The sequence below is a fragment of the Artemia franciscana genome, chromosome 18, assembly GCF_032884065.1.
Source record: "Artemia franciscana chromosome 18, ASM3288406v1, whole genome shotgun sequence".
NCBI classification, from domain to species: domain Eukaryota; kingdom Metazoa; phylum Arthropoda; class Branchiopoda; order Anostraca; family Artemiidae; genus Artemia; species Artemia franciscana.
Window position 1 is genome coordinate 4,496,953 of NC_088880.1, and position 103,180 is coordinate 4,600,132.

General features: G+C 34.6%; 3 protein-coding genes across 3 annotated transcripts; 2 read left to right on the forward strand and 1 right to left on the reverse strand.

The window, feature by feature from the left end:
• Nucleotides 1-10,626: 10,626 nt before the first annotated feature.
• LOC136038990 (guanylate cyclase soluble subunit beta-1-like) lies at nt 10,627-94,652 on the reverse strand. The gene is made up of 13 exons (XM_065722509.1): nt 94,611-94,652; nt 93,467-93,651; nt 86,738-86,838; nt 73,615-73,733; nt 70,691-70,846; nt 65,786-65,951; nt 55,456-55,733; nt 51,056-51,138; nt 50,442-50,612; nt 43,892-44,117; nt 26,266-26,403; nt 21,412-21,569; nt 10,627-11,877 (listed from the first exon to the last, which is right to left on the reverse strand). The coding sequence occupies exons 1-13, from the start codon at nt 94,650-94,652 to the stop codon at nt 11,757-11,759; spliced, it is 1,944 nt and encodes a 647-aa protein (XP_065578581.1). The 3' UTR covers nt 10,627-11,756.
• A 954-nt stretch (nt 94,653-95,606) lies between these two features.
• LOC136038991 (RING-box protein 1A-like) lies at nt 95,607-95,945 on the forward strand. The gene has a single exon (XM_065722510.1). The coding sequence runs from the start codon at nt 95,607-95,609 to the stop codon at nt 95,943-95,945; it is 339 nt and encodes a 112-aa protein (XP_065578582.1).
• A 6,591-nt stretch (nt 95,946-102,536) lies between these two features.
• On the forward strand, nt 102,537-102,932 carry LOC136038992 (RING-box protein 1A-like). Its single transcript, XM_065722511.1, has one exon. The coding sequence runs from the start codon at nt 102,537-102,539 to the stop codon at nt 102,930-102,932; it is 396 nt and encodes a 131-aa protein (XP_065578583.1).
• Nucleotides 102,933-103,180: the final 248 nt, after the last annotated feature.

Sequence of the window (103,180 nt, forward strand, 5' to 3'; positions counted from 1 at the left end):
AAAGAATTGCATTGTAATGCTGATAGTAAAGAGCGACCCGGCTCAATAGTAACCAAAACTCTAAAACATGGAATTTTGATACCAATAGCTACATCAAAAGAATTGCATTGTAATGCTGATTTTAAATATATAAGTTTAGTCAAGTTTACTCTTACCCATAAAAAGTTACGAGCCTGAGAATATTTTCCTTATTTTAGAAAATAGGAGGAAACAACCCCTAAAGTCATAGAATCTTAATGAAAATCTCACCATCAGATTCAGCGTATAAGAGAATTCTATTGTAGAAGTCTTAAGCTCCTATCTACAAAAATGTGGAATTTTGTATTTTTTGCCAGAAGCCAGATCACAGATGCGTGTTTATTTGTTTGTTTGTTTTTTTTGTTTTTTTTCCCAGGGGTGATCGTATCGACCCAGTGGTCCTAGAATCTTGTGAGAGGGCTTATTCCAACGGAAATGAAAAGTTCTAGTGCCATTTATAAGTGACCAACAAAATTGGATGGAACCTAGGCCCCCTCCCACGATAATTATTTTCCAAAAGTCACCAAATCAAAATTGTGAGATAGCCATTTTATTCGCCGTAGTCACAAAACCTTATAACTATGTCTTTGGACACGACTTACTCCCCCACAGTCCCCGTGGGAGGGGCCACAAGTTACAAACTTTGATCAGTGCTTACATATAGTAATGGTTATCTGGAAGTGTACATACGTTTTCAGGGGGATTTTGAGGTTGTGGGGGGGGATTGATAATAAGGGGATATGTTGGAGAACTTTCCTTAGGGGAATTTTTCGTGGGAGAAGACAATTTTCATGAAGGGAGCGCAGGGTTTTTTAAGCATTATTTAAAGAAAAACAATGAAAAAACGAATATGAAATTTTTTTTCAACTGAAAGTAAGGAGAGGAATTAAAACCTAAAATGAACAGAAATTATTACGCATATGATGGGCTCACCTCCTCTTAATCCCTCGCTCTTTAAGCTAAAGTATTTTTAGTAATTTCGACTATTTATTCTACGGCTTTTGTGATTCAGGGGTCATTCTTAAGAAATTGGTACACGATTTAAGCTTTAGGGTAAAGAGCGAGGTACTGACGAGGGGGTGAACCCCTTCATATACGTAATAAAAACATGAGAATACAGAAGTTCGTTACGTAAGCTAATTTTTAAGTTACGTATAAATTTTACTAATAAAAACATTCGTAAAAATTAAAAGTTTTAGTTACCTTTTTAAGTAACCAAAAAATTGGAGGGCGACTAGGCCTCCTCCCCCATTCCTTGTTCTCTCAAAATCATTCGACCAATCTATGAGAAAGCCATTTAGCCAAAAAAATAAATATGCAAATTTCGTTTTAATTATTCATCTGCGGAGAGCCAAAATCAAAACATGCATTGATTCAAAAACGTTCAGAAATTAAATAAAAAAAAAAAACAAGAATGTTCAACGAAAAGTAAGTAGCGACATTAAAACTTAAAACGAACAGAAATTACTTCATATATGAAAGGGGTTTCCTCATCAACGCCCCGCTCTTTACGCTAAAGTATTTTAATTTTTTAAAAAGTAGAGTTAAGAGAAAGAGTCAAACTTTAGCGTAAGGAGTGGGGCGTCGATGAGGAAGCAGCCTGTTTCATATAATCTAAGTCCAGGGGATTTTTGTGATTACATAAACCTGTTTAACTCCTGATTTAATGCGAAACCAGCTGCTAACCTTATTTTCGACCTTAACCGCAGCAGTGTTACTCTCGTACACAGCAATAATTACTTTAATGTATTTGTCTTGTACACCATTCAAGGATAAGACCTTCGCTGAGTAGAATCCTTCGCAATAGAATCGAACGCTTGCTCATAATCTACAAAGCTGAGGACCAAATGTGTCCCCAGGGGCCCAAACCTCGAGTTTGGGAGTCTAATCCTTTACCTGTTTAGCTAGGTGATCTCGCTTTCTTGGTTTTATACCTTTAATGTAATTTTGCAGAAATCCTCTCAAACCTTTTGTATTGATGCTGAGCCCACCATTGACAAAGACGTCAATTGGGGGAGGGTGTTGGGGTGGAATTGAATGGACTTCAAGATAAATGGAGTTGAGTTTGACGAGGAGCTGGTGAATATCATCAGTGCTAGTGAAGAAGATTTGGGCTTATGCCAAGGTGTAGGCCCACTAAAAGCCAGTCGGATTTACAGATTTCTAAATGAAAGTTTTAAGAAACATTAAATGTTGAAGTTAATGAATTGGTGAGTTTCTAGTTTAATACAATTTTGTATATCTTATTTACAAATTATTCCATTTGATAGTGGGCCTAGGGTAGAGTGTAGATGAGTCACTTTGGCAGTAGCCTAAGCTAGGCTAGCTCAAAATTGAGTAGAAGCCTAGAATTGGCTAATAAGAAGGAAGCGTGTTAAGAAAACAAGGTAAAATTCTAGTTAATTGACTTCTTGCTATCTAGGAAAGGGTTTAGGAAGCGTGTTAAGAAAACTGTACAATATACAGTTAACATATTTTGAATTTGTTACCACTATAATTTATCCCCCTCCTCGAATTTGCAAATATATAGCCTAAATTATTTATTTTCTATGTGTTTTTCTATTTCTTGAATTTGTCTGCGTTGTTTCAATTTGCGGGTTGGCCTACACGGGTTAAAGCAAGAGTGACGCATGGAAAATAAAAGGGAATATATAATTTGGGCTAGGCTATAGGCCTTTAATAACTAGGCTACAATTTTTCTGGATATTAGCATAATAGAATTGTTTTCTTAACATGTTTCATCTTACCTCAATCACATTAATCCATCTGAGAGCTTTAAGGTCTTCCAGAATAAGGTCTTTCCTTCTCAATAAGCCTACCAGTTCTAGGCTTATTTCCAAAATTGAACTGAATACCACGGTAACAGAATCCATATTTTGTCCGAATGTATTCTGTCCTCTCTTTAGCATATTGTCATGAATTGACAATTGTCATGAGTTGGAGCTTGGTAAATGTTTAGTTTCATTCCATGTGCCAGTTTAGAACACTTGGAATGCTAATTCGAGAAGTGCGTCCATTTCTGGTTGACCCTCCTCTTCCGTGGGGCAAATTAAAAATGCATAAAGTGGGCTTGCTTAAAGGTAACATTGCCTATAGAGTGAAGTGTAGTAGTCCATGAGCCCTGCAGGCAGCAGGGTGAGGTCTGAATCCTGTATTATTGAATAAACATTTTTTATTCCTTTTTTTAGTTTTATTACTCTTTGTAGAATGAATATGGAATACACACCTCACCCCGCTACCCGCGGGGCTCATGTACTAATACGCTTCGCTCTATGTGTAATGTTACCTGTAAGCAAGCCCACTTTATTATTTCAAATATTTTTAACTGTAGAATCTTATTTTGAAAACAAATCTGCGGGAATTTTTCAGAACTGTTGCTCATTCAATATTAATTTTTGGTAGATTTTTAGGTGAAAAGTTTTTAGTTTTAGATAGTTTGTTCTCGCAATAATATTTTACTTTTAAGATGATTAGACGATTTATGAAACTTGTTAAGAGGGTCTGGAGGGGGAGTGTACATGAGAGGCTCTTATAAACCTCCAGTTAGGGGCCTTGGACCATAATTATCGCACTGGTACCGTCTTATACTTCCAAACTCTTCCACTTAAGAAGTGGCACCAAAAATGCTGTTTTTAGTGCTATATGGCACTTGTGGATGGTAAAATTGATAAAAAGCACGTAGAAATCAGAAATAGCTTTAAAATGAACCTTCCTAGGATAGGCTTTAAAAATGAGTGTATCACTTTTGCAAAAATAGTGGATTATCTGAAGAGTAATCATAAGAAGGGAAAAAATCCAAGCAGAAATCGAACGTACGATAATCTAATTTAAAGTCCAGCGCGGCACTAACTGAACTACGCCTCTAATAATATAATTTAATATATTGGTGTTTGTTGGACTTGCAAACCTCCAGTTAAGGGTTTTGGTCCATAATTATTACAATGATACCGTTTTATGCTTCCAAGATTTTCTAATTAAGAATTGGCACCAAAAGAGTTTTTTTCAGTGCTATATATCACTTACGAATGGTAGAATTGATAAAAATCACGTAGATATGAGCAAAAGTTTGAAATGAGCCATTAAACATGACTCTAAAAAGTTCTGGTTGCCCACTAGCCATGTCCACTTGAGACATGGCACCAAAAGTGCCGTTTTTAGTGCCATTTGAAACTTGCAGATGGTGAAATTTATAGGAAGAAAGTCGGTACGGGCAATGTTTTTATATGAGCTATCAAAAATATATCTATGATGTTCGGGTAGCCCGCTAGCCCCACCTCTTGAGAAATGACATATAAGTGACATTTTTAGTGCCATATGGCACTTGCAGATGACGGAATTTATATAAACCACGTGCATACGAGATATACTTTTTGAATGAGCTCTTAAGCATCTCTCTACGATGACCTCGTAGCCCGCTAGGCCTGGAAAAAAGAAGAAAAAATATCGTTATATCGTTTAGTTTGTATGGGCAGTGGTTCGCTTTTATTAAGTTGCAGCTAACACTTCAACCATGACAAAAAGTTCATTGCAAAGTTTCTGAAGAAATTAGTTAAATGTTGAAATCTATGAAATCTAATAAATGGTAGATTTGTAAAAACCCAGTAAATTTGAGCAATAATGTTTTAATTGAGCCATTAAACATCTATCTACGATGGTGTTGTAGCCTGCTATTGTTGCAGTAGCTTACTGGTGAGAAGGCGTTTTATGAAACTTATTAAATAAAAAAAAACTAGTTTTTTTTAAGTAAAAGTAAGGAGCGACAGTAAAATTTAAAACGAACAGAAATTACTCCGTATATGAAAAGGGCTGTTCCCTCCTCAACGCTCCGCTCTCTACGCTAAAGTTTGACTCTTTCTCTCAACTCTTCTTTTTAAAACAGTAAAACATTTTAGCGTAAGGAGTGGGGCCTTGAGGAGGGAACAGCCCCTTTCACATACGGAGTAATTTCTGTTCGTTTTAAATTTTACTGTCGCTCCTTACTTTCAGTTAAAAAAAACTAGTTTTTTTTTATTTAATTACGTTAAAAAAGACAAAATCAGCATACATTATACTTTGTGTGTAAAAACTCAGCATATAATAAATTCAACGAGCTAAAAAAACATGCAACATGTTTCACGACAGAAAAATCAATACATTACGTTTCAAGAAGAAAAAAAAAATCAATATACAAAAAGTTAAAAGATCTAAATATCAATATGTAACTGGTTTCATGAAGAAAAAGGATATCAACATGCAACGAGTTTAATGAAGAAAAAATTAACATACAATAATATTCATAAGGATAAAATCAATATACATCAAATTTCAAGAAGAAAACAAAATCAGAACACAACGAGTTTCAAAGTAAAAAAAAAAAAAAAACATTAAACAAATATCATGCAAGAAAAATCAATGCACAACAAGTTCCACAAACAAGAAGTAAAAAGTACAACAGGTTTTCCGAATAATATTATTACCATTTTTCAAGCTTCACAAAGAAAAAATCAACATACATTGTTCTTCACGAACAATTAATGAGCATGCAACAAGTTTCACGAACGAAAAACCAACATACAGTATGTTTAAAGAAGAAAAATATCAAGATAAATTAAGTTTCACAACAGAAAAAATAAACCTATAGCAAGTTTCACAAAGGAAAACTAAAAGTACAACAAGTTTTGCGATGTAAAAATTAACATGCAACATGTTTCACGAAGATTAATAAATACGTAACAAGTTCCAGAAAGAAAAATTAACAAACAAAAAGTTGCAAGATTAAAATCAATAAGTTTCACGAAGAAAGAAATCGACATACATTATGCTTCACGAAGCGAAAAATCAACTTGCAACTAGTATCACGAAGAAAAAATCAACATGATAGTATAGTCAGTTAATTGATAAAAATAGAACTAAGCAAAATATATTCATATATACATATACACACACACACATATATATATACATATATATGTATATATATATATATATATATATATATATATATAGATATATATATATATATATATATATATATATATATATATATATATATATATATATATATATATATATATATATATACAAATATATATATATATATATATATATATATATATATATATATATATATATATATATATATACAAATATATATATATATATATATATATATATATATATATATATATATATATGTATATATATATATATATATATATATATATATATATATATATATATATATATATATATATATATACATATATATATATATATATATATATATATATATATATATATATATATATATATATATATATATATATATATATATATATATATATATATATATATATATATATATATATATATATATATATATATATATACATATATATATATATATATATATATATATATATATATATATATATATATATATATATATATATATATATATACAAATATATATATATATATATATATATATATATATATATATATATATATATATATATATATATATATATATATATATATATATATATATATATATATATATATATATATATATATATATATATATATATATATATATATATATATATATATATATATATATATATATATATATATATATATATATATATATATTATCAAACGTATAATAGCCAAGGCTCAGCGTGTTTTTTCACAGTTAAAAAAAGTTTGGAAGAATAGAAATATAAGTCTGCAAACCTAGATTAGAATATGGAAAGTTACACTGATGACAGTTGTCATGCATGTCAATGAAGCATGATGGGCACTCCGAAAAGTTGATGAAGATTTACTAGATGTTTTCCATGGAAATAACCTAGGGATTGTTCTGGGTACCCGGCTGACTGACCGTATTTCAAAAAGTAGGCTGTACAAAAAATATGCTTTAATCCTGCTTTCTATGGCTATAGTGAAAGACGGTTTGGTTTGGATAGGTGACGTTCTGCGGATGAAGGATGACAGATTGCCGAAGATTGTCCTTTTTGGTCTTCTGTCTAGGCTAAACGGAAAGCAGGTCGTCCTCGTCTGCGGTGGGAGGATATCATCAAGAAAGATTTAAAGGAAATTGGAACTTACTGGGAGGGTGTAAAGAGTTTGAATAGATTGGGATGGAGGAGCAACGGGCCTAGCTGTTTTGGCCTCAGGCGGCTTTGTGCTGCGGTGAGTTGTTAGTAGTATTAGTGGTAGTTATCCTCTATCAGCCTTTTCACGTTTTGTCTTTTTCGTTTGTCGAGTTTTAATTGTTTTTTTCTGTGTTTTAATGATGTTTGTAAATTCGTTTTTATTAATAAAACTTGTATGTACAATAAAAAGCCTCCACTCTTTTGATTTCCGGTTCCAGGATAAAACTTAATCGTTACGAAATTAAAAGCATCTTCAGGGGTATTTACATAGGTATTTTTGTTTAAGATTGCCTCTAACAGAAGTTCTAAATTCTGTGCAGTGAAGAGGAAATGAAAGACTTTTGATCATATGTGAAGGTGTATCATATTCTAGCCATAATGATACACCCGCTTTTATTTTATCTCTGATGGCACATTCAAGTTACAATTGAGTAAAAGACTCTATTAATAAAAATGCGTTATGAACGGGCCCCAATATTATCTGATGTAACACCCTAAAGCATCTAAAGTAGGTGCACTTCACATGGAATCATTTTCTAGTATCAATTTTATCCCCTCCATGTCCTAATTGCAATCATTGGAAAACATACGATCCGTCAATTCATTCTAGTAAGCGGGACTGGGAATCCTTAGGTTATAACGTAGGAAGTATTACCCAAATATTAGTATTAGAAGGACTTTCATAGTCAAGCTGTCTAGCACTTCATTCCATTCGTTGGAAATAGCCTTTAAATCCTAATGCAAACTTTAAATTATGAATCTTTAGACTTTAGACTTCCCTGAGAAAAACGTCTTGAAATAAAAGGAATTCTCAAAAAAAAATATAATCTTGAAATAAAAAACGCCATGAAACAAAATGAAATTCTGAAGAAACGAAGGCACCTTGAAAAAAAAGAAATCCTGAAGAAAAACTTACTATAAGTTTTATGTAACACCCATGTGTGTACCGTCACTACGTGACACTTACTTGTGTGCTGCCGCTACGTATCATTCCACTGTTTGCGCCACCATTACGTAACACCCACGTGTGCACCGTCATGATATAATATTCAACGTGTACGCTGCCATTATATAGCAGCACCTCTGCACTGCCATCAAGTAACACCCACGTATGTGTCCTCCACAGTTACAAGTGTGGGCTCCCCCATGGGGCCGTGAAGAAACAAGTCCCGGGAGAGTAGGTCATCCTTAACATAATTAGACATTCCCTATTACATAAAAACCAAAGAAATCTTGAAAAATATCTTGAAAAAAAAAGGCCTAAAAAGGTCTTGAAATTTCTTAAAAAATGTCTTGAAGATGAATGTCTTAGGAAACACCTTGAAATGTCTAGAAACGTCTTGAAAGACGTTTTGAAATGTCCTAAAACGGCTTGAAAAACGTCTTGAAGAAAAATGTCTTAGAAACATCTTGAAATGGTAAGAAAAAACGTCTTGAAGAAAAAAGTCTTAAGAAACACCTTGGAATGTCTTGAAATGTCTTGACGGTGAAATTGGACGCTAGGGCCCCTGGTGAAAAGGCTTACTAGGGGTTCATTAGAAGTGGTTGCTATGACCCCACTAGAACTGAGTGCATGGCCCCCTCGTTGGAATTGACTGCTAGTGCCCCCTGTTGGTACTGGATGTTGGTACTGGATGGAATTTAATGCTATGGGCCCCCCGCTGGGATTGGATTCCAGGACTCCGTTTGAATTGATTGCTATGGGATTCGGTGAAATTGCTTGCTAGACCTCCCCCCCCGTTGTAATTGACTGCTCGGGCCCCCGGCTGAATTGGTTGCTAGGGCCCCCGATGGATTTGGTTGCTAGGGGTCCCCAATGGAAAATGTTGCTAGGTTATGTTAGGGCACCCGTCCCTCCAGGGGAATAGGATGCTAGGGGCCCGATGTCTCGAAGGTCTCCCACAAGTGGGCCCTGAAGGTTTTTTCTCTGGCCTGTAAGGTTTTTAAGTAAGTATAACATGCATCGTTTAGAAAATCCTACCTAATACATAATTAACACATTCATCTTCTAGTAAACATTCCCTGTTGTGTAGCAAGCACATGGACCTTATCATGAGGGGAATTGCCGTTAAACCTGTTCATCATCTTGTGTCATTAAAGGAAGAAAAGAATAGTGGCTATGGGTGCTATGGAATCCAAAGGGCGGGCACTACTGTCACTCAATAAGTTATTTGATCATACGCTGTTAGTATTGGTGATGACTTAGCTTCAGCAGCCTTAGTAATTAAATGTGGTAATCTAGGTAATTACATATGGTAGTCTTGGTGACTATATTTTTACTCTGTTTTATATTTACTACTATATTTACATTTTAAAACTCTGTTTTGGATGATTATTTCTGTAAAAATCGGTACTTATGATATATTCCGAAGTATAGACACTTTTTGCACCCCGAACCTTCTTTGCAAGCGTTGTTTTGCCAATACAATTATGCTCACTTTTTTTTTCGTCTGCACAGTTTTAAAACCATAATTTCTATGAAAAACACCATGAAAAATATAAATTTTCCTTGAAACTTGAAATTTAATTGTTACTTTTTTTCCAACAGTTGCAAACCTAAAGAAACGTAATTTTTCTAAATTCTTTTTAGCATAAAACGTAAAAAGCAGTATTTTCTTCCGTAGCTGGAGGACAACCACATGGAGTTTTTTGCACAAGTTTTACACAAAAATAAATTTTCACCATATTTGTTGGACATCAAAAAAAGAAGAATTTTTAAGGATAACGGAGGATGACATCAAAATGTTTTTGCAATCTCTAATGTTAATGAGCTGACCTGCCATAATTGAAACTTTCAGCACTAATACAGGCTATGATTGCACGTCAGATCTTAGTACAGTGATTTATAACAATTTTTTCACTGAGAACTAAAACTCACTATAGTCTAAAAAAATAGGACATTGGTTTAAATAATAGTTGGAGAAGTTTTAAAAGCAGAGCATTAGTTTTGGTTAGGAGGTAAACATCACAATTCTAGACTACATTATATAAGGATGTCACAACTATATTTTTTTTTCAATAGTAAAAAAGAATTGCTTCTATTTTAAAATCAAAGCTATACACAAGAGTTTTTCAAAGATTTTGTTCGGGTGAGGGGTATTTTTTTGTTGGGGGGGGGGAAGGAAAAACTTAAAAATGCATTGAAAACATGTTTTTATGCACCTTTGCTATGTTTTTACGAATAGATTCGTTTTGGGGGGGGAGGTCAAAGCCTGTAACAACCCCCCCCCCATGGATATGGAAATTGCTGAAGATATAATGAAAAGAACTTCAGTATCTATAAATCAATACTGAAGTTGAATTTGAAATCTCAATCTTATCTTGAGAATAAACGATGAAACATTAGTTCGAGAACTTGTTGGAGCTACTAGTTTATCTCACGTGATGAATGCCTGTGTAGAGATCAACAGATATTTGGTGAAGCAGAAAGCGATAGCAACACTAAAGACAAAAGGCACCAACTTCATAATGACATTGAAGGAAATCTATGTATTTATCTAACAAATCTTACAAGGAAGCATTGATACTAGTCCTAAAACGGTTTAAATTTTATGGTAGACATGACAATGCCGCCAGAGTGCAGAGCCACTGTAAGTGCAGAGCCAGTTTAGAGCCAGAAAGTGCAAGGTTGTTAAACCAATCAACACTTACTCCTTTTTTGAGAAATATGTACTATCTGGCTAATCAAAAGTGGAATGAAAAATAAATGAAAAATATCATAAACGGTTGACACAGTGTGATATATACATAAACATAATTTTCCTCAGAATATGAGGCAGCCGGGCTGAGGCACTATTATTCAGGAAAAAAGTCAAAAAATTTTGAGAACCGAACAAACTGTAGAGAAGAAGTCATACTTTGTTATTATCAAATCTTTACTCTATGGCAACTACAGCTATGTAATTAATAATGGCAACGATCTAAAATATGAGATTACTGTTATATGTCATATGGATTAGAACATCATAAGATAAGAGAGTACAGCACTTGTACTTTTGAGAAGTTGTAACAATAAAAGTAATCAGTAGTTACGATAAGAAACTTATCGTATCCCTTCAACAAACTTCGATCCCTTCAATCAAACAATGGAAGGATGCTTTGAATCAGGGTTGCAGACTAACTAAATTTTGTGGTACCTATAAAATACAACATATTCATCCAAAACTCGCCACAATCTGAAATCGAGATTAAATTCACTTTTTCTGCCTGTGAAATACGTTCGACATTGTAGAAACCTAATTTTTCAGGATGAACATATACCATAGCTGGCAAAAAACGTGCCATTACCCATGAAAAGTACCAGAAATTCTGAATTAGTGTTATGTATGACAACACTGCCTTAAATTCAGTTACTTATATACATGACGTAAATTATATGACGTAATACTTATATGACGTAATACATATAATACTTATATGTAATACATATAAGTCATACTTATATGACGTAAATTCAGTTACTGTCGTCATGTGGACTTAATTAGGATGGGAGGTTAGTTTCAAAAAGAAGATATTTCAGTTTCCTATGTGCACGTTACACGATTCCAACAACTTTTCCAGCAAACACCAATTACATAAAATCAGAAAGAGTGTGATTTCCTAAATAAAGTCACTTTCTAATATCCACACTTGCATTGGTTCTGCCTTGCCTTTCATTTGGATTGGACCTCTACTTCGAAAATAAAAGCTATCATCTGTGTTGCCATTCTCTTGTAAAAGCCTGGAAAAGAAAGTGTCTCCTTATCAGTGGCGTAATTTTGTCAAAATCATGGGGGGGGGGGCAAAGTTTGAGCCAATTTTCCTGAATCGTGTGAAAATGACAGTGAAAATTAATAAATAAACAAATTAGTACCAAAAAAGTACTTTTTGGCAATATAAAAGTACTGTAAAGGTAGTTTTTAGTATTAAGGTAAATATGTAATAAAAAACCTGATGTGTTTCTGTTGATGCTTGAGTTACGAAGGTTTTTAGTTTTGACAAGTCTGGAAGAAACTCAATTCCAGGTAGGGGTCAAACTTGGTTCTGGGAGGGGGGCAAACCGAGGTCTGGAAGGAGTTGCCCCCGCGTCCCATGACAAATTACGTCCCTGCTCTTTATGAGCTCAAATAGTCTGAAGGAAGATATTTTTGGGAAAGGGGTCCGATACTTCTAGATAATTGTTTAGGTTCAGATATCTAGCTTCTAGGTTCAGGCTTGCTAGCTATAGAAAGAGATGATTTAAGGGTTAATAGAGAAATGGTATTTGAGCGCTTGGTATTAGAGGTTAGCAAGAAATCCAAGGTGTTTTATTTGGTTGTTGTTTATAGACCTCCGTCGAGTAATATTAATGAATTTTTTATGTTACTAGAAGAACAGTTGGATTAGGAGTAGGAAATTTACCTATATTTGTGTGTGGTGATTTCAATATTGACTTAATAAATTTGTTTATTAATACAGAAGTTAGCCAGTTTTTAAATATTATGCTGAGTTATGGGTTGAAGCCTACGATTACAGTCCCAACTAGGGTTACTATGAATTCAGCATCGTTGATTGATAATATTTTTGCTAATGTCAGTTACTATAATGCAAGTGTGATAATAAATGAAGTATCTGACCATTTTGGGATATTTTTGAGTGTTCAAAATTTTTTTAGTAAAGGTACTAGGCTTAACTCAAATTCACAAAATAGATATAAAAAAGTGATCATTGATAATAATGTGCTCATTTTTTATAAAGTAATGTTAGAGAAATGTAATTTTGAATTTTTAAATAGTAATGAACTAGATATTAATGCTAAGTTTCAAAACTGGTATTCAATTATAAATAGTTTATTGATTGATTGTAGTATTTGTAAAAATGCAACTCGTCGTAGAGAAACTCCAAAGAAACCATGGATCACCCGAGCTCTTTTAAAGGCTATTATTAGAAGAAGATATTTGTTCAAAATGTGTGCAGCTAGTAATAGTGTAAGTGATAAAACAGAATACAAGATTTATAGTAACCAGTTAAATGCACTACTTCGTAAAGCCAAAGCTGATTACTATCGTAATAAATTTAAATCTTGTGAAGGTAACCTAGAAAAACATGGCAAATTATAAAATCCGTCGTAAGTCCTAATAATGATGGTATATTTCCTGACGGTATACATAATGATAGTACAACTGCTGATAAAATATGCCGTCATTTTGCTAATGTGGGAAAGGATTTGGTCCAAAGTATAGTTATTTCTGAGCATGAAGGTAGTTTTAAGAAATATTTATCAAATGCAAGTGATGTTTCAGCATATTTGAAGCCAATCAACGCTTCTGAGCTTTCTGAAACATTGAAAAAATTAAAAATTTGAGCTTCAGGCTCTGATTTTGTAGCAGTTAAAACTTTAAAGTATATTTACCCTGTTATTTCCGGTCATTTAGTGTATTTGTTCAATGAATGTTTAAGGACTGGAGTGTTTCCAAGTTGTTTTAAAATTGCAAAAGTTATTCCTGTTTATAAAGGTGGAGATAAAAATGTACTAGGAAATTATAGGCCCATTTCTTTATTACCAGTAGTATCTAGATTGTTTGAAAAATTGATAGTTAAAAGAATGGTTGAATTTTTGGAGAGTAAATTATTTTTTTTTAATCCAAATCAATTTGGTTTTCGGAAGGGTTTATCTACTGAGCATGCTGTTTTATTTTTGACAACTTTTGTGAATGATGCGTTGGATAATGATATGAAAGTCGCTTCTGTTTTTCTTGATATTGTAAAAGCTTTTGACTGCGTTGACCATTTTATACTCATTGCCAAATTAGAAAATTACGGTTTTAGAGGACCATTTCTTGAATTACGGTCCTCGTTTTTAAAAGAAAGAACTCAATATGTACAACTAGGAGATAATGTTTCTTCAGTCAGTAGTGTTAAATTTGGAGTGCCTCAAGGATCTGTTCTTGGTCCCCTGTTATTTCTAATTTTTATAAATGATTTATGTAGAGCTTTTAATATGATTTCGTATGATCTTGACATTGGATGTCACGGGAAAAAGTAATTGTTCCCAGCTTTGCGGATGACACTCATATAACTGTGGCTGCACGAACAGGAATTCAGCTGTTGAGTCGTATTAGTTCTTGTCTAGAGTTTGTACAAAATTGGACGAAGCTTAATAAGTTAAATTTGAATTATAGTAAATCTTGCTTTTTATTGTATGGTAGGAGCTCAAATTATTACCCTTGGATAGACAGACTTAATATTGCTGATATGAGTATTTTAAGAATAAATTGTACAAAATATCTAGGAGTTTTAATTGATGAATGTCTCAGCTTTAGAGAACATATAGATTATATTAGTCTTAAACTCGCTAGGAATGTTGGCATTTTAAGAAAGTTGCAGTATATTTTCCCAAGAGATATTTTAAGAACAATATATTATTCCTTAATTCATCCTTATCTGCTATACTGTTGCAATGTTTGGGGTAGTACATTTCCTTCTCATCTCCATCGTGTTCGAGTTTTGCAGAATAAAGCGCCTCGAGTGTTATGTGGTGTAGGTTTTAAAGACTCGGTACAAAAGAGGTATATAGAATGCAAAATCTTGCCTTTAGCAGGACTTATTATTTTATATCGAAGCCTGTTTATATATAAATATTATCAAAATTGTTTACCAATATGTTTCAAAAGTATTTTTGAATTAGGAAGTGATATTCATACACATTCTACGAGACAGTGCGATATAATCCGTCGTCCGCTTGCTATTACTCGTAGATCTCAATTTTCTATTCGGCATCTAGGACCCCATGCATGGAATTGTTTACTTACGACTCTTAGAAACATGGATAGTTTTTTTGAATTTCGGCGGGAATTAAAGCTATTTTGCCTTAATATTTATGGTTTTGATAGTTGAGTGGACCTCAAGTGGAGCCAAGATGTTGGTTTTGACTTTGGCGATACTAGTAAAGTGGTTTAAGTTTCTTTTTGTTTTGTCTCTTTTGAAGTGTATATCCGTTTCGATTGAAATGCAGGGTTATTGATTTTTTTCTTCTTCTTTCTTTCTTTTTTCTTTTACTTTTCTTTTCTTTTCATTTTTTCTTCTTTTTCGTATTGTTTTATTTGTATGTGTATTGGGGTTGTAAGCCCAAACAAGCTTTGCTTCGGGCCATTTGCTTGTTTTGTTTTGTTATTTATATTAATAAACCCATCTTTCTCTCTCTAGACTAATTTATGCTTCTAGACTGATTGTTAGGTTCTTTATGTTTCATGTTTCTGTACAACTTTTTCAAAAAAGGGTTTTTGTGAGGAGATAAGGCTCTTCCATTGTTATCAGGCACAAATTATATATATTATGTCAGACTTAGACAGTCTTCGAATTATACTTTGTATTTAATTGGATTATATAATAAGCGACACTGTTGAAAGTAAGAACATTGCGAAATAATACAAATTTTCTGATTACAAAATATTAAAACTTACCGACAGCTTGATCGAATAAAGACTACGATTCTTGAATCATCTAGATTATGGGGAAGTAAGTTTTCGCACCCCGTAAAGTAGTTTTAGGGTATATTTGTCCAGTTTTGAACTCTCTACACAGACAAATTATTAACAAGGTAGATGAGGATGCTGTTGTCAAATAGCAGCGAAATTTTTCGGAAAAGATGTGTTGAATGGGACTATTGAAATCTGGCATGATATTTTTGAAGTAGACATTCTTGATAGACGCCGGTGCTCACATCCGAGTATGATGCTCCTTCGTCATATGTTTATGAAAGATGATGATTTTACCTCAATGGTGATAAGTGCCCTACCACCCAGTTCATACATCAGTGCTAAGGTCTTAAAGAAGAAATACCTTGGAAAATGACAAGGATTGATAAGGGCTTTGATGAATCAACTATTACAAGTCTATTTGATTCTGTTGTAGAAGCAAAGCGCTTTGGGGGTAGTTCAGTCATGCAGTTGTCCTTTAAATCTCAACTAGATCTCGATATCGCTCTAAAGCATGACATCAAATTGATTATTCGCTTTTCCGGGTGTCAACTCCACTGAATCGACCCAAGCATTACTATAAATACCGAGGCTTTCACCACTTTGCACGTGAATGTATGAATGAAATTAAATGTACCGGGCCCCATGTTCATAGCCACGGTATTGCTCACTAAGCCTCCACTGTAAAATGAACAAATAGTGGTGGAAATCACAGAAACAACAGCTTCTCCTGCGCTGTGTTGAAGAGTCATATGCCTGCCGCTGCTTGGAACTCAAGCTTCCGGCTGATGCCCCCTAGGCTATGAATCTTTTCACTGAACCTGACTGTGTAGACCTGTATTTTTAGAATAAAAACGGAGTAAGAGATAAGTTAATTTATTTAGCCAAATATTAAAGTCATTTGAAACAGTGTTTGTAGTAGAGTGCCTGTGAAGTGGCGTAAGTTGTAGTCATTTGGAAGTTTCTTGTGATCACGAGTTCTTCATCCGTCCTGCGAAAATCACAGGAGGTCGTCCCTGTAGCGGCATTATGATTGGAGTAAATAATAGCCTTATGTGTGTTTTACTTGAAACCATTGATACTTTTGTTGCGGTTGATCAAGGCCATACCGTTATTCTCGCAGTTTATATGCCTATTAGTTACAGAAACGAACAATCTAATGAACGTTTTGCGAAAGTATGTGCTAGTGTCTCAAAATTTTCTTGTCAAACACGAGCATCTGGTAAAGCCATCATGATTTGTGGTGACTTTAATACTAACTTTACTATTCCTAGTTTGTTGTGGTTCCATATCTTATTACCACCACTTTCTAAAGATCTAACTGTGGCAACGAATAGCAGAAATTATACTTATGTTCATAATTCAGGTAGCGTGGCCAATTTGGACTTTTGAAATTTTGATTAGTGATCATTCTCACCGTGGTGTCTGTTGTTTTAAATGTTTTTGCCATACGGATTGTAGTCCAAAATGGTTTAGAAACAGCTTTAGATTAGACGGACGTAAACTTATTTTCGCTTGTATTAGATGATATTCTCAGTAGAATTTGAATTTCTCTTCACCTCGTGTCCCAAAAATTTCATCCGTAGGAATTGGATATGTATTATGCTGAAATAGTTCATGGTATGAAAGTTGCGGCTTTCCTCGCAATTCCTTTTATTAGAGTGGGTATAAATACACAAAAAAAGAGATGTTCAGTTATACCATGGTTGGGTGAAGCAGAGTAGAAAAATTGCCTGTGGTATTGTATTTGGTATCAATGTAACCGACCGAGAAATGGCCCCCTTTTCCAGATAATTAAATCAGCAAAAAAGATATATATAGAGTTAGTGGCAACGTGGAAGAAATAACAAGTAAAATATATATCAACCAATATTAGGAATAACCCAAAGTTACCTTTTAATGTGGTTAATAGATTAACGCAGTCATCAGCTGAATTATCAGAGCATTTCCCACTAGAACAATGGTATGTACATTTTACTTCATTATTTTCGCCCAACCCACCTTCAACTGAATTAAGTAATCGTGAATTGTTATATAAGCATTTTTCTCAGTCTAACCAATATAGAAACCTAGTTTATTTTTCCCCATCTTCGGTTTTCACTCAAATTACTACTAACTACTACTACTAATAACTCACTGCAGCACCCGCCTGAGGCCAACACAGCTACGCACGATCCTCCTCCAACCTAATCTATTTAAAGCCTCTCTCTTTACGCCCTTCCAGGAAGTTCCCATTTCCTTTAAATCATTATTTATGACATCCTCCCAACCCAGACAAGGACGACCTGCTTTCCGTGAAGCCCCAGACGGTTGGCCAAAAAGGACAATCTTCGGTAATCTGTCATCCTTCATCCGTAGAACGTGGCCTAGCCATCTCAACCTTTCTTTCATTATAGCCCCAGAAAGCGGGATTGAACCACACTTTTCGTACAACCTACTGTTTGAAATACTGTAGTCAGCCGGGTACCCAGAACAATTCGTAGGCAATTTCTCAAATTAGATCACTAAAATGTGGGAAGGCCCCAGGTTTAGATGGTTTGTTACCAGAGCGCACTCTGTATGGTACTACACTACTACTAGAGCATCTTATGTTACCATATCAAGTAACACTAACCGACAATTATGTCCCTTCTTTGAAGGATTTAGGTAAAGTAGTTTGTATACGCAAGAAGGGCAAGGATCCTTCTCATTGTTCATTATATAGACCTATAAGACTACGTCATGTTGTTAGTAAATTATTTGACAATATTTTACTCCCATATTTACCAACAAAATGTGATGTGGATGACCATCAGTTGGGTTTTCAAAGTGGTATAGGGGGTTCAAAATGCATACGAAATATTTCTAAAAATTTTGGAACACCATCCTAACTTAAAACAACTATTTGTATGCGGAGTTGATATTTTAAAAGCGTTTGATATTATGTTGCATAACCACGCTTTTTTATCGTTGTTGCGTAGTGGAGTGGACACATTTATGAGCCAGTGTTTAATGGGTTGGTATGGTAATTCATCTGTGAGAGTTTTATCAGTTCTTAGCCCTGTCATATTTGATAACGCAATTAGAACAGCCACACGGTACATACCCCTATATGCGATTGATGGTATCCACATTAGCCACTTGTCGTGTGATGATGATATTTAGTTATTTTCGGACAATTTAACGTCAATGCAGAATGCAATTAATATATTACATTCACATCTACGGGAGATAGATTTAGAGATTGAACCTACTAAAACAGAATTCCTAGTGGCAAATAATAATATTCGTTTCAAGCATCATTTAACAAACAAACCCTTGCTATAATCTATAATTCAAAGTTTGCACCTCATCGTTCAGACACACCTCATGTTTGCACCTCATATTTTTCATCGTTCCATTTTTGAAGTTTTTAAGAAGAAGTGATAAAAAGCGTGTCCTCGTGTTCCTGTAAATTTTTTTGGCATTCCACAATGGTTCAAAAATAGATATCTTATACAAAATTTCAGAATATTTGATATTGCTGTTAAAATGGATCAGCAATACGGGTGATTTCTTAGACGATCTAGAAGAAAAGAATAATTTTTCCCCTTATTTGTACTGTTTAAGGGAAAAATAGTTCTGTCGCTATAGCTTTCATAAAACAGCTATTTAAGCGTTATGTATTACGAGTGTTTATGCGTTATGTTTTATGAGTGTTTTTAGTGTTACACACTAGTGATGTTTTATCAGCTCAAATATATACAAATATATAAAATATACAAAATATATAAAGTATATAAAAATATATAAATACAAATATATAATCTTCTATCAGCTCACGTACATCAGCTCAAATATAAATATATCAAAAATATATAAAATATATAATAGACTATTATGAGCTATATTGCCGTCCTTTTCATTAGAAGCGTAATTCTGTATTTTTCATGTTTTCGTTTCAGTTATTTCCTATACTCCTCTGTGTACATCCATGTATGTATAGAGGGCATAAATAAATAAACTATTATTATTATTATTATCATTATTATTATTAATGTTACTGTCATTATTATTATTACTATTATTATTATTATTATTATTATTCTTATTATTATTATTATTATTATTATTATTATTATTATTATTATTATTATTATTATTATTATTATTATTATTATTATTATTATTATTATTATTATTATTGTTATTATTGTCATTATTATTATTTTTATTATAGAAACACGAAATAAAAGTTACATAAGGGAAAATAAATCAGGTCTAGAATTATTTCTATTTGCATCACCCTAAACCTACTTTAGTCTTTTAATTCTGAAACTTCTTATTTTTACGTTAGAAAAATTTATTGCAGTTAGGAAAATACTTTTTGTAGCTAAATTTAAACTTCTGGTCGCAATGTAGAATTGCTTTATTCCAAATCCAAATGTGTTTAGCTAGGTGTATGTTGATCAAGGACATTCAATTTTTATTCAATATTTCAGTCAATTAGAACTGTACTAGCACTTGCAGCTTAGTCTATGTTAACTCGTGGGTACCTAGCTTTGGACTATATCCAGCTAGTTGTAGCACTTATACAGAGAGGAAGCCTTCCCTTTACCTTCTACCCTACCCAAGAAAATGAAGGTTCCTAGTGCGTTTCAATCAGTATGCACGTAGTGTGTCTTGATCTTGTACAGCATCACCAACAATTCTCTGAAAGTTGTCACAAGTAAAGGTAGTGCCAGTTGCAAGCAGTTGCATTCAAAATTTGTCACAGTCGGAAATAGTCACATTTGCAGCCAAAGTATTAGTAGCAGTAGGCATGAAAGTTTTTAGTTAATACCCCTACCAAATTCCATAACACAGGCGTATTTAAATTTTTTCATATTTCCTCCTTTTCATGCGTCTGCCTACCCGAACTGAATTTCAGTTTGATTTTGACTTGCTCATGTGTCAAACATATTCCACTGTTTTTTATAAAATGCGTACGACGCGAGTCAGGCCTACAGTGTGTAGCAGTAATTTTTCAATTTTGAAAATTTTTTTTATTTTTTTTTTATAACGAAATTATTTGCACAGCTGTGATAAGAATACACAACGTAGATAAATTCTAAGGGGCCTAAGGAATTTCTTTAAGTTCTTTCTCAAATATTTTTCTTGATTAGCTGCAACATCAAAATACAAACAAATAAATGAAAACATCGAAAAAAATATAAAAAAAAATAAAAACATTTTTTTCCCCTGGAACCATCTTAGGTCTATTAAATTTTTTTAAAATTTCTCGTAGTTTTTTCATTATTATGAAGTTTTTAGGGCATTACATCAGTTCTGTCAGTGCTGCCACGTTGAACCATGAATAAAAATGAGTGGAACTAATTATTTGAATTTGACAACACTTTTTGCCTTGTAAAAATTCAAACATTAAAGTCTGTTGATTGCTATTGACTACTACACCTTCAAAGGAAAGCTATTATTTCTTGAACTGTTTGAACTCTTTTATTTTTTTCTTTTATTTTTTGTTTATTTTATTTTCTTTTATTTCTTTTATTTTCTTCTATTATCCTTTTCTTTTGCTTATTTTTGATCCAAATTTTTTTTTGACACTCGGATCTATAGAAAACTGTACAAGGGTATGTGAGGTATATTCATTGAAATGAATCAAAAACTTTTTCTAGTTTTTAAAGATATATACGGTTAAGTAGGTTTTTATTTAAGCATAACTAACAGTCAGATTTTTACTTTGAAGTTATTATGAGGTTTTCACCACTCACGGGCCATTTGACGGGAGCATGGTCCACCATATCGTAATTTATCTCAATAGTCAAAAAGAATGTTATTGCTGATGCAGAAATGAACTGTACCTATAAGTTGGCTCCGTAACATTTATCGCTCCAGCTTCGCCTGTTGTTTCTGTTCGACTTGTCAGATTTACAGTATTGCCAAAGAGGCAATATCGGGGCATCCGCTGACCTATAACGCCTGTCACAACCTCACCAGAATGAATACCAATCGTGATTGCCTGAAAACGCAAAACAATGATATGAAGGCTGTTGAATTTTTATTTCCTTAAGTGCCAATGACGCAGTAGGTTTCAAACTTTCACAGTTAGGGTAGGGGGCAGTATCCAAACTCTTTTTTTAGTAATATGCGTTCATTTTAGGCTTGATTTGCATATTCAATTTAAGTTTTACTCGTTTTATGATTTCCTTATTTATTTATATTAGTATCTGTTGTTTGTTTGTTTGCTATGATTTTTAGTTTGATTTCTGTTCGTTTTGGGTCTCATATATTCTTAAATAATGATTTTTGGTTGTTTTAGTTTTAATTATGGTGGGTTATTATTTCTTCTGATCGTTTAATAAGTTTAATATGACCTTTAAGTTTATTTGGAAAACTTCTTTTTCGGAATTTTTTTTTTAAGAGTCAATTTTTGTTCGTTTTTGATTGCAAAAGCTTACAGTTTTCGAATTTTCCTATTCAAAATATTTTTTTCTAAATTAACCATATTCAAATATTTAAAAATACATGATAATATTCCTGTGACGTTAAACATTATATAAAAATTTAATACCCTTGGTGTTTTCGATCGCACCCAGGATCAAACAATCCTGCATGTTAAAATGGACAATATGGGATAACTTACAATGATTAAATGAAAAGAGAAAAAGAGATTCGATAAATATAACAGAGATGCTCCATACTGATTCTTCAAATTGTTTCATTTGTGACTTAATATGGAGAAGATGACTTCGATATAAGCATTATGGGATTTATTATATATTGCCGAAACTATTTTAACATTTAGTGCAAATTAAGTATTTTAATTTTATTTTAAGTAAGCCTGTCTTGTGATATAATAATACAGTCTTGGACTGATAAGCTCCTAGCAATTAATAGTATTAAACATTAAATATTCAATTTAATTTTATGAATATTTTCCAAGACTGTCCAAGACACATTTAGCTATAGTGACCTTTTTTTAATAGTTACTGTGCTTATGTATTACTAAATCTTCCGAACTATCTCGGGGTGCTGGATATAATTTCCCCAAATAACCCCCCCCCCACAGATAAGGTCCTACCAGTTAATATTGTTAAATATCAAATACTCAGTTTAATTTTATTAGTATTTTCCAAGACTGTTCAAGACACATTTAGCTATAGTGACCTTTTTTAACGTTGTTCTGCCTAAACAGTACTAAATTATCCAAACCATCTTACCCGGTAACTCCCTCCGTAGTATTCTTCCCGTAAAATACCTCCGCGTCAAATCTCTACCTCATGAAAAATCCTGAATACGAAACCCCTGGAAAAATCCCCCTCCCTCTTATACATAACTGAGCAGCGACAGACAAAGCATTACAAACAACAATACTAAAAAAAGAGCGAATTTTGGTATATTCTACTTATGTTCCAAAGTTGGGCTATGGGTCTGTCTATAGAGGGCTAGGTATGAACTCCCACAATTATTGAAGTAAAATATTGTTAATTTTTTTTTTTTGGGGGGGGGGGTTCAGGCTGTGGAAGGCTAGGTTTCAGCTTCCATAATGTTTCGAATAAATATTGCTACTTTTTAGGGGGGAGGAGGTCGGTCCATGGAGTGCCAAGGGTCAGATTTAGTTAGTTTTGGAACAAAATATCTTTAATAGTTTTTTTTTAGAGGCGTTAAGCTGGGCTTTGGAGGGCCAAAGGTCAGCTCTCATAAGTTATGGAATAAAGCATCGTTAATAATTTTCTCGAGGGGGTGGGACCATAGAGTGGTAGGAGTCAGTTCCCATATATCTATATATATAAAAATATGTTGTCTGTGTGTGGATCTGTGGATGGATCAGGTGACGTCATGTTTGTTCGCATATTACGTCTGAATTATTTCACACTAATACAAAAGAAGAAAAAAACTAAAAAAGGTAAAAACTACAAAAAAAACTAAAAAGAAAAAAAACTAAAAAAGCTAAAAAACTAAAAAAAGGTAAAAATCTAATAACTAAAAAAAACTGAAAAGAAATAAAAAAAGGCAAAAACTACAAAAAAAATAAAAACTAATAAAAAAACTAAAAAAGCTAAAAAACTAAAAAAACTAAAAAAAACTAAAAAAAGGTAAAAAACTAAAAAAAACTAAAAACTAAAAAAGAAAAAAACTAAAAAAAAGGAAAAAACTGAAAAATAAAAGAGAAAAAGAAAACTAAAAAAATATGAATAAGTTGTTTGTGGGTTATGTCTGTCTGTCTGTCTGTCGAGTGACGTCGTGTTTGTCCGCATATGACGTCTGAATTATTTCACACTAATACAAAAGAAGAAAAAAAACTAAAAAAGGTAAAAACTACAAAAAAAAACTAAAAAGAAAAAAAACTAAAAAAGCTAAAAAACTAAAAAAAACTAAAAAAAGGTAAAAAACTAAAAACTAAAAAAACTGAAAAAACTACAAAAAGGCAAAAACTAAAAAAAAACTAAAAACTAATAAAAAAAACTAAAAAAGCTAAAAAACTAAAAAAACTAAAAAAACTAAAAAAAGGTAAAAAACAAAAAAAACTAAAAACTAAAAAAGAAAAAACTAAAAAAAAGGAAAAAACTGAAAAATAAGAGAAAAAGAAAACTAAAAAAATATTAATAAATATAAAAAATATAAATATAAATATAATATAAATTAGCAATCAACAAAGCACCGAGACACAAATGACGACCGGGACACAGGGAGTATAAATGACGACCAGGACATAAGTAAAAAAAAAAACTAAAAAAACTAAAAAAATGGTAAAAACTACAAAAAAACTAAAAACTAATAAAAAAACTAAAAAATCTAAAAATCTAAATAAACTAAAAAAGAAAAAAAGAAAAAAGGAAAAAAATAAAGGAGAAAAACAAAACTAAAAAACGAATGTATATACAGACCGGGACACCGGGATACAAATGACGACCGGGACACAGGGAATATAAATGACGACCGGGACACAGGGACACAACTACAATGGGGACGCCGGGGGGCACAGGGGGATATAAATGACGACCGGGACACCGGGACACAAGGAATATAAATGACGCCCGGGACACTCAAAGAGAAATCACAGACTGGAACACCGGGACACAAATGACGACCGGGACACAGGGAATATAAATGACGACCGGGACACAGGGACATAACTACAAAGGGGACGCCGGGGGGGGGGTGCACAGGGAAATATATAAATGACGATGGCGACTCAGGGAATGGTCGATTAGCAATCACCATCAACAAAGCTCAAGGGCAATCATTAGAATCATGAGGTATAGATCTGAATACGGATTGTTTTCCCATGGACCATTATATGTTGCATGTCCAAGAGTCGGTAAACCTGACAATCTATTTATATGCACAGACAATGGGACAGCAAAGAATGTTGTATATTCGCAAGTTTTACGTAGTTAAAAACATATATATATATATATATATATATATATATATATATATATATATATATATATATATATATATATATATATATATCTATCTATATTCAAAGGTGGGACATAGGGACACAACTACAATGGCGCGTAACTAATATGGCGCGTAACGACTTACGCGCGCGGGGGGGCTTGGGGGGGCGCGAAGCGCCCCCACCAACTAGGTGTTGGGGTGGCGCGAAGCGCCACCCCAACAGCTAGTATTGGAATAAAATTTTGTTGATATTTGTTTTGGGTGGGGATCTGGCCATAGAGGGCCAAGGGTCAGCTCCCTTAAGTCTCGGAGAAAAATATCATTGATAATTTTGTTGAGGGAGGGGGTCTGGTCATTGAGGTTCATGGGTCAGCTCCCATAAGCTTTGGAATAAAGTATCATTAGTAATTTTTTTGGGGGGCTGGTAGATCGGGCCAGAGAGGGTCAGGGGTCAGTTCCCTTAAGTGTTCGAATAAAATACCATCAGCAAGCTTTTTGGATGGGGGGATCGAGCCATAGAAATCCAGGATCAGCTCCTATAATTTTTTTTTGAATAAAACATCCTTACTATTTTTTTTTTAAGCTCAGGGATGAGCTGAATTAAGTTTTGGAATAAAATACTATTCATAAGTTTTTGAGTGGGGGTGGTGGAGCTTATCTGATCTTTGAACCTTGCTAAATGCTCTTCCATAAGAACCATGTATTCCCCCGGGACATAGCCTAAAAACACCTGCTCCCGGTATATGGGGGGTTAATGTCAACCCTGAAGTTTTTGTTATTTGATCCTTCAACTATTTTAATATTTTGTTCAAGTCATTCATAATAATGATGTATTTATACAAAATCAAAAAGTTAACTTATACAAAAATGGGTCGTGATAAAACAAACGGAACAAAAAAGTAAGCGACGGCACTTATTACTAAATGCATAAAAGAGTAATTAGAACCGTCATACTCCTACAGAAAAAGATTTTTATGGCACCCTCAAGGATTCAGAAATTTCACCATTCTTAATATTTTCCAAAATTTTCTTTCCTACAATTCTTATTCAAATGTTTTTTTTATAATAAACTCCCCCCCTCAAATTCTGTCTTTAAGTCAACACCTAATTGGTCTAAAACAACCGCATAAATATAAATAACCTGTAATGCCCCGTCACCTGACCTATATACTTACTTCTTTCCCTAAGCTGCAGCCTGTCCCCCTTATACTAACTAAATAACCATCTCATCCGTCTACACTCACCTCTGCACCTCTACATTACTCTCATCCCTCAAATACTGTAAATATTTAGAAGCAACTCACCACCACCTGGCCATCAATTTTGATATGTTTTGCAGCTTCAATCATATTAAGTGCCAGAATAGCTATGCACTTTGCGTGGTGGGCGCATGGTTCTGGCAACCCACTTACTGCCATATACTTATCTCCAACTGTTTCTACCTACAAAAACCATTTTATTAGTTGATAATTAATTACTTGAATTAAAATTAATTAAGATGTATGTATTTTGGTTAATAATAAAGTTCAATGCGTTTCATCGTGTGTGTATGCACAAGTTCACACTGTCTCCCGTTGGATTGGTGATTATACGAGATAGGGTGTGGGGGGGTCGATACAGTCAGAAACTAGAAGTTATGAAGCTATTTCTAAAGTTCAAACCCATTGGAGGGCTGCCTATTGCCCTGAAGCTCGGAGTGGCCATGGGTATCCTCGTAGTCCCAGTTGGTATCAGATCAACATGTTAACATAGCAATTTAAACTAGAATAGTATAAAATCAGAAAAAGTTTTGCCTTCGAAGGCAGCATGACAAACACTGCCCTCGGGAAAGGTAAACTATTGCACAAATAGCCAACATAAAATAGAAGCTCCTTATATACATTCTAGAAGAAAACAGGATATGTTAAACCTTTTAAAATTAGATTCCTACAAAGATCCTAATATGATTGAAGCACCCAAAGTGAAGTCCATAAGTTCATGCCCACTCCAACCTCCTCACACCTAAATTTTAAATTTTCTTTTTCTGCCTGGGCTTGCTGATTCCAAATTTTAGCAAGACCTGATTGTTAACCGTTCCAGTTTTCTGATTTTCACCTGGATGTCTCAGGAAATTCATCTTGTAGGTATTCTTATTAAATGTGAATATCCGAAACCCGGTTTCCTGATAATTCTTTTCTGTACAAAATTAGTCCATTAATTAGAATTAATATTAAAATTAGAATTAAGTTATCAAAGCTTTAGAATTATTAGGAAACTTAGGTACGTTTCCCCGGGATTACTTCTATTTTTGTTTATTTTTTATTGTTTAACTAAGTCGTTCATGTCTTATTGTCTACTATACTACTATCAACCTTTTCTTCCTTTTTTTTAAACCGCTCTTTAAGCTACATGATAAAGCGAGGAACCTGAACCCTTAAAAAAATATGGTAATTTGTAGCCATGTTAACAACGTTCTCATTAACCAAAGTAGACAATAGTTCCTCGAACACTTGTTGACTTACCGTGGACTGAGTGTTACTGGGTGTTACGGAGAAGAAGTTTGCTCTGCTCTATTTAACTGATAAGGTGTTGAGTTGTAGGTATATGATTGTCTTTGAAAATAGTTTTGCTGTCCAGGATACTGTGAAGCATGCAACAGTTAATTAACTTATCTTACAGAAATATCTTTAAAAAATTCTTAAAAATATCTTTAAAAAAATTCACGAAGTTGAAAATTCAAGTTTTAATGAAAGCAACTTCCATTTTCAACTTTGTAGTAGATGCCGCTTTATGTAGTAGATGACAGTAAATAAAAAATAAATATAGGCGAAAAATTAGCAGCTTTTAGCAGGAAAAACCAATCTAAAAACAGATTGCACCAAAAAGCTTAAGAAGGTGTAGCTCACCTTTGAAGCCACAGTTGCCTTTATAAATCAACAGGCTGCTAATGTTCGGGTTTTTACAAACAAAAGCATGTAATTAAAGATCCATACCAAATCGTGGCAGAGAGACAGTGGCCGGTTTGATCTGGTACAAAAAATTAAAGGAAAGAGAACAAATAAATGGTCACGCAGTGGTTCTTACCGAAGAAAGATGCTAAGTGACCAGTCGCAGAGAAAACAAAACTGCATACATGCTGAGAAAGCGCTTCGTTTGCATCCAGGCTCACTTTATAGAGCTCTGGTAGTAGAAACACTAAATCTTATCCAGAGCTTGCAATTCCTTTTTTCATGATCAAAGCCCATCCAGTAGGTGCAATTCCTTTTCCTGGCTCCAAATCCTACGAAGCAGGTGCAATTCCCACGATAAATCATATAGAAAGGGCTGATTCCTTTTTTCCGACCGCCTCTATGAGATGTCATAATTGATCAAAGTTTAGAGTCCTACTTTTAGCTTTAATGGGGGCATCACATTATCGTTTCTACAAAGATATTTTTCTGCACGTATGGTCACATCTATACAAGTTCTAAATATCTCCTAGGGACTCCCCTACATCTCTTTCAATCTTATTTCCGAATACCTCCCAGAGACAATGTTTACCAGTTAACACCTTGTATATTCGATAAAAATTCATAGACAGCCATTTTGCTGAAATAGTCAAGCGATCAGAGAACAAAAAAATCGAGATAAATATAGCCCCTCCCCGCCGCATAGCCTTTGGGATGGGCTACTTACACCTATTATAAACCTAGGGCAATATTTTATGTCATTCTCAGCTTTTTTATTTCTTAACTTTTTCAAGAACTTTATTTCTTATTGGGGACAAGGGACAGAATTAACTTGAACGGACATATGCAGCTCCGTCTTATGTCATTAATCATTGTCGATTTTGACCGTACTTTCATTACAAAAGTAAAACAGTTTAAAATAGGGATGATTCCTTTTTATTGACATTGAATAGATATAAAATTATTTAACTGGATATTTCGAACACATATACAGTGTTCATCATCAGACATATTCATTATCAGCAGTAAAACTAAAAGACATGAATTAAAATAAACAAAATTTATACCTAATAAACTAATTACATATAGTTTATTGCTTTTATTTTTTTCAATGCAACAGCCGAGGCAAATCTCTTTGACCTTTTCGGTTCCAGTTCATTAGAATTATCTGACATATTACGTGGTCAGAGGTCATACCAGTTAAATAATTTTATATCTATTCACTGTCAATAAAAAGGTATCATCCCTATTTTGAACTGTTTTACTTTCGTCATGGAAAGGCAGTGTGTTCTTTGAAGTTATGTACTTTCATTGTTATTTGAAAATTTGTTTCTATTGATTGGCATTTCCGGGACCTAGATCCCTGAATTTTCCGAACTTACAGGACCCCATTTTCCCCAGCATATGACTTCTTGGGGGCATATGAGCTCAAATTTATCTATTTGGAAGTATCCTGAAAAGTCAATCCTTTTGATGAACCCTTTTGAATGAAAATTCCGTTTATTATGATTTTCATTAAGCTTCCTTGACTTTCAGAGGGGGTGTCTCCCCTTCTGTTTCAGAAGTCTTGCTTTTTTTCCGGCTTGCAAATATTTTCAAGATGTAATAATTGTTGAAATACCAAAAATAAGTCCCCCTCTATTTATTTTGTTCATTTTTTCAATTTTCCTTAGTAAAAGACATTTTAACGATTTATTATTTTTGGATTGATCCAACTCAGATTTTGCTTCTTTTTCAGGGCGCTGATCTATTTAGGATTCGGGAGTTTGACCGTAGTTTCATTTTCTTTAATATAAGTATTTTTCTCTATTTTGTTATTTTTTAAATTGATCAAACTCAGATTTTCCCGCTATGTCTTAGAGCGCTGACTCTTCAAGGCTTCAAGAGTTTGACTGTGAGTAGTATGGCCAAGATGGTCTTAAAAGGCTAGTGCCCCTTTCGAATCCCAAGCTGGACGCTTTTAAAACTGCTTAAGGATGAAGGTATATGTTATGTAGTAGGACTTTTTCTTCTAAGTGATGCAGCTAATAATTATTTAGAAACCCGCAAGGGCCAGGAAAAAACTGGCAGAGCCCCCACAAAATCATGTTTTCTTTGGTTGTTATGTAAAAGGGAATGGTAACAACATAAAGCCCTTCGAATATACCAATAGGGTTGAACAATAAACTGCTTTTGCATTATGTTCTAGCCTCACAGCATTTATGGCTCTTCTATTCTATGTATTAGTATCTTCTTTAGCAACTTCTAAGGTATTTTTGACTAATAGTCTTTAATCATCAACTCTAATCAATATAGTGTCAGGTTATTGATATATTTCAATATACTTGTTAATATCTTTGCTTATTTTCAGATTGTTTAGGGTTGATCATTGATAATTTTTATGTGAAATCGTTTAAACTAAAAAGATTAACTGCATCTTCAACATTTTTTGGGTTAGCAACAATTTCAATTCGTGTATTTTCCAAATTTTCATCTTCTTTTGTTATTTGCAAAGTATTTTTGACGAATAAACCTTCACCATCGACTCTCATCAACATATTTTCAGGTGATTGATAAAATCCAGTTAATCTATTAATGTCCTCACTTAAATACTGATTTGTAAATATTTATTGGTTAACAAAGACACCTTTGAAATCATTTAAAATAAATTTCACACTTTTTGAATTCACAGCATCGTTCCCTGACTTTGAATCACCCAGATTAGTTAATCGTTTCAATTGTAAATCAAGATTACCATTATCGTGCAGTAATCTGCTTTTGTTACTTGTATGCTTCCGGTATTTAGTTCCTAGGCTTCCAAACTTATCCATATTGTATACGAAAATTTAGTAGGCCAATATCAAAGTTCTTTCGGTGCTTGAGAGATGAATTCTTTGTTTTCAAATCAATTAGTAAAAATCCATGATTCTTTGTTGCTTGATTAAAGTAGTTGACAAATTTTTCGTTTTTCAAGTCATGTGCATGTTTTTTCTGATTCTATCATTTTTTTTTTGGAGTACAACACTTGAAAAATATAAAATAGTTACAGTTTAATAGTTTAATTTTAGGTGTAATAAAATAATTCCGAGAAATTTGGTATATTGATGAATTTTGTTTCCTACCTCTCACGAATAAATCTTCACTTTTTTCGATATATTTATGTTACAAAATCGTCAAAAATATCTCAGTTTTGACACTTGGGATCTAAGTCATTTATGTCAATGATATTGCAATTATCATTACTCACAACCAAAAGATCCATGTCCGTTTTTTCTTCCAAGGCATTCATGTTAATCATCAAATCTTTATTTTCAACGTCTTCAAGATCTTTAAAATACAGATAAATTTGTTGAAAGTATAAGCAATGATAGATCAAGTTCGAGATTAAATAGGGTTTACCACGTCTCTAAAAATTCTCTAAACCATCTCTAAAAATTCTCTAAGATAGCATATTCCTGTGTTTTGAACAAGTTTATATCATACTCTAGACAAACATCACTAGAAATTCTCTAAGAAGGACTATTTTCCTGTGTTTTGAAAAAGGTTTAATCACTGTTTAAGAAATAATCTCTAAATATTCGCTTAGAATGACTTTTTTCATATGTTTTGACTAATTTTATATCTTTCTCCAAGAAAGCATGTCTGGAAATTTACTAAGAAGGACTATTCCCTATGTTTTCAACAAGTTCATATAAATGTCTAAGATACCATCTCTAGAAAGTGTCTAAGAAGGTCTATTTTCCTATGTTTTGAACAAGTTAATATCACTCTCTAAGAAAGTATCTCTAAAACTTCTCTAAGAAGGACTATTTTCCTATATCCTGAACAAGTTTATATTATTCTCTAAGAAAATATCTCTAAAAATTCTCTAAGAAGGAGTATTTTCCAATGTTCTGAACAATTTTATATTATTCTCTAAGAAAAATCTCTAAGGATGGTTTATAAAGGACTACTTTCCTATGTTTTGAACAGTTTATATCATTCTCTAACAAAAAAACATAAAATTCTCTAAGAAGGACCATTTTCCTATGTTTTAAACAAGTTTGTATCATTCTTTGAGAAAACATCACTAAAAATTCTCTAAGAAGGATTATTTTCCTTTGCTTTGAACAATTTTATAACATTCTCTAGGAAAACATTTTTGAAAATTGTTCAAGATGGACTATTTTCTTTGTTTTGAATACGTTTATATCCTTGTCTAAGAAAACACATCTAAAGATTTTCCTAAAATCCAGTTCACCCCTCTCTGACTCTGGTAGAAAATATCCCCACTAACCCATCTCAGACTCTAGTGTACTCCCTCCGTGTTAGTACCTATATCTCTGAAATTTCCATTCCTCTCTTCCTTCTCTCTGCCTCTCTGACTTTCAAAAAAAAATTCTAAATGGTTGAATTATTAGCGCACCCTAAAAAATGGAAAAATGAGGAAGTTATACATTTAAATATTTTATTGAAATAATGACATGTGGAATATTATCATAAAAATGAATGCGTTGAATCCGGAATTCGAATAGTGGAATCAGGGTCAGAAGTGGAAGGTCTGGAACTGACACAATCAGAGCTGGATTTGGCACACAGATCGGAGCGGGCATAGTGGGAACTGGAACCAGTTTAACCGAAGTGGAAGCCAGCCGAATCGGAGGTGGAACCGCTGAAAACCAGGTTAGAAGCGTAGGCAGAGAGAGTTGGATATTAGGCTACTTTATTAAGAAAAAAATTGTAAGGTGTCTTAGGAATGAAGGGGATTGCCAGAAGGAGCCAGAGGGCCAATCATAGTGTGGCACGGTGATTTGACTTGACACGGTGTATCACGTTAAAATGGCTTGCGTAAACACTAACAAGCCCAACTGAACTCATTTCTAACAATAAACATCTGGAAAATGTCCAAGGAATAATGAGAGATGCCAAAGGGTGCCAAAGGGCTAATAATAGTGTGGCACGATGGCAGGAGCTGGCATTGTGTATCATGAGGGAGTGGCTGGAAAAATCATGAACCAATGGATTTAAAGCATAATTTTTATCAAGGAAATATCTGAAAGTGTCTTAGGAATAATGAGTGGGTTCTAGAGGGCGTCAGAGGGCCAGTAATAGGTTGGCACGGTTGCGTGAATTGGCATGGTGTATCACAGAGGGTTGACTTGCGAAAACACAAATCGATGAATTTCAAGCATATTTTTATTATAAATGTATCTGAAAAATGACTTTGGAATGATGAAAGGTGTCAGAGGATACCGTGTGCCGTCCATAGTTTGCCATTGTGATGTAAATTGACATGCTGTAGCATATTGAGGTTGGCTTGCAAAAAATCGATCCAGTGAATTTAAAGCATATTTTTAACAGAACAATACCTGAAAATATGTCATAGAAATGATGTGGGCTGCCAGAGGGTGTTGTTTGCCATCCACAGTTTGCCGCGGTAACTTGAATTGACATGATTTATCACGTCATTTCTAAAACACGGTCGAATGGATTTAAAGCGTACTTTTTAATTGGAAAATACCGGAAAAAATGTCTTAAGAATGATGAAGAGTTCCAGAGGATGCCGTGTGCCATCCATTATTTGCCACAGTGACATGAAGTGCTTGAACTAATATGTTCTATAGCTTAAAGATAAGATGAAAAGTGTTAAAAGAATGTTTTTTAGTGAAGGGGGACTGAAATCTGATAATCAGTCAATGACGTGGAGGCATTTTCATTGAAACCTCTCTAAAATATCTCTTAATGTGGGGTAAACTCACCCCTAACGATATTCTGTGAAATAGGAAGAAGAATATTATTCAAATTCGCACTTTCAACCAGGAATGCGTAGTTTGGCTCATGGAAACAAGGCATTTTCATTAAAACCTCGGTAAGTGTTAAAAAAATTATTTTTTGTTTTGACGGAGGTTGACTGAAATCTAACACTCGGTCAAAGAAAAGGTTTTTTTTAGCTCTGAAAAAGATCTTCTGATGTGGGTTAAATTTACTTTTAACAAGATTTTGCAAAATACAAAGAGGAATATTATTCAAATGTCCAGATGCCAACCAGGAATGCATAGTCTTGACTCAAAGAAAGAGGCATTTTAAATAAAATCTCAGGAGGTGTTAAAAACATTTTTTTGACAGAGGGAGACTGAAATCTAACACTCATTTAAAGAAGCAGGAAGTATTTTCATTAAAAGCTCTCAAAAATATATTTTAATATGGGTTAATTTATTTCTAACGAGATTATAAGAGATATGAAGAAGAATATTATTCAAATATAAAGTTTCCAACCAGAAATGCATAGCCTTGGCTCAAAGAACGGATGCATTTTAATTGAAACCTTTGAGATATTAAATGCATTTTTTTTGACGTGTAAGAATCTTGTTATTAGATTTATGGGTTATTTACCAGGGATTAATCTTTTCTTGGTATAGTATTGGAAATGTTTTTGTTTGTACGAATTGATTCTTGCTAAATAACAAGTGCAAATTGTAAACAGGGGTTGTATAGAAGGACGAGAGGATTTTGGAAAAAGGGTAGTTGGTGTTGGGAGTTTGGCGAGTGTGGGTAGCTTTGGTTAGATGTGAGGAGAATAATTTGTTCCTTCTCAATCTCATAATGTTAATTTACTAGTTTCCACAGCGTGATATGAGTCGCGCTGATATAATTTAAATACCTTGGAACATTTTGTTCGCTCACATACTAGTTAGTAGTTAGTTTATTTTCATATCTTAAAATTCTTATTTCAGTACGAAGACTATACAAGATTGTACTTATATTACAAGCTATAAAACTTTATGATTTTCTTGATTATCTTTTTAAAACGAGACTATTAAAATCAAAAACCAAACTTCTTTTAAAAATAAAACCTTTGCTCTTTTCTAACTCTTGTGTTGTGTTAACTTTATCTCAAGTATTAGGTACCCGGTTATTTCTAGCACTTCTTATATATTTATTTATCTTCTTTTATATATTTATTAACCGGCAGAGTTTGATGTCTCCACGCTACTCGAACTATTGTTAATTTTCCAGACTCTGTTTAAACCGGTTTCTACAGACGGGTGGGGGGATTGAAATATAACCTTCAGTCAAATAAACAGAGGGATTTTCATTAAAAGCACTCAAAAATATCACTTAATGTTTCCATTAGAAAGTATTCCCGAATAATAACATTAGAAGGGCTTTCTTGGTCCTGGTGTCTAGCAATTTGTTCTATTGAGGGGAAACCTCTTTCAGATCCTAGTTCAGACAAAAATCTTTAGAATATAAAGGTTCCCTGAGAAAAATGCATTGAGAGAAAATGTCATTTCTTAAAGTATTATATAACACTCACGCGTGATTCGTCATGTAACAGGTGTCCTCCTCAGTTACAAGTGGGGATTTCCCAAGGGCCCTGAAGAAATAAGTCACGCGAGAATTTGTCATCCTTAACATTGGTAAACATTACCCTATTACATAACAACAGAAGAAATCTTGAAGAAAACGTTTCGAGAAAAATGTCTTAATACGTCTAAAAAAACGTCTTGAAGAAATATTTTCAAAAAATAATTTTTTTTAAAATCAAAACCTTAGAAATCTTGAAGAAAAGAATATTGAAGAAAAATGTCTTAAAAAAGGTCTTGGAATGTCTTGAAAGACCCTGAAAAAACTTTTTGAAGAAAAAAGTCTTAAATAACCTATTGAAATATCTTATAAGCCTTTTGAAGAAATATACCTTAAAGCATCTTGAAACGCCCTGAAAAACTTCTTGAAGAAAAAAGTTTTTTCAAAAAAGTCTTGAAATGTCTCGAAACGCCTTAAACATCTTGAAAAAAACTGTCTTAAAAAATGTCTTGAAATATCTTGAAACGTCTTGAAAAACGTCTTAAAGAAAAATATCCTAGAAAATATCTTGAAACGTCTTGAAAAGGTTTTACAGAAAAATGTCTAAAAAAACTTAAAGTGTCTTGAAGAAAACATTCCCTATTACTTAAACCAAAGAAAACATGATTTTGCGGTGGCTCTGAAGGTTTTTTCTTGGCCCTTGTGAGTTTTTTAAGTTGTTAATTATCACCTGCACCTTTTAGAAAACAAGCCCTATTACATATCATAAACATGCATCTTAAAGAAGCTTAAAATGAGTTTTCGGTTCGGGATTCGAAGGTTGTAATGGCCTCTTTAAACCATTTTCGTCATGCTACTACCATGTTTTTATTTATATTTAAAATAAGTTGCTTTCTGATTTTATTATTTTTTGGATTGATCAAACGCATTTTTCCGCTTCGCCTGAGAGTGATGGCCCAATCGAGGTTCGAGGGTTTAACCGTGGTTACATTTTTCTTTAAGTTTTTTTTTAACTTGATCGAACGCTGATTCGCTGAGGCTTTGAGAATTTGAAAGTTTTTTTATTTTCCTCTAAAATAAGTTTTTTTTCCAATTTTATTATAATTTCGATTGACCAGACTCAGATTTTTCCACTTTGTCATAGAGCACTGACGCGTCAATGACGTGAGAGTTTGAACTTGCTTTCATCTTCTTTAATATAGGGCTTTTATGGTTTCATTATGCTTTCAGATTGATGAAACTCAGATGTTCCTCTTTTGCCTTAGGGCACTGAATCGTCTAGTGTATGATCCCTTTCAACGCCCCACTCTTTACGCTAAAGTATTTTACTGTTTAATAAAGTAGAATTGAGAGAAAGAGTCAAACTTTAGCGTAAAGAGCGGGGCATTGAGAAGGGAACAGCCCCTTTCATACACGAAGTAATTTCTGTTCATTTTAAGTTTTAATCTCGCTCCCTACTTTCAGTTAAAAAAACTAGTTTTTTTAATTTGATATGAGTTAAGGGGCTGGGGATATAAATGTAATAGTGTTTTGACTAAGAACTAAAAGTATTTCCAAACTTTCTTTCGATTATTCCTTTTAAGTTTGTGTTAGAGCAAGACTTAGAACTTATTTTTTTTTAAGAGCTCGTTTCCAATGGCACTGTATTGGGACAGATCTCACAAAAGGAGTTGTGGGGTGCAGCTTTTTGGAATATTATTATTTTTCGGAATCATCGATCTCAGATTCCATGATTTCTTTTTTTAATACAATGCTTTTTTGGATTTTTATCATTGTTGAGGTCATAAGCCCAAGCTGTTCTATTCCATGGAGCTCCTTCCTCCACGGGGCTCTTGACATGAATGTTTGAGACCCCTTCCTTTATAGCTTGACCTTTTTGCTTTACATTTTGTAAGTCCAACTTTTAGTATTTTATCTTCTGTTTGCTGCTCTTTTTACTTTTGTTATGTCTTGTTTTGAAAATTGTATGTTCATTATTGAGTATACGCACAATTTAAAGCTTTGGTTATTTTTTAAGGAAAAGTGTCTTCACTCTTCTTTTTTGTCCTTTTGAAATTTTACGACAACTGACTTTAGTTTCAAACTTACTTCCTACACCGAGCTGTATCTATCAAAAGCTTCCGTAATATCAATGTCCATAAATTTGTTTCTTTTACACCTCTTTAACTTTGTTTAATTTTTACATTTATTGCTTTTTTTGGCTTTTTATTAGTCTTCAACATTCTTAGTCTTCAACATTATTATTTCTTTATTGTTTTATACATTCTATGAATATTCCTTATCAAACAATAAATTAATCATAACAATTCAATGCAAAAGCAGAAATTTAATGAAGCAAAATAATATACAATATCAAATATCATTGATCTCATTTAACGGTTTTGGAAGTTTAAAATCCCTTCCATAGCATAACTCCTTATGTTCCCTCTTCATAGGACAGTTTCTCTTTTCTTAATTCGTATTCAACACAATACTCATTGTTACATCTTGGTTTATACACATTATTAAATGAAGTTTCTTCCACAAATTCATTGTACGTTTCATCACTGCTTTTATTGCATTCACTGACTGTATCTCATGATTCACCATCATTAGCATTATTGATATTCGCAGACGCTTTTGCATTCATAAATTGATCTTTATATTCATTAGAAATCTTATCCATTAACATCCTTTTTATTTTACTCGCTATTTTAACGTCTATCGTTACATTTTATTTACATCGGTAACAATTCAAGAATATTGATAACACAAGGTTTTTAATTCCTACAGCACTGCGTCTTCTTCTTTTTGCTTTAATTTTAATGCTAACACCCCAAATTTTTTTAAACAAGATATATCAATCGTTAACGTATTATCACCAGCACTAGCACGAAGTTTCCCTCGTCGTCAATATTAGTTTTAGACTTGCATTAACTTTGGACACTAACCTCACTGGAATGTCACTCTGACATATCCACCATTCTGGCTGTGAAATTTTTGAAAACTCCCCAGAAATTTTATTGTCTTATCTTCATAAAAAAACACGACAACATTTCCATTAACCTTTCCATTACTGCTTATTTCATATTTTCATCAATGTTAGCATTCAGTGTTATTATAACTTTATCATGTACACATACTTTCTTGAAGTATATTACCCTGTAAAACGTGAGTTCATGCACCTTACTAAATTAAAACTAAAAAAGAGGAAAAATAAAGTGGTAACTCTCTATCGGTCACTTTCCTGACCTCTCCTCCACCCCGAATAATATAAAAATCAGAAATTGTTAATATCATTTAGGTTAAAATCTACTTTTGTAAACTCAAGTTCATCATAAATTTTTGGTAAGCTATCTACAACGGAGACTAAGCATACAATAAATGATGGCTCTTCAAGAATCATTTTGTCTTAGAAACTGACTGACAAGATTTCTATCAAAGCAGGAGAATCTCCAGATGAGAAAATATAAGGGTTGCTAGATGACTCTATTAATCCATTCAAGCCTATATAAAAGACCAATAGGAATAATTAATCTACAGTGGATATAATTCTCTTTTTGTCAAGCCAATAATATTCAAAAGTGGAGAAAAACCATACAAATGCAACTTATACATTAGACAATCGAGAATTAATGCCGGAGAAAAGACTTATACCTTCAGGACCTGCATGAAATAATTTCCACAAAGTTTAATCTATCTACTCATTTAAGAATTTCTAGCGGCGAAATACCAATCAAACAAGAAATTCGCAGCAATAATTTTTCTCAAAGTTCGAGCTTACATATTCATTTGAGAGTTCACACAGAAAGAAAACCGTACACCTCCAGGATATGTACGAAACCATTTTCACATCTTTCCAGTTTACAGAAGCTCATGAATCATCCTACAAGAGAAAAACCGTCTACCTGAGTGAAATGTGTGCAATCTTTTGCTTGGTTGGATAGTTTTTCCAAGGAAATGAAACGCCACACAGGAGGAAATCTGTATACCTGCGAGATATGGGCAGAACATTTTATAAACTTTTCTGGCCCATTGTAGACTACATAGTTTTCATAAGTTAGTTTTCATAAGTTAATTTTCATACGTTTCATAACTATTTAGTTTCACTACATAGTTTGTAGACTATATGTTTTCTACACCCATTGTAGACTACATACTCTAGAAAAGCTGTATGCATGTAAAATGGGTACAAAATCTTTTTATCTCCATTACACATTTTCAAAACATATTCAGATTCATATATTCCTATATAACCAACATGGTGAATGAGCGAGAATGGATTTCAGAAAATATCCTCAATGGAACTCTGCAAAAGTGAATGTTCATTTTGTACCATAGTCTTACACGAGATATGTCTTACGTCTTAACCTAGATTAAATAAAAAAAGTGTTTTTAACTGAAACTAAGGAGTGACATTAAAACTTAAAACCAACAGAAATTACTCCGTGTATGAAAGGGGCTGTTCCCTCCTCAAAACCCCACTCTTTGCGCTAAAGTTTGACTCTTTCTCTCAAATCTACTTTTTAAAACAGTAAAAAACTTTAACGCAAAGAGTAGGGCGTTGAGGAAGGAACAGCCCCTTTCGTATACGGAGTAATTTCTGTTCGTTTTAAGTTTTAATGTCGCTCCTTACTTTCAGTTAAAAACACTTGTTTTTTATTTAATTTCTGTACATTTTTGAATTAATGCATGTTTTTTTTTTGGCTAAATAGCTTTTTCCTAATTTTGATCGGACGAATTTGAGAAAAAAGAGTGGGTGGGAGGCTTAATTGCCCTTCAATCTTTTGGCTACTTAAAAAGGCAACTAGAAATTTTTACTTCTTACGAATGTTATTATTAATAAAAAATTTACGTAACTTCCGAATTAACTTTCGTAACGAACTTCTATATTCGTATATTTTTATTACGTATATGAGGGGTTTGCCCCCTCTTTAATACCTTGCTCTTTACACTAAAGCTTAAATTTTGTCCCAATTCTTTAAGAATTACCCCTGAATCACAAAGGCCGTAGAAAAAATAGTTTAAATTACTAAAAATACTTTAGCGTAAAGATCAGGTATTTAGGAGGAGATGAACCCCTTATATGCGTAATAATTTCCGTTCGTTTTGTTTTAATGCTGCTCCTTACTTTCAGTTGAAAAAACTTTTTCATATTTATCTTTCCATTGTTTTTTGTTTTAAATAATATTAGAAAATCCTGCGCCCCCTTCATGGAAATTGTCTTCTCCCGTGACAAATTCCTCCATGGAAAGATCCTCCCATGTAACTCCCTCCCCTCGACCCCCTCCATATATAAGAAACAATTCCCCTGAAAACGTCTGTAAAGTTCCCAATAACCATTACTATATGTAAATACTGGTCAAAGTTTGTAACTTGCAGCCCCTCCCCCGGGGACTGTGAGGGAGAAACGTGTCCCCAAAGACATAGTTATTAGGTTTCTTGACCATGTTGAACAAAATGGCTGTCTCAGAATTTTGACCCGTTGACTTTGGAGAAAAATGAGCGTGGAAGGGGGTCTAGGTGTCCTCTAATATTTTTGATCATTTAAAAAGGACACTTAGAATTTTCAATTTCCGGTAGAATGAGCCCTCCAGCAGCAATCAATGACCACTGGGTCGATACGATCACCCCCGGGGAAAAGAAAGGAAAAAAACAAAACAAAAAAAAAAAACAAACAAATAAAAACGCACCCGTGATCGGTGTTCTGGCAAAAAATATCAAATTCCACATTTTGGTAGATAAGAGCTTAAAAATTCTACAATAGGGTTTTCTGATACGCTGAATGCCACGGTGTAATTTTTGTTAAGATTCTATGACTTTTAGGGGGCGTTTCCCCCTATTGTCCAAAATAAAGCAAATTTTCTCAGGTTCCTAACTTTTGATTAGTAGGATTAAATTTGATGAAACTTATATATTTTAAATCAGCATAAAAATATAATTCTTTTAATGTATCTACTAGTATCAAAATTCCATTTTTTAAAGGTTCATTTACTATTGAGCCGGATCGCTCCTTACTACAGTTTCTTTACTACGAACTGTTTGATAACTAAACTTCTTACTTAAAGTATGAGAAAGGTAAACAAAGATTCTTGCCTGAGATACTTTGCGTTACAATTAATGCTATGTTGAATACAAACTACAAGGACAGAAAAAAGGTCTTAGGAAACAAAACAGAAAAAACAGGTCTTAGGACAGAAAAAGGAATCATTCTATGGAAGGTATTTTAAACATCCAAGAATTGTTCAATGATATCAATAATTTGTAATATTGTATATGATGTAGTTTCAATAAATTTGTTCGTTTGCATTGAATTGTTAAAACTTTTATTGTAGGACTAGGACTAATAGTGAAGTATATAAAAATATAAGTGGAGTGCATTAAAAAAATATTCAGAATGTGTTCAGAACCCTCCTATGTTCTAATGCGATATTTATGTATATCCCCTAAGCTTCATTGCAATTTGTCCGTATACCCCTACAACTACTACTTCAAGGTTGAAAAAATGGGGTTGTAAGGAATATTAAGAAAAGAGCTTAATCTGAAATCATATACTAAGACTTTTATAAAATATTGCTTGGTGATGGGGATCAACCTCTTGATAATAGTAAAATAATAAAATTAATTAAAAAGATAATAGTATGGAAAAACCTCATATTAAAGAAAATGAAAGAACGGCCAAACTCTCAATACGGGTCAGCTATCTAAGAGGAAGTGGCAAAACCAGTTTGATCCAAAAAATAATAAAATCGGGAAAGAAAACATATCAAAGAAAAATGAAAAAACGGCCATACTCTCGAAGCCTAGAGGGTCAGTGCTCTAATACATAGTGGCAAAATCTGAACTTGATCAATCCCAAAAATAATAAATTGGAAAAAGCCTTATATTAAAGGAAAGTAAAATCAGGGTCAAACTCCATAGCCCTAAACGGGTTAGCACTCTAAGACGAAGTGGCAAAATCTGAGTTTGATCAATCCAAAAAATATTAAATTAGGAAAATATTTATATTTAAAAAAAATGAAATCACGATCAAACTCTCAAACCCTAAATGGATCAGAGCCCTAAAGCAAAGTAGCAAATTCTGTGTTTGATCAATCCAAAAATGATGAAATCGGAAAAATTTCTTATCTTATAAAAACTGAAAAAAACACACAAAATTCTTCATTACGAAATATCATTTACGTTTCAGATATATAGAGGGGGATGTATTTTTTAAAATTTCAGCCCTTATCACATTTTGAACAGTAATTATGAGCCTGAATTTTTTTTAATTTCTGAAAAAAGGGAGGGCACCCCTATGAAAGTCAAGGAATCTAAATCAAAATCGTAAAAAAACGGATTTTTTATTACAAATAGAACAAAGGATTGAATAAAGTAAAACAGTTCAAAATAGGGATGAAACCTTTTTATTGACAGTGAACAGATACAAAGTTTAACTGGATATTTCGAACACATGTACAGTGTTCATCATCAGCAGTTTTATTGCTGATGATGAACACTGTATATATGCTCGAAATATCGAGCTAAATTTTGTATCTGTTCACTGTGAATAAAAAAGTTTCATCCCTATTTTGAACTGTTTTACTTTCGTCATGGAAAGGCAGTGTGATACATAGATAGATGGATGTGATACAGATAGATGTGATACATAGATACATAGATATCACACGTCCTGATGTAATCCTTAATATAGGATACTTAAATACAAAACTTGCAGCTTATGGTTCATGTTTTCCTCAAGCCTTAGGAAGTCATGGCATAGGAAAATTTCATCAAAACAAACTCACTCATAGATTAGCCTCTACGAGTGGTTTCTTCATTGGTGGTAGCCGTTTAACAGGTAAAGATATTTACAAATGCTTCAGGAGAGGACCGCTGTCTTATGAAACGGAAATGGAGATCTAATCTTGAAGATCCTAATTCAAATTCCTGGGAAGCATAATTAACACCTCTTGCTCATTTGAGAAAGAAGCAGCATCCAGTATAAGCCAAGCAAGTGAAGCTTTGAATAGAATGAAGGGAATTTGGCGATCAAACATCTTCTCACTCCGTACTGGGCTTAGACTCCTCAATAATAGTGTTTTGTCGATTCTGAAGTGGGCAGCTAATTAATGGCATGCAGAGCAGGAGTGGTGGAACCTCGCCTTTTGAGAATACTTGCCTCTGAAAAATCCTGAAGATGCGTCCTGCAGATTGAGTCTCAAATATAGGGGAAGTACGTCCTAATGGTTATTGTTACGCCTATATATTAAAAAGAAAACTTTTTTCCATTCGAAGTACCACCAAAGAAACACAGATAATGTCTTTCTTATTTAAATTTGCGTTTATAAAACAAATAAGATTTAATTTTGATTTTCATTTCTTTTTTTTAAAAGCATTATAACTTATCTCTACAAGGAATTGTAAACGAAGAGCATTTTTGAAATATCGGTTAAAAATTTTGGATTTGGCTCAGCTCATTTCATACGGATAGCCCATTTCAGAGTAAAAAGTAGGATGGTTTGAATAAGAAGTTCTCGAATTTTTTATGGATTCAAGTTGTTTGTATTTATTTTTGGAGGAGGGGAGGAGAGATACCCGAGTTTTGCCTCTGCGCACGTCCTTGTTTCAAATTATTTTTAATATTATTTATCTACAAATACATCTAGTATATATTCTAGCACAGTCAAAACCAAAAAAAAAGAGTCTTGAATCAACAACTTGTCACTCCTCTGCATAAACATTACTATTTTATAACTAGTTATGGAATTTCACTCACCTTATAAACATATGGATTAAGCTTAGGGTCAGTCAATTTGTCAAAAGCTGTGTAGAGACTATTAAGCATGCGCACTATTGTTAGCGCACTGTGATTGGCGCAAATAGTGGAAAAGCCAACAATGCCACTAAAAAGAAGCGTAACGCAGTCGTATTTTCTAGCAGCTACGGATTTTCCTTGTCTCAACTCGTTGGCCACTGACGGGGGAAGAACAGAGTAAAGTAACCTTTAATAAAAACAGAAAAATTTAAGATCTAATAAATGGAGGGTATCATTTTTGTCTTTGAAATTTTCTTAAGGAAAACCTCTAGTAAAAAAAATGATCTTACTTCATACTATGCAGACATTTGTGTTGTATGGAATTTTTGGTCACTAAGTTTTATCCCATCATTTTAAATTTTGTTTTTTTCACCTTTAAATTTGGTTTCATTTTCTATATCATGGTACATTTTATGCGTGTGTTAGTATTTGAAATATCATTCATTGTAATATTCAGAATACATAACTAATAAGTAAATCTGACGAAAGTAAAACAGTTCAAAATAGGGATGAAACCTTTTTATTGACAGTGAATAGATATAAAATTATTTAACTGGATATTTCGAACACATATACAGTGTTTATCATCAGCATATATAATTATATATTATAATTTTATATCTATTCACTGTCAATAAAAGGGTTTTATCCCTATTTTGAACTGTTTTACTTTCGTCATGGAAAGGCAATGTGGTCTTCGAAGTTATCTAAAGAAGTAAATCTAATTGAAAAAAGTCCACTCTCCCCTTATGAAGCTTCATCTTCTCTCCCTTTTGAAGATATGTTTCCTAAACCACAGCTTGAGGATGTCCAGGTTGCAACTATGCTCCGTGATGTCTGGGGAGGTGATATAGACGTCCTATGCGCCATTGCATTTCGGTTGGCTTACCCCAACCACGCATTGTATTCGCAGCAGAAGGCAGTGAATCAAGAGATCGGTACCTGTTCAACGCAGACTATTCAGCATGCAAAAAAGTTACGTAAACTATGCGCCATTCCTCGCTCTGAAGGATCTAAGGTCTCTGTTTATTTTGTTCGTATAGCCTAACTGAATATATATAACATATATATATATATATATATATATATATATATATATATATATATATATATATATATATATATATATATATTACTATAAAATAAGTAAATATCTTTTTTTAGGTCCGAGAGTATTTGAAACACATATTTACGAATAGATGGTGCTCAACACTGTAAATATTAAAATTTGGCACACGGGAAAAAATAACGTTAGAGATTATCCTATCTTGGTACAGTAAGTTTTATATCAGCTTGGTAATACTGGACTCAGAATTCAAACCCATCTCTTGCAACTCACTGCAAGGCCGACGCAACGACCATACTAGCCTAGAAGCGTCGTAAGATAATACAGTACATACACATTAACATTGTAGAATCATATTATTTCAGTTTCAGCGGAAATGCATTGGAGAAATTTTAAGTTTTAATGTCGGCCCTTACTTTTGGTTAAAAACAATACTTGTTTTTTTATTGAATATCTTCAAAGAATAGTTCCCAGCGCATAAACAGCAATAAATCAGAATTTACTCCCAGCTTTTTTTAATGCTACAAGGATTGTAGTTGCTAACAACTACACTTTTTGTAACAGAACTGCCCATGTGTGCAAATATGAGATATAGAGGCAGAAGTTCAACCTTGTAAGAAAAGTACGCAGTAATTGACTTTAGAGCGGTCCAAAATTTCAAATAAAAAAATTGAAAAAAATTGGGTAAATACTGCGGCACATATTTGCAGCACAAATTGAAAAAAAAAGAACACATATAACGAGAAACCACAGGAAAAATCATGGAAATCTTGATATTTCAAAAGAAGGACGGACATTAATACACCCTCATTCTGTGCTCAATGCTCCCACAGTGCTCCCTCGGTGCTCCCTCAGTACTCCCTCAGTGCTCCCACTTTCTGTGCATGATTGCTTATAACAATCAGCAGTGAAGGAAACACTCTCTTCATATGCGAAAAATGATTATTGTCTACAATAGAAATATAAGGGAATAAATTCATTCTGTTGATTAGTAGGACGTATGAACCCAAGAAAGGAAATAATAAATGAAAAGAAAATCAAATAGGTTAAGTAATAGGAAGGCCATTCTCGCACAAATGAATGTTAAATTTCAAATGAGGATGCAATTCTCACTATAGAGTTAAGTTTGAACTTTACCCTCCATCCCCCTCTAATTTGCAAAAATATAGCCTGAATTGGTATTTAGTGGTGGAGTGAAGTGAATTTGCACCAAAAGCTATTATTATTTTCGGAAAGAGCATAAAAAAATGTATCGGGTGGTATGTTCACTTTACTCCTATGTCAATAATATGAACTGCTCAATATTTACCCTTTTTTATTGTAATTTTTAATTGGCTCCAAATTTTTTGGCCCTGGAGTTATTTTTGAAAGTGTCATTTACTTAACTCAATATCTTTCCAAAATAGCAAAAAGTGTCTAAACTACAACTTTAGGCTACCCCATATTTCCCTAATGCAACCTTTCATGTCATTTTAATTGGATTGTTCCCATCCAAAGCGAATTCTTGGACCCTTGGTTGGTAAGATAAGATTTTAATTCCTGAAAAAATTGGCTATCACAAGCAGAGATTGGTTATTCGCGCTATAAAATGTTGCACAGGCCTAAAGTCTTTGCAGAATTTTATCAGTTTGAGAGCAGACTTTGAAAGCAGACTCTTTATTTTGGTCGTTGCTACCCCATCACCTTACTGAATGCTGCATACTCACTTTTCCATTTCCAAGAAGAATGGTTGTGCCTAACATTTTTACTTCCTTCTATAAAATTTAATGTTGAATGTACGATGTTTTCACTTGTTATTTGTATTTTGATCTACTTCTTTGTAAGTTCTTAGCTTGGTATTACGGGACCCAGAGATCGAATCACGCTGCAGGAATGCACTGCAGGGCCGACGCAGGGACCATAGTAGTCAAGTAGCGTCGTTAATTCTTAAACAAAAATAAAAATAACTTCTTTTCAAGTGGTTGAAAATACCACAACCACGCCCGGGGACGGCCCAGGCAGAGATAATAGCGATCACATTAGTTAGCTGCTCTATCTTTTGGACCTAAAAAATTTAATTTGAATTCTTTATTTTGCTTAATACTTTTTCTATCATCATTTCATAGAAAAGTGTACAAATAGCAATATTTTCATTTTTTTTAATGAAATTTTTTCACTAAAAACCTGTTTTTAAGTCATTTTCTTTCATTTCAATGAAGTGCCTCGTTTCATAACAATTTATTTATCAGTCCTGGTTGAAATTCACTGAGGGAAGGATGCTGGGACTGTTTTGAAAAACTGCTCATTTCAGTTTTATTGATTTTATCTTCTTGTAAGTTGTTTTTTCTTATTTGTATTGCGGATGACGGCCCTTGGACATAGGGCCGAAATATTCATTCTAATTTGTTTCCCACTGTCTTAAGAAATTCCCTATTGTTCTTCTTGTTTTTGGTGTTTGAAAGTGTGGTTCAACCCTACTTTTTAGGGCTATAACGGGAGAAAGGTTGAGATGGCTAGGACACGCTCTGTGAATGAAGGATGACAGATTTCCCAAGATTGTCCGTTTCGGCTAATCGTCTAAGGCTAAGCGGAAAGCAGGTCGTCTGTGGTTAACGGGAGAAAGGTTGAGATGGCTAGGACACGCTCTGTGAATGAAGGATGACAGATTACCCAAGATTGTCCTTTTCGGCTAATCGTCTAAGGCTAAGCGGAAAGCAGGTCGTCTGTGGTTGGAGTGGAAGAATGTCATAAAGAAAGATTTAAGGGAAATGGGAACATTCTGGGAGGGTGGGATGAGGGAGACTTTGAATAGACTGAAATAGAGAAGGAGCCTGCGTAGCTGTGTTGGCCTTGGGAGCTTGAAGCTGTGGTCAGCTCTTACCAGGGTTACCAAATTGTAATATTTTCATATGAAATGCATTCTATTTTTCATTGCACTCTTTCACACCAAGGTCTAGATTTGCACTTTTTTTGCCCATTATTTGCTATTTGTACTGTTTTTTGAATGTATTTCCAACCCAGACGAAGTTAGGGCTTGTTTTATTGATACATTTTACAATAATAAAAAAAGGCTAATCCCCCGCCAATATAAAACCAGATAATTTGCGTGACCTAAGAATTCTATCTAATCACCGCAGATATCCGTCCATTACTATAACTAAAGCAGATCAAAGCAATTCTTTGGTTGTCATGGATACGAAAGATTACGACACAAAAATTTATGCACATCTAAATGACAAAACTACATATAAAACTATAACCCACGATCATACTGATCAGTTTGCTAACAAAATCATAAAAAGAATTAAAAGATCTAAAAAAAAATGGTGAAATTACTCCACAATTATATAATAAATTTTTTCCCCGAGGCAGCTTTTGTCCAAAATTTTGTTGTCAACCAAAATTACATAAGCAAGGCATTCCTTTAAGGCCAATTGTAGCTTGTACGAAAGCCCCCGCCTCCAACATTGGAAAATGGTTATGTACAGCCTTCAAACCTTTGCTTTTTTCTCAAAAATCTTATATATGTAATTCGGTCGATTTAGTTGAAAAACTCAAAAACGTAAATATTTCAGAAAATACAATTATTAGTAGCTTTGACGTTGTGTCTATGTATACAAATATTAATGTAGCAGAATCCGAGAAATTATTAGAAAATAAAATAAATGAAAATTATGACTTAATAGAAGTTTCAGCAACAGGATTAGATTGCTAAGTTTTCATGACCTTGGTTAAACTTTGTAACAAGTATTCAATGTATATCCAATTCCGTAATTCTTTCTACCAACAAATAAATGGCTTACCCATGAGTGCGCTTCTTTCCGGGTTACTGGCGAATATTTATGTAGAGCATATTGAAAGTTGGGCATTAAATTCATGTTTTTTGAAACATATTTTTTGGGGACGTTACATGGATGACGTAATTTCACTTTGGAACTATGTGGAAAATGAACTTAGGGATTTTTGGATCACCTTAATACATACGATAGGAATTTAAAGTTTACCTTAGAAATTGAAATTACAAATAAAATCTTATTCCTAGATGTTCTAATTATTCGTAACTTAGGTGAACTCAATTTTACTATTTACAGAAAACCAACACAAAAAAATAGATATTTACATTTTGAATCAACCCCCCCCCCCACAAGTTGAAAGAGGTGTCGTAATGTCCCTTGTAGATCGTGCCCTGAACATTTGTTCTGATTCCTACATCACAACGTAACTAGACCTTATCAGGGACATACTTTTTGGAAATGGGTATCCTCTTTTATTTATTAATAATACAATTAACCATAGAGTGAAAAGACACTCCCATAAAATCAACGATAATTTACCATGTGAAAATCTCGACAAGCCCAAAACATAATTTACTCCCATATATCCCAAAAACCACTAGAAATCTTAAAAAAGTATGCACACAAAATAATCTGTGTGTTGTATTTACCAACAATTTGAAAATCATAAATCTCCGAAATTCTGGTAAAGATACGACTCCAGTTACTCGCCAAAGAGGTGTCTTATCAAATACCATGCGACTGTGGCAAATTATATTTAGGGAGAACCCACCAGAATTTCGAGAAATGCCTACAACAACATAAAGATGATATCACCAAAGCTCTGAGTTCTAATATTACTTCTGTTTCTTTTGATTTTGCTTTAAGCAGCCGTGTTTTCGAAAATCCTAGCCAAAAATACTTTTTGAAGAATCCGCCATTATTAGCAATGATCTAGGCATTAAGCAAGTAGTTCGAGAAGCAATTGAAATCAGACTTAAGATTAATAATAATATTTCCTTAAATAGGGATTTAGGAGAATATTCACTGAATGCTTTATACACAAATTTAATTAAAAATCACCTTACGAAATATTATAAAAAACTAATAGATATTAACACAGAACCTGTCACAAATAGACCTATAAGATTAGCAGCGAATAAAGCTAGGCTGGCATTAAAAACCTGTTTTTAAATCATTTTCTTTCATTTCAATGAATTGCCTCGTTTCATAACAATTTATTTATCAGTCCTGGTTGAAATTCGCTGAGATAAGGATGCTGGGACTGTTTTGAAAAACTGTTCATTTTAGTTTTATTGATTTTATCCTCTTGTAAGTTGTTTTTTCTTATTTGTATTGCTGAGGACGGCCCTTGGACATAGGGCCGAAATATTCATTCTAATTTGTTTCCCACTGTCTTAAAAAATTCCCTATTGTTCTTCTTGTTTTTGGTGTTTGTGATGGAAAGGCAGTGTGGTCTTCGTCGTTAACCACACTTTCAGTACAGCCTACTGTTTGAAATACGGTCAGTCAGCTGGGTATATACAATTAAAAAAACCCATCTAATTAGAGGTCCTTATAGAAAAACAATTCTTTGTCTTTACTATAGTGTACCTCAAAACGGGATATTTTCCAGTTATTTTCTAAGTAAAAAAAGGAAGAATACTAATAGTTTTTTGCGGTTTTAACTTACCTATCTGTTCTCTGTTTTTCCAATTTCAGTTCGTGATGCTTTTGCTGCAACTGGTCGGTAAGAACTTCCAAATCTTTAGTTAGCTTATATTCAGCAGCGAACTGTTCTGACAGCAATACAAGGTCACGGGTTGCGTCGTGAAGTGGTATGTCACTCAAATATAAACCATGTCTGAAAAACAATAAGTTAAAATTAATTCTCTTTAGGCTATGCTGGAGCTAACATCCCCTCTCCCAACTCCCTTGAGCTAGTGAATAAGGTCACAAAGCTGAAGTTTTCTAATTCCCTTGCGGTTAGGCATTTCTGGATTGTATCTCCTCCCCTAGATAATATTTCTTTTATTTTTAATTGTTAATATAATTTATTCTTTATTTTTTTACTTTAAAGCTCCGATTAGAAATAAATAAAACTATTTGGGCACTTGGAATTCTTAAAACAAAATTTAATATGAACACATATACATTCAAAGAAATTTATAAAAAAAAAGTTGCGGGGGGGGGGGGGGTAAGAAGGTGGTATGTCAAACGTAGATAATACGGCTTGATTTGTTGGTCCACCAAAGTTTCTTTTGTCATTTCAAGATAGAGAGATTGGAGTAGAGAGAAAAGTCTAACCTGTTTAAATCATCCAAATGCTTTACACTCGGTGATCCAAGAAAGAGGATGCTGTCTTGCTCTTGAACGTATATCATCTGCCCCTAGAACAAACGACAGGGTTAATATGTATTTAAGGATTTGTTAGACCAGCCGAACCTTTCAGAACTAATTTACATAATACGAGATCAATAGATCCAATGATCTATTTAACCAAGTCTGACTTTTATTTTTTTTATTATTCATCATAAAAGCCTCTTAATCTTATAGAATCTAATATCTTCACATACTCAGTAATAAATCTTTCTCGGTACTTTAATGTATTTTGGTCTAAAACCTACTTTAAAAATAGGACCCAGTTTCTACTTTAAAAGTTTCCTACTTTAAAAGTAGGACCCTGTTTCGGACCCAGACCCGTGTATATAAGTAAAAATAAAAGCTGCTGGGATATATTTTCTATGCAAAAAATTAACAATGGATAATTATCTCAAGTTATCAGTTATAGCATAAAATATTTTAAAGTTCTTTTGTGACTGGAGAAAGTGTAGAACCTTCTGCTTTTTCCTGTTTTTTGTTCTTTTTTTAAAAGCTTGCTTCTAATTTTGTTATTATTATTGCAATCAGACTTTGAAGATCAAAAGCATTTCAAATTACCAACTAATAAGTTCTAATATTCATGGACTAGAATACTGGTAAGAGCCATGCTTAGGCACTTCTCAGTACCGAAACATGTAGTGGCCAAACATAAAAAAATACAAAGTGTACAAGTATAAAAAATAGGTCTTTCTTAACTAAAAGTAAGGTACAGTATTAAAACTTTAGACGAACAGACATTATTCGAGGTCCTGCCCCTTTTTCATTCCTCACTATTTACGCTAAAGTACTATAGCTCTTTAAAAACACTTCGTATTTAAATTCAACAACCCTTGTGTTTGAGTTGTCCTTCTTAAGGAATTGTGACTAAAGTCAAGATCTAGCGTAAAAAGTTAGGACAGAGGAAGAGGCAGCAACTCTTAAATACATAACAATTTAATTCTGTATAGCTCCTTTTAACCCTTAATTTCTTTTAGGTTGTAATCTTCCTCCTTTCTTTTAATTAAAACATTGTTTTATTTATATTTTATTTCTGACTACTATTCAAGTCATATCAGAAAATCCATCCATATAAAATTCCCCTGGAAATATTCCTCCCCTCATAAGTTTTTCCTCTTTGAAAATCCCCCCCCCCCCGAAGAAAATGGACCTCCAAAATCTGTGTATAGTTCCCAATAACAAGTAGTATATATGTGAACAGGGGGCAGATTGTGCCACTTGCAGCCCTTCACCCAGGGAGGGGGCCGTCATGTCATCCCCAAAGAAATATTTTTTGACCTTTCAGCTATGCTGAATCAAATTATCTCAAGATTTTGTTTGAATGTTTTTGGAGAAAAGGAAGGCGTGAGAGAGGCTAATTAATCTCCAATATTTCTGGTCAGGGCCAACACTATAGCGTTGCCTATAGTAAAGGCCATAAGGCTTCAACATTTTATCATAATTTTTTATATTTTTTATAAGAAATCCCAGAGATATTTCACATGGAAGAAGTTGTCGCATAAACTTCGGAGGGAGGCTCATTGGATTGGAAATCTGAAGTTCTATTGCACTTTTTAAGTGATCGGATGGCAACTATCCCCCCAAGCACTCTTTTCCCAAAATTTATCCAATTAAAATTTTGAGAAAAGCACTCTAAAAGCCAGAAAACAAAACCTCCAGGTTGACACACACCCCCAGAGCCCAGGGGACAGTGTTGTAAATTACGTCTTGGTAGCATATAAGATTTTTATGGAAAGGGTCGTCGTACAAATTTGGAGGAGGCTCATTTGATTGGAAATTGAAATTCATAGTTCTCTCTTTAAAAGTAAAAACTGATCTGTGGGCAACCATCCACTACGCCCTCTTTCCCCCAAACGAATATCATCAAACTTTTGAAATAGGAATTTTATTCAAAATAGCCCAAAGATCATTTAACAATCCCCCAGGGTTGCCAGAGTCTTGACAGTCCCAGAGCCTAGGGACAATGATTGCAAGTTACACCCCTGGGCATATAAGGGTTTTTGGAAGGGCTAGTCTTATAAGCTTTGGAGGAGGCTCATTTAGTAGGAAATTGAAATTTCTAGCTAGCCCCTTTTTAAGAGATAAAGTTATTCGAGGGCAAATAGCCCCCCACAACCTCTTTTCTCATACGCACCCGATCAAAATTTTGAGGTAACCATTTTGGTAGAAATAGTCCAAAAATCATATAACAGTGCCTCCATGGCTGACATCACCCGCCAAAGTCCAGGGACAGGTGCTGTAATTTATTCCTTGGGGGCAAAAACGGTTTTATGGAAGGGGTGCTCGTATAAAAATTGTAGGAGGCTCATTTGGTTGTAAATTGAAAGTTCTGGCTCCTTTTTTAAGAGTCAAAAGTCATCGGGCAAGGATTATAAATTATTTTCTTGGGGTATATTTGAATTTAAATCAAGTTGCCGTCAAGCCATGGCTAAATGGAGATAAAAGCAAGACTGATAGTCTGAGTGAGAGGCAAATCTGGCATAAGCTCATTTTAGGATTGTATAAAAGTAATATCATTTCACTTGTTGATAGATAAGGCTATATCATCCATCCTTTCTTACATCTATCCTAGGGGAGAACTAAGATAGATAATTATAGATCTAAGGAATAAAAGATCGGATTTATTTTGGGTTGGATCATGACGGACAATGTCCACTGGACTTCTATGCAAAATGGGGGATTGAATTTGCTTGGACTCACAGGCGAACAAGTGACTCAAGCCTAACTAAGGCTGGTAGTGTAAATTTTCACACTAACAAGGGGGCTCACACTCACTTACACTCACGCTCAGAATCACTCAAGCTCTCACACGCAAGTGTTAATATTTTTCATATACCGTTTATTTTGATAGCCTAGATCCTTTACACTTTGTAAACTTTAACTTGCATTTGAATGCAAACATTCTAAAACTTTTATATACGCAAAAACTTTAGTTTTTAAGATTAATAACGTAAAATTCTTTCGACACCTCTCCCTGGGGTCGGAAAATAGTTGAAAGTTCCAAAGGATTTTAAGGGGATGTTGCAATAAATCCCAATACGGTAATTATAATTAATTAGAACTAATCAATTAAGAATCAGATATTCTAATTATTCAGCCTAAGACATTTTTAGAAAAGATTTTTGAAAAGTTTTAAAAAAGTAGAAAAGCACGAGTAAAGCAGAAGTAAATTCCTATAAAAGTTCAAATTAAAAGATGCTGCGTTCATCCGGTTTTTCAAAAAAGTGTAATGTAATATCTCGAGATCGGCTAAGGTTATTAAGTTGAAATTTGAGAATAAGGGTATGTTAACGGAAATGTCGAATAGTAATGGGAGGATTACAAGCACCTCCCCCCTTTTGGACCTTATAAATGCCCCCTTCCATAAGCAAAGATCAAAATTTTTATCCAGTAACTTTACCTCCAGGTTTTCAATGCCCCCCAGAACCCCTAGGGGGATAATTATAAATTAAGCACTTTACCATTTTTTAATTTCAGGAATTTTTCGTTAAGGAAAAAGTTAATATTTGATTCTGATCATGTGCAAAAAGGTTATGTGCATCAAGGCGTAATTTCCGGGGATGTTTAGGGGTGTTTCAAATAACTCAAAGGATAATATGTGCATTGAGTTTTTTTCAGAAAGGCTTATTTGCAATATCTCGAGATCAAAGGCATTAAGTTAAAACTTTCAGTCTAGACCTATCGCTGACTCTTTGATTAGATGATAATTGTTTTCCAGTTTATTTTGTAATAACTGCTCAGATCTTGAAATATCAAAGAAAACCTCTTCAGCTCGTAGAACCCATTTATTTTTAAATTTGTTTTTGTTGATTTCCTACCCCACACTTCTTTTCTTTTTAATGTGGCATCTGCTGCCTCCAAAAACTGCATCACTGCACACCATATATAGTTGTGAAAATTGCAGGAGAAATGGGGGAGGGGTTAATTCTGCTTTCTAGGGCTATAATAAGATAAAGATTGAAATGACTAGGAAACGTTCTGCAGATGAAGGATGACAGATTTCCCAGCATCATCCTTGTCGGATAACCGTCTAGGGTCAAACAAATGGCTGATTTACCCTGAATTCGGTGGTAGGGTATCGTAAGGAAAGATTTAATGGAAATGGGAACTTCTTGGGAGGAGGTAAAGAGGAAGCCTTATGATAGATTGGGATGGAGGAGCAGCGTACGTAGCTGTGTTGGCTTCAATCGGTTTGGTGTAGCAGCGAGTTGTTAGTAATAGTCTTAGTATTATATAGTTGCATAAATTGCCACTTAACCAATTTCAAACACTTTGATTTCAATTTCACCATGCTTGGTACTTCCATATAAAATATATAAGCCTCTTACCTTAAGTCGCAATTGACAATCGGGAAGTCCACCAACTAACTGAATTTTGGTACTCAGAACATACACTGTGTTAATGTGAGCCAGAACATTTTCAAACGTAAAATCCATATGAGGTCGAGACATATCAAAAAGATCTGTGACTCGAGAGCCCTCTTCCTTTGCTTGTGGAAGGATTCTCATAATAGCTAGTCCAATTTGCTCAAATTCGAGACTTCGTCGAAATATTAAATGGAATGGAAATGCTTGCTGGAAGATGGCATCAGAAACTGGAGCCATTGCTTAAAGAAAAGTGGAAATAAGTATATTGAAAAGTTGAGAATAAGTTTCCAAATTGTAAAATCATAGCTCAGGAAGACGCTGATAAACTCAGGTAGGATAAGCTCGGCAGATGTACTTGAAAAAGTTTTATTTTGCAGTTGACAACTATCTTGTCAAAAGTTTTACCGCATTAAATGTCATATATTGACTCCTTCAGTTGATGTCTCAAAGAATATATAAAGAATATATTAAAGAATATATAAATAATTTATAAAGATATAAATAATATATAAATTAAAGAATATAAGAATATATATAGAATATAAAGAATATAATAATATAAGAATATTAAAGAATATAAATTAAAGGCTTAAAGAATATGAGATAGAGAGAGAGAGAGAGAGAGAGAGAGAGAGAGAGAGAGAGAGAGAGAGAGAGAGAGAGAGAGAGAGAGAGAGAGAGAGAGAGAGAGAGAGAGAGAGAGTCTTCTAAGAAGGAATCGTGACTGAAAAACTTTTTACTTTTTTGTGGTTTGACAAAAAGCTGGGATAAGCACAATTCCAGACTTTATCTGTGTAGAATTAATTGTCACTAAAAGTTAATCTGAAGTATTTGTTGACCAAATTTTCACATTCATAAATAAAGTATAAGTTGTTTGGTTAGCCAAAATACGGCAAAAGAAAGTATTAGGTTTAAAGCAGATGTTTATAGAACACTCAAGTAGGAGAGTTATCTTTTTTTCTCTTTGATATTGGCCATTAAAAGAGAACAATAAGCTAGACGCAAACAGAAAACAAATACAAGAAATGGTACCGTGTAGAGAATTGGCTAAACAAATCAAATAGGTAGAAAGGACCACTAAAAAGCCTAGACAAATTCGACAATATTCCAATAGAGATCAGTTTATACCAGAGGCAATTTTCTGCGTCGTCAGTTCGGAAATCACTCGATTGATTTCAAAAACTTTCCTTTTAGTTCAACCTGTAATTATATATTTGGATTATCTCTTGTTTTCAATCATCCGTTTCACGGCCTACGTCTTCTTGAGTCACCGTTTAACGAATCTATATATTTTATCTATATGTTTAGTTCAAAGTGCGCAAGTATATTCTATTTTTTGTCCTTTTCCAGTTCAGCTTTATCTTCGGTGACTTTTAGAGGAGATACAATTTCAACAGTAACGGGGCCGTCATTTTCAATTAGTACTGAACGAACCTTTCCAAAGACCCCATCTGGAAAAATATTAAAAAGTCGCTCAATTGATTTCAAAACTTTATTTTTGGTTCAAACTGTAATTATATATTTGGATTATCCTTTGTTTTTAGTCATACGTTCACGTCAACGTCCTCTTGAGCATATGTTTAACAAATCCACATATTTTCTATATATGCTATGTTAAGGCTACTACTGAGCTGTGAGAAGATTTTTTCTTCTCATTTTGAAATTTCGTTTCATTTTTCTTTTCATTTTTCATTTTTCTCTTTCATTTTTTCTTCTCATTTACTTATCATATTCATTTTGTATCTGGTGGTTCTCTGTTGGAGCGCTTCCCTGTGTGGGTTAATTAGTTGGTTGTTACAGTTTTTGCTCAAATTTCATGGTTTTCGATCCCGATCCGGATGAAGCTCTACAAGCTCTTTGAAGATGTCTAAATTATGTTTTCTTTCCTGTTTCTTCTTTTACTTTAAAAAAAAAAAATTTCCGTTTGCTATGTAGTTTGATTTTTCTTTCCTGTTTTATGTTTTCTGTTTTATGTTTTTTCTTATGTTTTATGTTTTATGTTTTTTCTTATGTTTTCTTTCCTGTTTCTTCTTTTACTTTAAAAAATTTTTTTTTCCGTTTGCTATGTAGTTTGATTTTTCAGGATTAAAGTAACACTCTTTATTAAATTGAGCATAATTTTTGGTGTTGAAATTTCTAGAAAATCTTGTTCAACATTTCTAACGGAGGGGTTATGGGAGGTGGATGTTAATATCCGTTATATCGTATTTGATTTTATTTGATAACTCTTTTCACAGGTCTCTAAATCTTGTCACAATATTTAGCTTTGTTGAATCTCAACTAAACTTAAACGTAGTTTGGTGCTATTTCTAGTCGGAATCTACTAATTCTACTAATTAGTAGTAACTACTAATAATACTATTTAGTCAGGGAGCCACACGAGAGAAATGTTGATATTTAAGGATTGAGGTGATCAGCAAGCAGCAGAAGGTTTGAGTGTGCAATCTAATGCAATCGACCATGCTGAAAACGAAAATCGGCGTTATATAGTCGACAAATGGGTGCGACATCCACATTTCTTCAAATTCCCTAAAAATCCATCTTAACTGGCAAAAATTATATTAAAATCGATAAAAAATTACAGGTTACTCCAAAATTGTTCAGCTATACATCAGATCGAAGGTAATTAAATAAAGAATCATATTCTCTTTTCAAAACATTTTTACCTTTGCCGTTCAGTTGTAATCACAAAATTTCGACGAAAAAGTTAACACAATTTATCTCTCTTTTGGATTAATCTTGATCCATCCTGAAAATTTGCCTGACTGAGGTGTATTTTTCTTTAATGGCTTCTATAGGAAATTTATTGTCCTACAAAATGACTGATCCAGAAATTCTCTAACTCCTCTCGTTTTTGAACTATTGACAGAAAAGCGGATTGACCCAATTTTTAGCTCGGATAAGCAGCGGCATCTATCCAGTGTGAATGCGTCAGGGTATCAGATACTTCGGTAACTACGAAAACGACTTTAGACCGTGGTATCAGATACCATCAGGGGCGTCACTAGCCGCTTAGCTTTTGGGGGGGGGGACGTCCAGTTTGTGCCGACGGACTCAAAAATGTGCCGACAAAAAACACCGTTGCCGCTTCGCGTATACAGCAACCTGAATCCTATCTTCCAGTTTTGTTTCTTCTTCAGGTGTCCTTGGAGCAATTTTCGAAAGGAATAATAGGGTTCTTGTTAAATTTTGCTTAAGAGTACTGTTATTTCAGGAAGAGACGTCTGACGGTTCGACGTCACATATTACGATAAGCATCATTATGCAACCAAACACGGACGGCCCACTAAAAAAAGCGTGTTCTTTGAAGAAAAGTTGGAACAGAAACCCTTCCCTGTCGTCTTCAAATCTGATTCAGCCTGGAAAGTTTGGGAAGATGTACGTCAAGAGAAAAATAGAGGCGACCGATAAATGCAGCGATCTCATTGGTTTGTCAGGTGACCAGAAAGTTCCCGTTTCAGACTTTTTCACGATCTGGCTTCTTTGTAGAGCTTTGCCGACGCAGCTCATTAATGTATCAAGTGACTCGGCAGAATCTCAACCATATTTTGGTTTCAAGTGTTTCTCAGCAGTGTATGGCTGTAAGGCTGATATTCCTGTTACCAGGATCAGATACCTGCCAGTGGTTCCCCACTCTCCCTCGAACCCAGCAGTCGTGGAAGAAGTCATTAAGTCTTTCCAGAAAACTGACAGAGAACTAGGACTGAGTTACACCGTCGTCACATGTGACCAGGCCGTATATGAAATCGTTCATGCTCTGAGAGTCAGAAATCCTGAAGCATATTCTGATGTTGTCCTCAGAATGGGCGGTCTTCATATTTTAATGAACTTCATGGGTGCCATCGGTCATATAATGAAGTGCTCGGGTCTAGAAGAGGTGATTTACGAGGCTGGAATTCTGTTGGAAGGAACCGCAAAGAAAGTGATGAGTGGTAAACCGTACTATAAAGCTCGCGCTGCTCATACGTTAGTCCTCGAGGCAATATCCATTCTGTACTGGGAGGCTTTCGGAGATTCTTGCGCAGAATCAGACGATTCATCGTGCATCACTATCTTTGAAGAAATGGGAGATTTACTGCAAAACTTGAAGATCTCAAGAGAGGGTGATGAGAACTTGAACTGTCTAAAGGAAAAACTTACCGCATTGTCCCTGTGGTTAGAAAGGTTCGAGACTTCTCGTGCACGCTCAAAAACCCACAAGTTCTGGAAGCAGTACAAAGAAATGGTACTGGTTTTGTGGCAGTTTTTGTACAGTGAAAGATCTGGTGACTGGGATGGCCATCTTGAAGGAGCTAGCAAAATGCTTCCTTATTTAGTTGCATGTGGTCACTATAAGTATGGCACTTGCTTGATTGAGTACCTGGCTGAGATGCAGGGCTTACCTCAAGAAGTAGATCAGGCATTCCACAATGGACTGTTCAATGTGAAGAGGAGGAATGCAAAATTCAACTGCATATCCCCAGAACATGCTTTAGAATCTACCATTAATTTAGATTCAAAAACGGAAGGTGGAATGACGGGTAATACCATGAATAAGTTGGCACTGGTGAAGTGGACTTTAACTCTTCCGTTCTGTGCCTCAGTCTCGTCTACATTCACTGAGATGCTACGCATTGTTCCCCAGACTGAGTTTGACTCCTCTCACCACGAAGATCACCCTTCCTTCGTTCTGCGGCAACACATGGCTGTTGATAAAGTGAAGTCTGTTCTGGAAGCCAGGCTCAATCCCTTTCGATCCACTGACGAAGATATACTGAATATTTATACGCTTGAGACAGTTGATAGTGAGATAGCTGACAGTCTCCTCAGTGTGTGATCTGTTGGAAGCAGAGCGGTTGATCGCTACTTGGACGGTGAAAAAGGTGCCTTTAGCAAAGTAAAGGTCATGAATAATGAGAAAGCGAAACAGAAAAAAGCAACCAATACTTCTAGTGCTGTAAATAGCCTTACCAATGTTGAACTTCAAACTGTCAAAAGGGTATTGGTGAGTGTTGACTTTACAGGCGAAAGAGGACTTCACCATCTAAATAATTTGCTTTCCCATGAGCTTCTTCCATATGCACCTTCTATATTCCAGAGAAGTGCCATATCTGGAATGGTTGTGCTTCGGACAGGAACAAAGTCAGCTCTTCTGGAGTATTTGAAAACAAAAATCAGCTTGAGCGAGTGGCCCGTTAACCTCGAGATTAGCAGTGAGTCGACTCACTCAAGGGTGGTAGACTTGATGCCCTACCTCAGAAGCCATCCACCAAATCCATCGGAATCCGTTGAGAGCGATGGAAAACGGACATTTTCTACGCTTGTGTCTTTCAACAGCAACGTCAAGGAGCTGCACGTCCTTGCAGATAGATATGATGGGATTTTTGGATATTCCGACGAAGAAGGCAAGGTGATCTGCCTAAAGGACTGCGGTGGTTGCCATGAGCAGCGAGGATGTTCAAACAGGTATCCGGTAGCTCTAAGTAGACACTCAAACCTAGATGACTGGAACTCGTTGCTCTCAAAATTCCAAGATAAAGGCAAGACTGATTGAGCTTCTATTCGGTGAGTTTGAAAACTCAGTTCACCTGCTGCAAGCAGGGTTCACTGTGTACCTCTCAGGAGGCTTTCGAGACCGGATGAGAGTGGTGATGCTCAACAGAAGTGGAAATGCTGATACAAACTTTGAAGAGCGTTTGAGCTGTACCCATGAAGAGGCTGATACAAGAGTTGTGTTACACATGTTGGACTGTTTGGAGAGGGGTTTCGATGTCGTTTTGGTCGATGCGAATGACACAGACATAGTTGTCGTCTTGCTATATCACTACAAGTTATTCCTTGGGAACCACCCAAATTGTGAAAAGCGGAAAGTTTATGTCAGGTTCCACAGCTATTTAGTGCCTATACATCGGCTTTGCAGCAATTTACCGAACGATTTTGTTCACTCCATCTGCCTTCTTCATACGCATTCAGGGTGTGATACCGTGGGTTTCATGTTTTCTAAAGGAAAACGAGTAGTGGCCAAGGCTGTCGAGAAATGGGGATTGGAGAAACCGATTGCTTTGCTTCTCCAAGAGATACAAAAGTCAAAGCTCGACCCTGCGGTTCTAGAAAAATTCATTGTGATCTGCAAAAAGGTCGTTGTTGCCTCATATGGAAAAGACCCAGACCACTTTACCTCTCTTAATGAATTAAGAGTGCATTTGTACCCTCGAAAGCGGGAGCTTAAGTATTTGCCATCATCTGACGCTGCCTTTGAGTGTCATGCTAAGCGCGTGTACCTGCAGTTGGACATTTTTTTGCAAGCAAATCGAGCAAAGCCACAGTTTCTGGATCCCCTGCAATTTGGCTGGATGTTTCAAGACGGTGGGGTTAGGCCAGTTGTGTCTACCCTTCAGGCATTTCCAGAAGGTTTGGTCCCCCAGTACTGCTCGTGCAAGTGCTGTACAAAACAATGTTCATGTGCTGGAAATAGACCTTGCGATTTACTTTGTGGCTGTGGTGGGAAGTGTTTTATGGACGAGTTTGATATGCTTGATGGATAATTTGATATGCTGAGCTACTTTTTAACTTTTGTAGTAACAAGTGCCGTTCACGAAATCCGTAGCAGGTGTTAGTATAGTAATCTTTTTTTTGTTTATTCAAGCTTATTGAATAATAATCTTGTCAAGTTTACTAATAATTCTGATTAGGAATGAAAGAGAGTTGTAATCAAGGTCATTGTTGAGTATAGTGGCAATCTTCCTGTCTGAGATAATAAAACTATCCACTACCAGCTGAATCTAGGCGTGAAATCTTTTCCAGCGCGAATAAAAAAAAATTAAAATTGCAAGTTTCAAGGTCATTCGCGATGGTCCCTACTGTACTCGTCACTTCTGGCATCAGTTACGAAAGATTTGGTGATCATTGTGGAAATTTTTCCGAAACGTGATTTAATAGTAAAAAAAACGCGAAATTTTCAATTTTCGGGGTCAAGCACCCCCCGGCCGAGTATATAACGCCCATTTTCGTGATCAGCGCTATCGATTACCCCATATTCCGTTGTCAAAACTTCTGCTGCTCACTGATCACCTACCCGACACATTTTCGTTGAGTGGCTCCCTGACTAATTTCTAGTCGGGATATCTACCAATGAAAATTGACGTATTTCAGCCAATTTCAGAAATCTTATTTTTAGAAGTGAGAGCTGTCACATTCAAGAGTAATGTGGAGCAATCATATTTTTTCCCGAATGACTCATTTTTTGTTATTCTAGCATCAGTAAAACCAAAAGGCTTTTGTATTTTTATTGTATCACTTTCGAATACATTTGCAAAAAAAAATTAAAAAACGCATCAAATATTTATTTATATTTAATTTTGTTCCGTTTTTATAATTTGGCCAAACATTTCGGGGAGGGAGGCCCAAAACCCTAGCCACCCTCCCCTGGATATGGCCTTAAGAATTACCGTTTTCTTCTTGGAAAGCCATTTAATAAAAAAAACTAATTTAAGAAGCCAACTCCGAATTTATGAAAGATTGGCAATAAAAACGTTCCACCTGATGAAAATTTAGCTGTATTGACCAGAATCCTAGCAAAAAGATGCTAATCCGCATTTTACCCCTGAATATGAACTGACATTTCAACTGTAAAACAGATTCTGGGTACAGGTAGTACTTGGAATCATGGCTGCCCGCTAAGTCAGCCAGCAGCTCTGCCAATGAGCTCCTACTAATCAAACTTTCATTAGACCTTGAAAAAATCTCTCTAATTGCCATAAATAAATAAACTAGCTTATTGTTTGACGGGATGAAGTACAGCCTAAATGGCTTGCCATCTTGCCATCTCTGGCCTTTGTTTCCAGCCGGATGATCAAACAATTCACGGTAGCGAACTCTGAAAAAGGAGCGATTCGGCCCAATAGCAACTGAAACTCTGAAATGGAATTTTGATAACAGTATATATAAAAGGGATTGGCTTTTATGCTGATTCCAAATACATAAAATGAGTCTAAGGAAATGTCGTTTATTTTTAAAAAGGGAGCAAACATCCCCAAAAAGCCAAGGAACCTAAATAAGAGTACCTATATCAGATCTCTCTTTTTTCTCTCCTTTTCTCCTTATAAATCCTTTTTTCAATGGCTTAGACATGATTTTTCTTACATTTAATCTAATCTTACGGCATTCCTTAAGCCATGAAACCCCAAACTGAACATATCAAAGCATATCTTTTAAGCACGACATCTTCCAAATACATAGGAACGCTTTCGCTTTGTCCATCTTATCAGACCCATTTTAGAGTATTCGCAAGTTGAGGAGTTGCCGAAATGCAACGCAAGTAGAGATCCTGAGGTTTCCCACTAGCGTACTATCGATAAGTTCATCCTACTAATCAATCCATGGCAGAAGATTACAGAAGAAATTATGTTTAGGGAAAGAAGTGAACAAATCAGTAAAATAGATAGCGCAAGAGACACTGGTGAGGAGTATAGCATAGCTCTCACCTGCAAATCTTTTGGAAGGATTGGACACCAACCCTATACAGCTAAATATGGTATTTTTCAAGTAGGGTCCAACCTCCACGCAGATTCAGATTAAAAAAAAAAATCTAGATTGCGAACTTTAAGCTCGATATCAACTCACAGATTAAAAATCAGAAATAGCACAGACGATCGATCATCAAAACTATCTTTTTAAACAAAAATTTGAGCTAAGAAAAAGGGGAGTTAACCATTTACAACAATGGTACTCTAGGATATTTGGCAAGAAATCACACAATGGAGAAGAAAAGTCTACACCATCTCATAAAGCAGTTGTTTTCCCCATACTAAGGTGTCAGAATAGGCGAATCATTTAGGAAATGGTTAGTAGGATCACAGAAGGATATGCATTCCCAGCAATAATCCTAAAATAGCATGCAGTTGCTCTGCAAAAATTATTCTAATTTGTAGAATTAAGGAAGAAGAAGAAAATGCCTCCCTTTCGTATTTCAGTGTTAATACTTATTGCTACCTTGTCTTGAGGATTTGTTAAATAAAGAGTGTGAAAAATAAGAGGATATTTGAAAAATAAAATCTTACAAACCGATGGATAGGCTACCTATATTAGTTAGATATTACCCTATATATATATATATATATATATATATATATATATATATATATATATATATATATATATATATATACTCTCCTATGTTAATTTATTATATTTTGTCCTATATTACTGAAGACCCCATCAAACTTAAGCCCTTACTAAAAACACGGGGCCAAACTTATAACTTGATAATGCAAAAAAGTATAATTTTACGATACATATGTTCCTTTTCATTATCTTACATATTTGATTTAGCTTGATAAAGTTTTTTTTACAGCGTGAGAAAGTATTTTAACGAAACGTGCATTTAGTACCATTATCTAATTCTATGGCTATGACTACTACTACTACTACTTATGTGCCTAAGGGAATCAAGATGAAGATTCAAGAGAATGTTAAAGAAGATGCTGATCAATAATAAAACACACTATGTTCATGTAAGTTGTTAAAAGGGCGTATCAGCAATATGTTGGAAATGGCTCAGAGTATTATGGTGACATTGTCAAAATTCTGTTCTCTGGGGCTAGAACCAGCCTCCCCGTTATTCTTTTTCCGCTGTCCCGCCAAACATGCCAGATCAAAGGTATACTATGTTACCAGATGAGGTAGCCGTTTTATTATGATGTTGTAATTCTCAAAGATAATAATTCTGCACCTTCACGGAAAGTGATTGATACGTTCTAGAACAAAAGGGGAAAGAATGGTGGTGTGTGGACTTACAAATGTCACAGATCTTAATTTACGATGTTCTTCCGCACTTGAGAGCAATTTTCTTTGTTAGCTTACATTTTTGAACTGCTGAATACACGGAAGTGACACATTTTGCAGAGAAACACACCCGTAGAAGCCCCGTTTAGGATGGTACAAGATCTTGAACGGATGTTAACCATTTCAGACAAAAATTTATGCCCAAAGCTGGGAATTTGGATTTGTTGACCCTTCAAAGACCAAATATATACCAAATGCACAATATTTGCACCAAATAAGACGCAAAAATGAAAAATGGCACCAATTCTTAAAAAAAACATGCCAATAGGTTTATTTGGCACAATAAATCCATTTGAACCCCCTACCCTCGAGAGGGTTTTTTCATTTCGGATATCATGTTATTCCATTAAACGAAGGTTCAGCAGAGTCACAAAATATTGTAATTAAGCTGCCAGAGCTACCAGCAGCAAATCAGACACTCATTATACATCTGCCAACTTGAAATGTTTTATAAAGGAAAAGGAGTTACCATCATTCGGTATTTCAGACTCCACATTCCAGGTTTCAAGCAAACTTTTGTTTTCTGACTCTTCTGATCTTACATCTGCTATTAAAAACTTTGTGTGATCATCAGCTGATTCCTTGGGCAAAAGTTTAACCTCAACTTCGGTATTATGCAGCCTCTTTGCTACGGTCTACAAATGAAAACACTATTAATGGAGAATCGAAAGCTACATGAGTGAAAACTTTAAAATACGTATTTATGAGATTTTCTCTGCTCGAACAGCTTCTATTAAACAGTCAGTCTACTTCGATATTTCATTAAATACTTTAATAGCTTACTTTAGTACTTTAAATAATGAATACTGTTGTTTTCCGGTTTACCGTTAATTGGTAAACCTGGCTAAGGGACTAGAGACTTCATTTCTCTTTTTAATTTCAAAATAAACAAGAATGTATTTTCGATGTGTTTAAGCGGTTCAGTTTTATCGGCGATTTATTTCAATTTCGATGCCATTTCAATGCCATTTCATTTCAATGCCATTTCATTTCAATGCCATTTCATTTCAATGCCATTTCATTTCAATGCCATTTCATTTCAATGCCATTTCATTTAAATGCCATTTCATTTCAATGCCGTTTCATTTCAATGCTATTTCATTTCAATGTCATTTCATTTCAATGCCATTTCATTTCAATGCCATTTCATTTCAATGCCATTTCATTTCAATGCCATTTCATTTCATTGCCATTTCATTTCAATGTCATTTCATTTCAATGTCATTTCATTTCAATGCCATTTCATTTCAATGCCAAATAGCAAGGAGCTACCCACTTCAACATCTTCCAATTTTCTAATCTGGTTTACTGACTTATCTACCGATTCTTCCTAACTTTTTTCCAACTGCAAAAAAACATCCCGAGCCTTGGCTATTCTACTTTTAACATCTTCCTTGCTCCAACCGTTTCTACTAATAATACTACCAAGGTAAGTGAAGTTGTCCACCTTGTCAATCTTCATTTATTGCTAGACTTCTCAAAAAAATGCTTAAAAAAAAATCGTTTCGAAAAACGTTCTACGAATATTATCCAAATTATTTTAAACAATAATATTCACAAACTAATAATAATGAAAGGAAAGAATCAAAATAGAACCACTGTTTAATATAAGGATCTATTTTCATTCTTTCCTTTCATTATTATTAGTTTGTGACGATTTGTTTTTGTCGTTGATGTTATGACAAATAACAAACCACTGTTAGAATCGATAATTAAATGTTTGCCATAACATCGTTTTTGTCATACTGTCAAAAGAAATATCCTATTTGTCATAACATCGTTGATGTTATAACAAATAACAACCCACTGTTAGAGACAAAACTGTTTTTAGTGAAGTATAAAAGAGACTCTAGCCTTTAGAAAGCTTAGAGAATGCTAACCTTACTGTTGTTTGTAGTAATTTCTGCTTATTTTGAGTTTTAATCGATTATTTATTATAATTTTTATTTGCTTTCTGTTTTATTCATTGATAGAGATGTTTGTCCGTTTTGAGTTTGAATTATTTGTGTATTTCATTTCTCATCGTCTTTGACTAAATACAACCCTTACATTATATTAGAAAATCTTTGTCTTGGCTAAAAATTCTGATTAGTTTCCTAGTAAACCTACATAAAAACACATCTTAGAAATGTGATTAATTTAAAAAACTTTTCCTTGTAACAATTTTTTCAAGGATGAGTAAAGAGCTATATGTAGCCAACAATGAGCAGGAATAATGTTAAATAATCTTTTAAGCATATAACTACCACAAGCCACTATCAATAGATGACTAAAACTCAAAATGAACATAAATTACAATAAATAGCCCAGTAAAATTCAAAACGAGCAGAAACTAACATTAGTAGGGCTGATAACCCCCATGCATTCTTAAGCCCAGAACACAATTTGCGTCTTACTGAAAAAAAAACAGAAAACAAACAAACAACCTTGGATTGTCAGTTTACTTGACTTATACTGTTATTTATTCCTTAATGTTGTGATAATTTTTTAGTTATGAAGGTAAAACAAGTGCTCAAAATACATTTTGTTTTCAGTAAAGCGTAAATTATGTTCTGGTCATGAGAAGTCATGTCAGCAACACTCGTTCTTCTTGTTTTGAAGAATGAGTAGTGCTAAGTGTTGCACTAAACTTCTGGCTGTTTTGAGTTTGACTCGGCTATTATATTGTATTTTCTGTTCGTTTTGAGTTTCATTAATTTCTTGATATGGGCTTATGGTAATGGTTTAAGGTTAAAAACTTTATAAATTAGATGTGCTTTCCATATTGCTAGATTTTTTCAAGAGAAATTGCCTACAAATTTTTCTGGGCACCAGGCTGACTAACTGTATTTTAAATAACAGGCTGTACGAAAGGTGTGGTACAATCCCGCTTTCTAGGGTTACAATGAGATGAAGGTTGTGATGGCTAGGGGACTTTCTGTGGATGAAGGATTACAGATTCCCGAAGATTCTGCTTTTTGGCCATGTGTCTAGGGCTAAAGAGAAAGCAGGTCGTCCGCGGTTTGGGCGGGAGGATGTCATAAAGAAGTATTTATGGGACATGGGAACTTATTGGGAGGTTGTAAGGAGAGGGGCCTTGAATAAATTGGGATGGAGGAGGAGCCTGTGCAGCTGCGTTAGCCTCAGGCAGCTTGGCGCTACGTTGAGTTGTTAGTAGTGGTAGTAGTATAAAACGAATTTCTTGAAACGATCTAGAGATGTTGTCGACTAAAAAAAAATCAAAATGATTGCGTGGAATAAACGGTTTGGCTTTGCTTTAAGAAAGTAAATAGAATTATAAATAATGTTTAAGAACTATAAACCATCAATTTTCTTTGGATGGTATTTTAATTGTGAGCATATAATTTGTAAACATCATTGATTATTCTATTTACTTTCTTAAAGAAAAGTCAAATTATTTTATTGCACACAGTCGTTTTAATTTTCTTAATCTGGATCATCTCTAGATCGTTTCATGAAATTTGTTCGAAAAGAAAATCGTTCGATTATACTACTACCACTACTAACGATTCGCCGCATTACCAATCTGCCTGAGGTCAATACAGCTACATGGACCCCTCCTCAATCCCACTCGATTCAAGGCCTCCCTCTTTACACCCTCCCAAGAATTCCCTATTTCCCCGAAATCTTTAATATGACTTCCTCCAACCCCCCCCCCACGGACGACCTGCTTTCTGTTCAGCCCTAGACAGTTGGCCGAAAAGGAAAATCTTCGGGAATTTGTCATCCTTCAATCGCAGAAAGTGCCCTAGCCATCTCAACCCTTATCTCAATATAACCTTAGAAAGCGGGATTATATCACATCTTTCGTACAGCCTACTGTTTGAAATACGGTTAGTCAGCCGGGTATCCAGAAAAATCTATATGCAATTTCTCTGGAAAACTTCTAGCAAATCTTAATCTGTTTTTTTGGAGCGCCCATATTTTAGAACCACATTTGACCACTGTCGTCATTTTGTCTTCCAGTATTCTAATCTGATTTCATGAATTATTTTCCTTTTTTTTCCTAACTTTTTTCAACTGTGAAAAACACCCTGAGCCTTGGCTATTCTACTTTTAATATCTTCCTTGCTCCAGCCGTATTTACTAATAATATTACCAAGGTAAGTGAAGTTGTTCACCTTATCAATCCTTTCGTTATCTGGCGTCCCCTTTTCATCTTCATTTATTTCTAAACTTCTTAAAAAATTGCTTCAAAGAAAATCGTTTCAAAAAACATTCAACAAAAAGTATTCAAATTATTTTAAACAATTAACGGTTTGGTGTACATTAATGATGTTGAAACTTCAATAGCCAAAATGTTCTTGGTAAATTATTTTAACACGGTCAATACCTTATAGACTTTATTTAGCTTGAAAAATTCTATGGAGGCATTAAAAGTGCTTTATGGCACTTTTTTCACCCTACTCAAGAAAATGCATTCGATAGGTTTATATAAGTTGCACTCCTATATCTTACTTAGATCTGTAGATAATTCGGAATCTCTGTTTCTTCTATATTGATTTACGTCTGCCTTCTAACATGAAGGCAGAACATGAAGGCTGCCTTCTAACAACAAAATGTGGTTTTGTTTTGCTGGATGATAATATAAAAAACTTTTTTCACGAACAACCTTTTGTCAAAAACACTGGAAATGCCAGAAGTATATAATCTATTCATTATTCTTTTGTAATTTTTAAAACTAAACATACAACCATTTGAGTTACTAGGACACTAATTCCTAAAAAAAAGAATTGCATAATTTTAAGGGGGTCGGAAATCAGAGTGCAAAGATCGAACTATTTAGGACATAAGAAACGAATGCTAGACCAAAGGGTGTGAATATTGTCTTTTCCTCCCACAGGTTATCTGTTTAAAAGAAGGCCTCGAGCACACTAAGATTCAACCGTCTGTCGAACCTGTGCAGCCTTAATATCTAGATACAAAAGAAGTGCGAAGACATCGTAGCTGCTGTATCAAACTTGAGGAAATACTGATTCCTTCCCCTTGATGCTCTGGGTACCTCTTGCTGCGCATGCAGAACTATGACAGGGTAATTTGTTACTTTTGACTAAATTACTAAAAGTTTGTAGCATTCCCAAAAATTTTCAATTTAAAGTGAAATGCAGATCATTCCCCTAGCTATTGAAATGATCATTAGTTCCAACACCGGTCGGTGAGAATAATAGCGAAGTTTAAAATTATGACATTGGAGATTTCACAAAGTTATGGATAATGAAGTTTAAAGTTGCAACTTTAAATTAAAATAGATATAGTTATATTGGAAATGTGCTCCAAATTAGGTGTATGGGAATGATAATAAAGCTTAAAGTTTCTTAAGTATTATCTAATGAAGTTTCAGTTTCCAACTTTGAGGTTAAATAAGAACAATTACCTTAACTATTCCAATGACAATATATTCCAAGCCTTGTCTGTGGGAATAATAATGAAGTACAAGCGCCCCATCCTCCGGCCTATCTGTACATCTAAAAGAAGGTGCTCTCATACCTGGATAGATTGTCGCAAGATGGTCATGTAGCGCATCAAGGTTCTGAAATATGGTTTGACAATTAATTGAAAATAGTAGGCTTCAGCTTATTGTCATTCACAGTCTTCAGATCCATGAAAACGGTCCACCTTGGCATAACTAAAATATACCACCTTTATTTCGTTACAAAATATTCGGCATAGGCTAGGGCCAGTGTAAAATAAAAAAAGGCTGTAATTTTGAAGTTAATACTTTCCAGATGCACTAATTAAAAGATCACTTGAAAATTGAAATGATATAAAGAATTCATTTTTCAACAACCTAAAATTTCAGCATAATCAAAGAAACATAGTGATCATTATTTGGGTCTGGGTTGGAAATGCCAAGAGTGTTCAACTTCGTTACTTAGCATTTTTGGCTGCGATAAGTTGTGAGTCTCGCTGTCGCTTGTCTTCTAACCGTAATGTTTTTGTGAATTATTTGAATTCGCGACACTTTGAGGTGCTTCTTTTCGCACTTCCTCCAACAGCAGATACTATTGTGCTTTGGTCCCATCTTTGATAATGGCTTCAATACAGTCATCCCTGGAAAGAAACTACTTTTCCTGGAAATTTGACATACCTAAATCGTTTTTATTTGGGAATAAACTACCAGTGTGCAAATTTTCAGAAAAAAATAATCAAACTGCTAATTAGACAAATAACATACATACATACATATACCATTATTGCTGTCTTAAAGTAAATAAATGCGACATGATTATCTATTTTTGCTATTAGTAGTAGATTGTTTGTTCCGCATTCCCTATGTAAAGGGTGTAGAAACAAATTGTTAATACGGTCTAATGAGTCTGGAGCGAATAATCAGTGCTAATATAAAAGGTCAGGAGGCGTATACTTTCCTTTTACATGTTGTAATTTTAAAAATAATAGCTTTAATTTACTTAGATTTTATGTTTGGAGCAAGCTAAAGTAACAGTTACTTTTATGCTGCATGGTATGTTTTGTCGGTAGCAAAATAGATTGTATCTTAAGAAATACAGGATACTATTGGTTCTAAGAAGAAACTACAGGATACTACTGGTTCTAAGAAGGAACAGTTTAAATTCTAATGACCTTTAAGGAAAGTATCATTATTTGGTCAGTTCCCTTTTCGATATTCCATTTTTTTAGTCTGGGGGATTAACAACCTCAGATTTTTACAGATGCCAAAGAAGCAAGGCCCAAATGTGGCCTTAGCAAGAGTATCTTTCGTAGAGATGACAAAATATTATTCTAGGACTTAATTTAGCTTAAGGAATATTAATTGTATTGTAAGAGCAACGCAAATTTTTTTCTTTTTTTTTTTGTTCCTAGCACCCCAATTTCAGCTTATTCCTAGAAAGTAGTAAAGGCCTTTCCTCTGCGGTTTTTAAGGAAAGTGTGGACCTTGGGTTGGACTGATTAATATGACTTGGCATTTTGGAAAGATTCGTAGAACTCTTGCCTGGGGCCAAAAATCTATTGTTTCTACCCATTTCTGTTCGTGATTTCAGCTGAGTTTATCATTTGGTTTTTTGCACTTGGGATTGCGGTAGAGAAATGGTATCAGATATGCCTATTAGAGTTTAAAAGTTCTTTCATTGCTTAAGAAATTAGAGTTTATCCTTCGCTCCTTTCTAAATGATGAAACGTTAGAAACTTGTCCTACGGCAAAAAAGTCAACTTTTGAACTAAGACAGATAATTTTTTTTCGACGGCAGTGAATAGCTCTGGATGAGCTGATCAAAGTATATGTCATCCATTTTTTGGTAGAAAAAATTCCTTCATGAGATATATCAGTTTGAAAATTTAAAGGGGTTGACAACTTCAGTAGTAAGGTTCACACTGAAACCAAAAATAGGCCGATACAGAAATGGTATCAGATATGCCTCCTAAACTTTAAAATTTCTCTCATTGCTAAAGAAATTAGAGTTTTTTCCTTTGCTCCTCTCTAAGGGATGACGCCAGAAACCTGGCCTACGACAAAAAAGTCAACTTTTGAACTAGGACAGATATACTTTTTTTTTCAACGGCAATCGATAGCTCTTGATGAGCAGATCAGAGTATATGTCATCCGTTTTTTTAGAAAAATTTCTTCATGAGATATACCAGTTTGAAAATTTAAAGGGGTTGACAACTTCAGTAGTAAGGTACACACTGAAACCAAAAATAGGCCGATACCAATTGTGAAACATATAGGGAAGTTTTAAGCAACAGTATATGTTAGATCATAATCACCTTCGGCAATTAGGTGTTCGCAACTTTTTTTAGTTGTCTACTTATTATTTGTTTCCGGTGTATTTAATGGCAAGACCGATTTTGTTCCAGTGGCAAGACATGTAGAGGACTTGTAAGTAATAATCGGCTGTTAGGCTACAATCATCTTCAGTGATGAGGGGTTTGTAACTTTTTTTAGTTGCAATGACGGGTTTGCAACTTTTGCGACTTGGTGTAGCTAGTATTTATTTTAAGATCTTTAAAATAAGGATAACTTTAGCGTTTACTCGAAGCGAGGAAACAAAATCAAAGTGTTGCTCTCGCAACACTTTACTTGGCGAAGCCAAACAAAGGTTGCCACAACACCTCACGTTGCCCATGCAACTTAGATCTAGGTTATTTTCTTTTATGACAGTTGGGTAAAACAGTAAAGTCGATCTTTGGAACTAATAGGTTAATGCATGAGATCCAAAGTCTGAGTGATAACAGTGAAAGTTTGAAAGCTTTATTATTTAGTAAAATTAATAAGTTTTTTTATGTAAAGGAGAGCCAAGGCAAAAACAAAAAAAGAAACAAAAATTTTTTGCTACTTACTTGTAAGAAGTCTCTTGGGCAAGAGCCAAGAACTTTCAAAATTCTATCATAGCCTGATTCTTGACAGAACTCAAAAAATAGCTTCCCAAACGCTTCAAGCAAGTCGTTTGCTGGTATCCCTAAAAACAAAAATTTTCAGTGAATGAAAATATAGTGCCAGTGCCTGACCCAGGGATGAATACCCCTTGGCTTGAACATAGTTTTTTTTTAAGGTTTCTGCTACCAATAGGGTGCCCTACTACCCCATTTGGACGTAACAATTGGTGAAGTCAAAACATTCAGGTTTCTATATTAGTTAGTGTTTTTTGTTCACTTAATTGTTTTGAAATAAGACTCCTGTTTTCTTATGTTTTTATTTGTATAATTCTCTATTACAGGCAGCTGTAGAACTAGCAGAAAAATTAGTAGCAGTAGTAGAAGTAGTAGTAATAGCAGTAGAAGCTGTAGTAATAGTAGTATTTGCAGTAGTGGTAGTGGTAGTAGTAGCAGTATTGGTAGTAATAGTTGTTGTTGTAGTAGTAGTATTAGTAATAGTAGTAGTAGTGGAAGTGGTAGTTGTAGTAATATTAGTTGTATTAGTAGCATTATTAATAATACTAGTAACAGTAGTAGTAATACAAGAAGCAGTAGCAGTTAAGGTTGCATTCACAGTGGCAGTTGTGTTAGAAGTAGTAGTTGAAAGTAGTCGTAGTTGCAAGTGGCCGTAGTCAAGTTGCAAGTAGTCACGGTTACAAATAGGCGAAGTCTCAGTCATAAGCAGCCACAGTAGTAGTGGTAGTAGTAATAGTAGTAGTAGTAGTAGGAGTGGCAGTAGTTTTAGTGGTTGTAGTAGCAGTAGCAATAGAAAAGGAAGTAATAGTAGTAGAGGTAGTAGTAGTAAAAGTAGAAGAGGTAGTATCAACAATAGTAGTAGAAGTAGTATTAGTAGTACTGAAAATTTCACGTTAACACCCTCATGTGTTCCTAGGGTATTGCTAATACGCCCCTTTTATATCCTGCATGTATACATGTATATAGTCTACTCTGATTTAGTTCAACATCTTCGTCAATATTTCCTGAAAGTTTCTACCTTAAAGCCCTCATTCCAACTATTCAGATAAACTGGATTGAAATCTCCATAGTCTTTAGGTTACAACAGGGCTGAAGAAATTCTGACTTTATCGTTTTACAGCTTTGAGCATAGACAAATATAAATCAACCTTCCCCCTGAAAATATCCTGAAAATTTTAATATAGTTCCATTGGATGTTTCTGAGGAACTGCATATAAGCCCCTTTGATTTAGCTCATTATCTACGAAGACAAGCCCTGAAATTTCAAAACTTGAAAGTTCTATTTTGACATCCTGAATGCACAATAATCCTACCCTATGAACTTAGCAAATGTTACAACTAAACAACCACCTCCCAAAAGAAAAAGGAGCTTCAATCAAGTTAGAAACAGATATTAAGCTCCTGATACTACTCAACTGACAGGAAGTGAAGGTAATCAAATAGTTCGTGGTAGCGAACTGTAGTAAGGAGCGACCCGGCTCAATAGTAACCGAAACTCTAAAAAATGGAATTTTGATACCAATAGTTATATCAAAAGAATCGCATTTTAATTCTGATTTTAAATATATGATTTTCATCAAAAGTTACGAGCCTGAGAAAATTTGCCTCATTTTAGAAAATAGGGGGAAACACCCTCAATAAGATCATACGATAATCCATCCATCAAATTCAGCGTATCAGAGAACCCTATTGTAGAAGTTTCAAGCCCCTATCTACAAAAATGTACAATTTCGCATTTTTTGCCAGAAGACAAATCACAGATGCGTGTTTATTTGTTTTTTTTTTTTTTTTTCTATCGACTCATTGGTCCTAGAATGTCGCGAAAGGGCTCATTCTAACGAAATTAAAAGTCCTAGTGCCCTTTTTAAGTGACCGAAAAATTGGAGGGCACCTAGGCCCCCTCCCACGCTCATTTTTTCCCCAAAGTCACCGGATCAAAATTCTGAGATAGCCATTTTATTCACCATAGTCGAAAAACGTAGTAACTATCTCTTTGGGGACGACTTACTCCCCCGCAGTCCCTGTGGGAGGCGCTGCAAGTTACAAACTTTGACCTGTGTTTACATATAGTAATGGTTACTAGGAAGTGTACAGACGTTTTCAGGGGGATCTTTTTGGTTTGGGGGGAGAGCTGAGGGGAGGGGTTACGTGGGAGGATCTTTCCATGGAGGAACTTCTCATGGGGGAAGAGACTTTCAATGGAGGGAGCGCAGAATTTTCTAGAATTATTTAAAAAACAATGAAAAATAAATATGAAATTTTTTTTCTACTGAAAGTGAGGAGCAGCATTAAAACTGAAAACGAACAGACATTATAACGCATATGAGGGGTTTACCTCGCTCTTTACGCTAAAGTATTTTTAGTAATTACAACTAATTATTCTACGGTCTTTGTGATTCAGGGGTCATTCTTAAGGAATTAGGACAAAATTTAAGCTTTAGTGTAAAGAGCGTGGTATCGAAGAGGGGTGAACCCCCTCATATACGCAATAAAAACATACGAATACAGAAGTTCGCTACGTAAGTTAATTCGTAAGTTACGTATATTTTTTACTTATGAAAACGTTCGTAAAAAATTAAAAGTTATAATTGCCTTTTTAAGTAATCCAAAAATTGGAGGGCAACAAGGCCTCCTCCCTCGCTCCTTTTTTCTCAAAATCTTCCGATTAAAACTATGAAAAAGGCATTTAGCCAAAAAAAAATAATATGCAAATTTCGCTTTAATTATTTATGTGCGGAGAGCGAAGATCAAAACATGCATTAATTCAAAAACGTCCAGAAATTAAACAAAAAAAAGTTTTTTTAAATGAAAGTTAGGAGCGACATTAAAACTTAAAACGAACAGAAATTACTCCGTATATGAAAGGGGCTTTTCCTTCTCAACGCCCCGCTCTTTACGCTAAAGTTTTTTACTGTTTTAAAAAGTAGAGTTAAGAGAAAGAGCCGAACTTCAGCGTAAAGAGCGGGGCGTTGGGGAGGAAAAGCCCCTTTCATATACGGAGTAATTTCTGTTCGTTTTTAGTTTTAATGTCGCTTCTTACTTTCATTTTAAAAAAATTGTTTTTTTTGTTTAATTTACTACAAGGCCTTACTATTTGAACATGATTTATGTCCATTTCCCAAATCAAACACAGGAATATTTGCCATGTAAATGCAATGTAAAAACTTTTTATTATTTTTCTGTTGTTGTTGGGAAAGATAGTGAAGTAATATTCGACAGTCAAATTCAACTTTACAATCACATGGAAAGTCTCACGGTAAATAATATGCTGAATATGACCAAGGGCTATCAAGATTCTTTACTAATGCACCTGAATCAACCACTCCCTATTTTTGACTTAACATGTATTTTACAGACCCCATTGATGCTTTTCATACCTATGCAAGCAAAATTAGAGCCAATATTTAAGCAATGATCTTGAATTTGGGGTAAGGATGGGGTAAAGGCTAGTGTAAATTATTTTTTCTATAATAGTGAAAAGTCAGAAAAGGATTTCTCAGTGAACATTTTTATTGAGAGTCAAATCTTTTATCCTGTCTACATGACTTTGATTGTAAATTTTTAAGGTTAATAACTAAATTAGTTAGCAGAGCTGGTAGTTTTATTGAGAGGGAAAGCGGGTCAGTGAAAATTTTAAAATAATTAGGGCAAATTTCGAAGGGACTCTATTCTAACGAGAGGCAGGGAAACAGGATAAACCATCATATTTGTATCCAGATTTGTTGGCCACTAAAAGTGTTCAGATTTTAAATTTTATTACCGTTTTGCAATGTTTCAAATATGCCATTTAATTGCAACTCGTTACGATTGAAATATAGATTACGTATTGTAAGGAGGGAGAGAGTGTATGTAGATAATGTTTTTAGGGGATAGGTTACCGTTTTTATGATTTAGCCACAAAAGAGTTAGATAATGAAAAAATCTAAATAGAACACAAGAGAAAGAGAGAGAGAGAGAGAGAGAGAGAGAGAGAGAGAGAGAGAGAGAAAGAGAGAGAGAGAGTGAGAGATAAAAAAGAGAGGAATATATGCAGAGAGAAAGGGAGAGTGAGAGTAAGAGAGTAGGTGAAGAGAGAGAGAGAGAGGAAAAAAGGAAAACAGTACATTTGAAAATAGAAGGTAAACACCGTACCCTAACAGCTGCGACATAAAAAAGCAACAGTTTTGTATCCTTTATTTCCATTCTTTGGCATAAACACTGGGGGTAGCTTCTTTTAGTGCCACAAAAAGGTTCATGCGAATTTATGTGTGGCTAGCCAAAATGAACTTTGCATTAGCTGTATTTTGATAAATTTCACTGTGGTGATTTTCCTTTGATTTGAGCTTTGCTTGAACTACCTCTTTGAGCAAATGCAGTTTTCATTCAGACTTCGTCCAGTTAAGACCAGTGTTGAAAAAGGATTATATTTTGAATAGTGATTTCAGTGTTACGCAATAGAGTAAACTTGTACGTTTTGTAAAAGTACTGGATCTAATTACTCAGTGACGAAGAAATTAAATCTTTTTTGGATACTTTTTCTGGATAATTTTAATGAGAAACAGACGAAGGCTGGTACGTCTATAAATAAGAAAGGCAATTAAAAGGTAACATTTTTCTAATTATCCGATATACCTGGAGGATTCGAAATTAGAGGACTAGCGTTTGTAAAATTCAAAGAATATCCAAAATGGCCGGTTCGATTTGTGGATACTGTTCAAAAGAAAAACGGATCACACTACGGTGTTTTCTGCTACGGCACGCATGAGATATTAACGGTTCAAGAATCTCAGCTTGAACCATACCAAGAAACTTTTTATGAAGCTGTGAAGAATAAAACCAAAGGAGTAGCAAATGTATTCTGCGAAGTTACCACTTTTCCGGATATTTACTTAGAAAAGTTAAACTTGGATCGGGCTTCTCTTGCCTCCGTTGTGGAAAATGCTCAAATAGAACTTCAAAATCTGCGAAGTGGTTTGAAAAACGAAATTGAAAAAAGAGTTCGTGACAATTTGAGCACGGTACCTTCTACAGGGCTAGCATCATCAGTTACAGAAGACATCGTTTGTAAAATCCATGATTAAATTTTGGTTGAATACTCGGCAAAGTTCAGTGCTTTTGAAAAACTGTTATCTGGGCTAAAAAAGCAAATTGCATCTCTGGAAGACAGAATCGAAGTGATCGAACTAAAACTTGATGATATGGACCAAAAACCGATAATGGATACGCGTATTTTTGGTGGTTTAAAGCAAGCACAAAGAGCCAGTGTTGAGATGTCAGTGAAACAAGTTATTGGGGGAAAAATGGGACTACCGGATATTGCAAATTTGCACATCCTGAGCGTTCATCGGTTCCAGAATTCATCAAATGCAGTTTCCAAAAGTTCTAACGTTTCTCCCGTTTGTGTTGTGTTTCGTAATCTGGATGCTGCAAAAACGGTGTTCATGGCAAAATCAAAACTAGCAAAAACTGGTATATTTGTGTCGGAGTACTTAACAAGAAAGCGCAAACATTTGCTTGATTTGGCTCGAAACAAGCTTGGTCTAAAGAACGCATGGTCAGTTGATGGAATGATTTTTATCAAACAGGGTCCGAATCAAACAGTTCGTGGTAACGAACTGTAGTAAGCAGCGACCCGGCTCAATAGTAACCGAGACTCTAAAAAATGGAATTTTGATACCAAGAGTTACATCAAAAGAATCACATTTTAATGCTGATTTTACATATGTAAGTTTCATCAAGATTAGTTTAGCCCATCAAAAGTTACGAGCCTGAAAAAATTTGCCTCATTTTCGAAAATAGGGGGAAACACCCCCTAAAGGTCATACAATCTTAATAAAAATCACACCATCAGATTCAGCGTATCAGAAACCTCATCGTAGAAGTTTCAAGCTCATATATACAAAAATGTGCAATTTCTCATTTTTTGCCAGAATACAGATCACGGATGCGTGTTTATTTGTTATTTTTGTTTGTTTTTTTCCCCAGGGGTGATCGTATCGACCTAGTGGTCCTAGAGTCTTGCAAGAGGGCTCATTCTAACGGAAATGAAAAGTTCTAGTGCCATTTTTAAGTGACCACAAAAATTGGAGGGCACCTAGGCCCCCTCCCACGCCAATGATTTTACGAAAGTCACCGGAGCAAAATACAGAGATAGCCATTTTATTCACCGTAGTAGAAAAACCTTATAACTATGGCAACTTAGTCCCTACAGCCCCCGTGGGAGGGGTTACAAGTTACAAACTTTGACCACTGCTTACATATAGTAATGGTTATTTGGAAGTGTACAGACGTTTTCAGGGGGATTTTTATGTTGGGGGGATGGTTGAGAAGAGTGAGGGGAACTTTCCTTCCCCTGTCGCCGAAATTTCAATTAAAGCATGCGTTTTCGGTCTTTTTGTTTTACAAAATAATAGGATATTTGAAATCGCAAATCTGTAATAGTTTAGAAACAAATTTGGGCTATATATTAGCACTTCAGGGGAATGGGGGTAAAGCATAGCATATATTAAATACGTAAACTAACCATTGCTGTACTTAATATAGTTAAATTTATAGCAAACAGTATAACTGGCGTTCGTAATAGCCGGCTTTCATTTTTTCAACCAAAAACGCATGCTTGTATTTAAAATTCGATGTCAAGAAAGAAGAAAACGCCATATCATTAATAAAATTTATTTATCTAATCTAATCGTGGAAAATCACTGTCTGTGGATAATACAACATTAAAAAAATGGATTTATAATGAAACGGTAAGTTTGAATCCAATGTTTTAAAGTCTGAGACCAATGTTTTAAGCCTTATTTATACCCCATATTTAGGTAATTTTTAAGAGGTCAAAAAGTGCTTAAATTCCGGTAGAAGCGATTATTATATTTGTAAAGAGCATAAAAAAAGGCATCAAGTGGTATATTCACTTTATACGAAAGCCAGTAATACTATTTGCTATAAATTAACTAAAGCTAAGTACCATCATTTTCGAATAAAGATTTTTTAGATGTATTTGAAAGTCTTCTGTCAAAAGTTGCAAAAGAAAAGAAATAGATATTGTTAATGGGAGATTTCAATATTGATCTAGTAAATCCAGACGATCGTGTTGATTTCCTTAATATAATGTTGTCGTCTTATTTGTACCCTTTAGTAACAATTCCAACGAGAATAAAGCATTCATCGGCAACTTTAATTGATAATATATTTGTTGATAGGCAGTTATTGAATTGTTGTATGGCCGTTGTACTTGTTACTGATGGATCAGACCACCTTATGTTGATGAGTAAAATTGATAGTTTAAAGAGGAGACCACCAAAAGATGAGATTAAACATCGAGATTTATCAGAAAATAGTTTGAAAAATCTGGCTGTAAATTTGGAACATGTTGATTTTTTGGAAGTTTTCAAAAGGAAATGTGCAGAAAAGGCTTATAATTTGTTTATGGATATATACAATATGTATATATCCACATATTTTGGATATATGATAACTTTCCTTAAAGAAAGTTAAAAAGAAAAAAATAACCTTCGGAAAGTATGGATGACGACTGGTATCCTTGTTTCTGTAAAAATGAAGAATAGACTGTATAAAGATTTTTAAAAGACCCCACGAATGAGAGACTCCTTACTTTCAAATAGTATAGAAATCGACTGAATAAAATTAAAAGGTACACTGAAAGAGCTTATTACGACAAAGAGTTTGAACAGATAAATGGAAACATGAAGCGGACTTGGATTAAAATCAATGAGTCACTGGGGCATAAAAAGGAAAAGGACCAGATTAAAATGTCGAATTTCAGTGAAAAAATTTTTAATGATCCAAAAGAAATTGCGGAAAATTTATGCGAGTATTTTTCAGAGGAAGGTTCTAAGCTGTGCCATGAAGCAGTTAAAAGATTAAAAAGTCCACCAGTCTCCAAACTTAAACCTCGTCATGTTACTTCTCAATTCCTTTTTACAAATTGTGATGAAAATGAAATAAATGAAATAATTATGAGAAGGAAATCACAATCCTGTGGAGTAGATGAAGTATCGCTAAAAGTTGTTAAAGCAACGAAAACAATTGTTATTCCTATTCTGACTCATCTGATCTATCTATCACTTGAAGAGGGAACTTTTCCAGAAAGACTTAAATTTGCCCAACTGCTACCCCTTCACAAAGGGAAGTCAAAAAATGAACCGAGTAATTACCGACTCATTTCTATTTTACCTATTTTTCGAAGATTTATGAGAAAGTAGTCCATAAAAGAATGTATGATTACCTCCAGCAGAAACCTTGCAATTCTTAGATTGGTTGACTGGGTGAATGTTGCATTTGATAAAGGCCTAATACCCGCAGCTTTACCTTTAGACATTAAAAATGCATTTGACACTGTTGATCATGACAAATTACTCCAAATTCTTGAATGATTTGGTGTACGTAAGGTGGCTTTAAAATGGTTTCGTTCGTATCTTATTAATAGAGCTCAAGTTGCACAAAATGCAAACGCAACATCAGAGTTCCATCTTTTACCGTGTGGAGTGCCACAAGGTTCAATAATGGGACCATTGCTTTTTCTTATTTATATTGACTATTTAAAATATTGTTTATCTGAAGCTAATATCACAATATTTGCAGATGACACACCTTGTTTTTGTTGTATGTGAAAATCCACCATCTTTATTTAAAAAAATGGCAATTGCTCTGACTGAATTTATATCGTGGGCTGATTCACAGTATTTAACACTAAATTATGGTAAAACAAATTATATTTTATTTTCTAGAATCAGATCAGTCCAAACAGACCTTAATTTAAATGTAAAGAATAATATTATAAATAGAGTAAAAACCTGTAGATATCTTGGATTTATTATTGATGAGAATATTTCGTGGAATGAACATGCTAAATTGATTGGTAACAAACTTTCAAGGTCCCTTGGAGTTATCCGCCGTCTTAAATTCCGTTTCCCTAAAAAAAAACCTGAAAATGATTTATCATTCTATTTTTCATCTCCATTTGTCTTTTGGATGCTCTATATGGGCAAGCAACTTCATCTCATGTTATAAGAGAATCCAGATCATCGAAAATAAGGCCATTGAAATTATATCACCTCTTCAGCATTCAGATAACATTAAACTCCATTTCAAACTTACTAAAATATTTGATATGTCAAAGACTAGGGATTTTCAGATTGCAACTTTTTGTTTTAAATGTTTCAACAACCTCCTTCCATCGTCATTTGAAAATTTATTCACTTTAAATCAAGATTTGCATACTGATGAAACGCGAAAATACGTTGTCCACGAGACAACGTAAAAAAAAGAGTTTATTTTTTAATTAGATTTTTTGCACCAGCTATCAGGAATTCAATCCCCTTGGAAATCCAGGACTCAAAAAAACTTATTACCTTCAAGCGAGCAGTGAAGGGTCGTTACAGAAATACTGTTTAGATTTAAATATCGTGCGGTCCTCCTCTTTTCGGTTTTTTTCTTTTCTTTTCTTTTTATTTTTTTTCTTTTCTTTCTCTTAGTCACCCCCCCTTTTTTCTCTTTTTTTGATAAATCCAGTCGATTCGTTGTTTCTGTTTGTTGATTGTTTAATTATTCTTTAGTTAAGTTTCTGCCCAAGTTAAGCACTTTTGTGCTTTCCTGGTAAATTATGTACATGTAATTATGTGTTTTTGTTTAAATATATATGAAAAAAAATATAAATAGATCAAGTTTGAAAAAGGGTTTCAAACTTGAAACCCTTTCAAGCTATTAATAATAGAGCTCAACTGGATACTTTGCTTTGGTATATTTTTAGACTTAGAATGTATTATATTTTGTCAAATATAATAATTATCAACATCGTTGAATTATTAATTACTAAATTTTAAGTTTTAATTAGCAAATTATTAGACTATATAATAGTATGAAGATAGTTAAGATATTTTTTCCTGAATATCAGAACAAAAATGTTCAGAACGCTATTATTGATGACTGAATAATAGGAAAATAGGAAAAATTAGTGCCACTATATATTTCAAGTGAAATATGCCAGCAAAATATACTGTTAAGCTAAGTTTTGTGCTCAGTTTTAAAGTTATTTTAGAATTTAAAAGACTTAAAATTAGTCCATACTATTTATAAAAATTATTTGCATGGAAAGATAGATTTAAATATTTTCCTTAAGCATTCTAATATGCCACATTGTTATACAGATTTATAATTTAATTCTGAGTAGTTACGGACATGCTGTTTTTCAAACAGTTCGTGGTAACGAACTGTAGTAAGGAGCGACCCGGCTCAATAGTAACCAAAACTCTAAAAAATGGAATTTTGATACTAATAGCTACATAAAAAAAATTGCATTTTAATGCTAATTTCAAGTATATAATTTTCATCAAGATTAGTCTTACCTATCAAAAGTTACGAGCCTGAGAAAATTTGCCTCATTTTAGAAAATAGGGGAAAACATCCCCTAAAAGTAATACAATCTTGACGAAAATCACACCGTCAGATTCAGCGTATGAGAGAACCTTATTGTAGAAGTTTCAAGCTCCTATCTACAAAAATGTGGAATTTTACATTTTTTGCCAGGAGACAAATTACGGATGCGTGTTTATTTGTTTTTTTGTTTTTTTTTTTCCAGGGGTGATCGTATCGACCTAGTCGTCCTAGAATATCGCCGGAGGGCTCATTCTAACGGAAATTAAAAGCTCTAGTGCCCTTTTTAAGTGACCAAACAAATTTGAGGGCACCTAGGCCCCCTCCCACGCTCATTTTTTCCCAAAAGTCACCGGATCAAAATTCTGAGATAGCCATTTTATTCACCATAGTCAAAAAACCTAATAACTATGTCTTTGGGGACGACTTACTACCCTGCAGTCTCCCTGGGAGGGGTTACAAGCTACAAAATTTGACCTGTGTTTACATATAGTAATGGTTACTGGGAAGTGTACGGACGTTTCAGGGTTTTATTTTGGTTTGGGAGGTAGAGTTGAGGTGGGGGGGTACGTGGGAGGATCTTTCCATGGAAAAACTTCTCATGGGGGAAGAGACTTTCAATGAAGGGGGCGCAGGATTTTTTTGCATTATTTAAGAAAACAAGGAAAAAATAAATATGAGAAGTTTTTTCTACTGAAAGTGAGGAGCAGCATTAAAACTTAAAACGAGGAGAAATTATTGCGCATATGGAGGGTTTACCTCCTCGTAATACCTCGCTCTTTACGCGAAAGTATTTTTAGTAATTTCAACTATTTATTCTACGGCCTTTGTGATTCAATGGTCATTCTTAAGCAATTGGGACAGAATTTTAGCTTTAGTGTAAAGAGCGAGGTATCGACTTGGGGTGAACTCCCTCATATACGCAATAAAAATATACGAATATAGAAGTTCGTTACGTAAGTTAATTCGTAAATTACGTACATTTTTTACTAATGATAATGTTTGTAAAACAATTAAAAGTTCTAGTTACCTTTTTAAGTAATCAAAAAATTAGAGGGCAGCTAGGCTTCCTCCCTCTCTCCTATTTTCTCAAAATCTTCCGATTAAAACTATGAGAAAGCCATTTAGCCAAAAAGAAAATTAATATGCAAGTTTCGTTTTAATTATTTATGTGCGGAGAGCCAAGATCAAAACATGCATGAATTAAAAAACGTCCAGATTTTAAATAAAAAAAACTAGTTTTTTTAAATGAAAGTAAGGAGCGACATTAAAACTTAAAACGAACAGAAATTACTCCGTATATGAAAGGGGCTTTTCTTCCTCAACGCCCCGCTCTTTACGCTAAAGTTTTTTTTTCTTTTTTAAAAAGTAGAGCTAAGAGAAAGAGTCAAACTTTAGCGTACAGAGCGGGTCGTTGAGGAAGAAAAGCCCATTTCATATACGGAGTAATCTCTGTTCGTTTTAAGTTTTAATATCGCTCCTTGCTTTCATTTAAAAAAAACTTGTTTATTTTATTTTTTCAAACATGATGTATATAATTATGCTTCTCAATTTTGTTTATTTTTACGTTTACAATGTATTTTCAAAAACTACATACTTTCCCGGACTACTCATCATAGGTTGTTTCGGCGAAGGACTACTCATTACAAATAAAATACAGCGCACGTACTAGAAAGAGGCTGGGAAAGTTTGTTTTGAGGGGCTTAGGTTAACTTTTTGGTTGATTGCATCTATCCACGTAGTAAACCGTGTTATCTGTATTTTTTTTTAGACCTAGCCAAAGTGATTTTAATTTGGATCAACTGCATTGTGTTCTTAATGGCAGTAGTAGCAGTACTAATAGTAGTAATAGTTGTAGCAGTAATAGTTTAAGTAGCAGAAGTAGTGGTAGTAGTACTAGTAGTAGTAGTAGTAGTAGTAGTAGCAGCAGTAGTAGTAGCAGTAGTAGTAGTAGTAGTAGTAGTAGTAGTAGTAGTAGTAGTAGTAGTAGTAGTAGTAGTAGTAGTAGTAGTAGTAGTAGTAGTAGTAGTAGTAGTAGTAGTAGTAGTAGTAGTAGTAGTAGTAGTAGTAGTAGTAGTAGTAGTAGTAGTATTAATAGTAGTACTAGTAGCAGTAATGGCAGCAGCAATGCTGTTAGTAATAGTACAAGTATTCGTAGAAGCAATTCTAGTAAAAGTTTTACTGGCAGTAGCAGTAGTAGTAGTAGCAATAGTAGCAGTAGAAGTAGCAGTAGTAGTATTAGTAGTAGTAGTAGTAGTGGTAGTATTAATAGTAGTACTATTAGCAGTAACGGCAGCAGCAGTGCTGTTAGTAGTAGTACAAGCATTCGTAGTAGCAGTTCTAGTAAAAGTTTTACTGGCAGTAGCAGTGTTAGTAGTAGTAGCAGTAGTAGTAGTAACAGTTGTAGCAGCAGTAGAAGTAGCAGTAGTAGTAGTAGTAGTAGTAAGTAGTAATGGTAGTAGTAGTAGTAGTAAAAAACAAATGTTTAAAAGTTCAAAAGTATTTCAATACACAGACATTGATATAATTTTCTCATTTTATTTTAAAGGATTACGAGTATGCTGTTTTCAAATACGTACTTAGGTTTCTGATACCAAACCTTGTTTTTTCACCCTTATGTATAAGGGATGAAAAAAAAAAAAAAAAAAAAACAAGTGAATTAGCACGTGAACAACAAAAGAAAATCCTTACTGCTTACCTAGAACCTTCTCTGCGGCTACAACTATGTCATAAGTTATTTTGTCATCATATATCTGCCTCACGAGAAAATGTCCCTCTATGGGCACTTTGGCTTCATGTCTAAAAGTTAAAAGGACAGGTAACAAAATTGACAAGATTGCCGACTTTCAATTATCCATTCAACATTGAAAATGAGTTGCCATCTATAAATGCTCGGTTTTTTGTGTGAAATAACACTTCCGCTAATACCTCGTATGAAATAAGAGGCAAAATTTTTGCCTTATAATTTTCCGTTCTATTTAACCATGCATTGCTTTAATGTCATTTATATATCCTAAAATAACTCTAAAATAACTACATATCCTAATAATCTGATAAAAATTTAAATAACTAAAACTGTGTTAATTAAATCATTGGGGCAAATTTTATGAGAACTAAATTATAAAAAATTCCAAATAGAGGGTGTGTTAACAGCTTTCATTAATATCGATCGATAATCTTATTTTACAAATAAGATTGGATATATGGCCTGGAAGAATAAATGGATCTTTTACAGAGTATGCATACCTAACGTACGTCCGCCCCATTCTGAAATATACGTGCCCTGTTTGGATGCTTTCAGCACTTAGAACAGTGCATTTTTGTCAGGAGCTTGAATCGGTTCAGAAACGAACGGTATCGATCATCTTGGACCGCCGTGACATCCCCTTCGAAAAGGCTCTGGATGTGCTTTAACTGCCGTCACTCCAAAATCGGTATGAAACTCTGATAATGAGTTTTGTAAAGTTCTTGCTTTCTAAATCTCAGCACCGTGACATTCTACCTGATCAGCCTGTACCATCAAAAATGAGAAAGCAAGATAAGTTAGTTCCCGTTAAAGCAAGTTTAAACCGATATGGTAATTCTTTCGTCCCGGTTTTCGTCAATATGTACAATAAAAGTTAATGTTTATAGTTTGATTTATATTCACAAGTGTAGTTTGATTTTGAATATGTTGTAAAGAAAACGCAAATCAGCATTTTTTGCTATTAACCTTTCTACTATTACTACTACTACTACTGATGTCGTATCTGACTTGAATTTAATGATATATTAAGATCGTTTTATCACAGTATCCTCAGATACATTACTTTGTCGTACTTCCAAGCTCAGTAAACTAATTTTGAATCACTCCTAAGGACCTTTTTGATTTTAAGGGCATCCCAAAACAAGAATCTGAACCTAGATTTTTACATTACAGAAAGCCTTTTTGCTTATTCTTCCAGGCCATATATCCATTGTTAATTGTCAAATGTTAGACTCTGAACTGGGTAATCGGTTTTTTGTGTCACATGGCGAATTACCCACCCCAAACAAATTTGCCACCCCCTCTCCCCCTCCCCCGCCAAAAAAATATAAATTTCTGCGTATACACCTTAACCTAATCATCCATATGTATTAAATATATAATTAAAATATACCTGCATTTTATTCCTTCAAAGAATAAGCTAAATAAAACCGAATGTGCGAGAGAAAAATCGGTCTACTCAAATAAAAAAAGCAGATTTTTCGAATTTTGTTCTGTAATACACGTAAATACCAAACCATTTTGTCTGTCTCCATTTGGTTATGATTAGCTTAGTCTCACTGAGAAAAACTACGATGTAGGTATGTACTGAATAAATATTAAATGTAGTCTTTAGAGGTGATTAATTTCTCTTATTTGTTTGGTGGGGGGGGGAAATATATTGCCACTTTTTACCTAAACGCGGACCTAAGTGTAATTACATGTCAATTAGAGTAAAGAGGTCATCAAAACTTGTTGCATTCTTCGCATAATTGATAAGTACTCGGAATTCAAATTATTTTAGATGAGCCACATAGGTTGAGTTATGTACTTAACCAATGGCACTCAATTCACAGATTTATGGTTAACATATAGGCCCACTCCTTTTCCTTTCCATTTAAAACGTTTGGGAATTTCTCGATAAAATTCAAATTTACGGTTTCTTTGAATTTGTTTCTACTTCTCGATATGTTGAAAATACACTTTTAGTATTCATTCTTGTTATTCAGTATCTACCAAATCTTCTTAAGCTTGTTAATATTTCGTATTCGTCATTGACTAAGTAAATGAATATTGAAGAGTTGAATGATGTGACTCTCTCTTTGGATTTTGTAGTCAAGTAATTGCTAGCCGACTTCAATTGATATAATTCACCGACCTTCCGAACAGCTGAATGAGTTTGATAAATGAAACTCAGTTGATTGTTTACAATCTATCTTAAGCCTCAATTGCGTCCTTTGTAAATGTGTTTACATGAATATTTTACCCAACCTATCTATATTTTTTTTTAAGTAAATAAGCATTATATGTGGCTACATGCCATTTATCTTGTGCAATTCTGCAACTTATATCTTTCGGTTTCTGCAAGTTCATTTGACAATTCTTTTCGGTAAATTTTGTCCAATTTGGTGTATATCGACGCTACACTAGGATCTTTTATCATCAACCGGAGAACCGAAGGGGTACAGCAGTTTTCTATTATTAATGACCACGCACGTAGCATATGTATTTCACTCAAATCCTTAATTATTACGAATTATCGATTTTAATAGTAACCCTTGCATTTCAGGTTCACCAGTGTTTGCTGAAACTAAACCGTTAATTTTTTTCTGAATAATCAATTTGATCATCAAAATTTATTTTCAGCAGCAAGTACTTATGTTGTGGTCCATGTTTCTCAAGTTCGATTATATGCCCGTATGCGGTCATCTATTCAAAGATCTAATTTTGTTTATCATAATTGTTTGTAATTTGATCGTATTCAAAGTATTCAAAAAACATCTTTTGATCGTATTCAAAAAACATCTGTTTTGCAAGTCTAGAATAAAAATCAGGACAATCCTGAGGGGACTAAGTGGATAACATAGTCCCCTCAGGATGGGTAACTCCAATTATCAGGATAACTCAAATGGACAACTCCATTATCAGACATAGTAAGAACTGCTTTTTTCGTTTTATTGAATCTGGATTACAAGTCATGATTACGCAGAAATCCAATGATCCTAATCAATGAATAATATCCAGTACATTCGCAAAATCTTTTATATAGTAGCTCGTCCATTCAGTGAATGATAATAGTTGTATTGCTTTTTCACCAACAACTGCACTCTGTTAAACAGCTAAGTCTCTGGTAAGTCTTGTAACGTCTGCGTACCGATTGACATAAACAGTTTTTTTTTTTGGTTAAGCTTGATACATTGGATATCATCAAGTTAAATTTAATTGTATAACCAAACAAATATACCTTCGGCTTTAACTTCTAAATATACCTTGGGCTTTAACTTCTAGATATACCTTAGGCTTTAATTTCTAGATATGCATTGGGCTTTAACTTCTAGATATACCTTGGGCTTTGATTTCTAGACATACCTTGGTCTTTAACTTCTAAATATATCTTGGGCTTTAACTTCAAGATATGCCTTGAGATTTAACTGCTAGATATATCTTGGGCTTTGACTTCTCAATATACCTTGGTCTTTAACATCTAAATATACTTTGGACTTCAACTTCTAGATATACCTTGGGATTTGAATTTTAGATATATCTGGGGCTTTAATTCCTAGATATACCTTGGGCTTTAATTTCTAGAAACACCTTGGTCTTTAACTTTTAAATATACTTTGGGCTTTAACTTCTAGTAATACCTTGGGATTTGACTGCTAGATATACCTTGGGCTTTGACTTCTAGATATACTACTACTACTACTACTACAACTAATAACTCACTGCAGCACCAAGCCGCCTGAGGCCAACACAGCTCCTCCTCCAACCTAATCTATTTAAAGCCTCCCTCTTTACACCCTCCCAGGAAGTTCCCATATCCTTTAAATCTTTATTTATGATATCCTCCCAACTCAGACAAGGATGACCTGCTTTCCGTGTAGCCCCAGACGGTTGGCCAAAAAGGACAATCTTCGGTAATCTGTCATCCTTCGTCCGTAGAACGTGGCCTAGCCATTTCAACCTTTCTTTTATCATAGCCCTAGAAAGCGGGATTGAACCACATTTTTCGTAAAACCTACTGCTTGAAATACGGTCAGTCTGCCGGGCACCCAGAACCATCCGTAGGCAATTTCTCTGGAAAACATCTAGTAAATTTTCATCTGCTTTTCGGAGTGCCCATGCTTCAGAGCCATATTTGACCACTTCCATCACTGTAGCTTCCAATATTCTAATCATGGTTTGCAGACATCTCTTTATTCTTCCAAACTTTTTTTAACTGTGAAAAAACACCCTGAGCCTTAGGTATTCCACTTTTAACATCTTCACTGCTTTACTAATAATACTACCAAGGTAACTGAAGCTTAGTTTTCTTAACATTAAATTTCAAGCCTATTTTAGCACCCTGACCTCGCAAAACCTCTAAAAATTCATTCATTTTGCTCACACTTTCATCTAATATGCTTAAAGCATCAGCATAATCTAAGCCCAGGAGCGTCCTTCCTCCCCATTTTATTCCATGATCTCCAATTGCCTTTCATGTGCTCCTTAACAACGAAGTCCATCAAAATGATCCATATATGGGGGGATATAACACAACCATGCTTAACTCCTGATTTAATACAAAACCAGTTGCTAACCTCATTTCCTAGCTTAACCGCAGCAGTATTATTCTCGTACATAGCACAAATCACTTTAATGTATTTTTCTGGTATACCATATTACGATACGACCTTTGTTAACGCTCTTCTATCAACAGAATCGAAAGCTTGCTCATAATCGATAAAACTGAGGACCAAAGGTGTTTGACAACGAAGGGAATTCTCAATTATTAACCTAAGAGTGAAAACTTGGTCGACACATCCTCTAACTTTTCTAAAACCGCATTTTTCTTCCCTCAAAACTTTGTCTACAGCATCTCTCAGTCTAAAAAGTATCATATTACTCAGTAATTTGCTACCTACAGGGACCAGACAAATGCTTCGATAATTACGACACTCACTCGTGTCACCTTTCTTATACAGTGTTTTAATTAAGGTTTTCCTAAAATCATTGGGTACTTCTCCCTTTTCAAAAATCTTGTTCATAATCTTCAGTAGCTTATTCCTAACCTCAGAGCCACCATATTTAAGAAACTCATTAATCATACTACCAGCACCTGGGGCCTTAATATTTTTTAATCCTTTTAGTACTGTCGCTAATTCTTCCTCACTAAACAAATCTTCCTTCACATCCAAGGTATCACAAACTTTTTCATTTTCACCTATATCTTTTCCTGCAACTGCATCTAGGTTTAGCACATTCTCAAAATATTCCACCCATCTTTCTTTAACTTTTTCCTTATCACTAACTGTGGCCCCATTTTTATCTTTAACTGGGACTAGTCCGGATTGGCTACTCCCTTTCAATTTATTAACATGCCAGTATCATATTTTACTATTATGCCGTCTAGCCGCATCTTCCAGATCTTCAGCAATTTTATCCAAGGCCTCCACTTCACATCTCCTTAGTTTATATTTTAATGCTTTCTCCACTTTCTTTACATTCCTTTTGTTTTCATACGACCTATCACTCAGATAATTCTTATACAAACTCCTTCTACTCTCTATTAAACCTAAAGCTTTTTTGCTTATATTCCTAGTTGCAGTCTTAGCACCCTTCCCTAGGACACCATCAGAAACTTCACAAATTGTTTTTCTGAAATTATTCCATCCATCTTCCACATTGTCAAATTTTAAACTCTCAAGTTTAGTATTCAACTATTCCTGGAAGTTTTTTCTTAAATTTTCATCCTGGAGTCTACCAGCATCATAGCTTTCCGGAAGGGAATTACCCTTCCGAAATTCCAGCTTTAAATTAACCTTAGACACTACTAGATGGTAATCTTTACTTTTAACATCAATAACAGCACTCCTATACACCCTAGTATCTTGTATTGATCCTGCTAGTCTTCTGTTTACAATAAAATAATCAATAAGGTTTGCTGTCTTACCATCACGTGAACACCATGTCAACTTATGGGCCATTTTGTGACCAAACACCTTATTGGTTATAACTAGGTTGTTTATACCTACAAAATTGCAAAAGCCTATAGCCATTACTGTTTTCTTTTCCTACACCAAATTTACCTAGGCTAGGATACCACATATCCCTATTTCTACCAACCTGGGCATTAAAATCTACTAGTAAAAACACCATATTTCTACTTGGTACCCTGTCTATTTGCTCCTGTAACTGTAAGTAAAATTCATCTGAGTAACTAGTATCTCCATCAGTTGGTTCAACAAGGGCATACACTACTATAACAGATTCCCTGAACTTTTTAGTCATAAAATGAGCCATTAGTATTCTGTTATTTTTACCTTCCCAGCCTAAACAAGACTTAGCAGCTTCCTTATTCATCAAGAGCCCTACTCCCTGTCTATGTACCCCATCCTTCCTACCTGAGTAAACAAATTCTATGTCACCTTATTTCATGCTTCCTACCCCCGAGATATGAGTTTCTGAAACTCCTAATAAATCCAGTTCAAACCGTCTGAACTCGTCAGTAAAAATGTCGATGCGATAGTCATTTTTTAACGTCGTACCTTAGGCTTTGACTTCTAGATATACCTTGGGCTTTAACTTCTAGATATACCTTGGGCTTTAATTTCTAGACACACATTGGTCTTTAACTTTTAAATATACCTTGGGCTTTAACTTCAAGATTTACCTTGGGATTTAACTGCTATATATACCCTAGGATTTGACTTGTAGATATACCTTATATCCTTATATCTTATATCCTGAGGTTCAAGATAAAACAAAAGGTAAGCAAAGAGGACCACACGATAGTCGGTACTATTTAAAATGACAACATCCTTGCCATTTCGTTTTAGAAACATATCATTTGACGGAAAACCATAGATGGCCTTAAGCGTAAGAACAAGCCATACTTCGTTAAGTGTCTATAATCCACACCATCTGGCATTGTAAAAATGGGCTTAAACATGAGGTAAGCATCAAATTTATTTTCGGAGCTCAGGTAACGTCTTAAAAAGTTGAACCAATTCACTCAGAAACTTTGGAAGTGACAATACCCTTCAACCGTACAGGCAGAAATCTCAATTTCAATCGACATTATTTGCTACTCTTTCTTTGGGGAAATGGAAGATTATGCAGTGAATACATGCAACGTTGAAGGGCCCCAATGATATGTAATAAACACTTGCGTTGCTTATCACATCTTCGTAGGTTTATAGAGGATTCTGTGATACAGCTCTTAGTTATTCAACATTGTGACGGAATTATTCCTTTAATCATAAGTTTGCTTGTGCATCATTTTGGTTAGCGATTCGTTGTGATTCTCGCTGTTGCTCTCCTCCTAATCGTAGATTTTCTTGCACATAATTTTCGTTTTTGATTCTTGTGATGCTTATCTTTACATTAGTTCAAGGTCTTACATTTTGCCATAGCTGTTTGCCTTAGATGTTATATTATCACACTGGATTGTCCAATCTATTGAAAAAAAAAAATCAGTTGTGTTTCTATATCGACACCGAATTTGATATTGATTTTCCTGAAATTCTGACCTTTTGGATTCTTAACTGTTGATTATCCAGGCTGTTATTCTTCCAGTGACGCATCATTTACGATGAATTTATGTTGTCTTTGACAAAGTGTCGTCATTTTTATTCGTCACGTTTATGTCGTCAAATGAAGTAGGGGAAAAGGATGCACCAGTTTCGTACAGAGGGATTGGGCAAGTTTCATGTAGATGGGAATGGGGTGATCTCACATGTATACTCTTTGTTTCTTCCCGACACCTTTGATTAGGGGTTTCGGGATATATTTTGAAATTACCATATAGGTTTATAGGTTTTCAAAATAACATTATACTATAAAGACTACTCGAGATAACAGATACCATTCCTGAATCAGTTACAAACGGCATTTTATCAATAGCCATTTTCTCCTAAAGCATATTTTTTTTATTACTATCGGCTTCTTTTTTTTTACAACTATCCTCATAGACATGACATTATACACTTTTTACATTTTTTACTACATACTATTTTTCTTTCTATTTTTGTCTATTTCTATTTGTTTTCATAGGTCGATGCTCTACAGGTTTCATTTAGGCATTTCTTTTTATTTCTGCTTATTAACGCTCATCAACTTTGTCTTCATATTTGACTTTGACCTTACGAAAGACGGCTGAAAGCCACCTCTCTTTGTCCTTTTTGGCCTAAAAAATTTCTTCGTATATATTTCTGTTTTAGCTGATTGACGCTGCATAGGTTTAATTCTAAAGGATTAACTCCAAAACCCCGTAAAGAATGAACCACTATTTTTAATGGAAATTTCGCATGATTTCAAGGACAATCTGAATTTTTTCAAGGTTACTTCTGGCCTGAAAGAAATCCTTAAATTGGTGACCTATCTAGATAATTTTTTTCAAGGCCATACAACTCTATTGTGTCAATTACCAGAAAAAGAAATTATTGAGCCATTTTCGAGTAATGTATATGTAGATGACACAGACAATATTATTGCTTGATTAAAGATAAGAAATCTACGTTTCAACACTGTAACACTAACAGAAAATTGAAATTTACTTCAAAACTTAAGAATTTTAAGACAGCCAAAACAAAGATCTTGGAGGGAAATATCACTTTCGAGGGATGAAAAATAACATCATCATACTTAATGAAGACTAAATTGTCAAAAAGAAAAGTTCAGTTAATTAAAAAACTGTAACACTGAAGTAAAAATTGCAGATTTATCTGAAAGACATTGAATTCGAATTGAACAGATGCTTCAGTTAGTTTGATTTTCCCCATTTTTATATTAAACTGATTAGATTTTTACAAATAACACAAAACCACAACGTGAACTGAAAGATTGAGATGAAATACTAAACATGTGTGACAAAGGAGTTAATATAGATAAAAGTTCAAATAATCACCATACAGATTCAGTACGTGAAAAGAAAAAACGGTTCAAAGTAGTGAAGTTTGGTCCTGTTTCCACTTGGGCTTGGGATGTTGCTGTGGAGACCTGTGCTATTTGTCGGAATAACTTCTACGATTTATGTATAGAGTGCGAGGCTAAGCATACAGCTGATACAGAAGATTGCAGTGGAGCATGGGGTGTATGTAACCACGCTTTTCATTTGCATTGCATAGCTAAATGGTTGAAAACACGGGAAGTCTGTCCCCTAGACAATACACCTTGGCAATACCAAAATTTGACAATCTAAAGGACGAAAATTAAATGATCTGCCCCGTTTTATCACGATGGCCTTGTACATTTATTGCCTAAAAAATCAGTTAAAGTGGCTTTAAATCCGTGGCTGGTCAGTACAAAAACTGAACTGGGGTCCTGTGATGGCGCAGTGGATTTGACCTTTGCTTTTTAATACGGGACCCAGAGATCGAATCATGCTGCAGCAATGCACTGCAGGGCCGACGCAGGGACCTTAGTAGTCAAGAAGCGTCGTTAATCTGATTCAATACAAAACTGAACTGGGGATCGATGAATACAAATAGCTTCTGGGTCAAAAGTTACAGTACAGACGAATAGAAAAGGGTACAGTCCCGAAAGATCTATTACTACTACTACAACTAACAGCCCAATACAAGGTTGTCATGACGGAGACATAAACAGAAGGAAAGTGAAACAAGGTAACAGAAAGCCATTTTTAACTGAAACAGTTTATCCTTGTGTCTCTCTGGACTAGGGACACTGAAGTGAGGAATTGTGCTCTGATCAGGTGGGCAGCATCATTTACCTTGGTAATCTATTAATATAAAAATGTATAATTAATAAAGACGGCGAGAGCAGTGAAGATGTTATAAGTAGAATAGCCAAGACTCAGGGTGTTTTTTTTTCACAGTTAAAAAAGTTTGGAAGGATAGGAAGTGAGTCTGCAAACCAATATTAACATATTGGCAGTTGTATTACCATAGCCAAAAATACTATTAAAGAATTTGTGAAAATTCTTTAAACAGAAAATCTGTTTAAAGGTCCATTTTATAGGAGATTGCCGTATGTACGTACTCTTATAATTAACAAAGTGTATAATATTTTGATAAAAATTAACAAGAACCGAAAAGAACTTAAGAAAAAACTGCAAAACTTTTGATAAAAACAGTATCTTCGTATATACGATGTTGAGTGACGTTTTAATCGTAGCTTATGACTAAAAATTATGATATAGTAAAACCAAATCACGAAGTCAGTTGCAACGGGGGTTTGTTTTTTAATTTATATAGCTGTGTGTATATTAAATTTTCGATCACAGTACCATTTGTCTTCACCACTGTGTCAAAGAAACTGTCTTGTTATCTAAATGGTTGGAACTTGAGCCGGGCCCTTTGTCTCAATAGAATTAAAATCCTCATCAGTATTCCTTAAGAAAACTGAGAGTTATTTGTCGTGATATTTGTCGTGATTGTCATGAATATACATAGATATATGCATATACATGGTTTGTGCATACACATATATACATAGAAATTTGCATAGATATTTGTGTAGTTTCCTAGGCTAGTCAGGAGTTATCAAGTTGCCATTAAAATCAATTTTCTATATATCTATCTTATATATATAAAAACTAGCTGTTGGGGTGGCGCTTCGCGTCACCCCGACATCTAGTTGGTGGGAGCGCTTCAAGCCCCCCAAGCCCCCCCGCGCGCGTAAGTTGTTACGCGCCATATTAGTTACGTGCCATTGTAGTTGTGTCCCTGTGTCCAACCTGTGAATATAGATAGATATATATATGTTTTTAACTACGTAAAACTTGCGAATATACAACATTTTTCGCTGTCCCATTGTCTGTGCATATAAATAGATTGTCAGGTTTACCGACTCTTGAACATGCAACATATTATTGTCCATGGGAAAAGCAATCCGTATTCAGACAACGGGAGCGTCCCCGTTGTGGTTTTTTTCCTGTGTCCCGGTCGTCATTCATTTGTGTCCCGGTGTCTTGGTCTGTAATTTCTCTTTGAGTGTCCCGGTCGTCATTTATATTCCCTGGGTCCTGGTCCCCTGTGCCCCCGGCGTCCGCGTTGTAGTTGTGTTCCTGTGTCTTGGTCGTCATTTATATTCCATGTGTCCCGGTCGTTATTTGTGTCCCGGTGTCCCAGTCTGTAATTTCTCTTTGAGTGTCCCGGTCGTAATTTATATTTCCTGTGTCCTGGTCGTCATTTGTGTCCCGGTGTCCCAGTCTGTAATTTCACTTTGAGTGTCCCGGTCGTCATTTATATTCCTTGTGTCCCGGTGTCCCGGTCGTCATTTGTGTCCCGGTGTCCCGGTCTGGAATTTCGTCAGTCGACAAACATGACGTCAGTCGACAAACAACTTCATGACGGAATAATGCTCAATCCTCATAATAACGTCAGTCGACAAACATGACGTCAGTCGACACACAAACATGACGTCAGTCGACAGACAGATAAACAAACAACTTATTTTTATATATATAGATAGACTAGCTGTTGGGGTGGCGTTTCGCGCCACCCCAACACCTAGTTGGTGGGGGCGCAAGTCTTTACGCGCCATATTGGTTACGCGCCATTGTAATTGTGTCCCTGTGTACCACCTATGAGTATAGATAGATTTATATATGTGTTTTGAGCTACGTAAAACTTGCGTATATACAACATTCTTGGCTTTCCCATTGTCTGTGCATATACAAAGCCTTATGTACTTATAATGACGTCATATGCAAAGGCTCTTTTTACAAACAAACAAACTTGCGTACACAAAACTATTTTTTATATAGATAGATAGATAGATAGATAAAATACAAATTAACTGCGTAAAACTTGCGAATATACAACATTCTTCGCTGTCCAATTGTCGCTGCATATAAATAGATTGTCAGGTTTACCGACCCTCGAACATGCAACGTACAATTGTCCATGGGAAAAACAATCAGTATTAAGATCTATACCACATTTTTCTAATGATTGACCTTGATCTTTGTTGATGGTGATTGCAAATGCTAATCGAATAGGGAATTGCAATCTTTTAAATTGAAAATGCGGATCCGTTGGAATAATGGGAATGCGATGAATAAGAACAGCCTCACCCTCAAAAGGCCCTGTCAAGATTGTGGCCTCTATTACGTTTTCCATTGTTTTTTTTTTACGGCAAGTCGCGTGCCATTGCAAAGCTTTGGTGGGTTTATGTTATGTAACAATATTATTGTTATGCCTATTTTTAGTTGTAGCACGTGTGGTGGAAACCCTGAAAGATCCACGGAATTTAAAAATTCAGATGGATAATTAACCACCTCATTTGGTTCTAAAACTGTGTCGACTGACTTGTAAAGGACTGCCTGGTCTCGAATCTTGGTCAAAACAATGTTGTTGATTTCGTGGACGTCTATATTTTTGGGCGCAAAAATCGCTCTTCCACTTAGCCATTTATTATTTTTATAATTGTTTCGAATATTTGGAAATACTTTTTCAATCAATTCATTTTTGGACGTCCCTAAATTACAGAATTCAGCAGGTAGTTGTATACGTCCTGAAATTGATTCTACTGGGAGCTTTTCGTTTCCAATTGCCAGCCATTGATCTGAAAATGTTTGACCAAAATCATCGTTTTGCAATCAGACACGCATATTTGTAGTTAATTTTAATGTCTTTACGTGTGCCCATAAATTAAAATTTTTCAGGCAAGCATTCATTTCGTCTGCAGGAGTTGATCTAGGTATTATAGGTAATGTTTGCCTGAAATCTCCCGCAAGCAATATTAATGTGCTGCCAAGAAATTTCGCAACGTGCATTCAATTCAGAATTTCTATCACTGATGAAGTACAATTGTAAAAATTTATGATTCTCGCCTGAGAATGGTAGAAGGAACCCTGCTCTATGATAAATTTGCCCTTTTACTTTGAAAGTAGGCATAAATTGATCTGGATTTTCGATTTGGGCACCAAACGACGTCATTTTAAAACATGAGTTATATTTTCTGATTTTTGATAAAAAGCGCTTAGATTCTGACGTAGTTCCAGTAAGCTAAGTCTTTAATGGCTCTGGGAGTGCAGCCAGTTGAAAAAGTTTAACTTTTCCTGAGGCGCAACACATTCCCATTGTTTCTCCATTAAATTTCAAGACCTTTCAGTAGGGACAAATTTTTGACATAGTCCCGATTTGAACACATCTACTATAATCATCGACTGGGCTGTACCTGAATGCCATGCGATAATTTTCACGTTGCTCTTGTGATTCCTCGGCACGCTTTCTTTTGCATTATCTCTTGAAGCCGCAAGTCTGTTTTCACGTTGCTCTTGATTCCTCGGCACGCCTTCTTTTTTCACTTTGTCTTTTAGCAGCAAGTCTGGTTTCGCGTTGCTCTGGTAGTTCCTCGACACGCCTTCGTTGACGGAAATTGCACATTCCTAATCTGGCATTATCTCTTGAAGTCGGAAGCCTGTTTTCACGTTGCTCTTGTGATTCCTCGGCACGCTTTCTGTTCTTACTTTCTCTATCAGCTGCAAGCCTGTTTTCTTGCTGTTCTTGTAATTCCTCGGCACGCTTTCTTTTCTTACTTACTTTCTCTATCAGCAGCAAGTTTTTTAGCATAGACTCTTTGAGCAGCTTCCTCGGCTGTTGCCATTGTAGGTTCTTCAGTCATTTTACAGTTAAACATTTTTCCGTTCACGATCTTCTTACAGTTAAAAATTTTTCTTTGAACGAATTTCTTAAATACCTTTAATGACGTCATCGTCCTAACAAACATGACGACAACCAACTTCATGGCGACATGATGACATGACGTCACTTGACAGACATAACACACATACAACTTATTTTTATATATATAGATAGACTAGCTGTTGGGGGGGGCGCTTCGCACCCCCCCCCCCCCCCAACACCTAGTTGGTGGGGGCGCTTTGCGCCCCCCCAAGCCCCCCCGCGTGCGCAAGTCGTTACGCGCCATATTAGTTACGCGCCATTGTAGATGTGTCCCTGTGTCCCACCTGTGAATATATATATATATATATATATATATATATATATATATATATATATATATATATATATATATATATATATATATATATATATATATATATATAAATATATATATATATATATATATATATATATATATATATATATATATATATATATATATATATATATATTTTAACTACGTAAAACTTGCGAATATACAACATTCTTGGCTGTCCCATTATCTGTGCATATAAATAGATTGTCAGGCTTACCGACTCTTGAACATGCAACATATAATTATCCATGGGAAAAACAATCTGTATTCAGATCTATACCTCATTATTCTAATGATTGCCCTTGAGCTTTGTTGATGGTGATTGCTAATACAACATTCCCTGTGTCCCTGTCGTCATTTATATATTCCCCTGTGGCCCCCGGCGTCCCCTCATTTGTGTCCCGGTGTCCCAGTCTGTAATTTCTCTTTGAGTGTCCCGGTCGTCATTTATATTCCCTGTGTCCCGGTCGTCATTTTTGTCCCGGTCGTCATTTGTGTTCCGGTGTCCTGGTCTGTATTTTCTCTTTGAGTGTCCTGGTCGTCATTTATATTCCCTGTGTCCCGGTCTTCATTTGTTTTCCGGTGCTTTGTTGATGGTGATTGCTAATCGAACATTCCTTGTGTCCCGGTCGCTTTCTCTTTGATTGTCCCGGCCGTCATTTATATTCCCTATGTCCCGGTGTCCCGGTCGTCATTTGTGTCCCGATGTCCCGGTGTGTAATTTCGTCAATCAAGAAACATGACGTCAGTCGACACACAAACATGACGTCACTCGACACACAGACACACAGACAACTTATTTTTATATATAGATGTCCCGGTGTGCCGGTCGTCATTTGTATCCCGATGTCCCGGTGTGTAATTTCGTCAATCAACAAACATGACGTCAGTCGACACACACATATGACGTCACTCGACACACACACACACAGACAACTTATTTTATATATATAGATAGACTAGCTGTTGGGATGGCGCTCCGCGCCACCTCAACAAATAGTTGGTGGGGCGCTTCACTCCACCCCCCAATATATATATATATATATATATATATATATATATATATATATATATATATATATATATATATATATATATATATATATATATATATATATATATATATATATATATATATGTATATATATATATATATATATATATATATATATATATATATATATATATATATATATATATATATATATATATATATATATATATATATATATATATATATATATATATATATATATATATATATATATATATATATATATATATATATATATATATGTTGCATATAAATAGATTGTCAGGTTTACTGACTCTTGAACATGCAACATATAATTGTCCATGGGAAAAACAATCCGTATTCAGATCTATACCTCATTATTCTAATGATGTGTCCCTGTGTCCCGGTCGTCATTTATATTCCTTGTGTCCCGGTCGTCATTTGTGTCCCGGTGTCCCAGTTTGTAATTTCTCTTTGAGTGTCCCGGTCGTTATTTATATTCCCTGTGTCCCGGTGTCCTGTTCGTCATTTGTGTCCCGGTGTCCCAATCTGTAATTTCTATTCGAACAATCCCTGTGTCCCAGTCGTCATTTATATATCCCGCCTGTGCCCCCGGTGTCCCCGTTGTAGTTGTGTCCCTGTGTCCCGGTCGTCATTTATATTCCCTGGGTCCCGGTCGTGATTTGTGTCCGGGTGTCCCAGTCTGTAATTTCTCTTCGAGGTTCCCGGTCGTCATTTATATTCCCTGTGTCCCGGTCGTCATTTGTGTCCCGGTGTCCCGGTATGTAATTTCATCAGTTGACAAACATGACGTTTGTCGACAAACAACTCCATGACGCATACAGATCAATCCTGTATCTGATCATGTGTGACAAAGGAGTTAATATAGATAAAAGTTCAAATAATCACCATACAGATTCAGTACGTGAAAAGAAAAAACGGTTCAAAGTAGTGAAGTTTGGTCCTGTTTCCACTTGGGCTTGGGATGTTGCTGTGGAGACCTGTGCCATTTGTCGGAATAACTTCTACGATTTATGTATAGAGTGCGAGGCTAAGCATACAGCTGATACAGAAGATTGCAGTGGAGCATGGGGTGTATGTAACCACTCTTTTCATTTGCATTGCATAGCTAAATGGTTGAAAACACGGGAAGTCTGTCCCTTAGACAATACACCTTGGCAATACCAAAATTTGACAATCTAAAGGACCAAAATTAAATGATCTGCCCCGTTTTATCACGATGGCCTTGTACATTTATTGCCTAAAACATCAGTTAAAGTGGCTTTAAATCCGTGGCTGGTCAGTACGAAAACTGAACTGGGGTCCTGTGATGGCGCAGTGGATTTGACCTTAGCTTTTTAATACGGGACCCAGAGATCGAATCATGCTGCAGCAATGCACTGCAGGGCCGACGCAGGGACCTTAGTAGTCAAGAAGCGTCGTTAATCTGA

Excerpts from the sequence above, each read along its gene's own strand:
- LOC136038990 (XM_065722509.1), bottom strand. The coding sequence starts at position 94,652 with ATGGCTATTGATAAAATGCCGTTTGTAACTGATTCAGGAATG. Across the intron at positions 44,118-50,441 it reads GAAAAACAGAGAACAGATAG|GTTACTTTACTCTGTTCTTC; the intron begins GTAAGTTAAAAC and ends TTTTTATTAAAG. Across the intron at positions 21,570-26,265 it reads AAATTGATGGCCAGGTGGTG|GCAATCACGATTGGTATTCA; the intron begins GTGAGTTGCTTC and ends TTGCGTTTTCAG.
- LOC136038992 (XM_065722511.1), top strand. The coding sequence starts at position 102,537 with ATGACGTTTGTCGACAAACAACTCCATGACGCATACAGATCAATCCTG.
- LOC136038991 (XM_065722510.1), top strand. The coding sequence starts at position 95,607 with ATGTGTGACAAAGGAGTTAATATAGATAAAAGTTCAAATAATCACCAT.